Raw genomic sequence first — 121,896 nt, 5'->3', positions numbered from 1 at the left:
GCATCTGCAGGGAGTTCTGAAAGGCTCAGTCTCCATCACTGGCTTGGAAACATGTGGGGAGTCCAGTGGCCAGGCTGACCCCCTAAATCCATGACAATAGATGCAGAAAGCCAGGGCCCTTGCATATCAGAACTGGTTCTGACCCCAGGTGAGTGAGGGCTAAGAAAGCACAGACATGGGGGTGGTGGTGCAGGGGCCAGGGGTGGCCCAGGCTGGATTGTGAAGGACCATGTGGGACCTGCCTCCTTCCTCAGGGTCCAGTCAGGTCCTGGATGGGTTTGGGGGCTGCAGATTCAAAGCTAACAGGACCCATCAGACTATTTTCTGCAGGAAGGCCAGGGTGCAAACGGCCAAGAGTGGGTGAGTGGGCAAGTGGGACAAACACCAGCTTTGGGAGATGTGGGCTGGGGGTATATACGAGTTCAAGGCTTGGCTCTGTGGGATCTCGGGCAAGTGACAAAACTTCTCCCGGCCCCCAGTTTTGCACCTGCAATGGGGTATTTGCGGCTTCTCCTTCAGCGTTTGGTTAGTGCTCAGTAAATTTAATTCACACTTTCACCTGGCAAATGTTTATTGCCTCAGTGATGACAGAAGAAGGGGAGTCTCACTTGTCAAGGTGCCCCCAACTGTGCTTGGCACTTTGCCGACAGGACACAACTCATTTATACTCACAAGGCAGCTGGGAGGTAGATTCTGCTGTTAGCCCTGTTTGACACAGGAGGTGTGTGACATGGGGGATGCCAGGGCCCTGGGGTGGCTGCAGTGGTGACCCCCAGACCCAGACCCAGGGCCTGGGCTGGGTTGGGCTGGGCTGGGCTGGAGGCCCCAGGACTGGACCTTCTGGCTAATGTGGCCAAGGAAAACCAGGCCCTCGCCGGCAGGGCCTGGCTCCCTGGCAGGCAGGCAGGTGGGCAGGAGGCCGAATCCGGGCCCCCTCTCAGATCTTCTCCACGTAGTTTCCTGGGAAGAGGCCCTCCTGGCCGTGCAGCCGGCCTTTCCACCAGCCCGAGGAATCTGTGGGTGAGAGGGGAGTGTGAGGCGGTGTGCGGCCCACCCAGGAGGAAGCCTTCATGTGGCTCCCTGCCTGTTTTATTCATTGCCACGCCATGACCCCTTTGGGACTCCCCACTTACCCGCAGAGGGTGCTGCTGAGTCCCAAGCCCCTCTGGGGTGGGCGGGCAGCCCAGGGGACTAAGGTAGGAAGGTGGCCTGGGCCATCCAGACACGACTGACCCATTTTTACTCATAAGGGGTCTCTTTGAGATGGGTTCTGCTATTAGCCCTGGGCTTGACAGGAGAGAAAAATGAGGCCCAGGGGATTGGGCATGCTGCTGTGAGGCCAGGCCCCCAGAGAGCCTTAGGAGGGAACCTCCAGACCCAAGGCCTTCTAGCCTATGCAGCCACTGGCCCGGAAGAGAGTATCTCTGGTGGGGGCTGGTTGCTTCTGTTCTCTTCCGGAAGGGTGTGCAGGAATGGGGGGTTGCCCAGCAGGGTTCTGACTCCTCCCCCCTCTGCCCTGGGACACACACCTTCCATGAGGATCTCAATGACCTCGTTCACGTTGAAGCTCAGCTCGTCCACATCTTGGCCCACATACTGGTACAGTGCCCGGCACCGCGGGCCATGCGTCCGAGGCTGGGGCTTGGGTCGGCCCACGCCCGGCACAGGTCGCTGCCCCACACTGCGCTTCCTCTGCATGCTGTGGGTACAGGGAGTGCTCGTCAAGGCCCAGACACTCCCCTGCCCCCTGTCCACCTCCTGGGGCTGCCCTCTTTCATCACTTACCCTGCCACACCCTGGTCAGGTACGTTAAGGAATTCTGTGTTGTGCTCCGAGGGGGGCCGTGCCCGGGGGCGCCTGCTGGCCCTCAGGGCTGAGGATGGAGGGCCCCGGAGAGGCTGCTGGGAGCCCCCTCCAGATGTGATCTCCAGGGGCAGGGGCCCCCTTCTGGCAGAAGGAGGCACTCCATTGTGGTCCAGGCCTGTGGCAGGAGCGAGAGTTGAGGCATTTATCAGGGTGATGGTAGGAGGATTTGGGGAGGACTTAGCTCCAAGATCCCAGTCTGAGGGGGGAGGCAGCCAGTCACATGCTCAACCCAGCATGGTAAGGACTGGCCCAGAGGGAGTCTCTGCAGGGGTAAGATTTCCACCATCCTCTTCTGTAGGAAGCTTTTGTTGGTGGGTCTTGGAGGATGAATAGGAGCTCAAGCTAAGTGGGAATTTGGGAGACAAGAGGAGCAAACAGCCCAAGCAAAGGCTTGGAGATATGAACAAATTTGTTAAGTTGGCAGAATAAGATCTAGCTTGTGTGACAGGAGTATAAGATGGGAGGAGAGAAGAGGTTGGTGGTTAGCTGGGTTTGGCTTCTGAAGGGCTTTGAATATCAAACTAAGCTTAGTCTGTATTCTGTGGAAGAGGGGGAGCTGTGCAGAGTTCTATCTGTTGACAGCAGGCATGGCTTGGGTCATGGAGCACACAAGAGGCAAGGGAAGACACATCTCCTCACCTCTGGGAGGCCCAGGGGCTGCCCGGGTAGGGGCCGCCCGGGTAGGGGCCTGGACTGGCCTTCGAGGTCTTCCCTGGGCCATTCCCTTCCGTGTAGGCTCTGAAAGGGGAAAGGATATGGGAATTTGAGTGGTGACCAGACCACAGCAGGCTCTTGGCCCCGCCCACAAGTCCAGGCCTCTCTGTGGCCCCGCCCCAGACTCCGCCCCCCCGGCTCCCTGGCTGTCCCATCGGCACCGCCCCGTAGTTACTGGAACAGTGGCTCTGCCCAGTAACTGGCCCAGCCCCCCAGGGCCCACTTCTCATTGGCGCGGCTCTCTAGGCCCGCCCACTACTGGGGGGGGTTATTTCCCTGGCCACGCCCCTTCCACATTTCTCTCCCATTCATTGGTTACCTCGCTGACCCTGCCCTCTCCGTGGCCGCGTCCTTTCCATTACATCTCTCTCGACCCACCCCTCCACGGCCCTCACCCGCTCCTGGCCAGCCTCACTGGCTCCGCCCCCACAGCCTTGATTAGCCCCCCCCTCGCTGGCCCCGTCTCCATAGGACCCGCCTCTTTGGCTCCGCCCCCAGCTCTGCGCAGACTCACTGGAGCTTTTGGGCAGCCCGTCGCCCACGCTGACTGTGAGGGACCGGCCGCTAGCCTTGAGCACGGCCACCTCGCCGGAGCCACGGGAGAAAGTGACGCTGCGGGTGCCACCTCCGCCCCAGCCCTCCTTCTTCACTCGGAACTGTAGTCTGTGGGGAGAGGAGGAAGCTGCGGGGACGCCCACTCCCCAAGCGGGCCGGGGCCGCGGGGCGCGAGAGGCGGCGCTGTGCCCAGCCCAGCCCGGGGACGGTGGCGGGGGGCGTACGTGTCGCTGAAGGTGAGGGGCAGGGCCCTCCGCGCCGCCTCCTCGAAGCGCTTGCTCAGGAGGCTGACGAACTCGGTCTTGAAGATGCTCTCCAGGAAGCTGTCGGCGGCGTCTTCTTGGAGGATGAAGAAGTCGTCCTGCCTTGTGCTGGGGGAGGGGTAGGAGGAAAGGCAGGTGAGGGTGGCAGGACTGACATGTGAGATGCGACGGGGAGGGTCGGGTGAAGGGAAGTGAGGGGTGATGAGAGAGGGGGCAAGGAGCTGGGGAAGGTGGTCATAGAGAAGCGTCAGGTGAGGGGACAGGTGCTCTTGGCACATAAGGATCATGAGTGTGGGGGCAGGGGAAGGTGACACGGAGGGCCAAGAGAGGGTTACAGGTATAGCGTAGGTTAGATGGTCAGAGTGACAGATGGGGTGAGAAGTGTGAGGGCAGCTGAGGATGACAAGAGGGCAGATGAGGGGGACTGGGGCAGGGGAGGGCCTGGCCTCACCTAAGGGAAACTCCTCGGAGGGCCTGGATCTCCAGCTTCTTCTTCAGGACCTCACACACCTGGCCCTTCTCTGGTCCCTTCTTCACCTTCTCCCGTCCGATTATATACACACACTTGGGCGTCAGGATCAAGTCCCTTTTGATGGGCTGTGAGGATGCAGGAGCAGAGCTGGTGGCTGGAGCCCTGGGCATGGGCCGCCTGGCTCCACGAGATCAACCTCAGGCAGGGGAGTGGTGCTGGCAGGTGAAGGACAGGTCAGCTGAGTGTTTCCCTCCATGTGAAGGTATATGAGGAGTTACATTATATAAGAAATAGGAGGTTAAGGTATATTGGCTAGAGAGGGGTTTCTGGGCCAGTGAACAGGTACAGGAGAGGTGGAGGCGTACCTGCTGGACGTGGGTGCCCAGGCCAGGTGAGAGCGTACATGTGCACAGGTGTGTCTGGGCCAGACGAAGATACGTCTAAGTGACAGATCTATCTAGACTGGCTGAGGGTATACCTAATGGATAGGTGTGTCCAGGGTAAGTGGGGGTGGCCCTGTGGCCAGGGCTTCTGGGTGAGGGAAGTGTGTAGTTGTGGAAAGCTGTGTCTGGCCAGACGAAGATGTATGTGACGGACAGGTGTGTCTGGGCTACATGAGGGCATATTTAATGGCCAGACGTATCTACGCTAGTTGAGTGTACAGATGTGTCTGGCCCAGTTGAGGGTGTACCTGTGATGGGGCAGGTGTATCTAGGTAGGTGAATATATACCTGTGGACAGGTGTATCTGGGCCAGGTAAGGGTGTACCTCTGGTGGGGGTGCCAGGCTGGGGCCAGGATCCCAGACGTGCCCACCTGCTAGTGCCTCACCTTGAAGCGGCGGTCGTACTTGGTGACCGAGTCCGCGAAGTCCACGCGTTCCCTCTTGCCCAGGAACTGGCGCAGCTCCGGCCGCTCCTCTAGCCCCAGGTAGTCCCCGACGAAGTTCCGGTTGATACTGTTCCGTCTCCGCTCCTTCTTGTTCAGCAGGATGTTGGAAGCTGTGGGGACACCGGGTCGGGGGCAGAGGTTGTGGCCTGGCTCTTCCAAGTCCATCTGTCCCCACCCTGAGCCTCCCGTCTGCAGCCTCTCACCTTCCTCCCGCATCTCCTCGTACTTCCGGACCGCCACATGGCGCCTCCAGGCCTTCTGGATGGTGCGGGCAAAGCCATCGAACTTGCGCTCTCGCATCTCCTCCAGAAGGAAAAGCTGGGCGAGAGGGAGGGGTGGTGGGTCTTTCTCTGATCCCACCCCACCCACTTGCTCTTGCTTACAGGCACCTGCACGCATGCTCATGCACTATGGTCAAAAAATTTTTTTTCTTCCTCCAAATGACTGGACCCAGGGTTCCCTCCCAATATGGGGCACAAACCCCTGCATTAAATGAAACTGTGCGCTGGTCTTGCAGGGTTCGAATCCCAGCTCTGCCTCTTCTAGCTGTGCCGTCTTGCCAGAAATAGTGTAACATCACAGTTTCTCACACTGCTAATTAAGTTATGGCACGTCACCCACCTGAGGTGCACCCCAATTTCAGAGATGTTAGAAATGTGAACCAATGTGCATCTTAGAAAACCAACAAAATACTGTAAATGTGAAAATCTGGTGTATAGGACTGTGATGTACCTGGAGACCAAGTAGTTGTATAGTGTACAACTTGCCCAGCCATACATGCCCGCCCTGGAAAAGAAGTTTTTGCAGAGAGCAGACTTTTGAGTTTTAAGAGTCTCAGTCCAGAGGGGACTTAAGGTATAAACTATATTAGAGCAAGTCAGAGTCGCAATGCCATGAAGGATGTCCCTTCACTTAGAATAATAACAGTGAACATATCAAGGAGAGGAGCCCACTGGATATGAAAAGTTATAAATCTCAGTAATAAGAACAATGGGGTGCTGATCGAAGAATAGAACAACCTAGTGGGATAAGACAGATGACTGGGGAACGTTGTAATTCAAACAAATTTATTTATTTATTTAAAGATTTCATTTATTTATTTGACAGAGAGAGAGACACAGAGAGGGAACACAAGCAGGGGCAGAGGGAGAGGAGAAGCAGGCCTCCTGCGGAGCAGGGAGCCCGATGCGGGGCTCGATCCCAGGGCCCCGGGATCATGACCTGAGCCGAAGGCAGACGCTTAATGACTGAGCTACCCAGGCACCCCTAATTCAAACAAATTTAGTGATAAAAGGGACAGCATTGTCAATCAGGGAAATACCGAAATGGGAAATACTGTAAATGAAATGGGGCTTTATTTAGAAAAATAATTAGCACTTCACCCAGACGGATTTGTCAAATACACAAATATTACATCACTGCTAAGGCCTGCTTTGCTGAGCAAGGTGGTTGATGTTTCCCAGAAACCCCAGGGTTCGCCGCAAGGACCAAAGTAAGTCTGTAGATACTTGGTTCAAATGCACTTTAAAAAAATATATCTTGGAGGGATACCTGGGTGACTCGGTTGAGCATCTGACTTTTGATTTTGGCTTGGGTCATGATCTCAGGGTCGTGAGATCGAGCCCCAGTGGGGCTCCGTTCTTAGGGGGGAGTCTGCTTCTCTCTCTCTCTCCCTCCCTCTCCTTCTGCCCCTCCCCGCCCCCCGCTCATTGTCTCTCTAAAATAAATAAATCTTTATATATCTTTGAGAACTTTTAAAGCTGTGAGTGTTTATAAGTATTCATGAAAGGTGGGGATCTTTTCACCAGGAAGGAATCCTAACCCCACCAAGGCTATAGTTTCACAGCCTGCAGGGAATCGAGTGGAGTTTCCATACTCCTTTGTTTCTCAGACCAGTATTATATGGGTCAGTGGGTCTGTGTGCAAAGCATGCCCAAGTAATGCCTCGTATAGGGTGTCTGGACGGCACGGAAGTACATTCTGCAGTTTGCTGAGAGGACATCAGGTATGAATAAAGAACTTGCAGAACTGGGGGTGGGCCAGTCAACCAGGAGTCCTCTCTGCCTTAGCTGTTTAGGGCAGATGGGACGAATGTCCTGAAACCTCGTTATTTCTGCTCAGGGAAGGGAATTCGTTTTCAATTTGGGAAAGGAATCTTCCTGTCTACAGAGTTTAAAATTCATCTCCTTCGGGGCGCCTGGGTGGCTCAGTTGGTTGAACGACTGATCCTGAGGTCCTGGGATCGAGCCCCACATTGGGTTCCCTGCTCAGCGGGGAGTCTGCTTGTCCCTCTGCCTGCCCCCACCCCCGCTTGTACATGCGTGCACGCACGCTCTCTCAAATAAATAAATAAATAAATAAATAAATAAATAAATAAAATCTTTAAGAAAATAAAATAAAATTCATCTCCTTCAGGGTGCCTGGGTGGCTCAGTTAAGCATCTACCTTTAGCTCAGGTTGTGATCCTAGGGGCCTGGGATGGAGCCTCGAGTCGGGCTCCCAGCTCAGCAGGGAGAGTCTGCTTGTCTCTCTCCCTTTGCCCCTCTTCCCACTTGTGTTCTCTCTTTCTAATAAATAAAACCTTTTTAAAAATGAAATTCATCTCCTTCATGTGCAGAGGGCAGAGCTGCATGTGCTTGAGGTGGGTAGACAGGCCCCAAATCTGAGCTTATCCTAGTGTACTGGCTTGAATAGTGTTCCCCCCCAAATTCATGTCCACCCGGAACCTGTGAGTGTGACCTTCCCTGGAGAGAGGGTCTTTGCAGATGTAATCAAGTTAAAATGAGGTCATACTGGAGTAGGATGGGCCCTCAATCCAATATGACTGGTGTCCTTCTAAGAAGAGGGACATTGGGACCCAGACACAGAGGAGAAGGCCATGTGATGACAGGCAGAGACTGTGGTGATCAGGAGTGGCAAGGATGCCTGGCGATCACCAGACGTTAGGGAGAGTCAAGGAAGGATCTTCCCTGGAGCCTTTAGAGGGAGCATGGCCATGCTGACACCTGATTTTGGATTTCTAGCCTTCAGAAACATGAGAAAATTAATTTCTGTTGACTTAAGCCATCCAGTTTGTGGTACTTTGTTAGAGCTGCCCGGTATGACAGGCAGTGAAGGCCAGCAGGTATGTAAAACACCGAGGATATTTTGAGTCCATGTTTACAAGACACAGAATCCAAGTCAGAATCATCCCAGCGTAAGTGCATTTATGGTCGAGAAAGTCCCCAACTCCATTAGTTCTTTGATCAATTTTGATACAGCACAGTTATGAAGAGTCATAAAACTGTTCCCATGTTTGTTTCTTTCTTCTGTTTTCATTTTACTAAAATGTTTCTCATTGGGATCAGTTTTGTCCTGTGCAAATTTTCAGTCTTTCTTTTTTCCTTACAGAATGTTTCCATGAAATGTTTCCCTTTGTGAATTTCATTATTTCCAGCCAGTTCATCTTCCCCACCTCAAAATGTGCAGACTGCATTTTTTGTCAGAATTTGATTGTACCTTATATAGTCTTAGCCAGTGCTAGCTTTGTTTGTCTATTTGTTTTCTTCAGTGTCAATTTTTAAAATTAAAAAAAAGATTTATTTATTTGAGAGAGAGAGAGAGAGAGAGAGAGAGAGAGCGGCGGGGGGAGGGGCAGAGGGAAGAGGAAGAGATAGTCTTCAGCAGACTCCATGCTGAGTGTAGAGTCCGACACGGGGCTCCATCTCACGACCCTGAGATCATGACCTAAGCCAAAACTAAGATTTGGATGCTTAACCGACCTCCACCCAGGTGCCCCAAAGACTGTTCTTATTTCTTGGGGCAAATGCATCTATAGGGAGAAGCTCTAGATGTAGGTACAGACAAGTTTGGGGGACCAAGAGCCCAACCTCCCAAGACAATTTTCTTCTTTCTCTCCTTTCCTTTCCTTTCCTTTCCTTTCCTTTCCTTTCCTTTCCTTTCCTTTCCTTTCCTTTCCTTTCCTTTCCTTTCCTTTCCTTTCCTTTCCTTTCCTTTCCTTTCCTCTCCTCTCCTCTCCTCTCCTCTCCTCTCCTCTCCTCTCCTCTCCTCTCCTCTCCTCTCCTCTCCTCTCCTCTCTCCTCTCCTCTCCTCTCCTCTCCTTCCTCTTCTCTCCTCTCTTTCCTTTCCTTTCCTTGCCTTTCCTTCCCCCACCCTTCCTCCCTCCCTCCCTTCCTCTCTCTTTCGCTCTCTCCTTCTCTCCTCTCTTTCTCTTTCTTTTCTTTCTTTCCTCTATGCCCAATGTGGGGTTTGAACACATGACCCCAGATTAAGAGTCGCATGCTCTACTAACTGAGCCAACCAGGAGCCCCGACAGACTATTTTTGTAGCCATAAAATCTCCAGAATCTCCACCCCAGTGTTATGTGTTTGGTTTGATGAGAGAACAGTTACTTGTAAGTTACAGTAACATCAAGGGAATCATCTGGACAATTTCCCAGTTGTCTTCAAGTCCCTAAGGTGCTAGCAGAGCAGGTGCTCTGATCATGCAGGTGGTGAGGCACCTAGCGAGGCCTGGGCAGGCAGCAGCCCTTTCCCCAGTGCTGGAGCGTGGCCCAGGCTGGGGGACATAAGACTTGCGTGGGACTGTGGTGAGCTAGCACAGTTCATCCAGAGGGCCGGCTCCTGGTTTGCTGTCCAATCCTCGCATGGAAGCAGGTGGCCAGGCAGGCCCCCCAAGGGGATTCCTTGCCCTGCCTTTTTATTTATTTATTTATTTATTTTTTAAGATTTTATTTTTCAGTAATCTCTACACTCAACATGGGGGCTCAAACTTCCAACCCGGAGACCAAGAGTTGCGTGCTCTGCGGACAGCCAGCCGGGCGCCCCCTCCCCCACTTGGCCCTGCTTTTATGTTCTCTTTGTCATTGTTGCTTTTTAAAAAACTCCCCCCACCCAGGTTTATTGAGATATAACTGACATATAGGATTGTGTAAATTTAAGGTGCACATGAGTTGATGCAATATTATGTACATATTGCCGAACTGTTAACTAGCACCTACGGTTACCATTTCTTTTTTGTGGTGAGAACATGGGAGATCTACTCTCAGCAAATTGCAAGTATACAACACAGCATTGTTAACTATAGTCGCCATGCTTACAGTAGGTCCCCAGAACAGATTTGTCATTGTGACTTCATTTTTTCCATGCAAGCGGAGGCAGCATGGAGTTGGTGGTGCTCCCAGCCTTTCGCTAAAAGGCTAAGAGCTGATAACGACGTGCTGGAGGGATCATTTGTGCATGGAGGATGCGGAATGAGGTTTGTCTGTGGTAGATCAGGGCCTGGGGCAGGTCTTGGGATCAACCAACCACCACTTGGACAGGGACTCAGTGTGTTCGTGAAGGAAGGAAGGAGGGAAGAGGTAAGAAAACGTAGGAGAGGAGAAAGCACAGAAGGAAGTTAGTAAAAAAGGAAGAAAGCAGAAAGAGAAGGACAGAGAGAAGGAAACAAGGGACAAGAGACGTTCTGGAGAAGCTGTGAGTTCTTACCCCTCATTGGCTCTGCGTTTCTCCACCTGCCGCCTGGCCACCAGGGACTATCCGGCTAATTCAGGTTTTTCTGAGCACTCGCTCACACTGCGTAGCGGACTTCCTGTTTTGTCTGAGCCTCACCCCAATCCTGCAGGGGGGCTACCACTCTCCCCACTTTCCAAAAGGAGAAACGGAGGCTCCGAGGGTGTAAGGCAACATGCCCGAGGCCTAAAGTGGCCTGAAGAGCAGGACCTGCCCCCGTGCGGTGATGCAGGTGTCTGCCTCTCTCTCACACTCACCGACTCAGGGTTCTTGACAAAGACCTTGGTGCTCCCCATCTGGTACTGGTCTGGCTCCATGTTGACCGCCCGGAGCAGGTGCTGGACGCCCTGACGTTCATCCCCACGCCACTGGGGCCACGTCTCAGGGGTCAGAATGGCGTACCTGGAGGCAGAGGGTGTGGAAGGGTTTGGGGTCCCTGCTGGCAGTCCCTCTGCGGGGTGGTGGGGAGGGCCTGGGGCAGGCGGGGGAGCCTCACCTCTGCAGGAACTTGGAGAACTGGCGGCGGTAGGCGAAGCCAGCCCGGCGCACCCTGATGTTCTCCTTCAGGCCCAGGTACTCCACCTGGTGCTTGACCCTAAGGGGGAAGGCACTGTGAGTCCCCTGGGGGATACTCCCTGGTCCTGGGTGTGAGTGGGTGCTGCTGAGCAGGGCTGGAGAGGGCAGATGTGAGACCAGGGGGGTCTGGATTCGTGCTGGGGGCAGTTTGGGGGGTGACTTCAGTGTCTGGGAGTCAGTTCTGTGGAGTGGGGGCCTAGCTTCTGGGGGGAGGGGTCTGTGTGAGTTCTGTGGTCAGTTCCAGGGTTAATTCTAGGGGTGCATCCTAGGGTCTGGGGACAGAGGGGACTGTGCGAATCCCTGGGTCACCCGACGCTCAGTTCCGCTCATCCCTGCAGTCCGGAGGGTCTTGGTCAGTGCTGGGTAGAACCCCAGGACCCTGAGAGGTTTTGCGCTGGTCCTAGGGGTCATCCTCGGGATGGGTCCCATGACTCTGGGTGGGCTCTCGAGGGAGGGTCAGTCTTGGGGGACAGGCTGTGTGCATTGGTCCAGCTGGTAGTCACCTGCTCTCCTCCCAGTCACGGGGCTTCTTGGTCTCGTTCGGTTTGATGCAGCGAATATAGTGGGGCGTACATCTCTTCAGGGTGGCCACCAGGTCATTCGCTTGTTTCTGAGGTGGGGGAGAAGGCGGGGGTGGTGCACAGATGGGGCCCTTGGACCCTCTCTCCTCCCACCCTGGGTACAGGGTCAGGGGACAGAGAGACCCTGAGTGGGGGGCTGGCTCCCAGTGAGCCAAGGGGTCCGGTGTCCCTGGTCTGTGCATTCTTCCATTAGCACACACCATGGGGCTTGATATTGTGTGTGTACCTGATCCTTGAACCTCAGGCTAGGAGCTCTCCTGTCTGCAGCACTCACTGCTTAATCTGGCGCGTAGTAAGTGCTCAGCAAATGTTTGTTGATGGAGTAACTGAGCACTCAAGACAACATGTTGCATAGAACATTTCTGCCTGTCCTTCGAGGGGGACCACTGCTTTGGGAGTAGGGAATCATGTGTGTGTCCCTTGGGTTGTGCATTTTAGTCCCTTGGAGGAGACTAGAAAGGACATTGTTCCAGGCGGGGGGATTGGAGAGAGGGGCACGGGAGACCTCGATGTGGAGTGTGCTCTGCTATGTGGTCCGGGCCGGTGACTGCTGCTGGGGACAGAGGGGACTGTGCGAATCCCTGGGTCACAGGGATTCTCCAAGTTCCTGCAGAGCCTTGGTCTCCCCATCCACCGGGTGGGACTAGTCCCATATGTGTAAAGCGTCCCGCGTTTGCAGCCAGGCCTGGCAGGGCTCAATGCGTGGTTATGAAGAGATTTTTTTAGACTGGGACACCCAGTTGATAGCAGCACTATTCATAATAGGTTAAAGTGAAAACAACCTAAGTGTCCATCCATGGAGGAATGGATAGGAAAATGTGGTCCATTCATACGCTGGAAGATTTTTCAGCCTTAAAAAGGAAGGACATCCTGACACCTGCTACAACATGGACGAACTTTGAGGACATTATGCTGAGTGAGGTAAGCCAGACCCGTAAGGACACATCCCGCAGGACCCCACTCCCAGGAGGTCCCCAGAGGAGTCCCGTGCACAGAGACAGAGAGGACAGGGTGGGAGCCAGGGCTGGAGCAGGGGGTGGGGAGTCCGTGCTTCATGGGGACAGAGTCTCCATGTGGGGAGATGGAAAGTTCTGGAGAAAGTTCTGGAGACAGTTTGGGGAGATGGAAAGTTTGGAGACAGATAGTGGGGGTGGTGGCACAATGGGAATGTGCTTCATGCCACTGAGCTGTGCACTTAACAATGGTTAAAATGGTACATTTTATGTATATTTTACCACAATTCAAATTAAAGCGGTAAGTAACCAAAAGACCAAAAAAATTATTGAGATGATGGTTCACTTTTGGATTTAGAGAGTTAGGGGGGACTTCAGGGAAACTGGTCCAACCTCCCCACTAGCCCCAGAGCTGGAAGAAGACCCTGCAGCACAGGAGGTGCCAGAGAGAGGAGCGGAAGCTCCAGGACGAGACAGAGACAGACCCCAGCCCTCCCTATGCCCAGCTTCTCCTCTCCTGCCCCAGGCCCACCTTGATCTTGGAGCCAGCCGTGCTGGGGCGGCCCTTCTTGTCTACATCCAGCTTCTCAGGAAAGAGCATCCGGAGGAAGGCCCTAAGCAGGGGGGACAGGAGGAATCAGAGGTGCAGCTGAACCTTGGGCGCTAGCATAGTTCTCCCTGAGTGTGGGGGGTGTAATGGTGAGAACCGCAGAGTTCGTTTTGTCCTTGTGGTTCCTTGATCTATTTGCACTGTTCCTTCTGCTGCTACGACCACGCACGACTTGGGTAGCAAGTAAAGTAGAACAAAGTTCAGTTCAGTAGGAATGTCCCTCTAGGGCTGCAACATCTCAGCATCTCGGGCTTTAGGGGCAGGTCCCCTTGTAGGAATGATCCTACACGCACAGGCTCACATGCGTGAGCGAAGAGATACAAGCGTGCTCGCTGCCTGTGGTAGTCCTAGATAGGCCCAGTCTGATTGCCCATCAGCAGGGGATTGCTTCGACATTCTTTGCTCCAGTCACAATCCCCTCCCTCATCTCCTCAGTGAGGTCTTCCCCGACCGCCATAACGCAGAACGAGTGCACTGCTCATCCATACATATTCGGGAGGATGAAAGAGTTCTGGAACGAGGGAGTGGGGATGGTTGCGTTGTGAATGTGCCTCATGTTACTGAGCTGTACAATGCAAAATGGTGAAGAAGGTGAACTTTATAGTGTATTTTATCACACTTAAAAGAAAGTAAAAAAAAAAAAAAAAAGAGTGAATGATGCCCACCACACGCTCTAGCCCTTTATCAACGTAGTTTTTCTATCCAGTGCTTGCCCCAGTGGACACCAGAATCACCAGGAGAGCTTGTGAAAACACGGCTGGCTGGGCCCCCACCCGGTTCCTCTCGAGTTTCTCATTCACATATCTGGGCTGTGGTACTGCTGCCGCTGGTTCAGGAACCCTACTTTGAGAACCACGGCTCTGTGCTTTCCAATATGGCGGCCCCTGGTCACTGGTTATCGAGGCCCTTGAGACTTGGCCTGTCTGAATCATGATGCACTGGGAGTGTTAAAATGCATACCAGATTTCAAAGAGTACCGCAGTATGGGGCAAGAGAGTGTAGTTCATTCATTCTTAATTGATTCATATTCATTCATCATTAATTTTTATATGGATTGCATGTCGAAATGATATTTTGGGTATATTGGGTATACGAAAACATTTTTAAATGTCATCTATTCACCTTTTTACTTTTTTTAAAGTTTATTTATTTAAGTCATCGCTACCCCCCCAAGGTGGGGCTCGAACTCACGACCCCAAGATGAAGAGTTGCGTGCTCTTCTGACTGAGCCAGCCAGGTGCCTCTCACCTTTTTACTTTTTAACTGTGCTTATTAGAAAATTTAAAATGACATGCTGGGACGCCTGGGGGGCTCAGTGGGTTAAGCGTCTGCCTTCAGCTCAGGTCATGATCCCAGGGTCCTGGGATCGGGTCCCGCATCGGGCTCCCTGCTCAGCGGGGAGCCTGCTTCCCCCTCTGCCTGCCATTCCCCCTGCTTGTGCTGTCTCTCTGACAAATAAATAAATAAAATCTTTTTTAAAAAAAGAAAAATTTTAAATTACACATGTAATGGGTAGAGGGATCGACCGCCATTTGGCACGAGGGATCTTTTGGGTGTGATGCAAATGTTCCCAATTGGGTAGTGGTCATGGTTGCACAGCTCTATACATTTCCAAAGAATCACTTCTGAAGTTGGGCACGTTTCATGGCATGCAAATTGTACATGAGGGCGGTTGTTTTAAAGTCATGATGTGCGTAGCCCAGATTCTACATGGATGTGGAATGTAACAGACAGCGAGGCTCTAGATCGCTGAATCTCAAACTCAAATGTGCACATGGTTCTGGAGGAGGCACCGGGGGCATCTTGTTACAGTGCAGATCCTGATGTCGTAGGTCTGGGGCGGAGCCTGAGAGTCTGCATTTGTACCCAGCTCAGAGGATGCTCCTGTTGCTGGTCCAGGAGCCGTAATTTCAGCCTCTTACCGACCACTGTCTTATGCCTTTTACGCGATGCTATATTCTATTTGCCTTTTTTTCTTCCAGTTCCATGCCTGCCTCCCCACTTGGCTCTCCACTCAGTGAGAGCAGCCGTGTTCTCTGACCTCTCCAGTGTCCTTCCCCACAGGTTCCAATAAATGGTGCTTGGCACATGGCAGAGCTTGAGTAAAGTTTGGAGGTTAAAAAGGCAAAAAATGGAACCCGGTATGCAGCTGTGGTCAGGGAGATGGATCCATATGTGTTAATGCAGAGAAATGCAGGGTGCGATGTGTTTTCATGGTGTACCACGGGACACCGTCTACACCCTGCATGGACTGGGCTTGCATGGGGGAGGATTGGATGGGCCATAAGGAACCGCCCCTAATGCTGTCCTTACTTCTTCCTGTGGACTTCGGGCTCCTGTTTAGTCAGACCCGGTCACTCGAAACACTGTCCCTGCGGACAGCCACCCCCCACAAGGCATGATGGGAACTCCCAGGAAGATGGAGAGCTTCCCGGCCTCCCCCCATCCCTAAGCGGATTTGTGCCCGGAGGCCACTCACTGCTCACTGGTCTGCATCAGCTCTATGAGGTCAGAGAAGAGAACATCCCGGTTCCTCTCACAAAAACCATTAACATCGTAGGAGACCTGGAGAGAGAGACAGTGTTGGGGGAATGAGGGGCTGAGACCCGGGGGGCTGCTTACAGCCCAGGTGGTCAGGGGTCCTGTGGGGACCTGCGCTGGGGGACAAGATGGAGCGGTACCTATAGTTCACAATAAGGGGCAGGAGGCTGCAGCATGGGCTTGGGGTCCCTGGAGGTCTGATGTTCAAGTGCAGATTGGAGGGCTGGGGCTGCAGCCTGGGCCAGAGGCAGGGGGAGGCAGCAGTTCTAGCCCAGAGTGGGGGATGAGGTGCTGCAGCCTGGACAGAGGGTCCCTGGGGGTCTGCTGTTTAATTTGAAGTCAGGAGGTCAGATTGAGTATCTGTGTTGTGGTCAATTGAGGGGCTGGGATTGGTGTCAGGAGGGTTCGAGCACTGGCTGGGGATCCATGGGGGGCTTCAGTCTGGCTTGTAGGCTGGGTCTGCCATCCAAGGTGGGGGGCTCTCCATAGTCCTGGTTGCTGCTATTCCCTGGCTGAAGGAACACAGGAGCTCTAGCCCAGTTTGGGGATTGGGGGGCTGCAGGATGGCCAGGAGACCCCTGGGGCTGTCTGCTGCCCACTTGAGGTCAATGGGAGCGTCTATAGTCCTGTCAGTTGGGGAGGAGGACTGTGGCCAGGGTCAGAGGCCGGCGGATTTCTATAGTCTTGGGTAGGGGTCTGTAGGGGGTTCCAGCCCATTTTGGAGGGCGGTGGCTTACAGCTTGGGCCTGGGGTCTTTGAGTTTGGGTCAGAAGGCTGTGTCCTGGGTCAGGGGGTTAGTGGGGTTTGCAGCTCAGATCGGGGTGTGGGAGTCTGCTGCCCAATGTGGGGTCAATGGGAGGGAGTTTCTGTCCTGTTACGTGGAGCTGTCCTGTTAGTAAAGAGAGCTTGACCTTGGTCGGAGGCGAGTGGGGGTTTCCGCAGCCCTAGCTGAAGGAACAGGGTGCGGGTCCAGGCCAGTTCCTGGGGGGTCAGTGGGAGGGGTGGAGAAAGGGGTCGTGGAGTTCGGCAGCTCTGGCTGGGAGGTCCCTGCGGGCTGCTGGGGAGGCGGCAGCCAGGTGGGACGGGCGGGGGGCGGGGCACACCGCGCACCTTGCCGGCGTAGTGGTGGATGACGAAGCCCGAGCTCCAGCTGTTGAAGTGCTCGTGGGTGCCCACCGCTGCCTGCAGCTTCTGCAGCAGGGTCTGGTCGGCGCCGCCGCCCGTGGCGTGCATGGTGGCGCACACGTCGTCCAGGACGCTCATGATGCCCGGCGGGCTCTGTGGGTGGGGGAGGCGGGCAGCGGCTCAGCCTGGCCCGGCCCTGCCCCCATCCCGTTCCCAGAATGGGGAGGGAGTGAAGGAGGCGGGGGGTGGGGGGCAAAGGGGGGGGATGCAAACACAAGAGCAAAAGTGGGGGTGGTGATGGTGTGCGGGACTGCTGTGGAAGCTAGTTGGGGTGAGGAGCCCCATAAAGGATCCATGCTCCTTTCCCTTCCCCAGACTGGGATGGCCTGGTTGGGGACCTGTCAGGGTTGACCCCTCTGTCCCTGAGCAGGCTGCCCTGGGGAAGGTTCGTTGAGTGAGTGGATGAGGCGGCTGGTGGGATATTTCGGTGTGCTCTGTCTGCCCTCAGCGGCGAGCAGGGTTAGAGAAGGGGCCCTAACCCACCCCCTCCTCCCCCGGGCCCAGCTCCAGACCCAGCAAGATGCACAGAGCTGGCCCAGTCCTCACCAGCTTGTTTTCAATGAGGTCGCACACGACTTTGTTGTTGAAATACTGGATGGGGGTCCAGCGGATGCCCTCCTGTACGTATTCCTCCTGGGGAGCAGCAAAGGGGGCAGGGATGGGGGTGGGTGTCTGGGCAAGGATGCGCATGTTCCTAGAATGCGTGCTTCACGGGGTGGGTGGAGGAGGTGTGGTGGGTGTCTCCCTATATCTCCCCATCTCATCACTCAGGACCATCTCCAGTAACAAAGCCTGTTGCCCTGTGTGGGGCAGGCTGGGACCGCCACCCCAGACCGCCCTTGACCACCGACAGACAGGAGCTGGTGGATAAATATCCTGGCTCCGTTGCTTCTGGGCTGGGTCAACTCGGGTCTGTGCTACAAAGCGTCCCCCCAGGGCTCAGCAGAAATTGGCCCCAACTGCCTGCAGTGTAACCTGCTCATCAATACACCCTATTCTGGCCTTTTTTTTTTTTTTTTTTAAAGATTTATTTATTTATTTGTTTGTTTTAAAGATTTATTTATTTGTTTGTGGGGGGGGGCAGGGACAGAGGGAGAGGGAGAGAGAGAATCCCAAGCAGACTCCCCACATGGAGCCCGACCTGGGGCTCGATCCTAGGACCCTGAGATCCTGACTTGACTGAAATCAAGAGTTGGACGCTTAACCGACTGAGCTACCCAGGCGTTTCCCCCCCAACAACTTTTTTTTTTTTAAATATGTCTCCCGCTTCCTCACTCCTCTCCTGATATTTGCTCTGAATCCTTGTCTCAGGCTCTGCTTCTGTGGGATGGGTTGGATGAAAACAGCAGGAATTGTTGTGCCTCTCTTGCATGGCAGTCTCCCCAGCACTGCAAACTGCCTGGCGCACAGCAGGTGCTCAATAAATAATCACTGGAGGAATGACCAAAGAGGCTACGCCCCAGCCCTTGTCAAAGTCTTAGAGGCAGAGAACTGCTTCCACAGGAAATGTCATGACGGGGCCTGGACAGGTCAGCAGAGGGAGGTGGGAATGGGAGGCTGGAGGGGGGGGTTCCCCTGGTTGCTCAGCAGCCTTCATGGTCCTGCCCCCACCCTCCGTGTCCCCTGGCTCCTGGCTGCCCCTGCCCACCTGCTCAGCTTTCAGGGTGAGTTCGATAAAGATCTGCTGCAGCTTCTCGTTGACAAAGTTGATGCAGAACTGCTCAAAGCCGTTTTTCTGCCAAGGGAGGCCAAGGGTGCTGCCATCAGTGGGCTTATGCTGGAGCCTGCTGGGGCCACTGGGCTACCGCAGGAGGCTCAGGGAGGCACAGGGTGCGGGCTGGGGAGCAGAGGCCTTACCTGGAAGATCTCAAAGCCATAGATGTCAAGCACACCAATACTGTACTCCTCCTGGGGCTTCTGCATAGCCTGGTTGATGGCCTGCAATGTGGGTGGGGAGAGTAGGGGAGTGCCAGCTTGTCACCCTCTGCGTGGGCTCGGAACCACGTTCGTGGACTGTGTCCTCTCTTGTCAGCTCCTCTCCTGCCTTCTCCAGCTCTCTGTCCCCCGCCCCCAGACACCGCACAAGAAACCCAGGTGTTAGAAATCCGGGTTCCTACCTTGGGAGTTCGCTTTGCCTCTTAACCATTCTGCACTTCTATTTTCCCATCTTTAAAATGGGGGTAATAACGGCAGCCACTCTGGAGGGCTTTATAAAGGCATTAAATTGACGCATGTAAAAACACTTGGAACGGTAGCTGGCGGAGGCTAAGTGTTCTGTAATGTTGGCTCCTAGAGCATTGTCATCATGTGTGGCCTTGACACGTCCAGTGCATCCCTTTGTCCTCCTGACAGCCCCCTTGTGGCTCTCAAATGCATCCATCTGTCTCCGTCCCCACAGCCCCAACCCCAGTCCAGGCCTGGATGGTTCCAGCAGCCCCCTCCCTCCCGGGCTCTGTGCCACAGCCAGATGGAGCCTCCTCCTAAATCTTCCACCTGATCCCCTCCTGCCCCTGCTTGATGCCTCCCATTGCCGGGAATTGGTCAGGTGACTGTCAAGCCTGCCTTCCACACTTGGCTGGTCTAAGCCCAGGGTGCTGTGGGGCAGGGCCTCTCCCACTCCCTGGCCCCGGCCCCTCTCACCTCCACGAGAAAGTCGAAGAGACGGGCGTAGAGCCCCTTGGCCAGGGCATCGCGGGTGTAGGCCGCCTGCTCCACGTTGAGGGTCACGTCGATGGACTCGCTGCGTCCGCCCCAGCGGCTGTCCATCTTGCGGCTGGTGAGCTTCTCCTGTAGCCGCCTGCTGTCGATGCCCAGCAGGTAGGCAGGAAAGGCCAGAACTGCCAGGGTTGGGGGGAAAGAGAGCAGCCAGTTAGGCTCTGGGCCTCCTGTGGTACTTCCGTCACCCTCCTTTGTGCCCAGTGACACAGATATTGTCCTCGTGGGTTCTTACCCTCCTGAGACCCTTCTTAGGAGGAAGCAGTTGGGACACACACATCCACCCCGCCCTCCCCAGCACCCACACTCACGGTCCACACTCTCCACCCGGGCGTAGTTCCCATCTTCACAGAAGCTGATGTTTCCCAAGTGCAAGATTCCCGCCACCAGCTGCAGGACCAGCTGCTGGATGTTGGGCGGGATCCCGATGACCTGCATGGCATTCTGCAGGCACACAGGGGCAGAACCTGTACCACGATCGCCCTCCCGGGTTAGGCTTCTGGGGCCACAACACGGACGCAGGGAGTCAGGACACCTGGATCCCTGTCTTGCTTATTTCACCCACTCGCTGTGTGGCCTGAGGCAAGTCCCTGCCCCTCTCTGGGCCTCGGCTTTCTAGAGTGGTGGTCACTGCTCACCAAAGTCTCACTGAAGTCGCTCCGGTCATCGGTGCCATCCACCTTGTAGGTGTCCGATTGGAGGTAGTAATAGTAGTCGGGGGTCATGAGCCCCAGGTTCTGCCGCTGCTCCTGGGAGGCTCCTTCCAGCAGCTGGAGGGCGAGCAATGCTCATGCATCTGGCATTGGACTGGCACAGCCCTTGTGATGCCCCGGTCCTCACTGTCCTGGGCTCTGGGACACTAACCCTCCCATGTCTCCCCTTGGGCTCTCCCTCTGCCCCAGCCTCACCCTCACGGCCCCTTTCCTTGCACCTGATAGTAGATGTGGAAGTTCCTCTCGTTTTCGTTCTGCATGACCACACGGGATTTCTCTAGCAGGAAGTTGGAGATCTTGCCCCCGTCCGGCTCCCCGCCACGGCTGAACTGGATCTCAAAGTATTTGCCCTGAAGCCGAGAGAGCCAGATGAGGCGCCCAGGGTTCCCCGAGGGTGCAGGTAGGGGAGGAATTGAGGATGGGTCTTAGGAGTCCAGCCTCTTTCCCACGTGATCTCAACTCTCCTCTCTCCACCTCCCACTTACGGACTGGTTGCTCTCTGCATCAGCTCCTTCCCTCCAGTCTCTGTTTAAGCTGCTCCTTCTCTAGTAACTTCCCCTCATCAGGGCATCCAGCCCTGTGCCTGGCACATAGAAGTACCCCATTTTATTGACCACTTTCCTGGTCCTTCGACCCCAACACAGAGGCCTCCGTGTCTCTTCGGGCTGCTGCTGGTTTCAGTGATCCTGGCTGTCCCTCACAGGTTGTCCCTGAGCCCAGAGCGAGGGCCCCACAAGCCCCTTCTTTGGTCTCTGACAATATCTGGGTTCTACTCTGGCCAGAAGTTGGAGGGCAGAGAAGCCCCCTTACTTTTTCCTTTCTGCCACTGTCATGCAATGACAATACCCATTACATCATCCCACTACACAGACACCTGTAATACAAGACATATACCTATTCTCTTGTACAATAAAATAATATAAAACATAACTATGTGTTGGAGGTTCATCCATGTTGTTGTGTGTATCAATAGTTTGAAAATATATACTGTTTGATTCCATTTATATAAAGTTCTAGAACAGCTGAAAAATGGTGGGAAAAAAAAAAAAGACCCAGAGGAGTGGTTGCTTCTGGGATGAGGTGGGAATAAAGGTTGACTGAAAAGGGAGGGAACTTTCTGGAGTGACGGTGATGTTCTGTGTGTTGATAAGGCTTTGGTTGCACAGATGTATGCATTTTTCTAAACTCGGTGAATGGTCCACTTTAGATTTGTGTGTTTTGCTATATGCAAATTTTACTTTAAAAGAAATGAAAGAGCACTGCAAATTTATATTGGACTATAATTAATGATCTGCATGCTGACGTGTTGGCAGGGCAGAAAGTACGGCGTCTGCTGTCTTACTTTTTAGTGCATCAAAAAAAAAAAAAAAAAGATGAATAGGGGCACCTGGCTGGCTCAGTCAGTGGAGTGTGTGACTCTTAAACTCAGGGTTGTGAGTTCAAGCCCCACATTGGGTGTGGAGCTTACTTTAAAAAAAAATGAACAGATGGAGATATGATAAAGTGAGTATAGCAAAATGTTAACGATAGAATCTCGGAGATGGGCATCAGGTGTTCACTATACCATTCTCCCAATTTTTCTGTTTTATTTATTTTTTTAAAGTAGGCTCCACGTCCAGTATGGAGCCCAATGCGGGGCCCGAACTCATGACCTTGAAACCAAGAGTTGGATGCTCAACTGACTGGGCCACCCGGGTGCCCCATTAAAAATTTTAATAATAAAATGTTGAGGAAAATACTTAAAATATAATTACAAACAATGAATCATGGAACACTATATCTAAAACTAATGATGTAATGTATGGGGATTAACATAACAATAAAAAAATTAAAAAAAAATAATTACATGATGAATATGTTAGACATAAAAATATAATTAATAATATTTAGGGGAATAAAAATCTTATTAGTGTATGGAATTTATTAAATCATTTCATGTGTAGGTATTGGACTGGAATTATTGAGGTCTGTGAGATGGGTATTAACATCATCCCCATTTTATGGATGAGAAAACAGGAGCCTCAGGAGGTTTAAGCTACTGAAACATTATTTTTGTTTTTGTTTTTGTTTTCCAAGCCACAAATCTAAATAGTGACAGAATCAGACCATAAATCCAGATCTGTTGGCCTATTCTGTCTTCCATTAGGCTCAGCACTAACACCTGACACAAAGAAGGAGCCCAAGAACAATTTGTTGAAAGAAAGAATGAATGAGAGAATTGGGAACTGAACTGTGAATAGGAACGGATGTAGCATGGTCACAGCCAGGGAAATATTTAAGAATGTTACAAGTCAAGGCTTCTACAGTTCAGCTGATGGGGGAGTCTTTTCGGGACTATAAGCAGGAAGTGAGTCTCCCATCCAGGAGCAGGGAGTTCCTATGTTATTGAGAACACAGGTGTGTGTGTGTGTGTGTGTGTGTGTGTGTGTGTGTCTGTGTGTGTATGGAGGGAGCAGTTGCTCCAAAGCGGGGCTGCAGACTCACAAAGCGGCTGGAATTGTTGTTGCGCACGGTCTTGGCATTGCCGAAGGCCTCCAGCAGTGGGTTTGATTGCAGGATGATATCCTTCACGTGCTGGGGGCAGAGGCAGGTGGAGGTGGGAAGAGGTCAGGACGAGGTAGGTTGTCGTGGGGGTTAATTACTGTGCTCCTGGGGAGACCCAGCCCGTCCTTCTGTTCTCCCCTTACCTGGACCTTCTCACCCCCGCCAGACACCTTGGAGATGTAGCCCATGATGTATTTGGCTGCCACGGTCTTCCCAGCTCCGCTCTCTCCACTGGGGGTGGGTGAGGGAAAGAATGACCAACAGCCATTGGGGAGGGAAGGTTGGGGGGGATAAGCACCCTTTCTAGTGCCTGATCATTCATTCATTCATTCGTTCATTCATTCATTCCCTACTGTGTGCCAGGCACTATACCAGATTCTTGGGAAACAATAGTGAACAAGACAGACAAAAATCCCTACTGTCTCAGAGCTGACATTTCGAATGGACAGATGGACAATAACAGAATGAATGAATAAATATATCATGGGTCAGGGGGTGATAAGGAAAGTAAAGCAGGGCCAGGGGCAGAGAGGGACAGTAAGGTTCTGTTTGGATCAGGAGTTCTGAGCAAAGTTCCCTAGGGTGCTGAGGCTGTTGTGGGGCCTGGGCAGGAGGGTGTGGAGACCCCCCCCACTCTGTACCTGATGATGACACACTGGTTCTCATAGTCAATGAGCATGTTGCGATACATGTTGTCCGTGAGGGCATAGATGTGTGGGGGATTCTCGTACTGAGCCTGATGGGGAAGGTCAGGTCTTAGCCCAGGGCTAGAGGCTGGGGGTCCCGGGGCTATGCCTCCCACCTGGCCCCGGTCTTACCGCGCCCTGGTAGAGGTCGATCTCGCGGTCAGTGAAGTAAGGCATCTGCTTGAAGGGGTTTACGGAGATGAGCACCGAGCCAATATAGGTCTGGAGTGCCGTTAAGGGCTGTGCGGTGTTCTGGCTGGCTTTGTTCCTCATGGGCCCCTGTCCCCTAAATCCTAATCCCCTGGGGCCTCCAGAGTCCCACTGCTCAGAGCGAGAGATGGAGATACTCAGATGTGCTCTGGGTCTCTTCGGGAAAACACAGAGCTGGGTCCAGAAAGGAGAGATGGAATGTACTGTGGCTGAGCTATCCAGGGCAGAGGGAGAAGTGAGGACCCCAGCCGCCCCCAAGCAGAGCCCTGCTGTCACTCCCATCTGTCCCCTCCTCCCACCCGATGCTCTCACTGCCCATCCCTCCTTCTGCTCATTTGCTCAGGCATCTGTCCGTCCCTTCCGTGCTGCAGTCTCTCTGCCGCCCTTCCCTGCGTTCATCCACATGCCATCCCTCCCTCCACTGGTCAGTCACCCTCCTGTCCCTGTCTCCATCATCTGCCCACCCCCACCCACGGCCCAGGGTACAAAGATGTAGTCGTCCATGAAGCGCTTGCGGAGGTTGCCCACGATGGCGTCCTCGGTGATCTGGGGCAGCAACACCATGTCATCCACGCCGCTCTGCTTCACGTTGTGGCTCTGCCAGTGGAAGCGCTCCTTGCTGCCCTGGGGTGGGGGTGGCCAGATGGGAGTGAGCCCCTGCCAGGGGCGGGGGTGGGGTGGGGGGGAGGGCGCGGCGGGGGTGGTCCTGATGTCTCAGTGCCCCCGCCTGGCTCACCTCCATCACCTCCTTCTGATTCCGCCTCACCTCAGCCACTGGTCAGCCTCCTTCCCCAATTCAGGGACACCCGGAGAGGTGGGCGAGGTGGAGTCCGGGCTCCCTGCCCCAGAGGAGGGGGCTCTGTCCTCCCATCCCTCCACCTAGTGTCCCACTGTCACGGATGCCAGGCCCTGGGGTGGGGGGCAGTGTGCTTGGGGCTCTGGCGGCTGTGGGAGGGGAGAAGGGGGCCGGGGGAGGCTTGTTTGGGGGGGGTTGACTCACCCTCCTTCTCACTTCTCTGTGGCATTTGACCTGCCGCCCACCCTTCCACCTCTAGATGGCCTCCTTCCTCTTCCTCTCCTCCTCCCTCATGGTCACGCATCCTAGCCTGTCCTGGCTGTGACCTCTGTCCTCTGTGCCCCTCTGGCTGGCAGTGACCCTGCTCCTTGGCCCCCACAGCTTTCCCTTCTCATTTCCTCCCTAAGTTTTTTTTTTTTTTTTTTTTTTTAAATCAGGTCAGACTTTCCTTAGGCCCCTGGGAGGAGACTCAGACACAGGCTCCCCCCCAACAGACCCCTCCTCCAGGAAGCCTGCCTGGAATGTTTTCTCTTTTCAGCCCGACTGAGCTCATCCAGCGCCTTGGACACTTAAACATACTGGCTGTCTCAGGTGCGCTCTGTTCACTATACCCCTGCCATGGAGGAGTCTGGCAAACAGGTGAGTGATGGCGGCCTGGAGCTTCCCTGGCAGGCGTGCTCATGCCTACATGAGATGTCCCCCCTCCAGGAAACCCCTCATTCTCAGACCAGGAGCTCTTAGAGGGCAGGGACTGGGACTGAGTCCTTTCTCAGCTCTAGAAGGGATGACCTGATGGATGAACAGGGAACAGTGGCAAAGAAAGAAACCCAGCTTCAGAGGAACACCCAAGAGCAAAGGATGCTGGGAATCAGAGGCAAGTCCTCAAAGCTGACCAGTGTTTGCCACACAGATTCCGGGGAAGAGAGATGGTGCGTGGGGCGGAGAGGATGTAGGCGGGCGTGGAGGACAGAGGTGGAGGAGGGGCCAGTCTCTCTTGGGGACCCTGGGGAATTCCTGAGCGGGGGAGGTGCAAGGTCACATTCTGGACATGCTGACAGCCAGAGCAGGGTTCATTGAGGAACGCCCACAGACATTAAATGAGGCCAGTTTTTGGTGGGGGGTAGATCTGGGTTCCAATCCAGGTGGGGTGATCCAACACCACTCTGAGCCTCAGTGGCCTCATCTGTGCAATGGGAGAAGCAGCCTCACTTTCTAGGGCTAACGGGAGGGAGTAAACTGCTCTGGGGTACAAAATCCAAAATGGGGTGAGGGGCTGGCACTCCTCTCCAGCCCAAGGAATGGTGAGGACGGCCCCGGGCGAGGGGCACTGGACGGAATTAACATTCACCAAGCGCCTATGACATGCTTGCTGCCGGGGGGCCGGGGGTGAAGCCAATATTAGGAGCAGTCCTCACGGCAGCTCAGGGGAGTCTAGGGGCAGAAATGGAGGCTCGAGAAGTGTTTGACACTTGACTACGGACCCGGCTCAGTTGTCTCCGAGGGTGTGGGACTGGAGTCTGGATCCATCTGACAGCAAAGGCCAGGCTCTTGCGTCTACACCCACAAGTGGCTGGGGCCCACGGGGTGTTTGGGTGGGCCTCGAAAGTCAAGAAGGGCTTTGGTCAAGAGCTGGGAGAAAAGGCGCGCCAGGCAGTGTGCGGGTGCAGAAGCAGGAGCCGAGAGCAGAGGAGGGAGCCTATGTGGGGGCTTAGGGCTCGAACCCCTTCAAACTGCTTCCAGCCTGAGCTGTCAGACTGAGTTTTTCATGTGGCAAACCTGGTCTCCTCGCTCCGGGGCTGAGAACCCATCTGTGGCTTCCCATCACGCTCCCAGCCATCCCACAAAAGATTCTGGGGCACTTACTCTGTGCTGGTAACTTCGGACCCCAGGGAAACACTCTTTTAGGCCCTAACCTGGGCGCCTCCGAGCTTTGCTGATGCCCAGGCCTCTGCTCAGAACACCCTGTCTGGCCTTCACACTTGGCTCAGGTGACATTTCCTATAAGAAGCCCTCCCCGACCCCAGGCCAGGTGGAGGTTCCCTCTGGAACCCCACAGCCTCCGGGGCCCCTCACCGCAGCCCTGGCCACATGCTGGACACCCTGTACGTTGGCTGCATCTTGTGGCGTGCAAGCTCCCGAGGGCGGGGGCTTGGGCAATGCCCGGCTGCACGTGGCGTCAGGGCTCATTTGAATGAGCGAGTCCAAGAGTGCAATAGCCCGTGAATGAATGGAAGGGAGGTCAACCAGGGCCAGGTCCCGAAGGGCCTTGAATGCGGAGCAAAGGAACTCAGCCTTGATTGTCCGCAGCTTGGAGAATTCTCGGCAGGGCTCCTGGGGACGCTCTAAGAACTGTGAGAGCATTTTCATTGTCCCGGGAATGGGGACTGGCTGGCATTTGGGCTGCAGGTGCCAAATTGGCCCACAAATTATTGCCTTGACCGCAGCCCCCACTCCACCCTACCAGCTGCTCACGTAAGCGACAAAACTGTTTATAATCATTGGAATCTAGGATCAAATGCTATTTTATGTGTACACAGAAAAGCTAGGTATGTTTTGCATGGCTGACACCCACTCCATCTTCCAGACTACCTGTATCAGGGGAGATTTGAGTGTTACTCAGATTGCACTAAGACTTGTTCGGCATTTTGGAAGCTCAAGCTGCTCATCGTGTTAGCGTGGCTGACGCGTCACTTGGCATCAGCTCATTTAGATGCTCCTGTGTCCCCACGTGAGCACTTGGGGGCTCCAGTGGGCATTCGTGGGCCACTGGCCTGAGCATCTTCATCTTTATGTGCATATTTTCTTCCAAGTGACTTTCTCCTCTGAATTACAGGAGATCATATTGTTTTTGAAACTATGGGAGTCGGTGTGTTTCACTGTCTGTGAATTTCAATGCAGGGTTTCAAGGGGGCCTGCCAAGGGGTCTGTTATAAGAAGGGGGTGCTGGGTGTGATGCACCAAGAACCCCGGGGTGCAGTGGGAAGGGCGGTGGGGAGGACAAAGCTGTGGGAGCAGCATTGTGCAGGGGTTGGAGAGGATGCCTACGACAGAGGCTGAGCAGGGCGTCAGCTGGGAGGTTGGAGGCATCCAGGACCGGTGAGACCTGGAGACGAAAAGGGCCAGCTGGGAGAAGCAGGGAGCCATCGACCAGACCCCCGAGCTACTGAAGAGTGTCCAGCTCACCGGAGGCTCAGAGGGGCCCCCGTGGAGAGCACTGGCCACCTCATTCAGAAGCCAGATTGGGAGGTCAGGAGGTGTAGACAGGGAGTGAGGATGGCTTTCAGACAGTCTCGCTGAGAAGGGGAAGAGGGAAAGATGCTGTGGGAAGAGGAGGGGTCAGGGAGCAGGTTTCCTGTTTTCAAGATGGGGAGACCAGAGCATGTTGGTGAGAAGAGAGGATGAAATCTGGGAGCAAAGTGGTATCCTTTGTGGGCTGCTGTCATCCAGGGGCTGCAGGCGGGGGTCTGCTCTTTCTCTGAGCCAAGGTCGGTGGGGAAGTGGGTGGGTGGGGGGCTGATGGGGGGGACAGGAAGTGGATCCTCTCTCTGAAGACCTCTGAGGGGTGGGGCTTCGGGTGGTAACTATGGTAACCAACAGCCATCATAAGGATAGTTAACAGCCCACTGGCACTTACTGTGTGCCACACCGCGGTCTAGGCTTCTTCCGTGAATGACCTCATTTATCATGCTGACATCAGTACTGTGACCAGGTCCACTTTGTGGAAGAGAAAACTACAGCACAGAGAGGTTCATTGTCCTCTCCAAGGTCACACAGCAGGAAGGGAGGATGGCCGCCCTCAGCCCCGTCTGCAGGTCAGAGGTGGCTGGGGTTGGTGCTTCAGATCAGATGAAGATGGGGTGGAGACAAGATTGGTCCTGTCCAGAGTTTCCTCTGGGGGGTCAGTCCGGTCTCTACCCTCCTGGGGCCCTCAAGCTGGGCCGAGGTTCAAGGCCACTTCCTTTCTCTGATGCTGCTGTGTCTGGCTGGTTCCCTTGACACCAAGGACTTGGTTCCTCTTCCTGTCCCTTCCTTCTTCCCCCAGCCGGCTGAGTGGCCCTCTGCCTCTTGCAGCCCCTGCCATTCTGTCTCTCTGTGGCCTGCCCCTGGGGAAGCTGGAGCCTCCAGATCCACTCCCAGCCCCCTGTGAGGACAAAAACCATGGGTTGTTGGTGGTAGAGGGAGAGAGGGTGTTGCTCAAGTGAGTGCAGTGTGTGGAAGGACAGTCAAGAATTTTGGCATGGGACCAGTTGGGTGTGAGGCCTGGCTTGATATTGACTGACTATGTGACCCCGGGGAGGCTGCTTCACTTCTCCAAGCCTCGGTTTTCCCATCTGTAGAATGGATTCCATAATAAACCTCCTCCACTGGTTCTCTCACTGAGAGGAGTCAGTGAGCCAGTGCAGAGAGGAGGTGCACTGGATGCCTCAGGAAATGGCAGCTGGTGACTCCAAGAGCATTTAGTGGAGGTGATCGGTGTTTGACAGAGGATATAGGAGCTGGTGGATAGATGCTTGTTGAGGGAGTGAAGGAATGAATGAGGTACCATTGGGACGAGACTGCCGCCTCCTGCCCTGTGTCATGAGTACCCATCTCCCTGTGGCTCCCAAGTCTCCTAGATCAAGTTGAAACTGAATTTCTGAGTCCCTTCCTTGGGGGTGGGGGTGCAACGAAGATGTTGTGGTCACAGTTGACCACAAGCCAAGTATGACTCAACCTGATGGGGCTCTTGTGAAAGAGAGTCAGGGCTGGGGTGGGAGGTGGGAGGTAACTTCTAACTTTGGCTCTTCGGAGAGACTCCCCCCCAGTCTAAGACAGAGGGCATGTGGAGTGGGGCTTCTGGTTTCTTTGGAGTGGAGATTCCAGGTCAAAATGAGGCTGGAGGGTTGGGCAGCTTGGGGCATGTCAGCACCCCCAAGCCCCCACGGCCCCTCATCTTGTAGGGAGGAGCAGGACGTTGCAGGTCAAGGTGGCTGTTAAAAGCATGACCTTAGGAGTCACTGAGTTGATATCCTCTGCCACTTTTGGGTTGTCCAGCAGCTCACCTAACCTCCCTGGAAGGGAAGGTTATTTCCTCATCTGGAAACAGTGATGGCTATTTCCTTATCGGGCAAATGGGAACACTGAGGGCTGTAGGCCTCATGGGGGCAGCTAGCCGTGCAGATTCAATGAGGTCAGGCTTGGGAAGCAGAAACACTAGCTGTCCTCACCATGCCCAGCGGCAGCAGCCTGAAGCTGGCCGGTCCCACAGGCTCAGGGTGCTAGGCCAGGAGGAGAGGCTGGACGTGGGAGCTTTTGCAATTTGCCCTAACTGCTCTGGCCTCCCAGCTCCTGGGTGCTGATGAGAAGAGCCCCAGATGGAGAGACTAACGAAACAGCCACTTCCTTCCTCGTTGGGGTCCTGCGAGCTGTGGTCGCAAGCAGGGAAGAGATGTGAAGCTGCCACGGCAGCTGCTGCTGGGACCGGCCCCCAGCTCCTGTCCCCCACCCCCCACCCCGGCGTGTCACTGCAGCCTTGGTCCTGTCCTCCCCCGACTCAGTGGGGTTCTGGGGCCACACCCTGCATCCCTGCACTGTGCAGACGGCATCCTCGCCTCCAAAGGCTCTTGAGGTCCCCCCTCCCTTGGGGGGAAGGCTCTCAGTTTCCTTTTGGCCTAACTGGAGGGGACAGGTGGGGACACTTGTCCTTCTAGAGTCCTCCACCCCAACTCTCTCTTGGCCAACAGCCTTCTCTGTCCATCCCCACGGCTGCTGCCTGTGGACCAAGCAGCCACATCACTGGTCTCCCTGCTTTGTGTCTGTACTTTACAATCACCCTTACCCTCACCCCACCACCACCACCACCGCCAACTGGGGACAGTCAGTTGTTGCCTTCACCCACCTTGCCATCAAAGTCAAACAAAAACTGCTGAACCTCAGTACCAGCACCAGCAGTCAACATCAAACAGGAAAACAATGACGAATTGCACCACCAATTTCCCTAGCATCACCCACCGCCATGACACCCACGCTCACAATACCCGCCATCAATAACCACACATGGCCAGCTACCATGGAAACAGCCATCCCGAAACCAACATGACCAACCAACAGCAAAAGGATGCTACACCATCCCCACCCAACTCCGAAGGACAGGGACCACCAACTGCCATTGTTCCATGGATCAACCCTGACAATGACCCACCACCGACTGCAGACATTCCACACTAGCTGGCACCAAAAGCAACCATCACCACCACCAGCACACCCACGAGAACTACAGTCACCACCAACTTGCAACAACAGACAGCAATGAGCACCATCACTGCGAATGGTACCAACAACCCAACTACCATCGTTCAACAGCGACTGAGAATGAGTCACCTCCACCCACCACCATCACTAACTCCAGCAATGAATGAGCATCACCCACAGTGATGGTTACTATATAGAGGGCATAGGAGGTGCTCTGTAAAGCACTTTATGGACATTGTTTCATTGAATCTTTCAACGCTCTTCCTGGCACTTGTCATCATCCCTCCAGGAAGCAATCAGCACCCCTCGATAGAAGTATTAGCCTCGTGGATGGGGTCTGCTCTTTTTTTTTTTCCCTCCGTGGTCCTCTTGGGAGAGTTTCTCCCCTCCCACAGCCCGTCGGCGTAGCAAACTATTGACTAAGCATTTCATATGGCTTCCTTGGGAGGGGTTGCTTTTCTTTCAAGTAGCAAATCGTTTCCTGTGTTCTTTTGATCAAAGTCTGCCCATCTGATCTCCTGAGCCCTCCTGGCTTGGCTCCTTCTTCGAAGAATTTCCATCCCAAGCCCAGAGCTCTAGCTGATGGTTTGGTTTGTGAGTTACCCAGAGGGGTCCTTGGCCAGTGATGCCCAATGTATCCTCGGCTTTCTGAAGTCAGGAGAGGTTCTCTCTCAGACTAACACAATCCCTGCTGCTTGGTCTACCACCCAGCCTCCTCCACCTTGGTCAGCTATCTGCTGCAACTGCCAGGAAGACTGCAGTTGTCACCACTGGCTCTGTGACTGTCCCTGCCACATGCTGTCATTGACAGACTGACAAAAAATGAAAGCTGAAGTGGCTTGAAGGAGCGGTGGGGGCAAATTTTCTAGCAGCCTGGGCTCTCTCTTCACATGTGTCATGATGCTGCTGGGTCTAGACCTGTGTCAGTGACAGTCTCCTGAACGCTGTCACCTAATCGTCACCAGATCTCAACCTCACCTGGGTGGTAACACCTCTGGCCGCAGAGTATCCCTTGCCATACATGCTCGGAAGGGTACCAGTGGTGGTATGGCCGGGCCGGGTCTCACTGTCTTCTGTTTCTGGGATTGCTACGACCAGACCACCCCTACACAGGCAGGATGTCACCACACCATCGCTGCCCCCCATTGCCCATTCGACCCAGCTTCTGCTCCCAGCTGTGGACTCAGAGCGGTGGAACCCATAGACTTTCTGAAGTTCTGAGAGTTTCCCCGACCACCTTCTACATCTCAGCTGACTTCCAAATATGACATATGTGGGAACCGAGGCCCAGAGAGGGGAAGTGACTTGCCCAAGGCCACACAGGAAGATGAGGGACCCAGCTGGGCTGGAAACTGGTTCCCGAAGCCCCGAGAAAGGGGTCTGTCCTTGTCCCTGCAGATACCGTGTGATTCCACAGGGTCATCCTCTGTCCTTCAGTTACTGGTCCATCCTTGGTCCCCCATCACCATTCTGGCATCCTGGCACCACCAGATGTGAGCTTGGTCCCTGGTGAAGGATGCTGGGGGCACCTGAGCTACAGTGAGGGACCCCCAAAGGGTCTGCTGTGCCCATCCCCACGGCCCCACCTTCTGACTGGTGGCATCCAGGGCACCTCCACTCGGCTGGTGCCCCCCACCCCTGCACTTCAGGGCCCGCCCTTGAAGGACTTACCATGGTCGGAGGTTGTATCAGGCCTCTGGGGAGCACCCGGATAGGTCGTGGCAGGGGTAGAGGCTCAGGGTGTTCTGGGGGGTGGCTCGGGCATGGCCTTGCTCCTGCTCCTGCACCAGACTCCCAGCCCTAGTTCCTCTTAGAACAGCCCCCCTCCCACTTCCTTTAGCGGGAGGGGCCACTGCTACAGGGGAGGGAAGCTGGGCTAAGGGCGGGGAGAGAGCTCCCGCTGCAGCCCTGGGGCTGAGGGTGCTGGCCGTTTGGGGCTCTGAGCCTGAAGGGAGAGGTCGAGGATTGATGGCAGCGGCTGCCAGGCTCCGGAAAGGCCCTTTCTCCAACTCCGTGGACAGAGGCTGCAGCAAATAGCACGCAGGTCAGCTGGCTGCAGGACTGACCTCTCGTTCAGAGCAACCTCGGGAAGCACTTGGGCTGCTCAGGTCTCTTCAAAACCACTTCAGATGTGCGACTGTTCCGGCGTCCCTAAGCAAACTCCCTCTTCCAGAGCCGCCTCTGCGGGTCTTTTCCCCAGAAAGGCCAGTGGGGAGCCATGTGGGTCGGGGGCGGGGGCGGGGGGGGGGGCGGACGACACACATCATGAGTGGAAGTTACCAGGAACCAGGGGGCAGCTGTTAGATCCCAGACTTGGGATGCCAGCTCTGGATTTAATACCCCCCGGCTCTGCTACTTCCGGGGCCCCCCACTTTCTTATAAAATGGGGGCGCAGGCCCTCGCCGCAGTGCCCGGCACACATAGGATTCATCAAGTGTTGGCCCATGTCCCGATCTTGGGAGAGCAGCAGGCCACGTCCTGGTCTCCTCTTGGCATTTAGGAAGTGGCATTCCGGACAGGTTGTCACCTCCCGTGCCACACAGCGGGGAGGAGGCGTACGCCGACCCTGGGAGCCTGGCAGGGAGGCGAGGACCCGGGTATCCCTGCGCTCCGGGCGGCACACAGCGTCGCGCCGGGACGTTGGCAAGGCGCGGCGCCCCCTGGTGGGCCACGTCGGGGGAGGAGCGCATCTCTCCCGGAATCTCCCGCACGAGGTTGCTCGAGGGCTCGGCGCCTGCCAACCGCACCCATGCCTCCAGGCGCCGGTGAATGAGCAGGCAGGGCACCTTCTCCTTGTTGGAGGCTTCCGAGGGGGCTTCTGCACGGAGGGGACGCTGAGGCCGCAGGGTGAGCTGGCGTTCACCAGGTGAAAAGGGGAGGGGAGGGTACACCTGGCAGAGGACGCAGCTCTAGCAAAGGCCCCCCGAGATGGGAAGATGGCGGGAGACTGAGGAACTTCCGCGAGGCCCGGGAGCCCCGTGCGGCTGGAGCCTGCCGAGGGCCTGGGGATGCGGTGGCCGGGGACGGCGGGTGTCAGACCGGGTAGCTTTGAGTCCCTCCTTGAGAAGCTGTAAAATCACTGGGCTCTCGTCTGTGCTGGTGACAGGCCCCTCTGGACTGATGGGGACCACCTGCGGGAGGGGGGCACGGCCGCTTCCATTCGGTGGTGGGGACTGCGTGTGACTCAGACACACTGAAACGCACACAAATCAACACTCGGAAATCTACACAAGACAGAACTTTATTGATGGAGGGCTTCCTGGCGAGGGGTGTGTGGGCCCCAGGGCAGGGCCTGTAGCACCATGATGGGGGCGCCTGGATGTCGGGGTCCCCCTGGGGCAGGCAGGGCAGAGGCTGGGGCGGATCTTGCCAACTCTGCCTCAGCCCTGTAGCTAGTCTGGTCAGGGGGGTGGTGCTAATCCCCCTCCCCCATAGCGGACATAGACCCTCTCCCTCCCCCCTCCCCCCCAGCTCAGAGTGGAGGGATAGGGCAGTGCTGGGGGCAGGACGCAGGCAGACCCCCTCCCCACCCCCACTCTTCACAGTACATATTCCGGTCAAAGGGGGGGCAGTATTGGGGGCTCCCTAGGAGTGGGTGAAAAGGGCGCTAGGGCGAACAGTTGTTCCCTCCTCAAACCCACCCTGGAGGGGGTCTCACTATGAACTGGGAGAGGAGATGAGGAGGGGGCCCTGGGGTGGCCAGCCCCTCTCCATCCCCCAGCCAGGAGCCCTGCAGGGGTTCCCAATAAATAACTTCCGGCTTCGTCTCACCCTTTACTCCCAGCTCCCGCCCCCTCGGGTTCCTTCAGGCTGGCCAGCTGCGGGCCGGGTCCCTTCCAGCCAGCGCCCAGCTGTAGCTCCGGGGCCGCGCGCCCCCTAGCGGCCCTGGCAGGTTTTGCAGCACATCTGGCGGAAGTAGGCTCTGCTGCAGAACTGAAATTTGAGCACCAGGGGGCAGTAGGCGACCTTGTTCACATCCTTGCATTCTGGAGTGGGGCGGGAGAACGGGGTGGGGGGGAGGGAGTGATCAGATCTCAGCGCCCCTTCCCTGAGGGGCGCGTCTGCAGCCTGCACTGAGCTTCCTAGCTTTTCTGCCTCAGTTTCCTCGCTTCTCAAAGGGAGCTTATAACTAACTCAAAGGGGGGGACTGGTAAATCGGTCATTAGGCTGTTGGAGGACTTTGAGAGAGAGACAGTGCTGGGTCTGGGACTCAGACCCAGCATTAAATCATGAGAAAAGTATTCCCTTTCAGTTATCCTTTTGATCCATTTGGGGCTGTAATCCTTGCTCGTTATCCTTTGTAATAGACGGAGGACCCTGAGCTCCAGAGAAGTCGCTCCTTTTTAGGGTATTTGAGTATTTTGTGTTCACGGTAATCGACCATCTGCGACAATGATGCGGGCTCCCACTTGGCCAGTGATGTAGGACAGGGCCTGGTGCCTAATAAAGGGTTTCACGTGGATTGTTTTATTCCATCTCCCTCATGCAGCACCCGCCTCAAGTGAGTATATTATTTATCCCCCTTGACAGATTAGAAGGCACAGAGGAGGGAGCCCAATCCGGGCAGTTTGGTTCCAGTGCCCGGAGTAAGCGATCTATTGCCCTGTATGGAAAATAAATTTACTTAGGTAGGAAAAAAAAAAAAAAAAAAAAGACATATTTAAAGCAGCAATTCTCAAGGGAATACGATTTTGTTCCCCAGGAGACATTTGGCCAGATCTGGAGACATTTCTGCTTGTCACCACTGGGGGGCAGGAGCGCTACAGGCATCTAGCGGACGCAAGTCAGGAACGCTACTGAATATTCTACAGGGCATAGGGCAGCCCCAGTCCCGCAAGAATTATCTGGCTCAAAACATCAATAGTGCCCGAGGTTGAGAAACTCTGAATTAAAGAAAAAAAAAATCCGGCAGTTGATGGTACAGGTGGAGATGAACAGGACGAGGGTCATGGAGGTGGCTGCGGGAATGACCTGAGTTTGGGTGCCCAGAAGGATCAGGTGCCTAAAGAGCTTGGCATGCAGTAGCACTTAATACATGTCTGCAGGGAGAGGGTGAAGAGCCTGGAGGGGACAGAGAAAGGCACTGCGGTGGTTGGAGATGCTCCAGGCCAATGGTCAGGACTCCCACGCTCTGGACAAGGCCCTCTGGGTGCCCCTCGGCCTCCCGTCCCGCATACCTTCGGGGCCGTCCCCAGGGGGCGCGTTGTCGCACTTGGCTTCGCACTGCTGCGTGGCCGGGGGCCGCAGAGCCTCTGCGCACTCGCGCGACGGCTGGCCTGTGTGGCTGGAGCAGCGCACCGCGCGCTGTTGCTGCCCGATCCCGCACTGTGCGGAGCACTGCGGGGAGTCGCTGCTGAGCCTCGGCTGGGCCGCCCCGGCCCCCGCCCCCGCCCCCAGGGCGCCGGCCTACCTCGCCCCACTCGCCGGTCACCCAGCGAGCCGGGGGACAGCGGCGCAAGTTGCAACGCATGGTGGCTGGCGGCTTGGCTGCGGGCGGGCAGTGCGCGGGGGGCAGCGTGGCGCGGTGGTCAGAGCTCTTGCACAGGACGACGCGGTGGCGGAGGCCTGGCCCGCAGCTGGGGGTGCACTGCAGTCGGAGAAGGGGTTTCATGCTCTTGGGCGTTCCAGTCCCCTCACGCACGGGGGTGGGGGGGGAGGATGGTGGTCCAGAGGGAGGCGAGGCGAGGAGGGGTCAGCTAACCTCGGGCCGGTCGCGCGCGTGCGCGGCGGGGGGGCCACTAGGTCTAGCAGGAGGGGCTTGTGATTGCGGACAGGTGCCTCGGTGGGCACCCACTATGAGCATCCCAGTCCCTACCCGCCGCTGCACAGAGAGCGGGTTGTGCGGGGGCGGGAAGGGGCGGCTGACCTCTGACCAGTCCAGGGCGGCCCACTCGGGCGGGCAAGCGGGGCCTTGGCAGGCCTCCAGAACTGGCGGGCGCGGCTGCGGGCACGCGCTGTCGTCCAGCGCCTTCTCCTCGGCGGCTGACACTCGGCGCTGACACACGACCGAGCGGCTGCGCACCCCCGCGTCACAGCTGCGGCTGCAGCGCGACCAGTTCCCTACGACCCAGCTGTGGGGGGGGGGGCGGGTCTGAGAGAGTATGCAGGGGAGGGCGCCCCGGGTCCGGGGTGCTGGCATATCCTCCTCCTCCTCCCCAACAGCCAGCATCTTTACGGAACCGGGCACAGGCATGCCTGCCGCTTCTGCAGGGAGCACCCCCAGTGCGCACGTGGAGTGTCATCACCCACACTGGGGGTGGGGAGGTGCATCACACCGCTGGAGACAGGATTTCCCCCGACTAGGCTAAGGAGCGTCATGGTTCTGACTCCCCCTCCAGGAGAGCCCTGACCCCACCCTGGGGAGCACTGTCACCCTAATCCTGGGAGCACTGCCACTCCTGCTCTGTCTCCCTAACCCTGCAAGCCCCGCGGGCACTCACTCCGGCGGGCAGGGCTCCGTGTTGCAGGCTCGCTGCCTCTTGGGCAGTTTGCTGTGGGCGCTGCAATGGTGGGGGGCCACGGCCGAGCTGTCCAGCTGATTGCGGCACTCCACGGCCTGCACCTGGCTGCCTGGGGGTGGGCAAGAGACCCGCTCAGCCCTGCTGGGACCAGCAGGTGAGCCCAGGGGACGGGTGCCCGTCCCTTACCCCACCCCGACCTCACCGCCGGCACACTGGGCTGAGCACTTGGTCCAGGGCGCATAGTGCCAGGAGTAGGGGGGCAGTGCATCTCGGGCGATGGGCGCATTGAAGCGGTAGCGGAGGGCTGCCAGCTCTGTCCGGGCCAGTACCTGAGGTGGGGGAGGGGGCCATCAAGTGGAAGCCAAGCTCCGGTCCCCACAAGGATGCTAATATCTTCCGGCACCTTGCTCCCACTATCGTTACCATGACGATGAGAGATGCATTTATGGGTCCCAGGGCTTCTAGGCTCTGCGTCTGATCTGGCCCCTGTCGCAGCTGAAAGGTGGTCCCAGCCAGGGGCAAGCGGTGGGGCTGGGGGGTCCCGGGCAGCCCCTCCAGCAGCAGGGACTCCTGGTCCCCCTTCAGGGCTGGGGGTACAGCATCGGGGTCAGAACCCCAGCCATGCTGACCCCCTGCTGACCCCCAGTCCTCATCCCTCCACCTCCAGCTCACCCAGGTGACTGAGGGAGAGGTTCAGGTCCTGGATGAAGATGTGGACGGAGCCTTTGGGGATCCAGACGACTTCCTCATACCCTGGACGGTGGAGCTCAGATGTCGCCCACTTGACCCTTCCCCCACACCTTCCTACCTCCCCCATTCCTGGCCCTTGATGATAACAGCTAACCATTACTGCACTAAGTGCTTCCAGGGACATTGCACTGCGTCCCCAGCTCTGGCCCTGTGATGCAGATGTGTCATCACGCCCATTTTACAGACAACAAGACTGAAGCTCAGAGAAGCTAAGCAACTCGCCCAGGTTTGACAGCTAGGAAGTGGCTGGGCTGGGGTTTGAACCCAAACTTTTCCTGCCTCTCTGACCACCACAATGGTCTGATCCACTCCCTATCCCCCAGCGTAGAGGGACAGGGGTGCTGTGGAGGCCCCAACCCACAAGGTGACATGTGGGGTTGACATTAGCAGGGTGGCATTAGCAGAGTTAGGTTTGCAGTGGGCTCCACCACTTCGACCTGGGTCCCCTCCCATCCCCTGAGCCCCACACTGGGGCCTCACTGTGTGTGTTTGCTCCCAGGAGCCCCCCTCACCCCCTCCCTGGGGTCTCTCTCCTTCAGCCCAAGGTTGGAAAGCATGCTCAAGTTCACCACAGCCTGCAGATATCCCTCCCCTAGTTACCCTTTTCCTCCAGCACAGAGCCCCTCAAGCCCCTGGCTCAGACCACGGAGAGCGGTCAACCCCTCTCTGCCTCCAGCCCAGCACCAGGCTCCCAGGATGGGGGAGGGGAAAGGTTTAGGTCAGCGCCCTCTTGGCCTGTTAATTGCCAAGGTTTAGGCACCAGAGCCCAAGCTAGTCCCTGACCCTGATCTGGGGCATTGCTGTGCCCCTGGGACTTTCTGGGGTCCCCACTGGGCCCCTGGGTCTGAGTAGCTGATGTTGGCTACTGTGATGGTGCCAGTCCTGCCCCCAGTCACCAAGTGGGCAGAGGGAGAGGGAATGGGGATCTCTCACCGGCTGCAGGCGAGGCTGGGCTGAAGACCCCCTCAATGGTTTCACAGGCACTGCCGTCACCGCCGCAAACCCGGCACTTGTCCTCCCTCAGGTCGGAGCCCAGGACCCGGTCACAGCCCACGTGCTGGGGAAGTGGGGGGGGCGGGGGGGCGGAGTGTCAGTGAGCCCCCCTTCCCTGCCTTCACTCCCCCATCCCCTGCCCTCTCTCTGGGAGTCCCCTCCACCTTGCACTCGCCGCTGACGCAAATGTCCACCGTGTCGGGGCGGCAGGGCGTCCCATCCACCACGGCCGCCGCTCTCTCCGTGTAGAAATTGAAGCCTTCGGCCAGGCATGTGAGTGAGCAGGCCTTCACGCCCCCTGGGGGGCACAGCCCCGTCAGACCGAGGGCCAGGCCACCTGGGACTCCCTGCTCGCTCCCCGGGGGAGGTGAGGCAAAGAGGGACAGACTCCAGACCCAACAAGGTTGGGCAGGTTGGGCAGAGGGCGTCGGGGTTCCCAGCGTCCAGTCAAGGAACTGTTGAGCCACATCCTGGGCTCTTCGGCCCCTTGGGTGAGGGGGCGCTCAGGGCAGACCCCACGATGCTGTATCCAGCTGCTGCCCTCCACTGCCCCATGGCCTCCTGGGTCCCTCACTCACCTCCTCGGTATGTCTTCCACGTGTAGAATTTTCCACGGAAGGGGACGCTGTCAAATTCGGAGCACTGCATTTCCCTGAAGTCCTGGGAGCCCGGGGGACAGTCCTGGGGGCAAGAGAGGGGAGCGGGATGGAGGCCAGGTGTGGGGGATGGAATTAGGGCACAGGCCCGAGGATGGAGGACGGATGCTCCGAGTAGGGATGGCTTGGAGGGGTGAAGCTGAAGGCAGAGAGGCCAGGGAGGAGGCTGTGGAGGGCCAGGTGAGACTGGTTGGTGGCCCGGGCTAGGTCCAGGCAGTGGGGCTGGAGGGACAAGTACATCTGAGATGGAGCAGATGACTCATTAGAGTTTGGGGCAAGCTGGGGATGATGGCTGGGTTTCTGGTTTCAGACCACGAGGCCTTTCTTGAGAGCAGGCCTAGAAAGGAGCCAGGGACACTCATTTTGGGGGGGGGGGCGCACGCGTGTGGACTCCCTGGAGACACGAGCCCCTCCAGGTGGGGCTGGGAAGACCACTCACCCCCCACTCCAAAGCTCTCCCTGCCCTCTGAGCACCCCCTGCTGCAGTAAGCCTTGTGCTTATTAGGTGCGTACACAGAAGACTCGCTCCCAGTCAGAAACCACAACCAGCCATGGGGAACCCCAGCATTTAAATACGGGACAGCAGTGGAGAAGAGGAGACAGAAAGTGTAGCAGGAAGAGCGGGAGCACTGGGCCCGGTGATGGCAGCAAGGGGGGCGGGGGTGGGGTGGGGAGCTCTGGACAGAGGCCGTGCTTCCTAGTCGGAAGGGAGTGCAGTAGTGGACCCAAACGTGACCACTGGGTTTGGTGACAGCGAGCTCAGCGACGGCTTTGGGGCGGGGCCGTGGGGGGGAAGTTTGGGGAAACTGGGCTTTGAAGGGAGGGGGTGGGGCGCGCTATAGCTGGAGGAGGTTGTGGAGGTCAAGCAAGCTCAAGGTGGGAGAGTCATCTGAGAATTGGAAGGAGCCAGCCGCTTGCAGGGGAGCCAGGTCCTGTCGGCACCAGGGCCCAGGGGCCGGTGTCGGGAGGGCGGGGCAGGGCAGGGGTGAGGTGTAAGAGGGGCCGAGGATCCCGGCCTGGGGTCCTGGGGGAACTCACGTCGGTGTTGCAGGAGCGGTGCCGCCGTCTCTCACCAAGGCAGTACCTGCCCCCGATTGTTGGCCTGGAAGGGGTGGGGGTGGGGGGACAGAAGAGATGTGGGGCCGGGGGCAGATAGAGGGGGGCCGCCCCGCTCTCTTTACAAAGGGGCCTGAGGGCTGACCTGGGGCTGTCGCAGTGACGGCTGGAGGAGGACACGCCGCCGCCGCACGTCCGGCTGCAGTCGCCCCACGGGGTCCACGGGCCCCAGGCCCCGTCCACGCCCTCCGGCCGCGACCCGAAAGGGACGCACACGCGCTTGTAGCACCACTACCGAAGGTCGGGGAGAGGGAGGGGGTGAGTCCGGCTCGGTAGACTCCGGGATCTCGGCGCTCCTTCCTGCCCCGCCCCTCCTCCCAGCCCGAGGTCTCAGCACCCCTGGGATGGGACGGAAGGGGCGAGGGTGGAAATGGGGTCTGGGCACTCGGACCCTGGCAATACAGGGGCGTGGCCTAAGCCTATGGTCGCCGCCTGGAGGTGAAACTCGCGCGGGGACCAGCGCGGCTGGAGTAGGGGCGGGGGGGGGGGGGGGGCCTCAGGCCATGGGCGGGACCTGCGGGCAGTAGGCGTGACCAGAGCCGCGGGAGAACCCCAGCGGCGGCGCGGTGGGCGTGGCTCAAGGGCAGGGGGCGGGGCCCGGCTGGCGGCCTTGGCCGGCGCTCACCCCCTTGTCGATGGTGTGCGTCTGGCACAGCGTGCCCTCGGCGGCTGGAATGCTGTTGGTGATGCACCGGTTGCTCTTGCTCAGACACCACAGCTCGCTGCAGACCTCCTGCGGGCCAAGGCGCCCGCTCAGGCTCGCCCCCCGCCCTCCTCCCTCCGGCAGCCCGCCCGCCGGGCGGCGACCCGCTCACTGCCGCTTCGCAGTGGGGCCCCGGCGCTCCTCTGCTGGGTCTCCAGGAGCCTTCTTGAATCCTCCTGTGGGGCATGGCCTGAGACCTCCCCTCTGCCTTATGAGCTGCACTTATCCAACGTCCGTGTGTGCCGTAAGCTCCCTTAGGCATTACTACCCCCATTTCACTGTCAGAAAACCAAGGCTCAGACAGAAAAAGTCACTTGCGAGGGGCCACGCAGCTTCTGAGGGGCGGCCCGGGTTAGAATGGACCGCTAATGGACCGCTCTGTGATCTCATCACTCTGGTACCTTCTGAGTCTCCAGACCTGCTGAGGAATGGAGATGATTCTGCATTCCTTGTTGGGATGGGTGCAGGGGCCCCTGGGAGAACAGGAATTCTGAAAACTCGGGCCTGGAAGATGGCTCAGGTCAAAGGCCTCATCTCTAATTTTTTCCAGCTGGTGGTCCTCCTTGTTGCCACCCCCTCCCCCCCCCCGCCCCCCAAACTGAGGAAGCTCCTGGAGCTTTTACTCTATGGAAGGCTGGGCAGGAACAAGGTCAGGCTGGATCTGGGTGGGACATTTCCTCTACTTCCCCCACTGAAAAATCTGCCCACCTTCCTGTCCAAATCCTGCTTGGGCTAGACGAGTCCCAGGAAGTCACTCTTGACCCTTTAGGTGAATATCCCTGGACCAACCCCACTGGGTTCAGGTGTGGCCAAATCTCTGACCCTCTAGCCTACATCCTGCCCCACCTCCCAGGGTCTCCGCCCCCCCCCCCCCCCAAAGTGGAGAGCCTTCATTCTCCTTTTTATAACCATGTGCCATTTCCTCTTTGAACCTAATCCTTTCAAGTTTTGACGATCTGGGATTGGGCCAATCAATGGCTGTAGGAAGGGCCAGCCTCTGAAAGACGTGCACACACATGAGAAGTTCGGGAAGTTTTTCTCAAGTCCGCTCCCTCAACCGTCCTCCAGAGTCCCTGCCTTCTGCTCCTTCAGAGGACATGTCTCAGCTAAAAACTCCAGCCTGCTTTTCTGGCTTCTCTTGGCTTGTGTCCTCCCGGCCATTTGTAAAAATATCACGGGCCCCCTCATCCCACTTCGGACCCCTCTTAAAGAGAACCGGCTATTCCAGTGCTGCTTTTCCTCCTCTCCACAAGGAGGCGCTGTGGTGCATATGAACGGGCTCTGGGCCGCTCTGGGAGACTTCAGCTCCGCTGGGGAATTGCGACACGGCCCCCTCTCTCTATTTTCTCATCTGGGAGATGGGCCTTGCCTACATAAAAGGCTGAGAGGCATGCGAAAGAGATTGCATAAACTCCCTGTTATTGTGTAACAGTGACCACAGCTATCTCTGGACTAGGCACTAGGCCCAGCTCTTTACACACGTTAGCCAAGTTATATGTAGTCAATAATTTCCCCCTTTGCCAGGGGCGCCGGGAAGATGTTCCTTGGAGAAATAAAAGAAAGAATCAATTCAACATACAGCCAGCACTGGTGCATGCTCCATATTCTGACACTTCCTCCCCTCCCCCACCTCATTATAAAATTTGGAGTCACAGAGAGACCTGGATTTGAGTCCCAGCTCTGACATGTTCTTGAACTGTGACCTTGGGCAAGGCACCCTCCCTATGCCTCGGTCCGTTTATCTGTAATGTGGGAGTAGCAGGATGGTCAAGAGTTTAAATGAGATGAGATGTATCACATGCTTAGCACATGGTGGGTGCTCAGTAAATGTCAGCCATTGTCGTTGTTGTTAGGATACCTGGGATACAGCAGATGCTCAATGGTGGCTTCCAGATTCTTTGGAAATTCGTTAAGGGTGCTGCAGTTAGTTACCAGCCAAGTTGGGGGAGGGTGGGCAAGAGTAAATAGAAATGATTCCAGGGTTTGTCTCCTTGTCTTGCCCTGGGATGAAGTGAGGGCATTTCAACAGTTGCCTTTTCCTGTGTTGAGTGAACATGGCCTTAGCTTGGACGTGGCCGTCCAGACTCTGATCTTTGCAGTCTTGAGGAAGCCCGCAGGCCTCCAGCTTCCTGTGGGCGGCTGGGAGTGGGACCCCCAGCTTGCTTCTCTACAAAAGGACGGGGCTTTGGGAAGTCAATCTAAACCTCACAAAGAGTGAGGGGTGGTCCGGAGGCTCAGAGCTTGTCTAGCCAAGCATCAGGGCCAGGCGATCTTGTGAACCAGTTGGTGGGGGATGAGGGGAATGAAGACAGGGTGTCCTTGGAAGGCTCTGCCCAGTTCTTTGCCAAGTGGGAAAGATGGTCCGTCCCCAGGGAACTATCTCCACCCCATTTGGAATGTTTGGTGAAAAACTGCCCAATTAGGGGGCTTGGGACTTTAGTCCTGCTGCAGCCCACAGGTGGCCTGATAGGCTGGACAGAAGGTGGTACCCAAGGTCTCCCCAGCCCGGCCCCCAAAATCAGGGGTCTGGAGGACCAGGAGATCCCATTCTTCATCCCCGTCACTGTCTGAGTGCACGGGACATTTGTACACCCGTGCACCTCTTTCCCCCTGGCCCCTGCGGGGGCTCACCCCCTTCCCGGCTCTCCCATACCCTGTGGCCCCTCCCCTCCCAGGAAGGAAAGCAGGAAGGCTCTCTCTACCCCGTATTTACACTGACGCGATTTGACTCCATGTTGGAAGCGGCACTGTTCGTCTGCGTCGTAGGCCTGGCCAGGTGCCACCGTGGGGTACACGAAGTCCTGTCTGGGGGGCCGGTTGTTCAGGCACAGCCCCAGGCCTGAGCTGTGGCGAGAAGAAAGGAGCTGTTATGTTAGGGGGCTGCAGGCAAAGAGTTCAGGAGCCCCGGTGGGGTGCGGGTCCTAGGGCGCAGCCCTGCAGGGAACAGGACCCCTCTCAGAGGCAGCTCTGGTTTCCAGACCCTCCCCCCTCCCCGCCCAGCCAAGGTGAGTGGGAGTGTGGGCGGGCACGCGGGCACGTCCTCACTCCAGAAAGCTGGTGATGTAGTCGCGGCTGCAGGACGACCACACAAAAGGGTTGGTCTTCATGGTGATGTGGGCGGCCATGAGCTTGGCCGGGTCCTGGCCACGGGCCCCACAGCTGTTCCCCACACCGTCGTGGTTCATGCCAAACCTGGGGAGAGCAGCCTGGTCAGCTCCACCACCAGGGCTGAGGAACCTGCCCCCGCCCCGCCCCACCCCGCGGTGTCCCCGGCCTCACGTGTGTCCAATCTCATGGGCGATGGTGAAGGCAGTGGCCAGGCCAATATCCTCGTTGATGCTGCAACTTCTCTCCCGCTCGCACATGCCGCCCACGGGGGCCAGGCCTGGGGAACGGGCGCGTGGGGCGAGAGTGGGCTCAGGCTGTGCTGGCCGGCCCGGCCACCCTGCCAGGTCCCCACCCTGCCAGGGCCGGGCCGGGGGCACCCATCCGCTGCCTTCACGGGTGCCTGAAACCTACAGGGGTGAAGTACCTAGTGTGCCGCAGGGTTTGTTCCTATAGATGCAGATGTCATAGCTGTGGAAGGAGAGGGGGGCGGTCAGGGGCTGGGCTACCTCCCTAAGCCCTGCTGGTGCCACCATGACCAGCTCCGGAGGCTCCCCTCTGCCTGGGAGGCACTACCTGCCTCTCGCCCGGAGCCCCGCGCTCTGCCCCCAGCGGACCTCGGGGATGCTGGGGTGCGTATGTGACTGACCAACTGCATCAATGACACGGTGAGTGAACGAGTGTGTCTGCGTCCAAGCGGTGGCCCAACTGTCCTGCCTCCCCTCGCCCCGCGCACCGCGGCTCTCAGGCTCCCAGCAGCCCCTCCCCACCCCTGGCTCCCCAGCCTCTCCCATCTCCCGGCAGAAGTGACCCCTGCCTGGACCTGGATGGTCCCCGGGACCACTCGTTCCCCCGGCCCACGTCCTGGAGGCCTCCCCGCCCCTCACCGCGTGATGAGCACCGCTGTGTCATGGTGGGCCACACCGTTCTCCGGAATGGCGTTGCCATGGCCGCTGCGGTTCACGATGGATTTCTGCCACTTACAGAAGCTGTCCAGGGACTTCCCGGCATGGTGGGTGATCTCCAGGGTGGGCTGCAGACAGACAGAGGGGCATGGGCGCCAGCCACCCCAGGGGGCACGTGCAGGGGCAGGGGCAGGTGGGGGGGGCCTCGCACCTGGTCCTCCGTGAGCAGGATGAGGCGTGTCACCAGGATATTAACGATGTTTCCCAGACTCGAGTCCTGGAAAAGTTTGGCAACCTGACCTCCAAGAAACAAGAGAGACCGAGTCTTAAGAGGGGCCCAGAGGAGGAGACAAAAAGCGAAACAATGGCAACAGCTCTCTTTCACCAAGTATCTCCTGTGTGCTGGGCCTCGGACTAAGCCTGCTGTGCAGATCTTCGCACGAGTAGGTCCAATTATCATTCCCGTTTTACAGAGGGGCAGACCGACACACAGAGAGGTTAGGACACACCGCGGGTAAGGTGCCACAAGTGGGCTTCGTGTCTGGGTAAGGCTGCGTACAAAGCGCGGGTTGCTTACCAGTACATTTCTGACTCACCCCCATTCAGCTTGTCGATTTGTCCTCCATCCCTACCCACCCTGCAGCAGCCTCAAGTGTCTCTGCCCAGAGGCGGCCTGAGAGAGTGCACATTTGGTCTCATTCCACGGCCGTCTGAAGGTATCAGTTTGGGGGCACCTGGGTGGCTCAGTCGGTTCAGCATCTGCCTTCAGCTCAGGTCAGGATCCCGGGGTCCTGGGATCGAGCCCCGTGTCCCCGCATTGGGCTCCCTGCTCGGCGGGGAGTCTGCTTCTCCTTCTCCTTCTGCCCCTCCCCTCTGCTTGTGCGCTCTCTTTCTCTCTCAAATCAATGAACAAAATCTTAAAAAATATATAAAGGTACCAATTTGAGCATCACCAGAAGAAGGTGGAAGTGTGAGGGGCAGGGAGCTCTGGAGACAGTGCTGAGGGAGAAGAAGGAAGTGCCCAGGGGAGAGGGGGGCCACGGTGTGCACTGATCTTGCAGCCTGGGGCATCACTGTCCCACGCGGGAACCCACAGAAACCCTGGAAGGTTCCAGACAACTTTGAAAGCCCAGGGGAGGGAAGCAGGGCTAGGGCGGAACCCAGCGCTGTCACATGCAATGTCATGTCAACACATCGGGACACCTCTCTGTCTGCTAACCTTCTCCTCTTCCCTTTTCGCATTAGCGAAACAACGCCCCTTGTCGGGCTCTTACTGCGTGCCAAATGCTCTGTCTGGTGCCGCCCCCAGTCTTTCCCTCTGTGGTACATACTATGGCAACACCGTTTTACAAAGTTGGAAACTGAGGCTCGGAGAGATCTGGAGTCTTGACGGAGAGCTGGTGTGGGCCCTGGGCATATCTGAGTGTGGGTCAGTGAGGTCACCTGTGTGAAGTTATAGGCAGGTGCCTGCAGGATTCGGACGTGTGCCCATGTGGGTACTGCTGACCTCAAGTTCAAGCTGCGTCCTTGTTTTAGACAGCGGACGCTTACGCAGCCCCTACCGCGTGCCAGGTACTCTTCCACACACTACGTCGGTTCACTGCAACCACCTGCGCCTCGTGAAGGAGGTACTATTACTATCCCCATTTTATGGGTGGGTAAACCGAGGCACAGAGGGGCAGTGACTGGTCCAAGGGCACACGGCTAAAAAGCAGCAGAACCGAGATTTCGGCCGGGCCCTGCAGGCTGCTGAGTCCACGCTCCCAGCCGCCCAGCGAGGCTGCTTCTCCTCATTCCTTGCCAGACACCGGCCACCCTTCTCACCCCACCCCCTCCACTCGGGTTCCCTGACCTCAGGAGGCCGGCTCCAGGTCCCGGGGCTCCGCGGCCAGGGAGGGGGAGGCACTTACAATGTTCATGATGGCCAGCACGTACTGTTCCACGTCTCGGCGCCCGTGGTAGGCCACCATCATCTTGTCAGCCACCACCAGGGTCTCCACGTAGCGCTCTCGGCTGACCGAGCGCTTCAGGCCTGGCTGGCCACGCTCAGTCTCATTCCCCAGGGGCCTGGCAGGTGGCGGCTTCAGCGTGCGCAGCCACCACGGCCGCCCCTTCCACGGCTTCTCGTCTGGATGGACAATTTCTGGTCATTGTGCTGCCTACTCTTATGTCCACGACCGACCCTGTCTGACGGCACATCTGCCCCCTAGGCCGTCACAGCGCTCATGCTTCGGCTACCGGGTGTCCTGGTTGTGCAACGTCTGGCTCTACAACAGCCTGCTACCCAGATGACGGGCTCCACGCCGTCACACGGGTCGGTTGCACAGCCGCCCCGGGCCCCACGACAACCAGCAAGACCGTGCCACTTCCTGAAAGTTCCATTGCCCAACCGTAGGCGTGGAGCCGCCCGCCTCAGCACGGGAACTGTGTGCTGGCGGGACTCTGTGGCCTTCCGACCGTGCCACGTTCTCATCAACGCGCTGCCCACCTGTGCAGCTGGGGGACACCCCACTGCTGGAGGGTCTGACCGCCCAACCGGTCTCGCCGGCCGTCCGACTGTGCAACGACCCACCCTTCCGTTCGTACAACCGACTGTGGTTGTAGGTCCGACACGGGGTCCCACTCCCAGACGGTCGGATGGCGCCCCTCATGTCACGTCCCAGGGCTCCGAACTTGTCCCTGCAGCTGGACGATGGCCCTTATAAATATCTATCTCATCCAGCTTTCTTATTCCCCCGCCCCCTGCACGTCTGATCAGACCCCTGTCCTCCTGCAAGTCTGGCTGTAAATCGGACCTTCTGAACAGGGTTTGCACACTGTGCAGTGGCTCGAGTATCTGCCACTCCTCGGTCACTTAACTGTCTGATCACACTGTCATCCTGGAGACGGAGGGTTTTACACCTGAGCAACCTGTCTCACTCACTCCTGGGCCATCAGACACCGCTGCCTGCCTCGGCCTCAAGGCAAAGATGTGCGGCCCCTCTGCCCATCCCCAGGAAGACAGAGGTACCTCTCACTCCACAGGCTGTGTCCAGGTGGGGGTGACGCAGAGAGGAGCGCTTGTATACCACATGGGGGCCACTCTCCTCTGGGCCCTGGGCCCCTCTGGGCCCACCTTGCAGGGGCTCGATCAAATATTCTTCTTCATCTGCCACAATCAGGCCATGCTGGGGGTTGGGGAGTGGGCGGAGGGCTTGGATCAGATTTTGGTTCCCGGGACCCACAGGACCCTATCTCTGTCTTTACGATTTCATTCTTTCCATCTTACCGGGTTTATGTTGCTTTTCCTTTTTCACCTTCCTAAGGTGGAATTTTGGTTCATTCATTTACAGCCTGACCGACGGCTACACATTGTCCTCAAAGTTCTGCTTTAGCTACATCCTAAAATAACTAATCCTTGTGATTAGCCCAAAATGTTTTAAAAATATCCACCAGGATTCCTTCTCTGACCTATATTTAAAAGTATTTTTCTTAACTCCCAAACTGGTGGGCATTTCCCCCTGCTTCCCAGAACCCTCCGCTCACCAGGCCCCCACAGGTGCTGATGGCCACATGGGAGCTGTCGGCCTGGCCCTGCAGGTGGCCGGCGTAGAGGCAGTGGGGCCGGGCAGCCCTCTGCCAGGCCAGGCCCTCCCGTGTCCAGTACTCCACGGAGACGTGCCCCGCTAGAAGGCGGGGGCTGCGGGTCAGGTTCAGCAGGAAGTGGGTGCTGGGTGCGGCCACCTTGTAGTAGAGGCGAGACTCTGGGGCTGGCCCTGTGCCCCGACGCTGCCTCCGGGAAGCCGGGGGCGAGAAGGCCAGCAGGGCCCCATTTTGGTCCACTCGAGTGGGGAAGGCGATCTCATAGCTCTCCAGACTGGACAGGAACTCATCTGTGGGCGAGGGTCAGAGGCTTGGGGCGAGCCCTGGGAATGATCCGTGTCTTTGCTGCTTGGCTACAGGGCAAATGATGTTGGCCTCGCTGACCCCAGGGCCCTCCCCCAAGTGACTGCCATCCCAGCCCCACTGACCCTTCCTCGGCTCCTTGTTCTCTCCCCATGCTGCCCCTGAACACCCCTACCTTGAGACCGGAAGGCGTGTATGACTTCGAATGTGAGGCCCAGCCCCAGGGTGAGGGCCCAGTGGAGGATCTGGCAGGCGGGAGCCATAGAGACCACGTGTCCACATGTCTCTCTCCAGCCCCGGCTGCCGGCAGCCCCCACAGCACTGCCTCCCCTGTTCACAGCCTGGGCAGCATCACTGGGCTCCTGGGAGAGAGGAGTTGGGTTGGGGGGGGCGGGTGCCTGGTCCTGCTGCCCAGTGTGGCCAGTGCCAAAGCCCCTCACTCCCAGCCTCAGGGATGCCCGTGGCATTTCCTCATGCAGAAGTCCCCCGTCCCCCTGTCCCCACCCCCCTCATCCTCACTATACTCTGAGGACACACAGGGATCTTGACTCTGTGGGCATCTACTACGTGCCAGCTACTGGCCTGAGCGTTTTCACACCATTTCATTTCATTTCCACGATAATCCCGAGGATTCGTTCCCTGGCTAATGGTATGCATGGTATAGATGCTGTCCCTGCCCACCGAGGGGCTGTCTCCTGGGAGTGACTGAATGAGAGGAGTTCAGATAGTGTCAAGTTCTCCAGAAATAACGGGGAGGCTCAGAAGCAGGGGTGCAGAGGATGAGAAGAAACTCATCATGTGGAGACAGGAGAAGGTGCCCAGGGAGAGGAGCGGCAGGGCCAAAGGCCCAGAGGCAGGGAGGAGCTTGACCCAGGACCACAAGGGCCAGTGTGGCTGGGCAGAGTGCCTGAGAGGAGCATGCAGGAGGGCAGCAAGGGGAGGCTGGCCTGGGATACACTTGAAGGCTGTGTTGGTCAGGGGGCATTTTCAGCCCAGATTAAACCAGAAGCCAGTGCTTGGCTCCTCCCACTAACCCCATCTGACTTAGGCCCTGCCACTGGATCCCCCGCCACGGGGTAGCATTATTCACCCCTACAGGTGGCGTCTGTCCCCGTGACCTCTCCTCCACCCTCTGTTTCCAGCCTTGCTTCTGGTTCGGCTCCTTCTCCTTTCAGATTCTTCTTTCTGGAAGCTCTAGGCCTGCCCGGCAGGTCTCAGTTTCTCTGGCATCTGCCCCAGGCCAGCCTGCTGCGCACAGAAACCACTTTGGGCCACTACCCTGTGCCAAACCCTCCTCCCCACTCCTGTCTCCACCCTCCTCCTCCTCCTCTGTGCTGTTTCCCCCTTAATCACACACTGTCTTGTTTTCTTTGCAGCCTGGCCAAGTCTGAGAGTCGATCTCCAAACAGGGCAGTTCAGCACATGAGGGAGGGAGCCAGGTTTTCAACAAGATGCAGACTTAGAAGTTGAAATTACCCGCTTCTGCTTGGACCCCTCCAGCAATGGGGAGCTCACTCCAAGACACTCTGCGACCCTACGGCTCCCTTCAGCTGGGCTAATGATTACCCCTTGTTTTTCTGTTTGTTTTTACCTTTTGGGGGCTTCAGCTGACGGCCTGGCGTTGGACACCTGTGCGCGAGCCCCTCTGGGCCTCAGTGCCTCTTCTTCAGCGCCTGGACGGGGAGGGGGCAGTGAGGAGGAGCTGGGCTGGGTCTGGAGTTCAAGGGTGGCTGAGAATACTCTGTCCTTCTCCCTGACCCTGGTGAACCTCCTCTTGGATTTCATCCTCCCTCAGTTCCTAGTCCCCCACCAAAGCTCCCTCATGCCCTACTCGGCCGCCCCCTGCCCCCATCTCCTCTTGCCTCCTCTCCCCTATTCCATCCTGGAGACGTTGACCAGCTCTGATTAAACCCCTTCCTGGTCAGTTTCCCCGACCCTCCTCTTGCCTTAACCCCCCTCCCCCCCATGCCTCGTTGCAGCGTGAGGCTGGAGCCCCCTTCCCCCAGTCCTGTCCCTCTCCTTCTTTCCTACACTGCCAGGCCCGGTGCAGAATCTTCCTCCCCCAGTGGCCCTGTGGCTCTGGTCCTGGCTGCAGTGTCTTTGAGCCTCTCCTGCTCCCCACCCCTGAGGTCCTCACCCCTGTCCTCCAGGGCTGGGGCCCTTCTCCCAATGACCTCACAGCTTCCCTTGTGCTTCTGGCTCAGTTGAGGTGTGTGGGGAGGGTGTGGAAGGACCTGGCATAGGTGGGTGGGGATGGGGAGGGGGGATCTGGAGGGGGAGGGCACACAGGTGTCCCACCAGGGCGAGGTGGGAAAGAGGATCTGGGACAGTGGCCCCGCCTGCAGGGTGGTGGTGAGGTGTGACCTGCCCAGGGCACTGGGGGTACTGGGAACAGGTCAGTGCGTCTGGGGAGAAAATGACACTGATGGCAGGGAGGTTAGGGGGTTCCTGGCCAGAGCCTGGCTGGGGGCAACAGCAGGGGACCTACACCGGGGTGTGTGTGTGACTGCATGTGCATGACTCTGTGTGTGTGTGTGTGTGTGTGTGTGTAACCGTGTAAGTATGTATGTAGGTGACTTTTTGTGTGGTGTGTGTGCCCATGTGACCCCGTGTGTGGCCATGCGTGTGCCCGTGTGGCTGTGTGCGCGCGCACACGCACGCACGCGCGCGCGTGCCCAGGCTTGGCCATTCCTCCCAGCCCCTCCTCCCAGAAGGCAGGAGGGAGGCGGCCAGCACGGGGACGGTGCCAGCGCTGGAGGAGGAAATGCCGCGCGGAAGCGGCCCGGAAACAGCGGAGGCTCCATCCCATCCCAGTGATCCGGGAAGGACCCGCCGCTCCACACCCAGACCTCCTGGGCCGTGCCGGGGAGACCCGGCCACTCTGTGGAGGCCAAGGCCGAGGCCGCCCGGGCAGAGGCCTCCTCCAGGCGCTGCACATCTGGCTGGGCGGGAGGCAGACCCTGCCGGGAGAGCAGACAAAGGCCCGCCCGCGGCCCGCGGGAGGAGGGGGCCGGCGCCCCGGCGGGTCCCCCTCAACTAGCCACTAATTAAAGGCCCTGAGCCCGACGGACTGGAGACACTCGGAGACAGACGGCTGTGGCCTCGGTGACCGACTCAAGGGAAGTGGGAGATGCCACTCCCACACCCAGACACACAAACACACACTGGTAGCGACGCACACACTCGAGGGTGACCACACCTGCGCAGCCGGGGACCGACAACGGGACACCGCAGACCCACAAAGGGCTCCCGGCCCGACACACCGACACGCTCAGAACACACACATCCAGAGGCGAACGCACACGACACACAACCACACACTCCCCAGACCTATGTGCACACACACGTACACACTCATTCACAGAAGACAACCCAGAGACACACACACACTTGGGCCTACACACACAGACACGTACACACTCGTTCACACACACCAGACAACGGACAAACTCAGAGTCCCACAGAACTTGACATACACACCAGACGCACTCACATACGGGCATTTACACACTTGTTACACTCAGACACACTCTCAGCACAGGGACACTCACACTCACCTAGACATTTACACACCCAGCAGACACTGGCTTACACTCACACCTCTGCACACACACAGCACCCTATATGATCGCACACAAATTCGAACACACCCAGACACTCAGGGACATTTCATGCGGACACACACATGCGGACTCACAACACTCACACGTACGTGGATGCCCACACGCACCCCGACACACATACCCACACGCAGCAAACACACCCAGACAGCCGCCCACATGACCTCAGTGTCGCACACACTTAGGGACATCACACACCGACACAAGCCCCGAGGCTGGACGGTCCAACAGACCGGGGCCCGCGGCCGTCCCCGCCCGACGCAGACACACAAGGTCACCCCCGGGCACCCCGCGCCGGCCCCCTCCCCTGGGCGCCCGCCGGCCCCGCCGAGCCCGCTCCCCGCCGAGCCGCCCGCGCCTCTACCTGCGGCCGGCCGCCCGCCCGGGCCTCCGTCCGCCGTCTCCGCCGCCGTCTCGCCGCCCTGCGCAGGAAGGGAGGGAGCGAGCGCGGCGGCGTGGCCGGGGGAGGGGGCGCGGGGAAGGCACTTCCTGAGCCGCCTGCCAGGGTTATAAAAAACCCCCAAACCGCGCGCGGCCAGAACCCCGCCCGCCGCCGCCGCCGCCCGGCCTGGGCCGCGAGCTGGACCCGAGCCAGGGACCCGGGAGCCCGGGCGGCCCCGCCCGGACCGGCCCCGCCGTGGGGGCTGGGTGAGGGGGGAGAGTAAGGTGGCAGGTGGGGGAGGGGAGACAGGCGGGGTGGGGGGGAGGGGAGGGAGGAAGAATTGGGTAGGGGTAAGGGGAAAAGGAGGGAGAGGAGTAGGGCTGGTTGGGGGGAGGGGAGATTGAATGGAAAGAGGCGGGAGGAGGTGGGGGATGGAGAAGGAGGCAGCGTCGCGTGGGGGGCAAGGGGAAGGAATGGGGCGCGGAGGGGAGGGGGGAGTGGGTGGAGGGTGGGGGAGGGGAGAGCCCCTTCCCTCGCCGGCATCGGCCCGCTCCGCCGCATCGACAACAGCTGTTACTTATTGAGGGCTAGTCCTGCTCAAACAAGCCTTTATTGGGCGCCACCCGTGTGCCAGGCACCGTGCCCAGGGCGGCTGAATAAATCTCAGCCCGCCCCTGCCCTCCCAGAGCTCCCCTCTGGGGGGTTGACCTGCCGTGGGCCTGGCTGGTTCCATTTCACAGAAGAGAAAACTGAGGCTAGAGACGGGGAGAGTGACAGTTTCATGAGAGCAGGGGCCCAGTGGGTTTTATTCACCCTTGGGTGGGTTCTCAGTAGATGTGGAGCTAACACATGGATGGGGCTGACCTGCACAGTCAGGGCAGGAGTGAAAATCCAACCCAAGGTGGCCGGTGGCCCCACAGGCCTCTAGGTGCCTGGCCCTCCCGCTGGTGCTCCAGGAGCTTTCAGGGCAGAGACCCCCAACCTCACAGAGCCTGGCCTGGCCTCCTGAATCTCCCTGCACGCTGGGTAATAACAACCTTACAGGCCGCTGGGAGAGGGGTTCGTTCAACAGCAAACATTTGTTTCTTTTGTCCTGAATTTGGAAGGTTAGGTCAGGGCTCAGGCATACAGCAGGTACTCCATAAATACCAGACTGCTCCTGGAGCTCCTACCAGATTGCGGCTCGGCTTCCATACCATTCCCGCCCCAGGCCAGACCTGAGGGACGGCCTGCCTGTGGGTTTGCTAGCCACACCCCCCCATAGCCTCTTGAGCCCCCATTTGAGGAACAAGTCCAAGTAAGCCAGCTCTGGCCTCTGCCAGCAGCCCCTCCATTTCATGAGGGCCCCCGGGAGCCCACCCTGAGCTGCCTTCAATTTACCTCTTTCTCTAAAGAGCTGGCTGCCTTGGCATTCTCAATTTCCCTAATGCTGAACGCTCCCACCTTTAGCCCAGTGGCTCCTACAGCCACTGGGTCTTTAGCCTGATGCTGGGTGGCCACCAGACAGTGCTGGAAATTTCAGGGCTGCTTTGAGCCAGGAGCTCCCAGGCTGTCATTTACTAGCTTACTAAACCTCTTATAATTATTCTGGGAAACTGGCTCTTTGCGTCCATTTCTCCTTCCTACCACCCTGCAACCCCAGATGTCCCATGGGGTCTCCCTCTCCCCTCGGCGTGTGGTCTGGATAGGGCATGTGACTCAGCCCCAAGCCACTCCCACATCCCCATCTCCAGGCCTCAGGGGTTGATTGGGGGATGGGCATGTCCAGACTTTTGCAGGGAATTCTGGGAACTTTGGAGGCTTGAGTAGCATTGGGAGCCGAGTCCCCATCTTAGACAACAGGGAGAGGCTTCTTGTAAGAACAAAGCCACCGGGTGGAGGAGGGTTATGGCCCCAGAGCCATCATTTCAGCCTTGAGCAAGCTGTTCCTGAAGCCCACAACTGGGCTTTCATTTGTGAAATCTTTATTGAGTACCATTATGTGCCAGGTGCTGGTCCAGGTACTGGGGACACAGTCAGCAACAACACGGCAACCCCATTGAGGTCACCATCCTGCCTCTTCCCCCTGATATTGCCATGGCCACTCACATTGTTCTTCAAGTTTCATCTCACACATCAACCCCCCCCCCCCCGCCCGCCGCCCAGAGGCCCGCCCCTCCCCCCACTTCCAGATTACATCCACACACCTTCTCTCCCATTTCCTAGTTTATTTTACTCTTAGCACGAGTCACCACCTGACACTGTGGAATACTTATTTTTGTTGGTTCTTTCTCCCTCACCGCAATGCCAGCTCTGAGGGAAGAGGTTTTCACCTGTGTGGTCCACAGCAGCATCCCTAGCGCCTAGAACAGGGCCTGGCACACAGGTGATGCTCAGTCCTGAGTAACTAGGGAGCCACCCAAAGGCTCCCCAGGGCAGGTGACATGGACATTTAAATGTTAAGAAGGAGGCTGAGGGGGTGAGGACATTCTAGGGGGAAAGCACAGCAAATACAAAGGCTGCTATGGCCAGCACATTCTCTTTTGACTTAAACAAGCTTGGACTGACTTAAAAAGTGTTTTGTTTGTTTTTTGGTGACTTAGAACCTTTAGAATCCAGGTGATGTAGAGCACGCCTGGAGGGATGCAGTACTCAGTGCAGCCACAGGAGGCCCCCCGCAATCCCGTTGCTGCCCAGGGGGCTGTCCGAACTCGGGAGGTCAGAGAGTCAATGATAAGCGTGTGACCCAATGATAGAGCACTTGCTTTGAGGCGAGTGCTCATGAGGTAGGCACCGTTATCGTACCCATTTCCCAAATGAGAAAACTGAGGCACAGAGAGGCTGAGTAACTTGCTCAAGGTTGCTCAGCTACAGGTGGCGGAATGAGAAAAGAACAACCAAGGTAAACCACTCGGGGAAGGCAGGTGAGCTTGAGGGTAAAGACCTGGGATCATCGCTCTGAGACCGGGGGGACCCCTTTCTCAGGGGCTGGAGGCCCCACCTCTAGCCCTCCTGCTAGGTGTTTTCCCCTTAGATATTGAGATGAATCTTGCCTGCCCCAGGCCAGGTGAAATTGACACCCCCATCTCTCCCAATTAGGGGGTCAGGGAGGGCTTCTCCCAGGAAGGCACGTTTAATAGCAGATCTGAGGGGCGAGTAGGAATGGGGCAGCGCGAGAGGTGAGGAAGGGTTTCAGGGCACAGCATGGGCAAAGGCCACGCCGAGTTTCCCCAGGATTCCTCCCGTGTCTGGAGTGAATATATGCTCAGACTCCGCCAGGCAGGGCAGAGGGGTAAAGACAAACACTGTGTCATGTCACTTATATGTGGCATCTAAAAGAGCCAAACTCGTAGAAACAGACACTAGAATGGTGGTTACCAGGGGCTGTGGGGTGGGGGTGATGGGGAGATGTTGGTCAGAGGGTACCAACTTCCAGCTACAAAGTGAGTTCTGCGGGTCCACTGGACAGCCAACAGCGTGGTGAGTATAGTTAACAATGCTGTCTTATATACTTGGAAGCTGCTAAGAGAGGAGATCTTCAGTGTTCTCAGCACAGAAATGACAGGGTAACTTGTCGGGTGAGGTGGGTTGCTCGCTAACGGGACTGTGGTTAACATTTCGCCGTATGTAAGTGCACCAAGCCCGTATTTTGCATGCCTTAAATTTACATGGTGCTGTGCGTCAATTCTAGTTCAATGAAGCTGGGGATCAAAGGTAAAACAAAAAAACAAACCCTGCCCGGCAAATGGAACACAATCCTCTCACCTTCCCCTCTTTCCAGAGCCCTGAAGATTCCTGCCTCCCACAGCCATCTCCCTGGCCCCCATTCTGGCCCAGAAGGGTCTCCTGTCTCTCCTCTCCGGCTTTGGGGCCTGCTGTTGGAAACATCACACTTGATCTCGGAGTGATGATGTGAGGGCTGGCCTCAAGGTTTCTCCCCTGTTGCTAGGGCAGACTCGTGACTCAGCTGTCCCCCTCTGCCACTCCCCGAGCATGGGGCCAGCCATTTTCCTCCAGCCCAGCACTTTGTGATGTAGATTTCAGATGTGGCACCTTTCTTGTCCTGCCCCAGCTGGATCTCTGTGCTGCCCTGGGCGCGTCCAGGTGAGTGGCCGTCCTCAAGCCTTCTGTTCTTGTTCAGTCGCGCTTGGCAGAGGATGAATAAAATCCCCCCTCACCTTTCACTAAGAGACCCCAGGGGGTTGTGACCTCCTTACATCTTGTCCATGTGTGTGTGGTGGGGGTGGTGAGTGAGCGGGGGCGGGGGGCTCTCAGGCTGGGGATGTGGCTTCAGCAAAGCCCAAGTTGGCTTCTTCCTCCAGAACAAGCTCTTAGCATTGGGGATCATTTCCCATCCTCGGCGTGGGGGGAAGTCATGCCCAGATGGAGCAGCACCCCCCACCCCCTTCTCCAGGGTGGCCCAGGTCCAGCAGAGGGAGGCCAGAGTGTTAACTGGGAGTCAGGAGGCTGCTGGGGAGAACACGATGGGATGAGGGGGCCTGGGATGGGTGGGGTCCAGCTGGAGAAAGAAGCAGATGCAGTGGACATCCTGAGGGATAAGGGATGCAGTTTCCACTCCAGAGGATGCGCCGAGGGGTGACATCCAGGGGACACCTTGTTCCTGGGCTTCTGCTGGGCCCCATCAGGGCTGCATCCTCAGCCCTAGGGAGCAGAGAGACCTCTAGAGAAAGCAAATGTGTGCTCTGGTTCTTAGACCCTGCAAATACCAAGATGCTTCAACAGGACTGTGGATCCAAAGAACAAAATGCTGATGATCCCCAGGAGGGGCCCCTGGGTGGGGGGCTCTGAAGGTTAATGGGAGACTGGAGAGATGGAGCAGGGAGCCTCTTGACTCCTGCTTAACTGCTGTGTGTCCCTGGCAAGTTGCTTGGGCTCTCTGTGCATCTGTTAAATATGAATGCAAATATCGGCGTTCAATAGGTGCTTAGCTCCTGGCTGTTGGATGAGAAGCTGGGAGAGGTATTGCAGGTAGAGTCTTGGCAGGAAGGTGAACAGCTCAAGACTAGTTTTGTTGCTCTTTTCTTGTCCAGAACATGCAGCACACTGTAAGTGCCTAAGAAAACCTTGCCAAGCTATTTGGGTCCAAGACTCCTGGGAGAGAGGGTCCTTAGGTGCCACCTGCAAACCTAGAGCTTCTTTTTCTTTCTCTAACTTGTCCTCCAGCCTCGCCTGTGCAGCCCTGGCAGGACCATTGGGCAAGCAGGCAGACGTGGTGTTTAAGTGTAGATTCTGAAGCCTGGGTTCGAATCCTACCTCTGCTGCTTACCAGCTGTGTGACCTTGGGCAAGTCAGTCCACCTCTTCATATTTCTGGTTCTGCCTTGCAGAGAGGTTTAATCACAGTCCTCTCATCACGGGGTCTTTCTGAGGATTAAATGAAAGAATAGACCTAGAGCATGTGGCACGTAGTAGGTGCTATAGGACCACATTGCCATAACAGTGATTTTTTTTTTTAAAGATTTTATTTATTTATCTGGGGGAGAGAGAGTATGGGGGAAGGGACAGAGGGAGAGGGAGAAAGAGTCTTAAGCAGACTCCACACTGAGTGCGGAGCCCAAAGCAGGGCTGAGATCCTGAAATCACGACCTGAGCCAAAACCAAGAGCCCGATGCTCAACCGACCGTGCCACCCAGGCACCCCCATAACGCTGATTATTATTGCTAGCTTGGGTTTCAGGCTCTAGACTCTTCTGGGGGGCTTCAGCAAACAGACCTTTTCATGCTGATCAACCCCTGCCCCATCCCAAAATGTAGGGTCAAAGCAGTGGTTTCAACCAAGGGCAGTTCTGCCACCCAGGGGACATCTGGCAATGTCTGGGGACATTTTTGGTGGTCATGCCTGAGGGAGGTGCTACTGGCAGCTGGTGGGTAGAAGCCAGGGGTCCTGCTAACCACCCTACAGTGCCCAGGACCTTCCCCATCACCGAGATGATCGTGACCCAAATGCAAACAGTATGGAGGTGGAAAAACTCTGGGTTAAGAGCGGACGCTCAGAGTCACACCTCCTACAGCCTGGCCCAGGGCAGGTGGCTTTCCCCTCTGAACTCGCTTCCCTGTCTGTAAAATGGGGATGATAGGTAGTAGTGCTTACACAGGACTCTTGGGATCAGGAAGTGGGTTCAGAATGGAGGGGGTTTAGGACCTGACCTGGCTCCCAGCAAGTGCTCAGTGTGGGACAGTTGTTATCGATGAGTTATTATTAGTGACAGCGAGGACGATGGTGGTGGTGGTGGCCTGTGTCGTCTGTTGCTCTGGCATCTGATTTCTGAACTCCCTCCCAGAATAACCAGCCCTTGTTTGCCAGACCCCAGTGGCCCCACAGCCAAGCAGGTTTACTTCTGATACCAGAACAGGCAGAGTTGCGCTTACCACCGCTGGAGAAAATGTCCGTAAGCACCTCTGCTCAGGGAGGCATGTGGATTCGAGCGTTGGAGAAAGAGAATTTGATATTTTATAACCCATTTTAACCAACCTTTATTTTGAGCCCTCGTCCAGCTATGGTGGTGGGGGGGCGGGGAGAAACTGTGATCTGAATGGATTCAGGCTCCCCTCTCCCACCCAGGGTGGGGGTGAGTTAAGAGAAGGATCAGGGTTGGAATCTGGCTTTGCTATTTACTAGCTGTGTGACTTTGGGACAGTTACTTAACCTCTCTGAACACAGGGACAATAATAGTACCCACCTTATAAAGAGGTCATTATGAGAATAAAATGGTCAATGTGTATAAAGCACTGAGAATAGAACTTGGGACCCTGTAAGTGCACACTGAAGCTAATCAATATGATGATGATGGTGATGATGATGATGATGATCCCCAGTGGATTGTGGGTGACTGATCCAGGGTCTCTCCCCCTTAACACTACTGACATTTTGTGCTGGAGAGGTATTGCTTCTAGGGGGCTGTCCTATGCGGCATAGGGTGTTTAGCAGCATCTCTGGTCTCTCCCCACCAGATGCCAGGAGCACCCCCAATTCTGACAACCAAAACCATCTCCAGACATTGCCCAATGTCTCCTGGGGGGGCAGAATTGGTTGGGTGACAGCGACTGGCCTGATCCTCGGCTGTCTTCTGTCCCCACTGGCATCCATTGGCATGAGCCGGGTCCTTCCCAGCCCACCACTGTTCCCCGACTTGCAAAAGCCTTCCCCCCCAAAAAAACAGCGTCTCTCTAAGACAGTGGAATTTAACTCACTGTCCTGGGAACGCACAACTGCTTAGTGGTGACCCCACCCGTCTGCCCCCCTTGTGTCAGAAATAATACACGAGAGTGTCCATCACTGTCCATGCAGCGTCGTGTCCACTAAAGGCTACCTCCAGTCTTTCTAATGTCATCACATAGTGGGCTGACAGCGCCCGTGATGTCTCCACGATAACTCTGTTGATGGGCACAGTGGCCCCCCCCATGGCCAGGGGGAAGGAGCAGGAGACACGGCTGGGGGGAGGGGGGAAGAATTTGAGGTCCTGGGTGGAGGACTGGGGGTTTGGTCAGAGAGCCAGGAGCGGGAGCAAAGAGCAAGGTGGCAGCAGGGAAGGCTGAATCCCCTTCTAGGCTCTTGGGGACATTTCTGGTCTCTGACTGAGGGTGGCATGCAAGATCCCCAGGCCCAGCTTGTGTCCCCCTTGTCTCCTCCCTCCCTCCAGTCAAACTGACTCACTCCCTCTGCAGCTTGACCGCCCCCATCGCCCTTCTGGGCTCTCACAGTGGGCATTTAATTGGGGCCTTGGATGCTCAGAGAACGTTCCATGGAACGGTGGCCAAACCAGGGATTAAGCAAAGCTCAATGGGGTTGTTCCGTGCAGGTCTTCTCAGATGTTTTCATATGCTCATATGTTTTGCAAAATTTTCCAGAACGTATCTGCCCCTTTGACATTTCTGGCCCTCTGAAGCACTTTTGGGGTGCTCGGGGTTCCTGGAACAGATAAAGGAAACACTGCTTTAGCCCAAAGGGGAAACTGGAGTGGCAGAATTTCAGGCTGAGGCTCCTGGCCAAGCATCAAAGCTTTCCTCCTCCTCCTCTTCCCAGGACCTGGGCACTGAGAACAAGGCTGGTGTCCCACGGTTCTCTCTGGGGTGGCCCAGTGGGGTTGCAAACACTGGGCAGCCAAATTAGGAGCTCAGGATGAGGCTGGATGGGGTCAGCCCAGGCAGGACTGGGGGCTGGGCTGGTGGGATGAACGGGCTCTGTGGGGGATGGAGAGGCAGGATTCCTGGGCTGGATAACGTCCCTGGATCTCCAGGGGTTCTCGAGGGGGGGGGCGTGTCTTCTGGGAAGGCTTGTGGAGTCCCCTGGGATGAAGCCCAGAGTTTAGCTCAGGAGAGAAACATCTGATCACTCCTGGGGCCCAAGTCCAGGGTCACAGCGGGAAGCTGAAGATTGGCCCTGCTCTTCCGACAGTAAACATGGGCCGCTGGCCTGGCTTCCCCTCGGTCTAGCTGCCCGGCCCTGGTCCAGCCCCCCTCCTGCCGTGGCTCGCTGATCTTTCATCTTCCACCTCCTCTGTCCACCCTCTCCAGCCTCTCTGGTTGTGGGGACGCCGGGGACTTGGTCACTCCAGGCCTTGGCCCCTGTGTGTTCCTAATGGGTACAGGCTGTTAAGGCCCAGGGGAGCTGAGGCAGATGGGGGCTGGCTGCCCCTGGGCCGGCCTGTCCTGCAGTGTGGCTGTTACTATGACCACTGTCCTTGGCATTGCCAGCGAGACAGGGAAACTGGGACAAAACTGAGAAAGCAGAGGAAATGCATGGTCTCCAGGATACCTTGACCTTGGGCGCTTGACAGGGCTCCCAGGCTCGGCCCCCTGCCATTCTCTCTTCTCACCCACCTCTGGCTGTTCCCGCTGCACCTGCTGGCACCACAGGAAAGAGCTCTCCGCCCTGCAGCGACTCCCATCCCCTCTCTGGTCCTGGGACCAGCCCCCACCGCGCTGCCTTGCCCTGGATCTCTGTGGGGAGCGGCTCTACCCGAGTGCAAGGCAGGGCTGGTGGATTTGGGAGGACGGAGAGGAGTGGAGATGGTGCGCCCAGGGGAGGGCGCAGCATGACACAAGGATGGAGGTATGCCAGGAGGAAGGTGCAGAGGCCAGGCTGGCTGGAGCAGAGGGCTGAGGAGTGTAGTAGCTTCTGGAAAATTTTGCAAAACATATGAGCATATGAAAACATCTGAGAAGACCAGTGAGGTCGGCAAGAGGGAGCCACGGCAGGTTCTTGCTTTGTTGTCAATTGTGGTAAAATTACGTAACAAAGATACCAATGTAGGGATCCGAAGGGGTACGTGCACCCTGATGTTTATAGCAGCAATGTCCACAATAGCCAAACTGTGGAAAGAGCCAAGATGTCCATCGACAGATGAATGGATAAAGAAGGTGTGGTGTATGTATATACAATGGAATATTATGCAGCCATCAAAAGGAATGAGATCTTGCCATTTGCAACGACGTGGATGGAACTGGAGGGTATTATGCTGAGCGAAATAAGTCAATCAGAGAAAGACATGTATCATATGACCTCACTGATATGAGGAATTCTTTTATTTTTTATTTTTTTATTTTTTATTATTATTTTTTAATTTTTATTTTATTTTTTTTTAAAAGATTTTATTTATTTATTTGAGAGAGAAAGAATGAGAGACAGAGAGCACGAGAGGGAAGAGGGCAGAGGGAGAAGCAGACCCCCCGCTGAGCAGGGAGCCCGATGTGGGACTCGATCCCGGGACTCCAGGATCATGACCTGAGCCGAAGGCAGTTGCCCAACCAACTGAGCCACCCAGGCGCCCTGATATGAGGAATTCTTAATCTCAGAAAACAAGTTGGGGTTTGCTGGTGTGGTGGGGGGTGGGAGGGATGGGGTGGCCGGGTGATAGACACTGGGGAGGGTATGTGCTATGGTGAGCGCTGTGAATTGTGCAAGACTGTTGAATCACAGACCTGTACCTCTGAAACAAATAATACATTATATGTTAAAAAAAAAAAAAGAAGAAGATAGCAGGAGGGGAAGAATGAAGGGGGGAAATCGGAGGGGGAGACGAACCATGAGAGACGATGGACTCTGAGAGACAAACTGAGGGTTCTAGAGGGGAGGGGGGTGGGAGGATGGGTTAGCCTGGTGATGGGTATTAAGGAGGGAACGTTCTGCATGGAGCACTGGGTGTTATACGCAAACAATGAATCATGGAACACTACATCAAAAACTAATGATGTAATGTATGGTGATTAACATAACATAATAAAAAAGTTACATAACATAAAATTTACCATTTTAACCATTCTTAAGCGCACAGCTCTTAAGTGGCGTGAAGTAATTCACAATGTCGCGCAACCATCCCCACCCTCCGTCTCCAGAACTTTCCATCTCCCCACACGGAGACTCTGTCCCCAAGAAGCACGGACTCCCTACCCCCTTCCCCAGCCCTGGCTCCCACCCTCTCCTCTCTGGCTCTGTGGACGGGACTCCTCTGGGGACCTCCTGGGACTGGGGTCCTGCGGGATGTGTCCTTTTGGAATCTGTGTGGCTGCTTCTTCTTCTGTTTTTTTTTAAGATTTTTATTTATTTATTTGACAGAGAGAGAGAACACAAGCAGGGGGAATGGGAGAGGGAGAAGCAGGCTCCCCGCAGAGCAGAGAGCCCGACTTGGGACTCGATTCCAGGACCCTGGGATCATGACCTGAGCTGAAGGCAGATGCTTAACCGACTGAGCCACCCAGGCGCCCCTGGCTTCCTTTCACTTTACGTGTTTTCAAGGTTCATCCACGTTGTAACATGCACCAGAGCATCACTCTTTTTAAGGCTGGATAACAAACATTCCCTTGTATGGACAGATTAGATTTTGTTTATTTGTTCATCCGTCAATGGACACAGAGTTATTTCAACCTTCTGGCCGTTGTGAAGAACGCTGCTGTGAACAACTGTGTGCAGATATGTTTGATTACCTATTGTGTACAAAACTCCCCTTTGGGTAGATACCCGGGAGTGGAGTTGCTGGGTCATATGGTAGCTTCCAGTGTAATTTTTTGCGGAACTGCCAAACTGTTCTCCACAGTAGCTTCTCTCCTTCACTTTCCCACCAGCTGTGCACGGGGCTCCAGTTTCTCCACATCCTCACCAACACCTGCTATGGTCCTTTTTTTTTTTTTTTTTTTTTAAATAGCCCTCATAGTAGGTGTAAAGTGGTTTAGGTTTGTATTTCCTTAATGACTTACAATGTTGTGCATCTTTTCACGTGCTCATCGGCCATTCGCACATCTTCTTTGCACAAATAAATGTCTGTTCAAGTCTTTGGACGAGTTTTGGATTGATTTTGTTGCTGTTGAATTGTAGCTTATTATATATTCTGGATATTAATCCTTTATGAGATATATGATTTGCAAATATTTTCTCCCATTCTGTAGGTTGTCTTTTTGCTTTCTTTTCTTTCTTTCTTCTAGATTTTACTTATTTACTTGTCAGAGAGAGAGAGAGAGAGAGCACAAGCAGGGGGAGCGGCAGGCAGAGGGAGAGGGAGAGGCAGGCTCCTTGCTGAGCAGGGAGCCTGATGCCGGACTCCATCCCAGGACTCTGGGATCATGACCTGAGCTGAAGGAAGACGCTTAACCAACTGAGCCACCCAGGCACCCCTGATTAATTTTTTTTAAAAAAGATTTTATTTATTCATTTATTTGAGAGAGTGAGAGAGAGAGAGAGAGCACATGAGAGGGGGGAAGGTCAGAGGGAGAAGCAGACTCCCTGCTGAGCAGGGAGCCCGATGCGGGACTCGATCCCGGGACTCCAGGATCATGACCTGAGCCGAAGGCAGTCGCTTAACCAACTGAGCCACCCAGGCGCCCACCCCTGATTAATTTATTTTAAGTAAGCTCTATGCAGGGTTTGAACTCACCACCTGAGATCAAGAGTCTCATGCTCTACCGACTGAGTCAGCCGGGTGCCTCTCTCTTTGCTTTCTTTCTTTCCTTTTTTTTTTTTTTTTTAATATTTATTTATCTTTAGAGAGGGAGAGTGAGAGAGAGTGTGAGTGTGTGAGCGGGGAGATGGGCGGAGGGGGAGGGAGAGAGAGAGTCTCAGGGGGACTCTCAGCTGAGGGCAGAGCCCCAGGCAGGGCTTGATCCCATGACTGGGAGGGAGTTCATGACCTGAGCTGAAACCAAGAGTCAGTTGCTTAACTGACTGAACCACCCAGACACCCCTCTCTTTGCTTTCTTAATAGTGTCTTTTTTTTAAATTTAAGATTTTATTTATTTATTTATTTATTTATTTATTTATTTATTTATTTATTTATTTGGAGAGGGATGCTGGGGGAGGAGCAGAGGAGGAGGGAGAGGGACAAGCAGACTGTGTACTGAATGCAGAGCCCATCGTGGGGCTCAATCTCAGGACCCTGAGATCATGACCTGAGCTGAAACAGAGTCGGTCACTTAATGGACTGAGCCACCAGGCGCCCCTTTAATAGTGTCTTTTTGATGCAAAAAGTTCTTAACCTGATGGAGTCCATTTTATCTATTTTGTCTTTTACTGCCTGTGCTTTTGATGTTATATGCATGAAATCCTTGCCAAGTTCAACGTCATGAAGATTTTCCCTAATGTTTTCTTTTAAGAGTCTTATTGTTTTAGAGCTTAGGGTTAGGTCTTTAATCCCACGGTGGGTTCTTGAGCAAGGAACATCCCAGGGAGGACTTGCCAGGCAGTACCTTGAGACCCCAGAGCACAGGTCATGCGGGAAAAAAACTGGGGGTTCAGCCAACCACAGGAACAGTAAGAGCCAGATCTGGATCCAGGTCATATTATTAAGAATAGCTTGTGGAGATCCAAGGAGGTGATGTCAGCACAAACTGACCACTAGAAAGAGATCTGGGTGGGTGGGTAGAAATGGGTGTGGTTCACATGCTGGCAGCTGGTGAGGCCACGGACAGGAGGATAGCCCATGTAGGACGATGAAAATTTGGGACAGAGCTGAGTCATCACAGATGCAGGGCCAAGCTGGGGATGTGGCATAAGGACCCAAGAGAGAGCTGTTGAGTCTCAAGCAGGAAAGAGTATTCCCAGCACCCACTGCTCATGGGACTTAGCAACAAGGAGGGTAAGGGGGATGAACGGGGCAAGGGAGGTCCTTAGCCATCTGCCTCAGCCAGTCAAAGGAGCAGGGTCTTTAAGGCTGGATGAGAGGACAGGGGGAAGGAAGCAGATCTGGGGAGCATGGGCAGCCCTTCTTTTTCAGCTGTGATTTTTACTGCATGGTGTGTCTTTTCATTCCAGATCTTTTGCTTTCATTAAAAAAAATTAAGAAATGGGATACCTGGGTGACTCAGTTGTTAAGCGTCCACCTCTTGGTCTCAGCTCAGGTCTTGACCTCAGGGTTGTGAGTTCAAGCCCCGTGTTGGGCTCCATGCTGAGCGTGGTGCCTAATTAAAAAAAAAATTAAGGTATAATTCACATACAGTAAAATCTACCCAGTTTAGGGTACAACTCTATGATATTTGACAAATGCTTACCACCATACAGCCACAACCTCAATCAAGATAAGAGTATGCCCCCTTCTCCAGCCTCTGGCAACCACTGATGTGTTCTCTATCATTATAATTTGTCTTTTCCAGAATATAGTGTAAGTGGAATCATACCATAAGCAGATTTTTAAGTGTGGCTACTTTCCTTCAGCAGAATGCACTGCAGATTCACCCCTGATGTGGGTGTATCAGTATTTTATTATTCCTTTTTACTGCTGAGGAGTATTCTGTGGTGTGGATATACCACCTCTTACCAGTTCATTTGTTGAGGGACACTTGAGTTCTTTCCAAAATTTGGAATTACCAATACAGCTGCTATAAACATCTGTGTGCAGGTTTTTGTATGAGCATAAAGTTTTCATTTCTTTTGGATGAATACCTAGGAGTCCTGACTCTCCTCCCCTGCCCCTCCCCCCCACCCCCCCAGCTTTGGGATATAGTTCACACATCATGCAATTCACCCATTTAAAGTGCACAATTCACACAGCTATGCAACCATTCCCACTATCTAATTTTAGAGCATTTTCATCTCCATAAAGAGAAACCCTATGCTTACTAGTAATCACCTTCTATTCCCTGCCCCCTAGCCCTAGGCTTTCCATCTCTATAGATCTGCCTATTCTGGATATTTCATATAAATGGAATCATAGGACATGTGATCTTCTGCGACAGGCTTCTTTCACCAAGCATAACATTTTGACGTTTATCCGTATGTAGTGTGTATCAGTACCTTCTTTTCATGGTTGGATAATATTCCATTGTATGTACGTAGCACACTTTGTTTGTCCATTCATCCACTGATGGTCATTGGCTTGTTTCTACCTTTGGCTACTGTGAATAGTGCTGCTATGAACATTTCTGTGCAAGTATTTTTTTTAAATACTTGTTTTCAGTTCTTTTTGATAGATACCCAGGAGTGGAATTTCCAGGTCATATGGAAACTTTATTTTGAACATTTTGAGGCATTGCCAGACAGGTATGGGGCACCTGCAGGCAGCTCACCACTTTGCATGCCCACCAGCAGTTAGCAGGGTTATGATTTCTCCATATCCTTGCCAACACCTGTTATCTGACTTTGGGACTCTCGCCATCCTAGGGGGCATAAAGTGCTATCCCCTTTTGCGGTTTTGATTTGCACTCTAATGACTAGTGATGTTGAGTACCTTTTCATGATGGCTGCTTGTAGATCTTTGGAGAAGTGTCTATTCAGATCCTTTGCTCATTTTTTTTTTTTTTAAATTGGTGGATCTGGTTAGAATGAAGATTCTGGCTCCTCTTTTAGCCAATCTGACCCAGACCTCATCTAATTCCAATTCCTTCTCTTTCCCGTGGCCCCAGCCCCACCCCTGCATGTCCCCTGGCATCCAGGGGACCAGCAGCCCACCTCAATCTATGAAAGCTTCCTCATACTCCTATTGCACATCTACAATAAACCCCGAAGGACCCTTTCTCAACACAGATCTGCACCAGGGGGACCCTGCTGGGTTCACCCTAGTAGAGAAATGACTGGTGGCTGTGGTGGGGAGACAAATGTTCTCAATATGACAAAAACTTTCAAACATACAGGGGAATGGAAAGAATTGTACACTGGCCCACCCACCCTTAGATTCTACAATGAACATGTTGCTGTGTTCACTTTATCACGTATCTCTCCAGCCATCCCTCCCTCCCCCTCTCCTTCCACCTGCCAGTTAATGGTGTTTTTCATCAGTATCAGTATCAGTCACCTCCAAACACTTCAGTATGCACCCTGCTACCTAGAGTTCATTATTTTCTGTTTCTTTGTTATTGGGGAGGGGGTGAAATTTCCCTGCTAGAAACAGACACGTCTTCAGTGCACGTTCCCTGTATTTTGAGAAATGCAGACACCTGTGTAACTCAACCTAGGTCAAGACAGAGAACATCAACAGCATCTGCAGAGAGCGGGATGTAGACAATTTTCCCTTATCTGCCTTGCTAGATATTTATTTAGATGTCCAAGTGTGTGTGATCACTTCGCCCTCAAACAGGATCATACAAATGTCCTGTTGTTCTCCAAGAGTAGATGTGGACCTGTTTCCATTCCAGTCCTCAATCCCACGTCTCACTCCATCAAACCCGCTGTTGATGGACATTCAGGTTAGCTCATGCTTTCTAGAACCTTGGCCATCATGTGGGAGGAGTGGGGCAAGGAAGAGGTTTTCAGGATGATAGGGAATTTCTAAGGCTGAGGGGGAAGATCAGTGGAGAGAAAGAAAGCAAGGCTGTGGAGCAAAGCCCACTGGTGGGCAAAGACTGCTCCCCGCCTGGTCTGCTCTCCCCTGGCTGTGTGAACGGCTCTTCCGTCCTTCAGATCTGAGCGCACATGCCACCTCCTCAGAGAAGGTGACCGTCCCAGCCACGGGCGCCTGTCTTCTCTCTCACTAGTCCCTGTTTATCTCCTTTACAGCACTTACCTCCATCCGTCAGTATTATTTTTTGGCTCTAACTTGTTCATCGCACTCCGTTCTCCCACCTGAGGTATTGCTTCAAGAGGGCAGAGGTTATATGATTCCCTAAACCCCCCCTCCCCCCCACCTCCAATACCAGGTCTAAAACACAGTAAGAGTTCAACACGTGTCTGTGCAGGGAACAGACGGTTCCAGGTGCTGGGGGATGGGGACCAGTGGGGGTGTCTGGGAGCTCCGGACAAGCTCTCCGAAAAGTCAGAGGTGGGCTTGCAGGTGCCGGAATAGAGCCCAGCAGACTGGGGCTCCTCTCCAAACCCACTCCGGCTTAAAGCAGGCTCTCTACCATCAGCTCGTTCAGCTCTGCTACTTCTGCCCCCGATGGACCAGGAATAGAGGGCTTCACGTACCCCAAAACCTCCTCTGTCCCTTCAGGGTCCAGTGAGGCTCAGGGGGAGCGTACTGGGCGCAGGGAGGTGGCTGGGACGCGGGGCTCGCACCTGCTCTTCTTCCTCCGCGGCATTTCGCGCGCTTGGAGGCCCAGAAGCACCTGAGCTGGCAGGTAAGACCGGCCAGGGTTGGGGGTCCTCTCCCACAGCCTGGGCGATGCCTTGGTGCTGACTTGGTGCACCCGCCCGGGAAGCTGAGGGTGCGCCCGGGGCCGGGAGGGGGCGGGGATCGGGCTGAGGGAGGAGCCTGAGGACTCCCTGAGCTCCTGGGGGGTGGGAGGCAAAGGACCGGAGGGCGGTGAGGGGCGGCTGTGCTCTTCAGCAGCCTGAGCCGTGCCACCGTGCGCGGCCACCTGTGTCAGACCTGGAGGCTGGAGAAGCGCGGGGCGGGGCTGGGGTGCAGGCCTGGGTGGGGGAAGGGTCACGGAGACGGCGGGGACTGTCCAGGACAGCCTGCACCACGCACCCTAGGGGACGGTGCCCATGGCGAGGGCCCGGGTGATGGGGAGGCGCTTCGCGTCGTTGTGCCCTTGGCCACGCCAGCCCAGCGACTCTCCCCGGCCTTCCCTCCCCAGGGACGCGAGAGGAGGATGCGCTCCCATTACCCCAGGGTGCAGACCAAGGCCTGCCTGGGGTCTGGGGCCTGGGGGAGGCGAGGGCTGGGGCGAGGAGCCTGGGGGCTCAGTGTGGGGCAGAGTGACGGTATGTGCCTGTGGTAAGTCCGTGGGGCTGCTCCTGGCTGCAGGGGGTTGCACGCATTTATGAGTGTGTGCGTGTGTACGGTGGGTAGCTAGGCTTTGTGTGCATTTGTGGGACGTGTCCGCGGATGTGTTCAGGGGAAAGGAGCACTGTGGTTAGAAAGCCTGCGGAGTCAGACTGCCTGGGCTGGAATCTGGCTTCTGCCCTTAAAACCGTGGGCCTTGGATAAGTTGCCCAGTTTCTTCCTGCTTTGGTGTCCTTTTTCCTTGTGGATTCATTCATCCACCAAATATTTACCGAGCACCTACGGAGTGCTAGGCACTACTCCAGGCCCTGGAAGTCGCAGCAGTGAGCAAAACAGTCACAGATCCCTGCTCTGGTGGGCCCGGCCAACAGCAAAGGAAGAATTAAGTACACGGTATGCCAGATGGTGGTAAGTGCGGTGCGTGTGTACACGGGGAGAGGGTTGCCGTTTTAGACTGAGAGGCCTTCCTGAGAAGGTGACATTTGGATACGGTCCTATGAGGTGAGGAGTGAGCTCTGTAGTGCTTCAGTGGAAGAAGAGCATCAGCCCATGCAAAGGTCCTGGGGCAGGATCGGGCCCGGCATGTTGGAGGAACGGGGAGGAGGCCTGAGGAGGCCTGTGGGGCTGGAGCAGAATGAGTTAGGGGGAGAGAGGGAGGTGAGGGCAGGGAGGTGACAGGGCAGGGTCCGCAGGGCCTTGTGGGCTGTGGGGAGGGGCTTGGCTCCCCCCCCCCCCCCCCCCCAACCCCCCCGTGGAAGGGCGCAGAAGCAGCTCCCTCTGGCTTCCATGGGGATGATAATAGCATTTACCCCAAGGATTTGTTATAGGAATTATATGAATTAATCCGTGTAAAGTGATAGTACAGTGTCTGGGGCTTACTAAACATACATTATGTAGTAAGTTATTATTATGTGTGGTGGACATGTGGGTCTTGAGGTGTGTCCGAACCACAGCTGAGCGGGGTGGCTGCTAGCGAGTTTGTTGCTGTGAAGGAATCTCTCCAAAGCTATTTTAAAAAACTCTGCTGGGTGTTTGAAAGCCCTGCTGGGGTTACTGCTTTCTGGCTTCGACAGGCTCTTTTGTATAACAGATGTTATCCAGATGTCAGCTGGGGTCACTCGGGCCTCGGAGATTTGGCGCCTGCCTCTCTCCCACGACCTGCGGGGAGCCCAGTGCCCTCCCCGAGATGTCTGCAAATTCCCAGGGCCTCTGTTCCCATGGTTCCTTCTTGGCCTGAGCTGCTGCCCGCTGAACCCTTGCTCTCACTCACCTAGCTGGGGCCTGCCCTGCAGAGAAACAGTCCCGTATTCCTGATTTCTCCACACCACCCCATGTGGTCCTTGCATATGTACCCCATTGCCTGCAGGTCCTGTGCAAGATGCTACGCCCTCCCCAGGATCCCGCTGTCCTGACGGTTTTAACGTTGTCTGAGCTTCCGCGACAAGCTTCTGTTAAAACGTTGCTTGAAAAAATTCCACTACCCAAAGGAAAAGTTTGCATGCCTCTTGTCTGACCCAGCCAAGTTTATGACCAGCTTAAAGTGAACTGGGTTGTCGTGTGAAGAGGAGCCTCACTCTGGACACCCAGGGCCATGCCCAGGAGCAGCTGTAGGTGCTTTTGACGTCAAGTTTGTTTGAAGACTTGGAGGCAGGTAGGAGGACCAGGGTTGGCTGCGGGAAGTCGAGGCAGGGGGAGAGAGGAGCTGGTACAGAGCCAACAGTGGGGCGCTGGAGGTGAGCAAGTTGTGAAAGACAGTGATGCCTCCCCCCCCCCCGTCCCGGGAAACATCGAGACCAGAAACAGTTATGATGATGAGCCAGATTCAGCCAGACTCCTGAACAATTAGGCAGAGGTTGCTCCAGACAGAATCTGCTGTAGATTCTTCTGGAAGCTCCTGTAATAACCACTGACTGCTTTTTCAGGGTGTGGCTAGTCAGGGCTCAGGGGTCAAAGCTGAAGCAGCAGAACCTCTCACGGGGCAGGGGTGAGAGGAACCTCCCCGGGCAGTCATGACATGCTGGGAAAAGCCCAGAACTGGTCTGGTTCCAAGACCAGGGCACAGGGTGTGTCAGAAAGATGCATTCTGCTCGAGCCTGGAATTGAAACCAGGGTCATGTTTAACCTTGACCACAATTCAGTGCGGCTGTGACGTGGACTGAATGGGACTGAATCGTACCCAGGACTATTCTCTGTGAGGCTCGCTTGGTTTCTGCATAACTGTAATCGTTGCATTTGGTGTCAACTTGACCCTTGGAATGGGCCTTCTGCCCATTGTCTGGTATGTCTTAACCTTTCCTGGATCACAGACTCATTTGGGAATCTAACCAAATCTATAGACCACCTCTGACTCAGTGCCTGCTGCACGCCCCCCGCCCCAAAGTGTATTTACCCAGATGATTTTTTGGGCAGTGGTATGGTCCCATGGTTGTCCAGGTTGAGCACCTCTGATTTTACTTTGGTTCTCTCATTTGATGTGCCGAGCTAGGCGTCAGTCCCACATAGCAACTGACCATGGAGTTGGAACTGGATGCAAACCCTGGCTCTACCCCCTACCAGCAAGAGATGTAATCCACCTGTGCCTCAGTTTCTCTATCTGCCAAATCAAGGTAATAATATATTTTTTGAAGATTTATTTATTTATTTTAGAGAGAAAGAGACAATGGGGGGAGGGAGGGGGGAGAGAGAGAACCCCAAGCAGACTCTGCATTGAGTGCGGAGCCCGATGTGGGGCTTGATCCCATGACCCCGAGGTCATGACTGGAGCTGAAATCAAGAGTTGGATGCTCAACCAGGTGAGCCACCCAGGTGTCCCAATAATTGTTTTTTTTTTTTTTCTAAGTGGAGACACAGGTTGATTCCTTCGCCTGTACTTCTAGTTTATGTGGAAGTTTGAACCAAAGAATTCCTGCCACCTAGTCCTTCTGTGGTGAATAAAGTACAATTTGCGGCACTGATCACACCAATGTCTTTGTCCCTGTGGTTATTGTCAGGGAACTAGTGGTTGTTCTTTCATGAGTGGGCGTGTCTTCTTCTAAAGAGAGTGTGTTTGAACATTGTATCAGTTCACCTTAGCTGTGTAACGAACAACCCTAAAAATGTAGTGGCTGAAACCAATAATCATTTATTAACACCTGATTCTGTAGGTTGGCAATTTGGGCTCAGCTGGGTGGTTCTTCTGCTGGGCATGCCTGGGTTCCCTCATGGGACTGCGGTTAGCTGGGGGGGTTGGCTGGGGCTGCACGGTCTTGGAGGCGTCATGCACGTGTCTGGTAGTCAGCAGGCTCTTGGCTGCGGTCCCTTGGTTCCCTGCCGCGTGGCCTCTCTAGCAGGTGAGCTCCAGCTCATTCCCATGGTGGTTGCAGGGTTGCCAGGAAAAGCAGAGAGTGCAAGCTCTGCATGCAAGGGCCTCTCAAGCTTACCCTTGTGGCGTGTTTGCTAATAACTTCACTGGCCAAAACAAGTCACATGGTCAAGCTCAGATTCAGGAAGTAGAGAATCAGAATCCATATCTTGGAGAAGCTGCCAAATGTCATGGATTTTTTTTTTTTCTCTCCGTGCCCCATACCAGTTTGCTGGTGAGTGGCTGGGTATTGAGTTATCAGCTTAAAACTCAGAGAGTTTTGACCCTAATGAGTGTTTCTATTTCTCAAAAGAAGAGAACTTATAATCGGAGACCATAACCTCCAGGCTAGCCCACCAGTCTAGTTATGGAAAGTGACCTCCTCTGTATGGGACATTTGCATTTCTTTGTTGTGGGGTTCTCTTCCTCACCCACCGCCATTCTCCCGTCTTTCCCTCCCTCCCCCTTCCATACCTTTCTGCCTTTCACCTGCCTTAAGGTTTGCGCAGACTCTTGTGGGCTAGCCTGGGAACTGTATAGTCTTTCCCTGCATTGTTCTCAGGAGAACATGCTGTCTAGGGATGGATGGGATGGTCACAGCCACCCTCTTGTCCCCGGCCATGGCATTTTTGGGGCTATTTCTCTGTCCTTTGGCTTAAGGAAGGGCCCACCGGCAAGGTGGGCTCGTACCTGTCTGGTCTACCAGTTGCCTTCAAACAGTGCCTGGCATGTGGCTATAACCCTCAATAAATATTAGTGCAGTGGATGAATGTTTACAGGCAGAGCCCAAGCCCCGTCTGAGGTTTTACACCTCTGAGGTCGTGTGCCATCCAAGGGGCTACTTCCTGTTGTCTACCGTCCACAGCCTTCTGGAACCCTGAGTGCGACCCCTTAGTGACTGTGGCCAGCTCCCTACAAAGTCCACAGACTCTCCACAGCAGAGAATGAGCTATCCTCCTTCCTCTGCTGGAAATCTTCCCTGAACCCTAGACTCGACCCTTGCACCAATGACTCAAAACCAAACTCTCTGGTGGGAGATGGCAACTGGTTTCACCGTGGGACGTAAGGGAGTAAGCGTGCGTCTCTAAGTCGGTCTGTGTGTATGTTTTGGGCGAGGGTGCAGATTTTCTTTGCCCTAGGTCCCCATCTTTGAGGGGCTTCCTTCGCATCAGGGACAGGGTGGATTTGTACATTTATTTTGACTGTTTTCCAGCAGAGGGCGGTCAAGGGTCTCGTTCTGGTCAGTCTATGGCAGGACTTTGAAGTGTCCAGCAGCGATGGCAAGGTGACTGGTTATGATTTGCATGGAGGTCGCCTGTGAGCTAGCCATGGACCCCTGTCTGCCTGTGTGGTGTCCATGTGTGTGGCAGCCAGAAAAGCCCCCAAACTGGGCACGGAATCCCCGGAACCTTGAATATGTTCCCCTCCAGGTTCATGGCAAAAGGAATTCTGTACATGTGATAACAGTTCTGCATTTTGACATGGGGAGGTGATCCTGGATCATCTGGGTGGGCTCAGTCTAACCACGTGGACCCTCAAAATCAGAGAACCCTCTCCAGCTGGGACAGGAGCGACATGGAATAAGGGGAGGGGAGATTTGAAGGGTGACAGGGATTTGGCCTGCTGCTGTGGGCTTTGAAGCTGAGGAAGGGGCCACGAGCCAAGAAGTGCAGGTGTTTCTAGAAGCTGGGAATGGCCCTCAGCTGGCAGTCAGCAAGGAAATGGGACCTGAGTCCCTGCAAATGTAAGGAACTGAAATCTGCCAACAACCCTAATGAGCAAGGAAACGGATCCTTCCCTGGAGCCTCCAGAAAGAAGCACAGCCTGTGGACACCTCCCTAGCCTGGCGAGCCCTGGGAGGGACTTCTGACCTCCAGAATGGTCACAAATGGTCACAAGACACTAACGGTATGGAAATGACTCTCTTGCTTTCTCCAAGAGAATGGTTTCAAGCCCACCCAATGGAAGTGGCGTGTCCCTCTGTGAGTGGCTTAGGGCCTGCCGTGGATGGCCGGGTGTCTGGCTGTGGATGGCCAGTGACTACCACGGACAACCGAGTGTTTGCCCTTGAGCACTGTCTTTCCCTTGTTCTCTCCTTTTCTCCACCTGTTACTCGGAGGTCTGGAGGTTGGGTGGAGCCCGCCCTCCCTCTCCAGTCCTTGCTGCTTGGCTATGAAGCTCTGGTGTGTGGAACCCACAGGTGTGCTTGGGAAACTGAGGTCCAGAAGGGGGGCACCACAGGTGGGAGTCCAGGTGGCTGCAGGGGTGACACCCCCTCCCTTGCTTCTCCACCCAGAAGGAGCAGGACATGGCTGTGCTGCCCCTGATCGATGGGGAAAGCTCATCGGTCAGGACCAGGTGGGCACATAGTGCATTCCTGAGGGGCCAAGCTACCTGCTCTCCCGTCTGTCCAACGCTGGGTGAGGGGCGTGCTGTGATGGGAGGAGAGGAGCCTCTGCCCAGACTCCCCTGCCTCCAGATGGTAAAGGCCTGCCTGGTGATGGCGCCTCGGCCACTTCAGGTGAGTTGCTGGGCTGGGTTGGGGAGACCCTGTTCCCCACACCAGTCAATGTCCCTTTTGCCTCCCCCAGGGCTGCTCCTCTCAGACTTCTGGTCCATCCATCCACAGTGGTCCCCATGGGTCGGGTGGGCATCTCAGAGGTGGGGGCTCTGGGGTGGAGCTGGGTGGGTGGGAGATGAAGCCTGACCCCACAGGGACTGGGATGGATGGGAGGGGTCCTCTATGGAGCTGAAGAGGACCCCCTCCCAGAACTGTCCCTGTGGAGTCCTACAAAGACTATGGGTTTCATGGCGGCCACAGGGGGTCCCCCCAGCTGGGGCCCTGTTGACCCATGACCTTTAGCTTCAGAGATAGATGGACACCTTCAACTCCGATGGAAGACCCACTCCTGAACCAGGTGAGCTGGTGGAGGTGGGGTGTGGTGGGGCCTGTGCCAGGACCGAGTGGGGTCCTTGGGCCCGGGGAGGAGGAGGGTCTCAGCCTGGCCTGTGGTGGTTGACTTGATTTGCTTCTGTGTGCATGCCCTGCCTGCAGGTAGACACATAGGTATGTGGACACACACATTTGGGTAAATGCTGATGCATAGGCAAGGACACCTGGCTAGACGTGTGCGTCATTTTGCAAGCCCAGCACTGTGCGAGCTCATTCACTGTAATGATCCCCACGTGGACATGAGAAACCTGCTCTAGGTCCCACCTGCCGGGCAGGGGTGAAGTTGGGATCTGATCCCAGGCAGTTGGGTCTGTTCGAGACATTGGATACACAGAGAGCAGCCATCCCTGCCCTCCAAGGGCTGGCATTATAATGGCATTATAATGGCAGAGACAAACACTACCCAGATCAGTAAGTAATAAGGTAGGAGATAGTGATCAGCGCCCTGAATTAACACAAAGCAAGATAAGGAGAAAGAATGAACCAGAGGAGGGATGTGGTTATTTAGCTCAGGGGTCAGAGGAGGCCTTTCTGAGGAGGTGATTTGTGAGGAGATATGAAGGAGGTGAGGGAGGGAGCCTGCTGATTATCTGGGGGAACAGTGGTCAGGCATGGGAACAGCCCATGCAAAGGCCCTGGGGCAGGACTGTGTCTGGAAGTTGGAGGAACAACGAGGAGTTCAATGTGGCTGGAGCAGAGTGAGTGAAGGGGAGAGAGAGAGACGGGGAAGGGGTTAAAACTTGGGTTTTTAACTCTGAGGGAAGTGGAAGCCCCGGGAGGGCTGCACCTGGCTCAGGTGCTCACAGGCGCCCTCTGGTGGCTGATATGGGGAGGACAGACTGTGGGGGACCAGGACTAGCCCAGGTAGGACCTGGACCAGGTGGGGCTAAGGAGGGGAAAAGTGGGTTGATTCTGGCTAGATTTTGAACCGGAGCTTCTAGGGTTTGCTGAAGGATTGGATATGGGGTGTAGAGAGAGGAGCTGAGGGTCCCCCAGCGCTCCTGGCCTGAGTGAGCAAAGAACTGATGGGCCTTGAACCGAGCTGGGGAAGACAACCAGGTCACATGACCTTTGAGATGTCACGAGGGACCACCTAGGATGCAAACAGAGTTGTCAATTTGGGAATCATGGCATAAGGTGATTTTTTAAAAAAGTTTCAATTGGTTTTAATAATTCCTTGGTCAGATTACTCTCATTCTTCTGAACGTTCAAATAGTTCCAAGCTATAAACTGTGCCTAGATAGCCAATGCATTTAGTTTTTTTCCCCAAACATCAAAGGTAACATCTGCCAACAATTGTTAACAATGCCATAGTCGTGACCATCAAACATTCCTTTAGCAGTCCAGTTGTAGTAAGTGGCAAATCAAAGGGAGAAGTCTATAGCGATATTTAGTGCTGTTGCAAAAGGTCCTCAGCCCAACATAAAATAGTTTAAATATCAGAATGTGGTCCATTCCCTATGGTCATTGTTCAGGAAGGTTCCTGAAATTGCTATTCTTCTGTGAAGTGTTGGGCTAAATCACAGTGAATTTTTAAATTGCATCCTTGGTAATTTTTTTTTTTTTTAAAGATTTTATTTATTTATTTGAGAGAGAGAGAATGAGAGACAGAGAGCATGAGAGGGAGGAGGGTCAGAGGGAGAAGCAGACTCCCTGCCGAGCAGGGAGCCTGATGCGGGACTCGATCCAGGGACTCCAGTATCATGACCTGAGCCGAAGGCAGTCGCTTAACCAACTGAGCCACCCAGGCGTCCCGCATCCTTGGTAATTAATCATAAATTCACATCTTGTCAATCAGAGTGAACGCTAATGCGGTATCCAGAAATCTTATCATCTGTTTCTCCAAAAGGGACCCGGGTACTGCTTCCCAGTATCTTAGCCGGATTTCTCCACACTAGGCAAGTAGGTGATTCTGGGAGTAAGAAATTATTATTATTTTTATTTATTTATTTTGAGAGAGGGAAAGTGAGAGAGTGAGAGAGAGAGAGAGAGAGTGAGAGTGAGCATGCGAGTGGGGCAAGGGGCAGAGGGAGAGGGAGAGAGAGAATCCTAAGCAGACTCTGCGCTGAGTGCGGAGCTAATGCAGGGCTCGATCCCATGACCCCGAGATCATGACCTGAGCTGAAATGAAGAGTTGGAAGCTCAACTGACTGAGCCACCCAGGTGCCCCCAAATTATATTTTTATTAAAAATATTTTTTGGATGGATGATTCAGTTTATTTAATCCATCAGCAGTTGTTATGCATTTACATTTTTCCCCTGAATTTAATCTGTACCCATTCTTTTTCCCCCAGCTTTGATATAATTGACCTATAACGTTGTATAAGTTTAAGGTGTACAATGGGATGCTTTGATGCACTTGTATATTGCGGAATGATTACCATGATCACCACCATAGCATTTGTGGTGAGAACACTTAGGATTTACTCTCTTAGCAGCCCCAAGTGTCCTGCTTGTCAACCAGACAATGCCAAGGTCACTCTGGCCTCTCCCAGGCACTGGGTACTGACATTAGTGAATGTATCTGTGTCCCGTCCTCGCAGCACCTCCCATCCCCAGAGAGGTGGGGATAGGCTGGTCCGCTGGTGTGCACCAAAGTGCATTAACTCGCCACCATCCTCCAGCCTTTGTGACATTTGGACTTCTTGAGTCACCATAGGTGAGGCCTCCTTTTATCGCTGGATGCCCTACAAGGCAGGCGAGGGCTGGGTGGGAAGGGTATATGAGGGTGTCTGTCCCAAACGTTCACACTCACGAGCAGCTGCTGGGTCTACACGTCGGGGAAAGGGACTGGCTGAATCCACCCCTGGACCTGGGGCAGGAGGTCCAAGCCTGCTCTCCCCAATGCCTGGTGCCCGATCAGCCGGTTCCCAACATATCTCTGGCCAATGCAGTCCCACACTAAGGCCCTCACCCTCAACACTCAGCACCTCTGGCTCTCTTGTGTCCATAGTACTCCACTGGGCCAAGACCCACACACCCAGTCTGTGGACACTTCCAGAACCTTTGTGTGCCAGCATCCGCAATCTCTAGCTCCCAAGAGCTGGCATCCAACACATTGATCCCGTGATACTCGAACAAGTCAGCATCCAGTTATCCAACACATGGTACCCACACTCAGGGCATAGGAGAATACTCTAGCATCTCAAATCCCGCTTTCCCATCAGCCAGTGCCAGTATGTCGTTACTCAGGCCAATACCGAACCACCCCAACATTCAGTGCCCGCAGACTCCCATCTCTGGCTGGTCCAAGCCCAACACATGGAAGCCCCAACGCCCACCACTGTCAGCACCCCGACTTCTCATCAGACGACAGGCGACGGTGCTCACCCAAACAGGCTGCTGCGCTGTCCCTAGTCACGTTGACGTGTGGGTGTTCCAACACCTGCTCCCTTTTGTGTTCCAGGTACTGGCCGCCATCTAAGGTCTGGCAGCCAAACGCAAAATGGTCCAACAAATGGACACCCTGATGGGCAGTACGTCCCTCCTCCAGCATCTATTAACCAGCCGCAATCAGAAAACACCCAGCACACCCCAATACCCAAGGGGCCTGCCTCCAACACCCTGCATGGTTCACAGAGATCCACGGCCTATTCCTGTAATCCCCCTGCTCCCCACTGGCCAAGCTCACCGAGCTTCCACCGGATACTGGACAGGGCAGACCAGCGCCCGGCCCTCGGTATGTATGCCTGAGTCCAGTGCTCGGTGGCCGGCCCCCCACATGGTGTCGCCCTGACGCCCGGTGAGTTCTGTTCCCCAGTCGTCACCAGCCAACACCCCACCATCCGTGTCAACAGCTGTACTTCTGCTGGGTTGACACAGCAAAGGCTAATGCCCGGTGCTTTCACACCTAAGAGTCCCCTTGTCACCCAGTACCCCAACATGGCACCACTTGAGTTTTTGACCTCCCAAGGGCTGTGCATGCTGACACCCTGTCTGTGATCGGGTTCTGGGGGTGTGGACTGTGGCCTGACTCGACTAGGTCTTGCCTTCCACAGGTGGGGGGATCATTCAGACTTTCTGATGGTGGAGGGGTACCATTTGGCCAGCGAGGCCAAGGGGCCCAAGGGGCTTGGACAGGGGGCCAAGAATATGGGTGTCTGAGCTTCCACCTGCCTGGCGCTGGAGACCCTCATGCCCCGGCTTAAACTTCTCTGCCTCCCCTTAACACCCAGGGCCTTCTTGTTGGCTGGGGTCAACTCCTTCCCTCTCCCAAGCTTGGCAGTGGTAGGGGGGATGACCTCTCTCTCAGTCAGGGCTCTCCAGGGAGACAGGACCAATAGCATATGTATGTGTATGTATATATTATGAGATTTATTTTAAGCAATTGGCTGAGGCAATTGTGGGGGCTGGCAAGTCTGAAGTTTGCAGGGCAGGCTGGAGACTCCCCCAGGAGTTTGTGCTGCAGTCTCGAGGCAGAATTCCTTCTTCTCCCGGAAACCAGTTTTGGATCCTAAGGCCTTCAACTGATTGGATGAGGCCCACTCACATAGCGAAGGCAATCTGCTCCTTAAAGGCAAAGGATTGGAGATGGGAGCCACATCCCCAAAATGCCTTCACAGCAACTCTTAGATTAGTGTTTGAATGACCCAGAACTTTAGTCTAGCCAAGTTGGCACAAAACTAACTTTCGCATCCCCCCTTCTGACCTCTCTGCCTGGGGGAGGAGGGATGTGGGTGGAGGAAGACCCAGAGAGTCTTAGACTCACACAGACTGTGTAGCCTGGTCCAGCCCTGGTATTTTCGGGTCCCTCTGGGGCTGAAGGGGTGTTCTTTACACTGGCCTTCCTCTGGCCACTGAAGGAAGACCCTACGAGTCCCCAGATAACAAGTTTTCAATGCCAAAATAAACTCACCTTCTGTCCTGTGTGAGCTCCCTCATTCCTCCCCCCGGGGCAGGGGAAACTGAGTCAAGATGGGAGACTCTCCAGGACTCCAGCACAGAACCCATCAGGACAGGTGAAGTAGAGCTAGGACCCTGAATTTCTTTTCTGACCACGAGCCCTCCTCCCCCTCTCCCCCCGCATCCTCCACTGTGATTGGCTCCAGCCCCAGCTCCCGGCCACTACCTCATCTTTCTGGCCACAGCGATTGGCTCAAGAGTGGGCATGTAACCCCCTCAGAGCCAATGAGAGGCAAGAAGACTTGCTAGGGATTCTTGGGACTCACGTTCCTCCCGCTCCCGACTTTTTCCTTCTTTGGGTCAAATGGAAGAGACCCTCAATCTGGCCCTAGACAGTGTGATTTGAGGATGGGAGAAATGACAGTGACCATGGTGTGGACTGCAGGGCTGGGACTGGGGCTTTAACTGCTGTGTGGAATCAGGTCGTAAAGCCCAGGCAGCCTGGGATAGCGGAGGGAAGACACCAGAGCCTTGAGGATACGTGAGCACCTGGATCAAACCTCACCTGCTGCCGTCAGACTTTCATCTTTATTGTGATAATGAAGATAATGATACATGACATTATGTAGCCCTTACTACATCCAGACCCTTATTGTAACCTCTTGACGTGTGTTAACCTATTTAATTCTCCCAAGAACCCTCTGAGTTAGGTCCTATTATTATTATCCCCATTGCACAGATGAGGAAACCCAAGCACAAAGAGGAGAAAGCAATTCTCCCAAGGCCACATAGCTGGGGTGGGCAGAGCCAGGATGCTTGGACCCCTCATCCTGTGTGAGATCCAGCCTCTTGCTCCTGTCATTTACACCCAAAGGGGCTCTGACTGATTCCAGGTGATGCCAAAGGCTGCACAGCCGGAGAGATTAAATCAGAGTCATTCCTCCCTTGCGTAGAGCCTTAGTGGATCCCTGAGGGTCTACACGAGGCAGACCCTGCTGCCATCTCTACCTCATTTCCCGTCGCTGTGCCCACCTCACTCAGCTCCAGCCCCATAGAGATTCCTCTCTGTTTCTCCAAATCACCGAATTTATTCCAACTTTGCCCCCCCCCAACCTCTGCAGTTCCCTCTGCCTGACATCCCCATCTTCTCCTCCTCCTGGTTAACCAGGCCATGTCCTCAGGGCAGTGGTCCCTGACCACCCTCCTCCTGACATCTAGGCCAGTAAAGCCCAGACGTCAAAAACACATGCCCTGTAGGCTCATATCTTGGTCCATCCCTTCCTTGTTGTGTGACCTTGAGCCATTACCTTGATCCCCCTGTGCCTCAGTTTCCTCCTCTGTAAGTTGGGGTAATAATAGTACCTGCCTCACAAGTTTGGGTGAGGAATAAAGGTTATTATATATAAAGTGATTAGAACAGTGCAGAACACTTAGTAATCATGCAGGCACATAATAGTAATAATATTAATAGTAATAATTATCATTTTGTATTTTTCTGTGACCACTTGAAGATTTTATTTGTGTTTATTAAAACATGAAGGATTGCAAATCATGAGGCACAATATTTTTCATTGGCAAGTAAGTGTAAATATTATTTCATACATGAACTATAGTGCTGAGTTTGATATCTTAAAAAGGGAAATTGATTCTTTTTATTTCTTTAAATTTTCAGCTTTATTGAGGTGTAATTGACAAAATTGTAAGGTATTTAAAGTGTAGAAAACTTATTATTATTATTTTTAAAGATTTTATTTATTTATTTGAGAGAGAGTGAGAGAGAGAGAGAGCACAGAGCGGGGAGCGGGAGAGGGAGAAGCAGACTCCCTGCCGAGCAGGTAGCCCGCGGGGCTCGATCCCGGGACTCCAGGATCATGACCTGAGCCGAAGGCAGTCGCGTAACCAACTGAGCCATCCAGGCGCCCGAAAACTTATTTTTTTTAAAAAAATTATTCTTTGGGGGCGCCTGGGTGGCTCAGTCGTTGTCTGCCTTCGGCTCAGGTCATGATCCCAGGGTCCTGGGATCGAGCCCCACATTGGGCTCCCTGCTCAGCGGGAAGCCTGCTTCTCCCTCTCCCACTCCCCCTGCTTGTCAAATAAATAAATAAAATCTTTTTTTTTTTTTTTTTTAAAGATTTTATTTATTTATTTGAGAGAGAGAATGAGAGAGAGAGCATGAGAGGGGGGAGGGTCAGAGGGAGAAGCAGACTCCCTGCAGAGCAGGGAGCCTGATGCGGGACTCGATCCTGGGACTCCAGGATCATGACCTGAGCGGAAGGCAGTCGCCTAACCAACTGAGCCACCCAGGCGCCCAATAAATAAAATCTTTAAAAAAATTATTCTGTTTTAACATTAATGAATGAATCAAGAAAGTAAAATGGTACATCAGTGGTACGACTTAGTGGCTTCCCAAACTCTTCTGTTTGCAGTTTTATTAAAATTCACTTAGTTCCTGGCCACTATTTACACAAAGTATTTTCCTATCTGGCCTTAATTAAATTTTCGCCATCTGTACTTATTTTGGGGCTATTATAATTTTTTCATTTCATGATTATTGCTGAAGGTGAATTTATTTTATAGGAAGGGGAAATTAAAAGATGACCTCAGCTGGGTGTCAAATACACCGGGAACGGGGCTGGGCTTTCAGTTAACGTCTGCAGAATGAATCCACGAAGGAGGGTGCAGTTACACATCGTGCCCACGAGGTGCCGCTGTTCCAAAGTCAAGGCCCGTTCTTCCTCAAATCCAGCGGGGAGGACGTGGGGTGCTGGGGGGGTGCACAGCACGTGGGGCGTGCCTCGGGCTCGGGCTCCTCCTCACCTCCAGCCCCCCACCCTGCCCCTGCAGTCATGTCAAGGGGCCATGAGCGAGGGCTTTCCTCCAAGCAGCTCTGACCATCTATCTCTCCCAGGATCCTCCCAAACATATCCATGCGGTCCTTACCTCTGAGCCTTTGCATGTGCTGTTCCCTCTGCCTGGAAAACCTTCCATCCCCATTTACTGGTGTCCATTCAAAAAACTCATACTGAAGTTAAAGATTGGGCCTCACTTTCCCCTGGGGGCACATTCCAAAATGCTCTGTGCTTGTTTCCTCTGCTGGGTAGACTGGGCCAGAGGATAGGTCCAGGGCAAGGAATTAGAAAATCTGAAAGGCAATGAGGAGCCACAGAGGGTGTTTGAGCAGGAGAGCATCCTCACATGGAAGGAGAGAAAGGGACCCTTCCTTCTGCTCCTCTGATCTTTCTAGAAGGGTTTCAGTGGGGGTGGAATGAGATGCTCTAGCATTGGCCATCCAGACCACCCCCCCTTGCTGGGCCCCCAGTGGTGAGGCCAGCAGGTCCCCCTCCCTTTGTGCTCCCCTGGTGGGGCTGTTTGCACCCCAGTGACCCCCCTGAGTTGGAGCCAGCCCACAGCACCTGCTCCCTGGGCAGACACCAGGTTGGGGGGGGGCAGCGCTGCAGGGAAAGCCACGAGCTGCAGGCTGTGGGCCGGGGTGTCACCTTTACGGAAGCGCTGGTGACTCCCTCCACCACGGAGGAGTTTGGAGGCCCCGTGCAGCTGATGTGGCGTGGCTCGTGGCTCACGCAGGACTTGCTGGGGAAACAGTGACCTGGGAGGTGAGCCCTGTGTGCAGGTAGAGGCCCGCGTGGGCTGCCCGACATCCAGGGTTCTGGGGGGAACCTCGGGGACCCTCACCCGGACCTCCGCCCCCTCCCCCGCCCATCTCTGTCCCTCTCATACTGTCTCTGTCTGAGTCTTTTCTGCTCCCTCCAGCTTTCCTGCCCCACCTCTCTCTCTCTCTCTCTGTGTCTCTCCCTGTGTCTCGGGGTCTCTGGCTCTCTTTGGGATTCTCTCTGTGTGTCTCCCTACCTGTGTGTCTTTTTGTCTCTGTCTGTCACATCTCTGTGGCCTCATCCAAGCCCCGCTCCGGGCTGGGCAAGGGAGAACAGGTCTCTCTCTGACTCGGAGGGGCCTGTCCTCTCCCCTCTTGGGCTCTGTCTCCTCGGACCCCGCTGCCCTGAGGGAGACCCGGAGTGGCCCTCGGGATGGGACAGGAAGGGCTGGCCAGCGGGGAGGCAGCCAGGGCCAGGCCTCACACAGCCACGGGTGGGAGCATCTGGCTTCAGCCCCCAGTGCCTGCATCTATTTTGGGGGGCCCTCCAGCGACTGCCTTCTCTCTGCAGCCCACTGCCTCCAAAGCCCACCTTCCCTGTGCACCCCACCTCTGCTCCCTTCTCTCGGGCTCCTTGCTCCCGCCCTCCTCTCTGCTCCTTCTTTGGGTGTTGCCCCCATACCCGGCCCCTGTCCCCTACGTCAGGAGGCTGAGGACAGCTGCTGTCGCCTGGTCAGCACTTAGGGGTGAAAAAGCGCGGACTTCATGCAACCCCGAAAAGGACCTGATAGTGCTGGTCGTTATGGGTGACTCCACCCATTGTTGTGTGTGTGTTTGGGGGGGGGCGCTGGGTGGAAGGCCGAGGTCTCAGAAGAGGGTGCGTGGGGACCTGGGAGGGTCTGCTGTGGTGTAGTCGTCTAGGGGTCTGGCTGTAGGGGGAGGTTCGGCTTTGTCACTTGGCGGGGGGCCCACGGTGCTCCGGGATGTGGTGGTTAGGTCGGTCCAGCTGCTGTGCAGACCTGTGCGTGTTTGTCCTCAGGGTCTGTCTGTTGTGGGATCTGACTATTGTGGGGATGCACTGGTGGTAAATATTGGGGGGTGTTGGGGTCTAGTGTAAGTGCTGTGAGGTCCCAGTGGGCCTGAGGACGGGAACGAGCATTTGTTGCAGACAGTTAGTGGTTACAGACCTCTGGCTATTGTTTGTTGGGTGTGTCGTGTGTCATTCGTGGGTTAGCGGTGATCTGCTCTCTCCCTCTCTTTGCTGGCCTCCCTCTCTCCTTCTCTCTCTGCCCTTCCTGCCTTTTCTGTTTCTTTCTGTATCTCTTTCTCTTCCTCTCTGTCTCTCTCTTCTCTGTCCCTCCACAATGTACTTTTACCCACGTGTTTATTGAACAATTGCTTTGTGCCCACCATCTGGTGGCAACAGGTGCCTGGGGCCTCTGGGCCCTGCTCAGATGGGGAGAGCAGGTGAGACACCCCACACCCATCTGTGATTGGCACTGAGGGTGGAAATCCCTGGTTCACTTGGTGCAAACCATCTGGATGTTTGTGTCTCAGAGACCACCCACTGTCTAGGTCAGGCCTTGCTCCCCAACTTCAAGTCTGATGTAGAAGGGCTTGGGTGGGGTCAAGAACTCTGTCCTGCATAGAGGGTCATGGGCATTGAGAGAGGGGATCGGCCATGCAGGTATTGAAATGGGAGGGCATGCTTGTGCAAAGGCCCTGGGGCAGGACTGGGCCAGGCGTGTTGGAGGAACAGTAAGGAGGCCCTTGTGGCCCAAGTGGAATGAAGGGGGGGCAGGGATGGGGAGGCGGGAGGGTAGGGAGGGAATGGGACAGGTCGTGCAGGACCTTTTGGGCCTCGGGGAGGACTTGGGCTTTTACCCTATGGGAGGCGGGAGCCCTGGAAGGCTGGATGTGTCTGGGGTTCTGCAGACATGCCAGTCCATGCTCCGGACATGGCCACTTGCACAGTGTTTCCTTCTTTTTTTCCAATTTTTTTTACTTTGGTAAAATACACATAACATATAAAATTGCCATCCTAACCATTTTTAGTAATACAGCTCAGTGGTATTAAATACATCCATAATGTGCAACTGTCACCAGCATCCGTCTCCAGGACTTTCTCATCTTTCCAAACTGAATCTCTGTCCCCATTAAATACTAACTCCCCTCTCCCCCTGCCCCATCCCCCAGCCCCTGGTGCCCACCATCTACGTTCTGTCCGTGTCTCTGACTACTTTGGGGACCCCATATCAGTGGATTTATACAGTATTTGTCTTTTTGCGACTGGCTTATTTCACTGAGCAAAATGTCCTCAAGGTCCATCTGTGTTGTAGCAGGTGTCAGAATGGCCTTCCTTTTTAGGCTGAATGTTCCATTGTGTCGACGGGCCATGTCGTGTTGATCCGTTCATGTGTCGATGGACACGGGGGCTGCTTCCACGTTTTAGCTACTGTGAATCATGCTGCTGTGAACATGGGTGTGCCCACACCTCTTTGAGTCCCTGCTTTCTGTTCTCTTGGGTGTAGACCCACAAATGGAACTGCTGGATCATATGGTAGTTCCATTTTTAAGTTTTTGAGGAACCCCCATACTGTTTTCCACAGTGAAGGACTGCGCCATTTTATATTCTGGCCAACAGTGCGTTCTAGTTTCTAGATTCTAGTTTCACCACATGCTTGCCAGCACTGGTGATTTTCTGGTCTTGTTTTGTTTTTCTTTTTTTTTTTTTTTTTTTTTTTTTTTTTTTTTTTTTTTTTTTTTTTTTTTTTTTTTTTTTTTTTAAAATACAGTTTTTTTTTTAAAGATTTTATTTTATTTATTTGACAGAGAGAGAGAGAGACAGCTAGAGAGGGAACACAAGCAGGCGGAGTGGGAGAGGGAGAAGCAGGCTCCTGGCCGAGCAGGGAGCCCGATGCGGGGCTCGATCCCAGGACCCTGGGATCATGACCTGAGCCGAAGGCAGACGCTTAACGACTGAGCCACCCAGGCGCCCCTGTTTTTCTTTTTTTGATAGTAGCGTCCCCATGTGCGTGAGGCTGTATCTCATTGTACCGTTGACACTTGAACACGGGAATTGGGGTGTCAGCCCCCGCGAGTCGAAAATCCACATACCACGTTTGGCTCTGCAAAACCTACCATCAGCCTGCTGTTGACCGGCAGCCTTCGTGATGACGAGAACAGTTGATACATGCCTATGTTGTGTGTTACATGGATCGCTGTGTTCTTACAGTGAGGTCAGCCAGAGAGAAGACAGTGTTGTTAAGGAAATCATAAGGAAGAGAAAGTGCATGGACAGGCCTGGAGGGTGTTTATGAAGGAACCCGCGTGTGAGTGGACCCACGCAGTCCAAACCTGCACTGTTCTGGAGACGGATGCTGGTGACAGTTGCACATTATGGATGTATTTAATACCACTGAGCCGTATTACTAAAAATGGTTAGGATGGCAATTTTATGTTATGTGTATTTTACCAAAGTAAAAAAAAACTGGAAAAAAAGAAGGAAACACTGTGCAAGTGGCCATGTCCGGAGCATGGACTGGTCCTCCGGAATGCTGAGTGATATTGAACCTCTTGTCATGAGCTTATTGGCCAATCAGATATCTTCTTTGGAGACATGTCTGTTCAAGCCCTTTGCTCAATTTTTTTTTAAAGATTTTTTTTTTTAATTTATTTATTTGACAGAGAGAGAGCACAAGTAGGCAGAGCGGCAGGCAGAGGGAGAAGCAGGCTCTCTGCTGAGCAGGGAGCCCGATGCAGGGCTCGATCCCGGGACTCCAGGATCATGACCTGAGCCGAAGGCAGTCGCTTAACCAACTGAGCCACCCAGGCGCCCCTCTTTGCTCAATTTTTAATTGAGGTTTTTTTTTTTTTGGTCGTTATTGCTGAGTTGTAGATATTCTCTATGTATTCTGGATATTAATCCCTTATCAGATCTATGATTTGCAGATATTTTCTTCCATTCTGTCGGTTGCTTTTTTGCTCTGTGATTAGTGTCTTTTGATGGTGTCTTTTTTTTTTTTTTTAAACAACTGAAACAGGGGCAGCTGGGTCCAGGTGAAATTTATGCTGAGATCTCCTGTCACAGCTCCCACTGATTCTGACTGCATGGCCCAGGCTTAGCTGGTCTTTATCAGTCAGGTTAGGATATGGGCACTTCTCCTAAAGCAGGGTTTCTCCACTACACGCTGGATAACCCTTTGTCCTGGACACTGGAGGGTGTTGAGCAGCATCCCTGGGATCTACCCCCTAGATGCCAGTAACCCTCTCCCCTTGTCATGACAACCAAATGTGTCCCCAAACATTGACAAACGTCTGAACCACTGCCCTAGAGCTGGAGGTGAGGTAGGAGGCTGCCTGGGGGAGGTGGGGGCGGTAGGCTGTGCAGAGGAGGGGTTGGGAGCTAGCCTCAGTCTCCTCACCTGTGATATGGGATCCAGCACAATCATTCATTCAAGTATTTATCGAGCATCTACTGCATGCCAGGCCCTGGAGCGGGGGATATACTGGGGAGGAGAAACAGGTCTTTCTGTGAGAGATGTTCGTAAGTTACACAAGTGAATGTAAAATTACTTGGATAATAAATGCTAAGAAGTTGAAACACCTGATGTTCGGTAGGCGCAGAGTAGGGGCACCTGGGAAGTTTGGGAGGACTTCTCGGAGAAGTTACAATCGGAGGATGAGAGTGAGGAACCCAGGGGAGGGGAGGAAGACGGTCCAAACAGCAGGACTGTAGGTACAAGGGTCCTGTGGTGAGTCCCAGTGGTTGGAGCACAGAGGGGGCCAGTCCCTCGTGGACTGTGCAGGGGCTCCATGGGTCAGGCAAAGAGCGTGGTCTTGATCTGCTGAGGGTTTTGGGCTGGAAAGTGGCATAATCTGTGTGGTGAAAGATCCCTCTGGCAGATAGTGTCTGTAATGTGCTTAGCATGGGCAGAGCTGGGCACCCAGAAGGGGCTTGGGTGGGGCCAGTGGGTGTCCAGGCCCTGCCTATCTCCGGGAACCATGGTGTATTCCAGGCATGGGGTGGGGGCAGGGAAAGTGGGATGTTGCTTTGAGTGCTGTTCCGGGGGATGGAGGAGGGACAGTCACTCCTGGGGTGGAGGGCAGAGCTCCCCAGAGCCGGAAGCTCTTTCTCAGTGCCCTGGGCCCATTTCACAGAAAGGAGCCTGAGGCCCTGGGGCTCCCTGGGCACTGAATCCAGAGCCCGGAGCTGCGTCCTGGTGTCAAGGTGCCTTTGGGACCTGCTACACCCCTGGCTGTATCTCGGGTCTCCAGAGGGTAGGCTCTGGGGTCCAGCTGCCCAGGTTCCAAGCCCACCTGTGACCAGCTGTGTGGTCAGCTCTGTGACCTCCCTGAGCCTCTGTGGCAAAAGGGGGCGAACCTGCCTCTCAGGGAAGTTGTGAGAATTGACATTGTTCACATTCATTCATTCACTCAACAAATAGCTATTAAGCACCTACTGTGTGCTGGGTGCTGTTCTCGGCACCAGGACACAGAGAGGGACCTGGAGATGGTGAGGGAGCGACTGTATGTGAGTATCTGGAGGAACAGCATTCCAGGAGGTGGGAACAGCGTGTGCAAAGGCCGGGAGGCAGGACCGTGCCTGGAGTGCTGGGAGCGTAGAGAGAGACCCCATGTGGCTAGAGCAGAATGAGTGCAAGGAGTCACAGCCATGAGGCTTGGAGCAGGATTGACGAGATGTGTGGGTGGATGGTGTCCAGATACCTTTGGGGGGGATTTGGGGACTCAGGTGCCCAGAAGAGAGACCCAGGGCCTGACTGGGAGCAGGGGCTGTCTGGGTCCTGGACTTGACTGGACAGGGGGCACCTCTGAACTGTTACCCTTGGGGTCTGGGTGGTGATTGGGGCCAGATGTCCTCACTCCTTCCTGGCGACACCACCCCAGGCTGGTTAGGGGGCCTCTTCTCATTTTGGGGGTTGTTTTGGTTTGGGCTGCATAGAGGGGGAGGTGGAACCTGAGGGATCTTTGTGGCCAGGAGCCGAGGACTTAAAGTCCCCGAGACGAATTTTGTTCCTGGTCAGTTTCAGGAGGTCGATTTCCATTGAGCTGATGCTCATGGGGGACACCGTCCTGCCATTGGATCAGACCTCATGAGCCCCCGGGACCTCCCTGAAGCTCAGGGAGTTCAAGAACAAAACATCTACTACGTTTTGGGACTAAGCACGTACCTGGGTTACTTACCAACCCAGGCACCAATCTTGTACCCATTTGACAGTGGAAAGACTGAGGCTCAGAGAGCAGCTGGCCCCTGTCTAAGGTCATGCAGTATGTCATTATCACAGCACGGACGGCAGACACCCTGTCGCCTGCCCCATCCGCTTCCTGCCTATCAGTCTGGTCCTGGATCTGGGACTCTAGCTGGGCTTGTGGGTTGGGCACAGAGGTACCAACTGCTTCCTCTCCATGGGCCCCGGGAGGGGGCCATGGGGAGGGGTAGGGCCTGCCACAGTCCCAGAGTGCCTTGCATTTTACCCTTGAAATCTGAGTTCCCACAGAGGGTTCTCGGTTTTAGAGGTTGGTTTCACTGGGGCTTTTATGAGGCAGGGGTTTTCTCAGAGTGAGAGGGCCCCAAGGCTCTATCAGGCTCCCCAAACCCCATGAGAGTGTAGCGTCTTGGGACTCTGTGGCCTTTCTGAGGAATGGGCTGGGCTGTATCAGCTCCATGGGAACAGCCTCTGTGGGTCCATAGACTTCCCTGGGCAGTCTTCTGAGTCAGAGGAAAGCCACGTGGAACAATTTGGGGAGGAGGGCATCTTCTTCATCCCTGGGCCCCTGAGTCTGGGCAGGGAGAAGTGAAGTCAGAGCAAGAGAAGTGGTTTCCAACCACCTGCTTGCACACCTCCTGTGATGGGCAGCTCATTACCTCTGGAGGCAGCTTCTGCTGGGTTAGTGAGCTGGAATTTCTAGAAAATTCATTATTATTATTATTATTATTATTATTATTATTATTGTTTTTATTCTGAGAGAGAGAGCAAGAGAGCTCATGAGTAGGGGGGGCAGGAGAAGATGAGTGAGAGAGAGAGAGAGAGAGAGAGAAAAGCCTAAGCAGGCTCCATGCTCAGTGTGGAGACTGATGTGGAGCTCAATCTCATGACCCCGAGATCATGACTTGGGTTGGACACCCAACCAACTAAGCCACCCAGGTGCCCCTAGAAAATTTCAGACTCTGACTCCAACTTGCATCTCTATGCCCTAATCTGTGGTCCTGGCTCAACCTTCTGGGACCACACAGAGCACACCCTTTTTTCAAATATTTCACTCCTGTTATTTATCAAGTACCTATTCTGGAGATCTGTGGACAGGGAGGGCACAGACCCAGAGTGATCACCGTGGTGATGGTGGAAACCCACAGGATGCTGGAAGCCCAGAAGAAGCTCCTGGCCTAGCTGAGAGTGGTCAGTTTTGTGGGCTTGCTGTAAGAGGTAACATCTATACTCAGTCCTGAAGGATGAGTAAGATTTGGCTGGGGAAGAGGTGAGAGAAGAGGAAGAATATGTAAGGCAGAAGGGACAGCATGTGGAGGTGAGAGAACACCTCTTTAGGAAATAAAAGAGGTTCTAAGTGGCTGGAATGTGTGTTTGAGGAAGGATACTGGGGCTCCTGAAACCAGAATAGGGAGATGGCTTGAATAGTGATCCAGGTGGGAGAGAAGTGATATCCTCATTCCTCAAACAGGGTGTGAGTCCAACTTTATTTCATATTGCTTAATTGCTTTGCCAGGAAGCAGTTTACACCTTCACTTCTAGGTACACAAGTGCCCATCTCACCGCATCCTTGCCAGCATTGGGTTTTATTGTTTGGAAATCTTTGCCAATTTCAGCCAGGAAAAAACTGGTATTTCATTGCATAGACGAAAACAAATGAGTATTTCTCTTGTTAGGGAAGTGGGGTGAACAATTTTTCCAGATGTGCATTGGCCACACAAATGTCATCTCTTGCTTGTATTAAGAAGGCTTACACCCACTGGAGACTTTGTGGTCATTTTTAGTTCCCCTTGTAGCACGGAGCAAAGGGAAAGCTTGTAGGCTGCCCTCTGACCACGTAGGTGGGGGATTTGTAAGTCAGCCTACCCTCTCTCCTTTGATTCATCTTTTTTTCTCACCTTTTTTTTTTTGTCCTTTCAAAGTTTTAAATTTCTCTCCTCTGTTTGTGGCCCAGTGACTGTAGCTTTGTCCTCATCTGGGGTTTCTATGGGCTCAAAAAAAAGTGTTGGTGAGCTCCAGGGAGGTGTTCCACGTGAGACCCCCTGGATATGCCAGGTGTCTTGTATGTACAACTTTCTCTTTAATTCTCAAAACATCTGCATGTGACATGGACCCTCAAGCCCATTTTATAGTTGAGGAATCTGAGGCTCAGAGATGTTAAGTCATCTGTCCAGCATCTTGTGGCCAGTATTGGCTATTTCTCTGTTTTACTCAGTCAACTCCTTTCCTTAACATTCAGATTCTGTTTAATTTAATTCTAATTTTGGAGGAGAACGCTGGCCATTTCTCCATATCCATTGTCCCACCTGACCATTCAGGGGAGGGAAGCCCTGTACGTACATGGGTGGGCACACCCTTGTCATAGGGCACTTCTTCTTTGGTCCCTCATTCAAGTATTTTCCTGTCATTTCTAAGTGTTTGGGGAGGAATGGGAAGGTCTCAGTGTGTACTTGGTCCGCCATGTTGAAAGGAAGTCCAGTTTTGTTATCTGTAAACTGATACAGTGTGTTGAGTGGTCTCTGCGGGTTCTCACAGGTATTTTCAACATAAATAATGATGGGAGCAGCTCAGCAGAAGCCCTAGTGGAAGAGGCTTCTAATACCACCACCACTACCACCACCACCAACAAATAAAAAGTAGCCATGTGGATCATTTACTATTATTATGTACCGGCTTTTAACACCCAGGATCTCATTTATTCTTTACATAGCCAATGAAGTAGGTACTACTATTATCCTCATTTTAGAGGAGGCCTTGGAAGCTCATAGAGGTGATGTGACCTGCCCAAACACACTTATTTAGGAAGGAGGATTTGAACCCAGTTCAAGCAGGCTTAAAGTCTTAACTCTGTCCATCCATTGCATCATCCCAGCAGCGTGGGTGCTCATCTCAGCCCTGTCCCCTTGTTAGCTGTGTGGCTTCCGGATCCTTTTTCCCTCTGTGGACACCGATCTCCACCCGTCAGAGGTGCTAAATGAACTCAAAACTGTGTCTTCAGTGGAAGGAGTAGGGAAAGCCAGGAAGGTTTAATCTGGTGTGTTAGAAAGGCATGAGCTCCGGAGCTCATCGCATCTGCATTCTTGGCCATGCTGACTCAGGCAGGTCAGTCACTTGACTTCTCAGAGCCTCCGTTTTTTCATCTGTCAAATGAGGGTGACGACCGAACTTTGTTCTCTGAGTGGTGGTCAGTGCAAAGTGAGACACTGTTTGTGCCTGGCAGATAGTAGGTACTCAACAAGCATAGCTGCTTTCCTTTGAGGAAAGCAGACCGGAGTAGGGGCTGGGGGGATGTGAGCGTCAACCCATCAAATTCCCAGAGCATTTAGGGGCCAAAGGGAGGAGGAGTTTTTCACGAGCAGAGAGGATGAATTCTAATGGGAAAAGGTCTGGTGAAGGTCGGTATTAGCTCCTTTCCTTGAAAACCTTGATCGTGAGAGCTCCCGCGGCCTGGCCGTGGCTTGACTTACAGTGAATGAGCTCCCCGTCACTCCAGAAAACCAAGCAGAGCTTTGGTGACCACTGGTCAGGGAGGCTGTGGAGGCTGATGGGGCTGGGGTGGTACTGGCCGGGGCCGTCTCTGGGGGAGACCCTTTTCCTGTTTCCTTATTTGCCGATGCTGCGGGCTTTTGCACAGGAGTGCCCCTGACTCACTGCTTTCCATTGAATGCTTCCTCGGCGACCACAGGAAGGCTCAGCCCAGCCCTCACTGCGTCTTCTCTAAATAAATTCAGGCAGCTAAGCTATCTACTGCCCCATCTCCCTTTGGGTTCCTGTGGAGGTGGGGGTGGTGGTTAGGGGGGGCTCAGGCCAAGCCACAGGGAGGGGGGACTCAGGAAGGGAGCTTCACAGTGAGATTAGCCCTCATCTACTTCACTGGCTTGGTGCAAGAGCCCCCTGTCCCTCTACCTGACCGCCAGTCCTCACTGTCTTCTTTGGCCATCTGCTGGTTTTGACTTGGTCTTAGAGGACCCCTGTGCTTCATCCCCTTCCTTTCTAGCTCATCTGGCCCCTGGTCCAGTTGTCTCTAAGCCTGCCCTTCTCTTCTGACCTCTCTCCCCGAGCCAGGATGGTGCCTGCGGATGCTGGCCCCAGGGCCCTGGGATGTGCTCCACACTGGTGCACATCAACTCCTGGGCTCTTGCCAGCATCCTTGAAGTTGGAATGGTGGTCAGGACACCATCTGAGGCCCCCTGAACGGGGCCAGGTGGGTGGCAGGAGGATGCTGTGACTGGTGGGACAAGGGACTCTGAGAGCCTGTCTAGGGGCTTGTCTTGGTTAGGGCTCAGTGGAAGGCTCAGGCCCAGCCCTTTAGTGGGGAGAGAGTATTCATTCAGGCTTACTGTACCCCACTCTCAGCGCCCCTGACCCTCGAGCATTACTTCCTCTGCTTATTCATTCACTTGCATTTTACTCATTAATTTATTCAAATACTCACTCATACATTCATCGGTTCACTCCAAAAGACATTCATGCAGTGTCTTCCTCCGTTTACCCCCTGACCCCGGGGGTGGAGAGGGGGTGAACTGAGGTGCACGTGAGCACTGTTTTCAGGAGTCTAAGATACTTGCACTTTCATAAGCACACCCCAGAGGTTTCCAAGCTGAGGATAAGTGGGGTTTTGAAAATATTCCTCTGGGCTGCTGGTGGATTTGGAGGGACCGTGGTGGAGGTGGGTGGGGGCCAGGTGGGCTAGGAGATGCCTGAGCTGCGGCCAGGGCTGTGGGGAGCACGGAGGGGGCATGTGCACATGTGGATGGGGCACTGGTGGGAGGTGGGGTGAGTGGGGCCAGGAGAGGAGGATGCCGGGGTGTTAGTAGTGGCTCTGGGGCTAGATTGGTGGTGGCCCTCACCGTGTTGGGAGGAAAGGATGGGTTATTTGTGAAATTGCTGAGTATCCCCAGGCCAGCCATGTAAGCTCCTGAGCCTCAGTTTTATTCTCTGTAAGCAGGACGATACACTCCTGCTAGAAGGTGTGATGGCCTCAGACGTCTGGAAGGGGTCAGTGAACTTGGCCTCCTGAACAAAGATGTGTTAGTTGGTCTGGCTGCCAGGAGCAAAGCCCAGGTGTGAGCAGCAGGCAGGTGCAAACCCAGGGCTCCCCACCTGGCTCCTGTGGATCAGGGTCCACAGACTGCAGATGCTTCTCTAGCCCATGTGATGTGGGCCAGTGCGGGGCGGCCTCCCGCTGCAACAAGCACCAGCAGGTGGGCAGGTGGCCCCAGATGTCTGTTGGGCTTCAGAGGGGGTCTTGGGTCTTGGTGCTGGAGTCCCTCCAGGAGTCAGGAATTCTCAGCGGGGGTCCGAAGCACTGGCACAGGAGTCCCTCTGATGACTAGGACTTCTCGGCCACTCAGGTGACCGCAGAGCCCCACAAGGCTTTTTTCTCCAAGCCCAGCCATGATTGCCAGAAATAGCAGCCCCTTAGAGCTGTAAGCAGAATGGACCCACACATTAGACCGACTGGGTTCAAATCCTTGTTCTGCCACTAACTTACTGTGTGACTTGGGCAGATAACAGACCATCTCACTCACCTTTACCATGAGACTGTGGGCTTTGTGAAGGCAGGAGGCTGTTTGATTTTCCTCTATTGCTTCAGTAACCACTGTAGGACCTGGCACTGTGTTCTATGAATGAATGAATAAATATGCATCCCAAGGTATTTGGTAAAGTAAATATTTTGTGGTCAAAAAAATATGAGAACCTTTAAATCAAAGGTTAAATGTGTGTGTGTGTGTGTGTGTGTGTGTGGTAGGGCTTCTCAGAACCTTTAATGATTCTTATATAGGGAATAAGATACACAGTATTTCTCAAATGCATTATATATATTTTTTCTTTTGGCAGAGAACCCTTGGCACTGGGGTTCCTGACAACATACTTTGGGAAACGTGGACTTAGATTCATGGTCAGAGCTCTGAGGAACGTTGTTTTTTGATGGTTTATGCCTCGATCCTCTTTTATACGTGATCTGAATGATCTAATGCAGTCACAGACGCTAATGCCAAGTGCTATTAGCACAGAGCAAAAGACTAAATTAAAATAATAACATTGGAGAAGAAAAACTGCTTTTCTAATCAGCTATTACAGTTTATCTTGAAACTGAGTGCTAACTTTCTTGGTGGCCAAAGCAAAAAGGGAAATGCAAGTAGGCTTCATGGTTTTTGATCGGCAGTTAAAAGGAGGGCCAAAAATTTCCTTCCTTCCTTCCTTCTTTCCTTCCTTCCACCCTTCCTCCCTCCCTCCCTCCCTCCTTTCTTTCCTTTCCTTTCCTTCCTTCCTTTCCTTCTTTCTTTTTTTCATTTCAGAGGTAGAGTTTAGTGATTCCTCAGTTGCATCCAACACCCAGTGCTCATTATGTCAAGTGCCCTCCTTAATGTCCATCACCCAGTTACCCCATCTCCCCACCCACTTCCCCTCCAACAACCCTCAGTTTGTTTCCTATAGTTCAGAGTCTCTTATGGTTTGCCTCCCTCTCTGATTTCGTCTTATTTTGGGAGGGCCGAATATTTTCTTTTTTTTTTTTTTAATTTTATTATGTTATGTTAGTCACCATACAATACATCATTAGTTTTTGAGAATATTTTCTGTGAACAAAGTTCTGTTTTCATTCATTTGTTTGTTCATTCATTCATTCACTCAACAATGTTTATTTGCCACCTAGCGTCTGCAAACCCAATGCTTGGCACCAGAGATACAGTGGTAGGCAAAGACATGCGCCTGCCCTCATGAAGGTTAGCCATAGGTTTTCTGAACAAGGATGCCAGCTCTTGATGTCTACTCTTTCTTGGAGCCCGTTGTGACTTCTCAGGCAGAATCCCCATGACTTGCTCTGGGGTTTCTCTTTTTTTCTCCACCTGTTTTGTATCAGGGTCACGGAAGGTGAGGACATCCTAGGTTCAGGGAACTCAGGACGTTGAGAGAGCCCAGACCTTGCGTTAGAATTTTCAGGAAAACCAATACGAGAAACTGTGCTGAGGCTAAGGAGGTGTTCCCCATTCTGGGAGTATCCCTGGGACCCTGGGCATCTTTTCCAGCTCCCAACCCTAGGAGCTTGGAATCTTATGATTTTGATTCTTTTTCCCACCCCTGTTCTTCACGTTCTGGTTCTTCAAAACTAGGTACATGGCAAATTCTCATGGGTTGATTTTTGGTGGTTGGGTAGATGGATGGACCCATGGATGAATATACAGATGAATGAATGTATTTGTGAAAGGCTGGATGACACGGGGTGGGGATACTTATTGGATAGTTGAAGGAATGGACAAGTTGAGGGTGGAGGGAGTGAGACCATTGAGTGAATATATGGACGGCAAGGTGCCTGGCTCTCAGTAAAGTTACATTAGTATAATTATTAAATTTTTTTTTATTGTGGTAAAAGACACATAATAACATTTACTGTCTTAACCATTTTTAAGTATACAGTTAGGGATTTTAAATACATTCTCATTTTTGTGCAGCCATCACTACCATATACTTGTAAGCTGGAAATTCTATAATCATTAAATCATTAAATCATAACTCTCCATTTTCCTCTCCCCTCAGCCCCTGGCACCCACCATTCTACTTTCTGTCTTTATGACTTGGACTACCCCAAGAAGTCATCCTACAGCACTTGTCTTTTTCTGTCTGGCTTATTTCACTGAACCAATGTCCTCAAGGTCCATCCATGTTGTAGCAGGTGTCAGAATGGCCTTCCTTTTTAAGGCTAAATCATATTCCATTGTATGTATGGACCCTATTTTGCTTATTTATTCATTTGTCAATGGACACTTGGGTTGCTTCCACCTCTTGGCTATCATGGATAATGCTGCTATGAACATAGGTGGACAAATATTTCTTTGAGACCCTGCTTTCAATTCTCTTGGGTATGTACCCAGAAGAGGAATTCCTGGATTATAGGAAATTCTATTTTTAATTTTTTGGGGGAACCATCATACTGTTTTCCACAATGGCTGTGCCATTTTACATTCCCACCCACAGTGCATGAGGGTTCTGATTTCTTCACTTCCCGGCCAACACCTGCTATTTTCTGTCTTGTTCTGATGGTAGCCATCTGAATAGATGTGAGGTGGTATCTCATTGTAGTTTTGGTTTGCATTTCCATAATGATCAGTGATGTTGACCATCCTGTCTGCTTATGGACCTATTCCAGCTCTGTGACCATTTTGGAACTGGGTTGTTTGTTTTTTTTGTTGCTGAGTTGTAGGAGTTCTCTGTATGTTCTGGGATATTAATCCCTTACCAGACATATGATTTGCAAATATTTTCTCCCATTCTGTGGGTTATCTTTTTACTTTAAGGGCAGTATCTTTTGATGCACAAAATTTAAGATTTTTTATGGAGCCCAATTTGTCTATTTCCTCATTTGTTACTTGTAGGCACAATATTATTTTTAAAAATGAATCTATCAGTGACTGGACAGTTAGATGGATGAGTATGTGGGCAGTAGATGTATAGATGACTCTAATTGGTTGGGGGATAGATGGATGTTTGAATGAGTGGATGGATGGACAAATAAGATGGTGGATGGGTAGTTGAGTGGATAAATGGATAGATGGTGAGTTGTTTGAATAGGTGGTTAGAGGGATGAATAAATGGACAGTTGAGTGAGTGGACAGGTGAATAGATCACCTTATGAATGTATGGGTAGGTGGATGGTTGGGCAGATGGGCAGATGCAAAATTCTGGCCACATGTTGAGGAGATCTTGGGACACAACCTTGGCACAGTTCAGATGAATAGTGGCTTATTTTCTGACCCCAACTTGGCTCAGTTTAACTCCATGGACACATTTTCTTTCTTTCTAGGTTTAGCCTTCTTTCTAACTCCCTCTGAATCTCCAAGGATCTTACCCTGGAACTCAGATTGAACTGAAACCTTGGCTTGTCAGCTGATCTTCTCAGTGGTAAGAACCCTGGGGGAAGGAGCCTGCATCCTCCGAGAGAATAGGGTGCCCTACTAGCTCTCCATAAAGACTGTGGTCTGTTCTTAAGTTTTTTCCAGCCATGTGGCCTCTCTGGCAGCCTCCCCAACTACTCCGCCAGGCGCCAAACCATCCCACCAGCTTCCCTTTCCACTACACCCCCCTCTGCCTCCATCCTGGTTTCCAGTGGGGCTCCCACTCCACCTGTGCCCTCCCCCATCAGTGACGGTGGGGTCTCAGGATAAATTAGAGAGACAGTCATCCAGGTCAGCCTCCTGCCTCCTGTCCAAGACTTCTCTCCTGTTCCCCAGGACCCCCAGGCAGCCATGGACGTGGGTCTCTCGGGCCTCCCAGTTGTATCTCAGGGTCGCAGCAAGACCCTGAGGGGCAGGGGCCCAGTTGTGCGGCGGCAGCGGGAGTTCATGCCCGAAGAGAAGAAGGACAAGGTTTACTGGGAGAAGCGGAGGAAGAACAACGAAGCGGCCAAGAAATCCCGGGAGAAGCGGCGTCTCAACGACGCGGCCCTCGAAGGCAGGCTGGCCACGCTGCTGGAGGAGAATGCTCTGCTCAGGGCTGAGCTGTGGGCACTCAGGCATCGCTTTGGCCTTCTGCCCTCCGTCGCTGGCTCCCGGACCCTGCCCCTGCAGGCGCTGCTGTGGGAGCCCCCCTGGACTGGAGACCCCCGCCCTAGGGCCCAGCCACTCCCCTCCCTCCCTGGCTCCCATGGCTGCCTTTTGAGGCCATGCGCTCTGGACACTGGGGTTCCAGGATGCCGGGGCTGCCTGGTGGCTCACAAGTGGACTGGTCTGGCCGCTTCCCCCAGGTGCCCCCAGGACCCTGTTCCCCCCACCCCCAAGAGAATGGACATGGCCTTGCAGGCTGCCCTCCCAGCTGCCTTCTTCAGCTGTCACCTCCTGGATGGGCATGGGGGGACCAGACCGGAGCTCAGGCCCTTCTGGGGGCTGTGGTCACCCATGGCCCCTGGTTACCAGGCCTCTGGGCCCTCAGATGTGTTGCTGACACCCACTGCTGAGCCAATGGAGCTGCCTCCTGGGATGGCCTATCCTGTCCCAGGGAACAATCTTGAGGGTCTTACTCAGCCCTCCCTGCCCCACAAACTGCGCGTCAAGTCCCAAGCCTTGGGCAGAGGATCTCCAGGGTGGGGGGATGGCCGGGGCCCCCTCTGAGGGTTTCCCCTGGGCAGGGCCAGGCCTGCAAGGCGGTGTTGGGACTGAGCATGGGTGTGTCTGGGGAAGATGAGTGGCTTGCCCCTGACTCAGCTCCCAGGCTGGGCAAGGGCCTTGGAGGGGTCCACTTCTCAGTGTTCAGGCCTCTGGGAGGAGGGGATGGGGTTTCATCTTGGATCATACCCTGGTTCCCATCCTGCCTAAAATATGTGTTTTGGGTAGTCCCTTTTTCCTCCCTCCCTCCTTTCCTTCCTTTCTTCCATCTTCTCTTCCTCCTTCCTCCCTCCCTGACTTTCATCCATCTATCCTTCTTTCCTTCATTCATTCATTTAATCACTCATTCGTGTGCTCATCTGTTCCTTTGGTCATCCATCCATCCATCCATCCATCCATCCATCCATTCATTCATTCTCTCACCCATTTACTTTCACAATTTACCTGCCCCCTTGCCCACCCACTCATGATCTTTGGACCTCCTTCTGTGCTCAGCTTAGTGACAAGTGTGAAGAAACTCTCCTGGCTTTGCAGTTCCTATTCTGGAGGTAGTGGTGGGGGTTTGGGGATAGACATACTGAGGGTCCTGCTGAAGGAGGAGGCAATGTCTCAGGGTGTCTGAATCCTTGTGTCTTGGGCTCTCCTAGGGGGCTCGCTTACCCCCTTGTTTGGGAGTCAGTGTCACCCAGTTCAGATGGCTTCCTCTGTGTCTTGGGTCAGGGTCTTGAACCACAGGAACAGGTCAGCAATATTGGGAGTGGGGTGGGAGTGGGAGTCCATTTCTTCTCTCTCTCTGGCTGCCCACAGCCCCCGAGGCCGTCTCAGGCCCAGCACACACACTCCCGGGTGGACAGGAGAAGGGACCGCTGCAGAGAAGCTCCCCCAGGGACCCTGGAGCCCCAGAGCTCATCAAAGACCCTCCCTCCCCAGTTTCTCACTCAGGCACCACTTTTTAGGAAAAAAAAAAAAAATCAAAGTTTTTATTAGATTCTGGATGAAAAGCCCCCAACTTTGATTGTGGGGAGAACTGGGTAAGGGGGAGCACTCCTCTGGGCTGATGCAGTCTCTCAGCCCTGGCTGCCCCGGCCAGCTGGGTTATTGGGCCTCAGGCACACCCCCAGCAGCCCCTGAAGCTGGGCCGTTCTTGGTCACTCTGGGTTTATTGCAGTCACAAATGTGTGCCAGCCAGGAGCACTGCTCCTACTGGGCAGCATGGGGAACCCACACATCACTGCCCGGCCCCTCTCTACCTGCTCACTCCTTGGTTCTGGTTCCAGGCTGGGACTGGGCAAGGTCATCTCCCCCCCCCCCCCCCCCGCCATGCTCTGAGTGCTTGGCCTTCCAGTAGGAGCAGAGAACAAGGGCCCGGCTGGGCCTCCCATCCTGCTGGTCACAGCTGTAGCCAGGGGAGGCTTGGCCATCACAGGTGGGAGATATCCAATGCCTTTGGTTTGGGCTCAGAGACTCCTGTCTCCCAAGAGTGTCCTGGGGAGGCAGGAAGGAGGGCTTCCTGGAGGAAGAGGCTCTGGCCTGTTTCTCCCCAGCCAGTGCCCCTAGCTGGGAGGGCGGAGACTGGGGGTGCAGAGGAGCTGACCTCCAACACAAAGGTGCCACACAGCTGTGGCTAATCCTGCACAAAGGCCTTTAATGATGTTCTGGCTCTGACCAGAGGGATATTAAAAAATGCTTAAGGGAGAGGGAAGAAAGAGGTTGGGGTGGCTGTGTAGCACCCCACTGCGGGGGGATGTGGGTGACTTGGTGCTTGCTATTGACAGTGCCACCTGGTTGGGGTGTGAGGTGTCTGAGGTGTCTGGGACCAGCTTGCTCATGTCCTGTAGACACAAGAGCAGGGGCTGGTCACACTTGGGTCACTCAGGCCCCCTTTAAACTTCCAGCCCCAGTTGGAAAAGCCCAGAGATGAATCTGCCTAAAGCAAATCATAGACTTTCCACATTAGAAGGGACCCTCAGAGTCTCTTGATGGGTGCTCATCCAGTCTACTTGAATACCTCTAGGGATGGAGAACTCACTTCCTCTAAAACTCATCACCACTCCTTCTCTAGAGTCAAAATGTGCTTCCTGCACACTTCCACTCTGATCTTGTTCTAGCCACAGGGGGCCGCTCAGAACCCCCTCCCACTTCCCTCCCTCTGCTCAGAGGTAGCTGGCATGGTAGAAGCCTCTGTTTCCTCCTCTCCAAAGGAGAGACCACCACACACCCCTCAGATAATTTGAGAAGATTAAATCTCATTTATGGTGTGCATGGCACTTTATACATAGCAAGTGTCCAACAAATGTTAATTCCCCTCCCTTTTTGCCTTTTTAGAAAGCTCTCACGTTCCCAGCCCCAGAGTAGTACTCTCTTCAGGGGAAATATCCTCTCATTCTTTAAAATTCTTTCCTTTGTTTTGGTCTGGCTCTTTTTTTTTTTTGTCAGTGCTGTTTATATATGATGACTCTTGGAACTGAATATGAAACATTTCTTCATCCATCAAATACATATTTTTTTCAACAGATATATTTTTCAGCTCTCATATGTGTCACACAGAAACTGGATGAGAGAAATGATGCTCCAGACTGAAGAGTTTGCAAGGGGAAACGTGCATAAACATTTAGAACACCCTAGATCTCACACCTAGTGAGATCTTTTTGGTTATGAATGTGTGAAATTGCCTTCCTGCTTCAAGCATGTCTGACCCACGTAGAGTGTGTACAATACACATTGAGTGAAAGTTTCTGCCCGCTTGGTTGGTGATTGCTGGGGGCAGAGATCAAAGGAGTTGAAGATGCTGATTAGGACACGTTTCTCTGCCTTGTCTATCAAGGATTCACAGACACATCATGGCTGAACTCTGTGTTACCTGGATCCTTTCTACCTACTCAAATCATGGTTCACAGGCCAGCAGCCCAGCAACACCAGGGAGCCCGCTGGAAATGCAGACTCTCAGGCTCCTCCCAGAACAGCTGAATCAAACCTGCATTTTAATGCAATCCCCAGGAGACCCACATGCACATTAAAGTTTGAGAAGCATCAATCCAGAGCAGAGGTTGACAAATTTTCTTGTATGAGACCAGAGAATAAATACTTTTGGCTTTGTGGGTCAGACAGCCACTGTTGTGTCTACTCTGCCCTGTCTTTGTAGCATGAAAACAGCCATAGACAATATGTAAACGAGTGGGTGTAGCTGTGTTCTAATAAAACTTTATTTCCCAAAACAGGTGTGGCCAGATGTGCCCCGTTGGCCAGTTTGCTGATGGTGTATCCCTAGGAGTAGAACTGTGGATGCTAGGGGTGCTTGTCTTCAACCTTGATATTGCCAAAATGTTCTGCAGAGTGGCATTGCCAATTTGCAATTCCTTGCATGTAAAGGAAGTTTGTGTTCTGCCAACACTTGGTTTTGATGGGCAATTTGATTTTTGCCTATTTGGAGGGTGTAAAGTGGTTTAACCTACATTCCTCTGTTGAACATCTTTGCCAAAATCTATTGGCCACTTGGATTTCCTCTTCTATGAATTGCCTTGCTTCTATGATATTTACCTTTTTCTTACTGATTTCTCAGAGCTCTTCATATATTCCAGATCACATATGAACATCACAGACTTTTCACCTGACTTGTGTTTTCATTTTATTCCTCGTGTATTTTATTTCAACAAAAGTTGGAAAATGGGATGTATCCAAATTTATCAATCTTTTTTAATGGTTCGTACATTGTTTTGTCTTGCTGAAGAGCCCTTCCATGTCTCAAGGTCATAGACATAGTCTCTTAAAAGTTCCTATAAATGTTTTCAAGTTTTGCTTTTAACCAGCCTCTTTCTGTCTTTCTCTCATTCTGTTGCATGAAATGCCATTATTCAAACTTCCTTGATCAGAAGAATCACCTAGAGGTCCTTGTTTAGTTATAAATCCCCTGAATCAGACTCTCCAGGAGAGAGGCTTTGGAATATGCACTTTTTATTAGCACCTGGGTGATTCTTATAATAGACCAGTTTGGGAGAAGTTGGTGCAGCGGTGAGCAGATGGGTTTGGGAGCTGGGCAGCATCCCGTCCTGGCTGGGTGGCCTCATGCATATCATCAGGCCTCCCTTGTTTATCTGTAAATGGGGATTCCAAATATACTCACCCCACAGAAGCTTCTTATGGAGATTAAGTGAGAGGAAATACCTATGTGGCTTGGCACAGGGCCTTCCTCTGGGAACTGGATTGTTTATCCACATGGAGACCGTAATTAATCCTATTTCAGTTTTTGTTTTGGTCACCAGGGGCTTCGGGGCCAAACTTATGGCTCAACCATGACAACTGTTCATTCATTCATTCATTCATTCATTCTAAAAATTCATTTACTCAGGGCACCTGGGTAGCTCAGTTGGTTAAGTGTCCAACTGTTGATCTCAGCTCAGGTCTTGATCTCAGGGTTGTGAGTTCAAGCCCCACATTGGGCTCCATGCTGGGTGTGGAGCCTACTTGAAAAAAATTAATTTACTCACTTAGCAAATATTTCTTGATCATATATGATGTTTAAGGCACAGGAAAGAGCAGTGAACAAAACAATGTGGTTCCTGCGTCTGTGGTGCTAGCAGCCTAGTTGGGGAGACAGATAAATAAACAAGAAAAGTAGAATCCTTGGTGGTAAGTATCATGGAGAAAAAAGAGGCAGATGGGGCAGTGGGTGGGTTATAGTAATTGAAAAAGGGAGGTGAGGTCCCTTGTTTTGCCCAGAAGGTGACATTTGAGCAGAGGCTTGAAGGAATCATGCATGTATTGGAGAAAGGTCACTGCCTAAGCAAGAGAGAACAGTCCATGCAAAGGCCCTGGGGCAGGACTCTGCCTTATGAGTTGGAGAAACATGGAGGAGGCCTGTTGGGGTGAAGCAAGAGTGAGCGAGGGGAGAGAGGGAGGAGGTGAGGATGGGAGGTGAGGGGGCAGCTCATGCAGGGACTGTGGGCCGTGGCTTTTTCTGTAAGTGAGATGGGGGTGCCGGGGAGTTTCTGAGTGTATTTGTGCTGTAACTGTCCCTCCTCCCACCCCACTCCATCCTGTGGCATGTGAGGCTGAGTGAAAATAAATAAACCTACCACATAAGCGCAGGGGAGCTGGCTTACTGTCTGAGAAAGGGGGTGACCGACCACAGTGTCGGTGTGGTTTATCTCCCCACGGGCAGTCACATGCCGCCTTCCCTTGGAACCAGGGTGCTCATCCCATCCCTGTTTCTGACCCTCTCTGAGACCTGAGGGGAGGGCAGGTAAAGCTGCTCCATGAGGAGGAATCATGCTGCCTTCCACTATCACCCCTTTGGACAAACATGGGAGGACAGGCCGTCAGGCGCGTGTGGGGGACACCAGAAAGGCGAAGGGCCGCTGAGATGGGGGAGGTCAGCGAGGAAGTGACCAGGAATACCTGAGCTCAGGTAAATCAGAAGACATGGGCATAATCCAGAGATAAGGTGGCTCTGGCTGGCGACAGTGGGGAGGACAGCCGTGCAAGGCTGGGAGGTGAGAAGGAGGTAGAGGTTTACACCGGCCCCACGATGACCATGATCCCAGGAGTCTGTCACCCAGGACAAGTGGGCTCATTTCCTGGCCACCTTGAATTTTGTCTCGCCTGCCCTCTGCAAAAGGCTTCATTTTTATTATCCTCATTAACAGATGAGGAAACTGAGGCTTGGAGCAGTTACGCACCTTGCCTAACGTCGTGCATGTTTCTTTTCCATAAAGTCCTTTTCTGCCTCAGACCTCGGCACTTGCTGTTTCCTCTGCTATAATGCTTTTCCCTGAGTCTTTGAATGATTCTCCTTTCCCATCTTCAGGTCTTTGCTCAAGCGCTACTTTCTCAGGAAAGGCTTTCCCTGAACACCTGCTCTAGTAATATGCCTCTGGTTATTTACACTGACCCTGCACATGGTAGGTGCTCAATGCATATTTGTTGAATGAATAAACGACAGTTGATTCTCCTAGTGACAGCTTAGACTGCAGGTAAATCCCATGTCACCAGGTGTGATAACCTGTCCCTGCCTGGAGGACAAAGGCAGCGTGGGGACGGGGAGCCTCTCGGTGTGTTCACCGCAGGATCCCTGGTATTTGGGAAGGGGCCTGTCACACAATCGGTGGATGATAAATACTGTGAATCAAGGTTTGACAAGGAAACAGGGGTCATGCTATGGAGCAGAGGGAGACAAGGAAGAAGGAGAATGTCACATGGCTCATTCATTCATTCATTCATTCAGGACTTTCCAGAGAATGAAACCAATTCCTTGCCTTTTGGCGTGGCGCCTGCCCTTTTGAGAAGGAGATGGACAAACTCTGAGTGAATGAGTATGAAGGAGATGGACAGGTTATGTCAGATGCCGCTGGGGGCTGTGAGCTGAGAGCAGGAGGTGGGGGCAGTCAGGGACTTGGGGGGCGGTCAGGGAAGCTGCCTCGGAGGATATCTGAACTGAGTTCTGGAAAACATGAGTGAGAGGAGCCAGTCCCCAAAGGCCACATGTTGTGTGATTCCCTTCATACGAAATATCCAGAAGACGGAGGGCAGTTGGAGGCCGTGAGGGGCTGGGAGTGGAGAGCTGGTGGAGGCTGTGCCCTGGGTACCGCGTTTCCTTTGGGGCGATAAAAATGTTAGGTGGTGGTTGCACAACCCTGTGACTGCACCAGGTGCCACTGAATTGGTCACTGTAAGATGGTGAATTTTATGTTGTGTGAATATCACCCCAATTTAAAACAGTGCCCGCGAGCCTGCCATGTCCAGAGGATGCAGGACGGAAGACATACGGGCATCTGGGAACTGGGAGGGCAGAGAGAGACCAGGGACCCATGCAGCATGCAGAGGGGATGTAGGAGGAGGTGCCCTCAACAGACACCAGCCTGGACACGTGGCCCTCAGAGGGCTGGGGGGAGGCAACCCTGCCGCCCCAGCCTTGTGGGGTGCTTGGGTGACCGGGGTGAAATGCCTGGGCCTGCCTGGGGGGGATGACTCACATTCACACACTCCGGCCCGACTGTGCACGTGTGTGCTCGGGACCTGAGTGTAGCACACGCATGCACACTTGGGCTAGAGCCTGGGTGTGTAGGGGTCCCCTCAAATCTCCGCATATGTGGCAGGAGGTGGGGTGGGCTGAAGGCTCAAAGATAGGGGAGGAGGGAGGAGAGTGGGGCCCCCTCCCATGTGGCCACAGGTGTGGGCCCCCCATCGCCCCCTCTCTCCCCACTGCTGTGGGCCCTGGGGGCTCCCCCAGCCTCCTCTCCCCTCCCTCTACTGTAAATTCTGAGAAATCCTGTCCGTGGTTTGGCCTGGCTCCTCCCCCGCCCTCTAGCAGGGCTGTCCTGGCCACTGTCTTCCTGTCTTGGGACTGGGTGGGGGCTGGTGATGGGGGCAAAGACTAGAAGAAACTGCCCCCTCCAAGCCCGGGTCCTCAGAAAGAGGGGAGAGGGCTCTGCACTGCTTCTGAGGCCTCACGTTGCCTCTCTGGGCCTCAGTTTCCCCTTCCATAGAATGGAGATGAGAGTTCTTACCGCAGAGGGAGGAGTGAAGGAGGCAACCCCTGATAGTGGTTAGAGCACTGTCTGGCAGGTAGGGGGCCTGATACATGCTAGCTGCTATTATTATCCACTTCCGGCATCTTACTTTCCCTGCTCCAGCCTCTGCACTTTTACCCTCTCTGTTCCCCCACCCAGAATGCCCTCACTCCTGTCCCCGTGTTCAAACCCAGGGGTCATTTGAATCCCAGTTCCACAGGAAACAGAGAGCAGTGGGACCAGCTGGGGCTGGGAGGCAGGGAACCTGGGTTCGAATCCTGGTTCTGCCGTGGATGTGCTGGTTGGCCTCTGATGGGTCACTGCATGGCCCTGTGCCTCAGTTTCCCCAGTCCAATGCTCTGTGTTTCTAAGCCTTCCTGATGAACGACCTTCCTGGGAACCCTCACTCTGCACCCTCCATCCCCAGCTTACTCTACTCCTTCAGATGCTGAGCCACCTTCCTTGACTGTTATAGCCACAAACTACGACACTCTTGGAGGTTTTGGGACCTCCAGAGAACTGCCTCTAACTCATGCTCTGCCCGTTCATCTCCTAAAATGCAGCTTGAATCTGCCGACTTCCCAACTTGGCCACCAGCTCACACCTCCTCAGGTGGCCCTGATGTGTCACGTCCCTGCTCTCAGTCCGCCCATGGCTCCCTATGGCTCCTAGAAAGAAAATCCAAAGCCTTCTATGCAACTGTGAATGAAACACAAATATGAGTTTGGGCAGGAGAGCCTTTATTCAAAAGGTCAGGGGAGAGGAAAGGGAGTGAGCACTCGGACCACGAGGTCTGCAAGCCTCTCAAGACTCAGGCACAAGGCAGTTTTCTTTTATAGAGAGGACTGAATAAGACTGGCAAGAGCCAGGGTTGGGGAGGTGGGATGTAAAGACAGTGTGATGGGAAAGCGGATCAGAGGGTGTCCCCCTGGGGCCGGCCTGTTCTCTGGAGAGGCCCTGGGGAAAGGAAAGGAGCTGAACCAAAATTTGGTTAAAAAGCATTGTGTTCTCATGGATCACAGGGGACAAGCACTTCGGCTGATCACTTCTGAGGCAAAGTAGGAATTTGGAGGGTCTCCATCTGGCCTTGTGATAGGTAACCAAGGAAGTTTGCATTGGGATTCTCCAGAGAGACAGGAACAGTAGGATGCAATAGGATGTTGTATGTATGTATGTGTCTGTCTGTGGTTCTATTGTCCTATCTCTCCAAAAATCTATAGTTAGATATCTATCTCTACATATATTTGTAATCTATATAATATTTATATACTACACATATCTAGAGATCTATAGAGATATATCTAGATCTACAGATATTTACAGGTATCTTTATACATTATATGTCTTTAATGTCTATGTGTGTGTGTATATATATATTTTATCTATTAGATATCTATAAGTAGATATAGATAGATATACGTATGCCAGGCTACAGATGACTATCTAGATAGATCTATAGACAGATAAACATCTATATCTATGTCTGTCTATCTAGAGATATATCTATAGCCTGGTATATACCTTTATTATAAGGAATTAGTTTATGTGATTATGGAGGCTCTCAAGACTTGAGAAGTGCAGGGTGAATCAGCAGGCTTGAGACCCAGGAGGAGCTAGGTCTCAGTTCAAGTCCGAAGGCTAAAACAAAGCCAGTAAGCCAGTCTGAGGGCTATCATGCAGGTGGAATTCTCTCTTATTCTGAGGACGGTCATTGTTTTGTTCTATTCAGACCCTCAGCTGATTGGATGAGGCCCACCCACATTCGGGAGGGCAATCTGCTTTACTCAGTCTACTGATTTAAATGTTGATCTCATCCCAAAACACCTTCACCCTCACAGACACACCCGGAATAATGTTTGGCCATATCTGGGCACCCTGTGGCCAGGCCAAGTTGGCACATAAAACTAACCATCACAGGGAGCATCTGGGAGTCTAGTCTAAGTCATACGGGAGGGTGTTCCTTGCAGTAAGCAGTTTCCCAGAACACAAAGGGTGGGGGGATTCCCTAAACTTCTCTGTTTTCTAAGATCACAAAGCTTGGGTAAAGTTCAATATTGTCACAGCCCATAAGGCCCTCATCACACGCCCCATCCCCTCCCTGCTCTCACCTCCTCCCCTCTCCCCCTCAGTCGCTCTACTGGGTTCCTCAAACACACCAAGCTGGTCCTGCCTCCAGGCCTTTACCCTCGTGGTTCCCTCAGCCTGGAATGCTCTTCTCTCATCTTTTCAGATCCTCTGTGATCACCAGTCACATCGCCCTGTTGCATTTTCTTCAGGGCATTTTTCACGATCTGAAATTCTTTCTGTTTGCATTTATTGTCTTTTTCTTCTTTCTTCTTTCTGCTGGGCAGAAAGTTCTGAAATCACCAGCAGGTAAGTGTTGGTTGAGAACCTACTGCATGCCAGTTCCAGTTACTTCCTGAAAGTCATAGTCTGCTGGGAGAGGCCAACACAGGTTGGGTCACACATGCAGATAGAATGTATAAGCCTGATAAATGTTAGGTCAGACTGAAGCCTGATGCTGGTGGGCTTGACCCACCTGGGTGGTGACACAGTGTTTCCCAGAGGTGAGATCTGAAGCAGGGATAGGCATCAACTAAAGAAAGAAGAGGAAAGACAGTGTTCTGGGTGGAGGGGACAGCTCGTGCAAAGGCCCTGAGGTGGGTGGGAAAGTGCTGAGGCATGCAGGAATAGAATGCACTGGGGAGTGCAGTGAGGAGCCCTGAGGGGTTAGCAGGGCTTTGGTCCAACTGTCAGTGGGGTTCTGGGAAAATCCTTTAGCTCTAGGGCTATGGGGAACCAGCAAAGAATACTGAGCAGGAGAGGGGCATGATTAGATTTGCTTCTGGCAGAAGAGATTCCTGAGGTTCGAGGTAGGGGGGCAGACTGGAAGGGGAAGGTGGGAATACTGGGTGCCCATGGAGAGGAGGGGGTAGCAACCTGGCCTATGTGGAAGGCATGGGGCTGGGGAGAAGGGAGTGGAGAGCAAGGCCCAGGAGGTAAGATGAGCCCCCTTTGGGGTAACTGCCAACCAGCTGGGCCAGCTGCACCTTTTCCACTCACTGCCCAGTGGCTTGGTTAGCCAGGCATCAGTTGGGTTTTGGGGAAATCAATTAGCAACTTATCTTGAACCCTGTCGCCCAGCCCAGTGCTCCTTCCCTTTTCTTCCCCACATCTGGCAGTCCCATCTGTCCGTGCAAAGTTTCAGGACGCCCCAGGTGACAGCTGAGGGTGAGGGGATAGGTGTGAGTGTGTACAAAAGGTTCTGCTCAAGCCCAGAAATCCCTGTCTGTCGGGAATTATACTTTTCCTCCCCCAGGGCTGGATTTAATTCTTCTGTTCCAGGGTGAGGGTGGGCCCAGCAGCTGCAGGTGCCCCACTGTGGGTGGGGCAGTGGTGTGGGTGATTTCCTGATTTCCGTGGGAAGCAGGTTCTGTGGCCGTGGTCTTGAGGAGCCTGATCTTCCGGTCTCTCCTTCCTGGGCCAGTCTCATGCAAGCAAACAGTCTCAGCCCCTTACCATCTCCCCGGTGTCTCTGTCCATAAAGCTGGGATTAGGGCATGGTAAGTGAAGCATTCCTCTGAGCAAAATTTAAGGGGGCACCCAAAATCTCAGGGATCAAAGTACATAATGTTTCTTATTTTAATTGACATATGTTTGACATATAACATTGTGTAAATTTAAGGCATACCACATTTGATACATTTTTATATTGCAATATGATTGTGGTTGTAGCCCTAATTAACACCTCCCTTTGGTTCCATAATGATCATATCTTTTCGGTGGTTTTCTAGTCCCTCAGCAAGTGTGATGATTATGATACAATGTTGCTCTCTGTATTCACAGTGCTGCGTGCTAAATCCCTAGGGCTTATAAGGTAAATCATCCGTTCAAAGCAGTGTTTTACATTAAGAGCATCTCCCGTACCCTAAGGTTCACCTTTTGAAAATGTACAGTTCAGTGGCAGTTAGTACATTCCCAGGGCTGTGCAACCATCACCACTATCTAGTTCCAGAACATTCCATCACCCCAAAATGAACCGGAATCCTTAAGTCACTCCCCATTCCTCCCTCCTCCAGGCCCTGGCATCAATGCAATTTTTAAAAAAGATTTTATTTATTTATTTTATTTGAGAGAGAGAGAGAGAGAACGAGAGAGAGAGGGAGAGTGGCCAAGCTGGGGGAGGGGCAGAGGGAGAGGGGGGAGAATCTCAAGCAGACTCTGTGCCGAGTGTGGAGCCTGGCACGGGGCTCAATCCCATAACCCTGAGATCATGACCTGAGTTGAAACCAAGAGGCGACGCTTAACCGACTGAGCCACCCAGGTGCCCCTCAATGCAATATTAAAAAAAAAATCAAAATTCATGCAAAATAAGTCCCCTGATGAACAAAACTATCACATTTTAAAACACAGACAAGGATTGATGGTGCCCTTTGGCTCTGTGTCCCTCTCCTGCCTCACCCTAATCCCACCCCGTCTGTGCTTTGCCTGGTGGGCTGACCCCACCTCCTCCAAATACGTCCTCCCCTGGGTCCCCCAAAGAACAGAGGGTCTGGACCTGGGGTGAAGCCCTGGCAGTGACTGGGTGGATCCTCTATTTTTTTTTTTTTAAGATTTTATTTATTTATTTGACAGAGAGATAGTGAGAGCAGGAACACAAGCAGGGGGAGTGGGAGAAGGAGAAGCAGGCCTCCCGCCAAGCAGGGAGCCTGATGCCCGCTTGATGTGGGGCTCGATCCCAGGACCCCAGGATCACAACCCAAGCAGAAGGCAGATGCCTGACGACTGAGTGGGTGGATCCTCATTTTGTTCAAACCCGTGGAGGAGGGTCTCTAGGTCCTCGGTGGCCCGCTGGCTGGCTGGCTGGAGGACTTGTGGTCTATCTTTGGAACACTCTAGTTGAAACGGCAGCCATCTATTTGGCCCCTACTGTGTACTGAGCATGTTAAGTTCATTTTATGCACTACTCGAAGTGGTTTTAAGAAATTATTTTTATGGAGGCATTCACACTGTAGAACATTCTAATGATACATTAATAACTAGAGTAAATGTGAAACACCCCCACTGCCTGCAGCCCCAAAGACAACGGCAATTTCAGTGGTGTCCTTCCACACTTCCTAGAGCACCTGTGTCATGCTTAATCCTTATAAAGCTCCCCCCTGAAGTGAGCACTGATATCACCCTCATTTTACAGGTGTGTTGAGTGAGGCTCAGAAACGTCAGGTCACTTGTCCATGGTCATTTAGCATGTGAGGAGGCATGACTGGAATTCATGTCTGTCTGACTCCGATGCCAGAGAATGAGAGGGAGGGGCCCCTACGTAGGATTCCTGTAAGCTCATCTGAAATCCTGGCTCATTCATTCAGTCAATCAACAGACATTTCCTGGACTCGATTGAAAGCTGGGTGCATGACACACGCGGGGCCTGGAACTCATGGCCCCAGGGGGTGACGCCATCTATCAATAAGGATCAAACAAATCAGATGATCATCGCTGGTGCTGCCTGGGTGGATACCAGAGGAACTTAAAGGAAATATTCATATTTAACAAAAAACAGAATCACATGATTCAAAATTCTAAAACTTCAAAAGGGTGGGCAGTGGGAAGTCCCCTTCTGGTCTTGATGCCAGGTTACCCTCTCATAAGCATCAACCCTCAGTGGAGGTGATATTGCCCCCAAGGGGGTAAAAATTAGTTGGAGGTGTGTGTGGGGAAAATGTGTTTTCATGTATAAGGCACAGAAACACATAGAAATACAAACAGATACACAGTTGATCTGTGCTGTTAAACTTTCATGGGAGACAGGCAGGAAAAAATGTCTAAAAGTGATTGCCCCTTAGGATGGGACATTGGGAAAGTCTTTTCTAGAAGCAACCACCATTCAGTTTCCTTGTGAAATCTTCCAGAGATGTTCTGCGTGTTTTCAAACAAATCTCTACATACTCATTTATTCCTGTTTTTTTTTTTTTCCATAAATGGTAGTAACATAGCCTTTGGGCCTTTTTTTTAAACTCAAAATATATGTTGGTAATCACCTCATGTCAATGAACACAGCTTGCTGGGGTTCCTTTTTGAAAGCTGTGCAGTATTCCTCTATGTTCGAGGGTGATTTATTTAACCTGTTCTGGATGGTCACGCAGTATCAGAAACACAGAATGTTGTTTCCCACGTTTTGCCACCATTAAGTGCTGCAGTACACAAGGGATAAGTGCATTTACGTCATTTTGCACATGAGTGATTGTATCTGAAGGAGAAATTCTTGGAAGTGCCATAGTGGGGCCAGAAGGTGTGGGCATTTGTCATTTAAGTAGTTACTGAGACTCGTCCTGCATTGGGGTTGTGCCAGCTTCCTTCCTCATCATCAAGGTAAGAGAATGCCAGTTTCCCCACAGCCTCGCCAATGTGGGTGTTATCAAGCCTTTTGATCTTTGCCAATCTGATGGGTTAAAAATGGTATCACAGTATAGTTTTCATGTTCATTTTCCTTATGAGACTGTGTATCTGTTCTTGGGTCAAAGAACCATTTGTCTTTCTTTCTCTGTGAGCTTAAGGTTCATATCCTTTGCTAACTGTTGTAGTATTTTTCTTATTGATTCTTTCCAAGAGCTCTTTACATATTATGGACATGTTCCCTCTGTGTTATGAGTTGCAGCTTTCTCAATTTGTTATTTAAAAATTATGTATTATTTGTTTTTCTAAAAAATTGTCATTTGTCTTGACTTTGTTCAGGGTGATTTTTACTTTGCAGATTTTTTTTTTTTTGATGTTTATATGAAGTCAACTGCTTTGATCATTCCTTTTATGGCTTCTGGGCTTTGTGTCATACTGAGAAAGGGGCTACCTTCGATAAGATAGGAAGTGAGAAGGAGCACTCTGAGTACAGGGAATAGCAAGTGCAAAAGTCCTGAGGAAGGAAGGGGACTTGGCATGTATCTTGATGCATATGTAGTGAAAGACCAATTTATTTTAAGGAATTGGCCACGGGATTGTGGAGGTTGACACAAAATCTGTAGAGTAGGCTGGAAGGTTGGAGACCCAGGAAGAGTTGCAGTTTTAACCTGAAGGTAGTCTGCTGGCAAAATCCCTTCTTTCTTGGGGGGAGGTTAATTTTTGTTCTCTTAAGGCTTTCAACTGATTAGATGAGGCCCACCCACACTATGAGGGGGTAATGTTTTACTCAAAGTCTATTGATTTAAATCTTAATCTCATCTAAAAAATACCTCCACTGGGGCGCCTGGGTGGCTCATTTGGTTAAGCATCTGACTCTTGATTTTGGCTCAGGTCATGATCTCAGGGTTGGGGAATAGAGACCTTCATCAGGCTCTGCTCTCAGTGTGGAATCTGCTTCAGATTCTCTCTCCCACCCCTCTCTCAAATAAATAAATAAATCTTTAAAAAATACCTTCACAGCAACATCTAGAATGGTGTTTAATCAAACATCTGGGTACCTTTGCCTAGCCAAGTTGACACACAAAATTAACCATCACAAGTCCAACTCGTGTCACCTTGGTACATACATATCTCCTTAAACCCTACTTTTGTAGTACATGATATGGAGTCCCTGCTCCTTGTATTGCTCTCACAGGACCCAGGACAGGAATGTGCAGCGTGTGCCAGGATGGGGTCCCTGATCCACATGGAAGAGCAGACTCCAGGGATGTGCGTGGGCACGGGGAGGGGTCTCTGGTGCTCTCAGTGCTCCACTGGGAGTTGAGGGGGGGGCAGGCAGAGAGTGCAGAGGTTTACCTACAACTCCAGGGAGGAGGTGAGATTTCTAACAATAGGCTTGAGGTAGTGGGCTCCTTATCCCCGGGAGTGTGCAAAAGGGAGAGGCACATGTCACAAGGGTTGTAGAGAGAATTTCTGCATCAGGGAAGGTTTGGAGTTGGGGGACCTGTCTGATCTAAATGAGAGTCCACCCAGCAGCCCAGAAGTGGTGGGGGTTTCTGCATCCTCTTCACTTCCTGTAGCAACACAGAGCCAGCCTGTCCCACATCCCTTCTATGAGTGTGGCTGGCAGTGCCCTGACACCACTGTGTGGGGTGGGTCTCACTTGAGGTCTGGGGAGGACTGCTTTGCTACAGTCTTTGAGGTTCTAAGTGTGATGCCATTTGCAGTGCCTTGAGCTTGGAGGTGGTGCCTCCTTGTGGGAAGAATGAGAAGTTTCGCCTCACTACCTGTAACCTCCTGGGGGTTCTTGCCTAGGCTACAGATTGAGGCTGCCTGCCTGGTGAGGAGGTGAGGCAAGGGGGTTCAACACCGAATGTTTGTGATCTGGAATCCTGGCCTGACTAGGGGGCTGTCCCCCCAGCTGAGGACCACTCACTGGCCAGGAATGGGACCGGAGCTCCTGCCTAATCCCCAGGACACCGTGGGACACGGTGGGTCGGGCTAACCAGGGCCCTCGTTCACCCACATTATCTGATGGCAGATGTGGGGGTGGGGGTGGGGGTGGAGAGGGGGTGGTGGTCTCAGTACTCCACAAATAAATGAATTTCCACTCCTGAAAATGCCTGCACAAGAAGAGTGCTGGCCGGTGAGTCAGGTGGAGGAGGGAGGGAACAAGGGATGGGGGAGAAACGGGGGGGGGGGGGGGGGGAGAGAGAGAGAGAGAGAGAGAGAATGAATCCAAGTGAGCAAATAAAAACCAAAATAAGAGTCAGAGAGACTCAGGGAGACAGAGACAGAGAAGCTCAGCAAATACTGACTGATTGGATGTATGAATGAATGTTTCCTTGGACTGAGGGAGACGAGGACCCAGTGTGGACATGGATGAGCTCGGGCAGCTTGTGCTTATTTTGTTGATAAGCTGGGAGGATGTGTCCAGGCTGCAGGCTGGGGTTCTTGACATTCTTTAGGTTGTGCTGGATGGTGTGAGGCAGAGGGTCCTGCCTCCAGCAGGGGCTCAGGGTAGCCAAGGACGAGGTTGGAGGGAGGAGGGAGGACCCAGGATGCCGTGTGGGGAGAATGCCCAGCCTCCGTGGGAGGACAGCCCGGGACAGTTGGTCCCTGGGGACCTGTGTGGGGGGCAGGAGGGAGCCAGTGTCCAGGTGGAGCCCCCATCTGGGGTATCTGCCCCAGGGTCATGGTAGGCTGGGCAGCCCTCAGGAATGTCACTGGCTATTGGTGCCTCAACTAATGGGATGGGGCCCTGGGGGGCTGGTTGTGGGGGTGGGTTTCTGGGGAATCTGAAAACCCTGAGGTAGAATGTCCTGGGTGTCCATCATGGGGCAACCCTAGGAGAGTGTCTTTGGGAAGGGAGTTGGGGGGGTCAGAACACAGGAGAGGGCCTAGGGCATTAGTGGGGTAATCATGGGATGGTCCTGGGGACTGGAACCTTCCTAGGAGGATTTGAAGGGCTGAGGAAAGGGGATAGGAGGTGCATTGTAAGGCAGGCCATGTGGGAGACACAGAGCAAGGAGGTGAGCTGAGAGCAGTGAGGCTGACCTGGGGGTCTGGGGATTCAGAACATACTGTTCTTTGAGGGGGTATGGATGGGGAGGTGGGTGTGGGATGGAAGGAATGAATCTTGGAGAATAAATTATGCAGGGAGGGCAGAGTTATGGGGGAGGGTGGAATTTGGGGGATGGGCTTTGGACACTGGAGGATCCTTTAGTGGGCCATTGTAGGGGAGACCGTTGAGGATCAGAACATCAGTCTTTGTGGTGGGTATGGAGTTTTGGCCCTTGTGGGGGGATGCTCAGAACATCAGGGTATAGGAGAATTTTGGATAATCAGACGGGGAAACTGCTGAGGGGGTGGATTTGGGGTGCTTGAACTAGGGGTGTCTTGGCAAGTGGCTCTTGGGGGTATTTTGGGGGGATAAGAAGTGGGAGAAGATTCTGAGGGTGCACTTAGGGGTTGGAACACTCATGGAAAGGTTCTCGGAGTTGGGAGTTGGAGCACCTGGTGCAGCTTCCTTGGGGAGGAACAGGTCATGGAGATGAGTCAGGGGTCCTTGAGGGACATAGGGAGTGAATTGGGGGCTTAGAGCCTAGAGGAAACTTGGGGGAGGTTTATAGCAAAAGCAATAGATCATTGGGGTGAGATTAGGGGATGAGAATCTGGGGATGTCTTTGGGGTGGCCTTGGCAAGCGGTCCCAGCCCAAGAGTGCTTTTGGGGAGGGATCATGGGAGGTGGGCTTGACAGGGTCAGGACAAGGTGGTGGGTTGTGGGTTGATCATGGGGAAGGTGGGTTTCGGGAGTCGGAGCTGGGTGTCTCTGGGGTTGGATCCGTGGGAGGTGAGTTAGGGCAGGGCAGAACCACGATGTCTGGGAGGTAGATTTTGGTGGAGTCAGGACCCAAGGCGAGTCTGGGTGGTGGGTCCAGGAGTGGATTGGGCTGGGCCCTGGGGTAAGGCAGGATAGAGCCGGCAGGGTATCGGAAGCTTTACTGCCTCCCCCCCCACACCCCCCACCCGGAGTCAGTAGCATTTGCGGTACACGATGTGGGGCCCCTGTTCCTCATACTGCTCCCGCAGGACCCAGCAGGACTGGAAGGCGCGCAACGAGGCCAGGATGGAGCCCCCAATCCACACCGAGAAGTTCCTGGTGGGCTGTGCCGCCACCACCACGTGGGCCTCGGGGGACAGACTGTGCAGCAGCTCGGCCCGGAAGCGGCCCTCGAACCCCTGAAAGAGCGAGGAGCCCCCGCAGAGCAGCACGTTCTGGGCCACGTCGGCCCGCACCTCCAGGGGCACCTTGTGAAGGCTCTGTTTGGCCATCGTGGGGATGCCCACGGGCTCCAGCCCCGGCATCTCGGGAGGGCTGAACAGCAGCTCTGGGCACTGGAACAGCTCCTTGCCCAAGGTGACCGTCCGCCCGTCGGGCAGCTTCAGGGTCTGCTGGTATTCCTGCTCCGGCCGGGCCTGCTCCTTGAGGAAGTCAGGGGCCACGTAGCAGTGGCGGTGCTTGATGTTCTCCACGGTGTCCAGGTCCTGCTGGCCCAGCGTCAAGCCCGAGCCCAGCAGCATCTCTGCCAGGAAGGCGGTCAGGTGCGTGCCCGCCAGGTCCAGGCGCTCCGTGGCGTGGGGCAGGTTGTAGCCCTGAAAGACCGGCACCGTGTAGGTGACCCCATGGCCGGTGTCCACCACCAGCCCGCTGATCCTCCCGTGAGCGTAGACGGACAGCACCGACTGGGAAGCCACGTACATGGCAGGAGAGCACAGCGACTCGAAGGCCACCTCCACCAGCTTCTCGCGGTTGGTGGTGGGGCTGAAGGGCGGGTCGGAGAACAGCAGCGGCTGGTCCTGAGTGGTCACGCGGAGGTCGTGCTCCAGCAGGTGGCGCCAGATGAGCTCGGCCGCGTCCCAGTCCACCACGATGCCGTTGCGCACTGGCTGCACCAGGGTTAGCTCTGGGCGTGTGCGGGCGGCCTCGCCGATGAAAGTCTCCAGCACCGGCTGCCCACTGGTGGCCGGCTTCTTGGGCTGGCAGCCCACGATGGTGGCCACGGTGTAGGTGGGCCGGGCCTGCCCCGCGAAGCCCACCTTACAGGTGCCCGTGCCCATGTCGATGACCACCGCGCCGGTCTTTGGTGGCAACCTGTCGCCCACCATGCTGGGGGGTTCCTGCTGCAGGGTCTTGTTCACCAGGATTGAGTTGGGGTTCACGCCAGTCCTGGAGGCCTTTGGGGAGGGCTGGGGCTTCGTGCAACTGGACGGGTTTGCATCCATGGCTGCACGTAGCTGGGTAAGCTGCTTGGCGAGGCTGACCGCTTTCCTCTGGGGGTCCGAGGGTATGAGGAGAAAAGGCCGAGGCTGACCAGGGGCAGGCAGAGGCAGGGAGAGGGGCCTGGCCGGTGGTCTATGACATCACCCTGCCTGCTGCCCCTTCAGAAGATTTCACAATGCAGGGGAGGGGATGAGGACGAGCTCCTCCCCGCCCCAGAAAGCTCCCAGAATACTCATCTATTCTGGATTCCCCCAAAGTGGCAAATTTGGAGAAGGAGGCTAGAGGGTGCCAGAGGAGAGACCTCTGATCCAGCTCCCTGACCCAGAGCCCAGTAAGACCCAAGAATCCTTCTCTTGGGGCTTCCTTTTGAAGCTCTTTATAGTGTGGTAAGGGAGAGCTAGTCACAGCCCTCCTTAGAATTCAATCTTAAAATTAATTTAAAATATTAACCCTTAGAATATTAATCAGAAGGTGGTCGCCTAGCTGGTGTGGCTTTTCTGGTTTCCTGAAGGAAACAGAAGCCTGCCTAGGGTGGGGGGTGAGGCTAGGAGAGACACAGACATCCCTCTACTGTTCTTTGACCCTTCTGCTCTGCCTGATACCTGGAACAGTCTCCCTACCCCATTCCCACAGAGCAGGAATTTGCCTCTTCCAATCTCCGCAAGACACCACCTCTTCTTGAAAGCCTTCCCTGATTTCTCTTCCTTCTCTCTACCACATGGTGGTGGTGATGAAGGGGTGTCCACCTTCCTTCTAGGGATTTCTTCGGCTTCCCCTTGGTGGGAGGGGGGCTCTGTGGGATCCAAAAAGGAGCTTTCAGTAAGATAAAAGGGACAGGGCAGAACCAGGGAATTTCCTTCCTTTTTAAGGCTAAATAATATTCCATTGTGTGTCTACACCACATTTTGCCTACCCATTCATCTGTCGAGGGACCCTTGGATTGCTTCTATGTTTTAGCTATTGTGAATAATGCTGCTATGAACCTGGTTGTGCAAAATCTCAAGTCCCTGCTTTCAATTCTCTTGGGTATATACCCAGAATTGGCATTGCCGGATCATATGGTAATTCTATTTTTTTAAAAATTATTTATTTATTTGAGAGAGAGAGCACAAGCAGGGGGAGGGACAGAGGGAGAAGCAGGCTCCCTGCTGAGCAGGAAGCCCAACTCGGGGCTCGATCCCAGGACTCGGATCATGACTGGAGCCGAAGGTGGACGCTTAACCGACTGAGCCACCCAGGTGCCCCTGGTAATTCTATTTTAAATGGTAATTGTTTTACAATATACAGGTGTATCAAATCAACACATTGTACACCTTAAACTCACACAATGTTAAATGTCAATTACATCTCAGTAAAGGTGGGGGTGGGGAAGT

At 54.0% G+C, this 121,896-nt stretch overlaps 3 protein-coding genes across 3 annotated transcripts; all 3 read right to left on the bottom strand.

The window, feature by feature from the left end:
* Window positions 1-568: 568 nt before the first annotated feature.
* Window positions 569-32,407, bottom strand: MYO1F (myosin IF). The gene is made up of 28 exons (XM_032394768.1): window positions 32,283-32,407; window positions 24,071-24,208; window positions 23,507-23,596; window positions 23,330-23,424; window positions 22,832-22,919; window positions 22,629-22,718; window positions 20,363-20,494; window positions 20,070-20,201; window positions 19,743-19,875; window positions 19,357-19,553; window positions 18,574-18,654; window positions 18,365-18,451; window positions 17,263-17,349; window positions 16,642-16,809; window positions 15,470-15,555; window positions 12,913-12,994; window positions 11,350-11,456; window positions 10,767-10,865; window positions 10,528-10,672; window positions 4,964-5,078; window positions 4,701-4,870; window positions 3,850-3,995; window positions 3,360-3,506; window positions 3,095-3,243; window positions 2,506-2,604; window positions 1,786-1,981; window positions 1,530-1,699; window positions 569-1,014 (listed from the first exon to the last, which is right to left on the bottom strand). The coding sequence occupies exons 1-28, from the start codon at window positions 32,283-32,285 to the stop codon at window positions 938-940; spliced, it is 3,309 nt and encodes a 1,102-aa protein (XP_032250659.1). The 5' UTR covers window positions 32,286-32,407; the 3' UTR covers window positions 569-937.
* A 1,429-nt stretch (window positions 32,408-33,836) lies between these two features.
* Window positions 33,837-53,211, bottom strand: ADAMTS10 (ADAM metallopeptidase with thrombospondin type 1 motif 10). The gene is made up of 27 exons (XM_032394757.1): window positions 53,170-53,211; window positions 50,777-50,858; window positions 50,276-50,433; window positions 49,361-49,547; window positions 48,826-49,172; window positions 48,311-48,467; window positions 47,211-47,428; window positions 45,512-45,595; window positions 45,283-45,428; window positions 44,823-44,866; window positions 44,570-44,675; window positions 44,336-44,482; window positions 43,993-44,134; window positions 41,213-41,320; window positions 40,673-40,818; window positions 40,510-40,573; window positions 39,394-39,496; window positions 38,980-39,113; window positions 38,756-38,879; window positions 37,745-37,825; window positions 37,496-37,659; window positions 37,275-37,401; window positions 37,052-37,181; window positions 36,478-36,682; window positions 36,022-36,198; window positions 35,789-35,948; window positions 33,837-34,597 (listed from the first exon to the last, which is right to left on the bottom strand). Exons 4-27 carry the CDS (start codon window positions 49,446-49,448, stop codon window positions 34,488-34,490), a joined length of 3,312 nt encoding a protein of 1,103 aa, XP_032250648.1. The 5' UTR covers window positions 49,449-49,547; window positions 50,276-50,433; window positions 50,777-50,858; window positions 53,170-53,211; the 3' UTR covers window positions 33,837-34,487.
* Window positions 53,212-119,228: 66,017 nt separating this feature from the next.
* On the bottom strand, window positions 119,229-120,525 carry ACTL9 (actin like 9). Its single transcript, XM_032394527.1, has one exon. The coding sequence runs from the start codon at window positions 120,523-120,525 to the stop codon at window positions 119,275-119,277; it is 1,251 nt and encodes a 416-aa protein (XP_032250418.1). The 3' UTR covers window positions 119,229-119,274.
* Window positions 120,526-121,896: the final 1,371 nt, after the last annotated feature.

This window comes from Phoca vitulina, unplaced genomic scaffold (assembly GCF_004348235.1).
Source record: "Phoca vitulina isolate PV1807 unplaced genomic scaffold, GSC_HSeal_1.0 scaffold81, whole genome shotgun sequence".
Lineage (NCBI taxonomy): Eukaryota > Metazoa > Chordata > Mammalia > Carnivora > Phocidae > Phoca > Phoca vitulina.
This window is presented reverse-complemented; position numbering and strand designations above follow the sequence as displayed.

Bases quoted from the DNA above. Each gene is read 5' to 3' on its own strand.
- MYO1F (XM_032394768.1), bottom strand. The intron at 10,866-11,349 runs GTGACTACCAGC...CTTCCCCCTTAG, and splicing joins CGTGACTGGGAGGAGAGCAG to GGTCAAGCACCAGGTGGAGT. The intron at 5,079-10,527 runs GTGAGTGTGAGA...CCTCTCGCCCAG, and splicing joins TTGTCAAGAACCCTGAGTCG to CTTTTCCTTCTGGAGGAGAT.
- ADAMTS10 (XM_032394757.1), bottom strand. From the start codon at position 49,448: ATGGCTCCCGCCTGCCAGATCCTCCACTGGGCCCTCACCCTGGGGCTG. The intron at 35,949-36,021 runs GTAGGCCGGCGC...GACTCCCCGCAG, and splicing joins TGACCGGCGAGTGGGGCGAG to TGCTCCGCACAGTGCGGGAT. The intron at 34,598-35,788 runs GTATGCGGGACG...GCCCCACTCCAG, and splicing joins CCCTGGGGACGGCCCCGAAG to AATGCAAGGATGTGAACAAG.
- ACTL9 (XM_032394527.1), bottom strand. From the start codon at position 120,525: ATGGATGCAAACCCGTCCAGTTGCACGAAGCCCCAGCCCTCCCCAAAG.